General features: G+C 24.7%; 15 protein-coding genes and 1 non-coding gene across 16 annotated transcripts; 9 read left to right on the forward strand and 7 right to left on the reverse strand.

Annotated features, from left to right (window-relative positions):
* Positions 1 to 12,288: 12,288 nt before the first annotated feature.
* LOC128953458 (protein tumorous imaginal discs, mitochondrial-like) lies at positions 12,289 to 13,424 on the forward strand (the record flags this gene model as incomplete). The annotated part of the gene is made up of 3 exons (XM_054298940.1): positions 12,289 to 12,419; positions 12,490 to 13,191; positions 13,361 to 13,424. Coding segments are annotated over 3 exons (897 nt in total), but the record flags the coding sequence as incomplete, so codon positions are not given.
* Positions 13,425 to 14,284: 860 nt separating this feature from the next.
* On the reverse strand, positions 14,285 to 15,431 carry LOC128953459 (TLC domain-containing protein 2-like). Its single transcript, XM_054298941.1, has 3 exons — positions 15,390 to 15,431; positions 14,671 to 15,023; positions 14,285 to 14,556 (listed from the first exon to the last, which is right to left on the reverse strand). Exons 2-3 carry the CDS (start codon positions 14,990 to 14,992, stop codon positions 14,285 to 14,287), a joined length of 594 nt encoding a protein of 197 aa, XP_054154916.1. The 5' UTR covers positions 14,993 to 15,023; positions 15,390 to 15,431.
* Positions 15,432 to 18,226: 2,795 nt separating this feature from the next.
* On the forward strand, positions 18,227 to 21,959 carry LOC128953437 (protein HIRA-like). The gene is made up of 3 exons (XM_054298920.1): positions 18,227 to 18,516; positions 18,584 to 21,326; positions 21,421 to 21,959. Exons 1-3 carry the CDS (start codon positions 18,480 to 18,482, stop codon positions 21,797 to 21,799), a joined length of 3,159 nt encoding a protein of 1,052 aa, XP_054154895.1. The 5' UTR covers positions 18,227 to 18,479; the 3' UTR covers positions 21,800 to 21,959.
* A 367-nt stretch (positions 21,960 to 22,326) lies between these two features.
* Positions 22,327 to 25,171, reverse strand: LOC128953442 (phosphorylase b kinase gamma catalytic chain, skeletal muscle/heart isoform-like). The gene is made up of 10 exons (XM_054298924.1): positions 24,856 to 25,171; positions 24,143 to 24,315; positions 24,001 to 24,055; positions 23,836 to 23,901; positions 23,653 to 23,725; positions 23,472 to 23,562; positions 23,123 to 23,367; positions 22,940 to 23,020; positions 22,671 to 22,829; positions 22,327 to 22,561 (listed from the first exon to the last, which is right to left on the reverse strand). Exons 1-10 carry the CDS (start codon positions 24,984 to 24,986, stop codon positions 22,415 to 22,417), a joined length of 1,221 nt encoding a protein of 406 aa, XP_054154899.1. The 5' UTR covers positions 24,987 to 25,171; the 3' UTR covers positions 22,327 to 22,414.
* A 1,834-nt stretch (positions 25,172 to 27,005) lies between these two features.
* Positions 27,006 to 27,977, forward strand: LOC128953446 (signal peptidase complex subunit 3-like). Its single transcript, XM_054298929.1, has one exon. The coding sequence runs from the start codon at positions 27,189 to 27,191 to the stop codon at positions 27,732 to 27,734; it is 546 nt and encodes a 181-aa protein (XP_054154904.1). The 5' UTR covers positions 27,006 to 27,188; the 3' UTR covers positions 27,735 to 27,977.
* Positions 27,978 to 32,050: 4,073 nt separating this feature from the next.
* On the forward strand, positions 32,051 to 35,318 carry LOC128953438 (heat shock 70 kDa protein 4-like). The gene is made up of 2 exons (XM_054298921.1): positions 32,051 to 32,462; positions 32,590 to 35,318. The coding sequence occupies exon 2, from the start codon at positions 32,640 to 32,642 to the stop codon at positions 35,235 to 35,237; it is 2,598 nt and encodes an 865-aa protein (XP_054154896.1). The 5' UTR covers positions 32,051 to 32,462; positions 32,590 to 32,639; the 3' UTR covers positions 35,238 to 35,318.
* A 1,092-nt stretch (positions 35,319 to 36,410) lies between these two features.
* On the forward strand, positions 36,411 to 36,535 carry LOC128953587 (U5 spliceosomal RNA). The gene has a single exon (XR_008484470.1). It is a non-coding gene; the product is annotated as a U5 spliceosomal RNA (small nuclear RNA).
* On the reverse strand, positions 36,457 to 41,253 carry LOC128953460 (uncharacterized). Its single transcript, XM_054298942.1, has 2 exons — positions 38,937 to 41,253; positions 36,457 to 36,533 (listed from the first exon to the last, which is right to left on the reverse strand). The coding sequence occupies exons 1-2, from the start codon at positions 41,236 to 41,238 to the stop codon at positions 36,457 to 36,459; spliced, it is 2,379 nt and encodes a 792-aa protein (XP_054154917.1). The 5' UTR covers positions 41,239 to 41,253.
* Positions 41,254 to 45,342: 4,089 nt separating this feature from the next.
* On the forward strand, positions 45,343 to 45,741 carry LOC128953461 (uncharacterized). The gene has a single exon (XM_054298943.1). It carries the CDS (start codon positions 45,343 to 45,345, stop codon positions 45,739 to 45,741), a length of 399 nt encoding a protein of 132 aa, XP_054154918.1.
* A 6,319-nt stretch (positions 45,742 to 52,060) lies between these two features.
* LOC128953463 (uncharacterized) lies at positions 52,061 to 53,317 on the forward strand. The gene is made up of 2 exons (XM_054298944.1): positions 52,061 to 53,114; positions 53,229 to 53,317. Exons 1-2 carry the CDS (start codon positions 52,061 to 52,063, stop codon positions 53,315 to 53,317), a joined length of 1,143 nt encoding a protein of 380 aa, XP_054154919.1.
* A 13,158-nt stretch (positions 53,318 to 66,475) lies between these two features.
* On the reverse strand, positions 66,476 to 67,483 carry LOC128953464 (uncharacterized). The gene has a single exon (XM_054298945.1). It carries the CDS (start codon positions 67,481 to 67,483, stop codon positions 66,476 to 66,478), a length of 1,008 nt encoding a protein of 335 aa, XP_054154920.1.
* Positions 67,484 to 87,010: 19,527 nt separating this feature from the next.
* On the forward strand, positions 87,011 to 88,848 carry LOC128953439 (serine/threonine-protein kinase RIO2-like). The gene has a single exon (XM_054298922.1). The coding sequence runs from the start codon at positions 87,223 to 87,225 to the stop codon at positions 88,825 to 88,827; it is 1,605 nt and encodes a 534-aa protein (XP_054154897.1). The 5' UTR covers positions 87,011 to 87,222; the 3' UTR covers positions 88,828 to 88,848.
* Positions 88,849 to 95,036: 6,188 nt separating this feature from the next.
* On the forward strand, positions 95,037 to 96,627 carry LOC128953465 (steroid 17-alpha-hydroxylase/17,20 lyase-like). Its single transcript, XM_054298946.1, has 3 exons — positions 95,037 to 95,062; positions 95,567 to 96,141; positions 96,251 to 96,627. Exons 1-3 carry the CDS (start codon positions 95,037 to 95,039, stop codon positions 96,625 to 96,627), a joined length of 978 nt encoding a protein of 325 aa, XP_054154921.1.
* A 934-nt stretch (positions 96,628 to 97,561) lies between these two features.
* LOC128953466 (uncharacterized) lies at positions 97,562 to 100,759 on the reverse strand. Its single transcript, XM_054298948.1, has one exon. It carries the CDS (start codon positions 100,757 to 100,759, stop codon positions 97,562 to 97,564), a length of 3,198 nt encoding a protein of 1,065 aa, XP_054154923.1.
* A 1,992-nt stretch (positions 100,760 to 102,751) lies between these two features.
* Positions 102,752 to 108,024, reverse strand: LOC128953467 (cytochrome P450 2E1-like). Its single transcript, XM_054298949.1, has 7 exons — positions 107,919 to 108,024; positions 105,170 to 105,316; positions 104,921 to 105,091; positions 104,307 to 104,391; positions 104,015 to 104,179; positions 102,877 to 103,364; positions 102,752 to 102,798 (listed from the first exon to the last, which is right to left on the reverse strand). Exons 1-7 carry the CDS (start codon positions 108,022 to 108,024, stop codon positions 102,779 to 102,781), a joined length of 1,182 nt encoding a protein of 393 aa, XP_054154924.1. The 3' UTR covers positions 102,752 to 102,778.
* A 4,851-nt stretch (positions 108,025 to 112,875) lies between these two features.
* Positions 112,876 to 118,533, reverse strand: LOC128953468 (uncharacterized). The gene is made up of 2 exons (XM_054298950.1): positions 118,257 to 118,533; positions 112,876 to 114,809 (listed from the first exon to the last, which is right to left on the reverse strand). The coding sequence occupies exons 1-2, from the start codon at positions 118,531 to 118,533 to the stop codon at positions 112,876 to 112,878; spliced, it is 2,211 nt and encodes a 736-aa protein (XP_054154925.1).
* Positions 118,534 to 120,000: the final 1,467 nt, after the last annotated feature.

The following is a 120,000-nucleotide window of genomic DNA, read 5'->3' on the forward strand; positions in this document are numbered from 1 at the left end:
ATTATATATAAATTTCCTATAAATTATATATAAATTTCCTATAAATTCTATATAAATTTCCTATAAATTATATATAAATTTCCTATAAATTATATATAAATTTCCTATAAATTATATATAAATTTCCTATAAATTCTATATAAATTTCCTATAAATTATATATAAATTTCCTATAAATTATATATAAATTTCCTATAAATTATATATAAATTTCCTATAAATTCTATATAAATTTTCTATTATTATAATTTAAAATAAAACTATTACATTATTTTATTATTTTTATACACTTAAAAATTATGTATTATTTTATAATAATAAATATAATTGTATTCATATATAGGTATATATATATATATATATATATATAACTCTCTTGTTTGAATAACACTGCTGTATACTACATATAAAATTAAAATATCAAAAAATATATTTATTAACAAATTAATTATAGTTATCCATATGTTTTAATGTCTTAACTAATATTAAATTTCTATATAATTTTTTTAAAAAAAATTGTAAGCATTTAAAAAAAATTGTAAGCATTTTAAAAAAAATTGTAAACATTTTTTAATTATTTTGTTATCATTATGAAATTATTTTTGTATCCAATATGTTATTGATATATATATATATATATATATATATTATATATAATTTCAATTACTGAATATATATATATATATTGATACTTACAGTGTATATACACATAATATTTAATGTTTAATAATAATATAGATCTCATTTTGTATAGTTGTTTACTGTACTGTATATTATGTATTAATTACTAATGTATTAAATAATAGATATGTTAAGATCAGTGTTAAACACCAGTAATTATTGATTTTTAAGGGGTAGTGTATAACCCCTCCCCCTAACCCATTGCTTAACACTGGTTAAGATAATAAATATTATTTCTATATTTTTTCTAATCTAATTATAAATTTACGAAAAAAATAAGAAACAAATTAATTTCTTAAATTTTTTTTTGCTTAATTATATCAAAATGTATGAAAAATAAATAAAATAATTAGTTAATATGATTATATAGTTATTTATTTTGAATGAATTACAATCAATAGTTTAAAAGTATACTATATATACTGTATATATATATTATAATTTAAAAATTTATTCTAAAAAATTAAAAATATTTATTAATAAAAATTAGTAGTAGATAGATATAGATAGATAGATAGATAGATACCATTTAATACCATATATATTGTAAATAAATACTGTATATTACATATATCATTTATGCTATAGTTTTGTATACTAAAATCATAATGCGCGCCAAATAAAATAAAATATCTTAATAAATATCATTTATATGAGTATAAATAACGTTAAATTTATTAAATATCAATATTTTCATTTATAATAAATTCAGATTCTATTTTTACAACTTTTCTAATACAATTTTTCCAAAAATCTGAATTAATTAAATTAAACGAATTAATTAATAAATTTTTGAAATCTATTGATGTTTTGAGATTTAAATTATTAGTTGAAACAATTTTTTTCCATTGAGCCCAAATCAGTTCTATGGGATTTAACTATTAAAAAGTTAAGTTAGTGACAGACACCCGATCAACATAGATTAAATTAAAAAATAAAAAATTACCAATTTTTAAATTGAGTTTATATTTTGCCTTATTATTATTATTATTCAATTCCAATGGCATTATTATATGTGTAGTTAAAATATTTTGATGGATATACGTTTCATCTAAATAAATAATAGGATTTTTTTTCCAATTGATTTTTTCTTATTAAATATCTCCGTCTTTGTCTTGTAATTGCAGGACATTTAATCTTTTCATCTCTTATTATAACTCTTGTTTTCTTCTTTTTATATCCCGATTCTTTTAATAATCGATAATAAGTCCTTTTTGAAGCATTTTTGAATGACAATTTTTTAATGATTTAGTTTTATCGATTATTTGATTCAATGATGGAGATTTATTATTTTTGTGAAACTTTTTAATAGTTTTATCAATAATAGTAATGTCATCCATTATAATAGTGAATCTTTTGTTTTTAGGACCTCTCTTTTTTGGAGATCCTAAATATCCACTAAAAATAAAAAAATGCGTCAATATGGAAGTGCGGAGGTTTAAATTTATACATACCTTATAACCTTATAAATAGAAGCTCTTGACCTCTTAAATTGAACCATTAATTGTTGAACAATTTGTTCTGTTTTCATATTTGTTTGAGATTTAATATCAGTAAAATTTTGTGATATTAATTCTCTTATTTCTCTTGTCATTGCAGATGTTTTGCCTCTATTTGGGCTAATATTTTCCATAATTAATAGCTAATTAATAATTAATATAATATTATAACTAATTTATCACATTTAATATAATTTAATTGCACTAATATAATTGCACGTGTATTTGTTGACAATATTTGTGTCCCTTTTACAAATCACATGTTTACAAGCGTGCGTTGCTATAGTAACTGAAAACTACTAAACGGTTATTAGTATACAAAACTATGGCATAAATGATATATATATATATATAATATTGAAATATAAATATTTTTTTAATTTAAAGGGTGATTCTGGCGGACCATTGATACAGTTTGTCGGCAATCGGGTCGTACTTATCGGTATACAGAGCGGTATATCGGGTACAGTTGGTTGGTGTTTGAGCCGACAGTCTGGCTCTCATATGGCATATGCTGTCCAATGGATAGTCAATACAATTAATAGTATTCAATAAACAACAAAACTATTATTATTATTATTCAACTATTGATATTAACTTGTACTGAAATATATATACTGAATATATATATATACCGTATATATTATAAACGATATATATTTTTAATATTAAACTTATATATATATATATATATTCATTTATTTATAATTTATAATACATTTTGGATTTAATCAATAATACAGTTTATTATTAATTAATATATTATATAAATATAATTGATACTATTATTATAGTATTAATATTAATTTTATAATATTATTCAGCAAATAAAACTAATTTTTAATTAATTATTGTTAAATTAAAAGATTGCCAAATATTTAAATACAAACATTTAAATAAAGATTTAAATAAAATAATAATAATAATAAATCAATAAAAAATAAAAACTGTTTTAAATAAAAATCTGATAATAATTATTAATTACTATATATTTATTTAAACAGTACTTCTTTTTGATGGTTTTGTTTCACACCAATGAAGTCGTTGTTGTTGTCGATGTAAATGACTGTCTGTTTTGGATACCAATAGTCATCCAATGCCTTGAATTGCATCGACTGTTGTGTGACTACAACACTATCCATCAGTAGTAGTAGTAATACTGTTGTTGTCGTTGACATCGATTTCATCCATCATTTGGTTAGTATTTACCGGTATTTTGTTAAACCATTACTTATATATCTTAATAATAATTACACAAAACACTATCAATTGTTACCATAAGTGATGCGCTTATAAGCAATAAATTGCTTTCATTTGGATAATCAATTTGACCTTTAAATGTGTCATCTAATTATTTTTTTAGTTTATTATTGATAATAATAATAATAATAATAATAACGTTAATACTTATAAAAATAAATAATTATTAGTTTTTAACTTACTTAGCATTGAATTGTTATATACAGTTGTTGTCATTTTATGATTGAATTATTTTTTTTTTAGTTTTGCTAATTAAATATTTAGTATAAACTTAAAAAATAAACTTTTTATTTAATAATACTTTATTAGTAGCAAATAATACTAGTGTATAAAACATTAGTGTAAAACTAAATTTTTTTAATAATACAATTTTATTGATAAATATAAACATCCACATTTTTGTTGCATATTATTAATCAATGTTTATATCAATTTGTTATGATTTTTAAATAAAATAGAGTTAGTTTACAATAGAGAAAAAACAATATATTTATAAATATATAATAATATTGATTAGTATAAAATAATAATAAAATATTATATTATAAAATTAATTAAACTAAAAAAGCTTTTAAACTAAAAAATTAATAAACATTTTGATTAAAAATTATTTATTCAAAATAATAAACAATATAATATAAAGGTATTATAATATTTTTTTTAAAAAATCAAATTAAATTATTTTGTAAAAATTTTAAAGTATGATTAATAAAATAATTATTAATAATGTTTTTTTTTAAATTAAATAAATAACTGTTATATATTGTAGTTGTCATTTTGTGTTTTAAATTTTTAGTTTAAAAAAATTGATATTCAATACTAATTAATAATAATAGTAATACTAATAATAGACACTTTTTAAAAAAATTTAATAAAGTATGTTATAGTAATGTTAAACTAAAATTCAATACAATTTTATTGATAAATATAAACATCCTCATTTTTTATGAATTAATAATCAATGTTTATATATGTTATGATTTTAAATAGAGTTAGTTTACACTAAAAATAAAAACCAATATTTATATTATAATAATAAAAGACAATAATATTATTTAATAGGAGACATAATATTATACTATTATTTAAAATAATAATTAATTCGTAAAATTCTAGAATAAAAATACAAATTAATTAAAGCTTTTTAAAATCAAATTAATAAAAAAATTTATATAAACAGATATTTTAATGAAAAATTATAAATTAAAAAAAATATGATAAACAATTTAATATAAATCCAACGAAAAAAATATTAAATACTAGTAGGTATTAAAAAAATTATTTAAAAAAATAAAAATACATAAATTAAATATGTATATTTATTTATATAATTATTTTTAAAAAATTTAAAGCAAAAATTATCAAATTTCATATTTAAATATTATAATTATAATTATATTTGTAATATTATTATTAACCAAATTAGTATTAATATTATATTATTATTATTCCTATTATTATATAGTTTTACAGTAAATTAATTAATTTCTAATTTTCTACAATAAAATTATCAAATATCACACAAATAGCTATCAGATTTCTATTAAACTAAACAATTGTATCAAAATTAAAAAATATCAATGAATTTATTATTTTAATTAATAGTAGAATTTTAATAATTATAATTTGTTATTTATTATCTAATTATAATAACATTTTTGAAATGACAAAAAATGTATTTTATTCAACAATTGTTTAATTTATTAAGTATAAATTTTTTTTAATGATAAACAAATAAATAATAATTATTATTATTATTATAGCATTAAATTTATAATAACTATTAATTTATAAAAATCTAGTGTTAATAGTATTAGTGAATGGTTTGCACTCACGTATCAAACAATACCCGAACGTAACGCTCGACACGTGTGGTATCGGCAGACAGTCATCACTGTTGTTGTCGACGATTACTACTACTACTGGCCGACAATGTTTCAAATGGTCAACCAATGAGACTACAAGTAATGTCCAAAACGGACGGTTAGCCCTTCCGGGAGAGTTCCCATGGATTGTATTCATTAAAGGAATTGAATATTTTTGGGGATTTTTGCCAATTAAAAGGTATTTTAATTAAATTTTCAATATATATATATATATAACTTAAAATTTAAGTTTTAATTTTAATATTCAATTATTTGATTATATATATACAGTATATATCTATATAATCAAACATTACATATATTAAAATTAAAACTTAAATTTTAAGTTAACATATGTAAAAACTGTTAGTTGAGAGTTAAATTGAAATAATAATGATTATAAATAATTTTTTCATTATTATTAAATGACAAAATTAACAAATTATAATTTTTATTTTTATAGTTTCTTTATAAGTTTTATAATACTTAATGTTAAAATAAAATTTTAAAAAATTTATAGTAATTTTTGCACTGGAGTTATATTGAACACCAATTGGATTATAACAGCCGCTCACTGTTTAATGTAATTTAACTAAATTTTTTTTCATTATAAAATCTATTGAATATTGTAATACATTATATATATATAATTATAATAATATATTTTTTTTTAATATCCGTAAATACTCCTATATTTTACATAATAATAATAAATTAATTAAGTAATTTTATTTCATTGTTTTTTTTAAGATCCGAGAGAACATATACTGTACGTACAGTTCAGGATCTGACACTACATCCGGAGCATACATACGGTGTGGACAAGTGGTTCATTCATACCAATTGGACGAATGCTAACAAAGACAAAGAGGGATACGATATTGGATTAGTTAGACTGAAATCACAAATACCGATACCAACGACAATACCGACATCGGGTTCATGGGCTCGACCGCAGATAAACAGTATTTGTTTACCCGAACCTAATATAATGAATACTGTGGATGAGTTGGCATTGTTTGCCGGTTTCGGTATGATTGACGATGTGGTCAAAAATGCCGATCAACTTAGGATGGGTTGGCTGAAAATATTGGAGCCAACATATAGCCCGGAACAGTCCTATAATGATTTGATTCGTGTAAACCGATATCCCATTCAATTGGGAACCATTACCTGTTCGGTAAGTAAGTAATAATAATAATAATATTATTATTATTTATAATTTAATTAATTAAATAGAAACAAAAATTTGACTAAATTTAGTATAATATTATAAAATTTCTATATTATTTTGTAATTCAGTTTATTTTTAGAAAAATATAATTAATTATAATTTATATATATATAAAACATTTTATAAATAATATTTTATATATTTTACTTTTTCATTAGCATAGTAATTAGTAATTTATATTTATATAATTAAAATACTAATTATTATTATTATTTATAATTTAATTAATTCAATAGAAACGAAAATGAGTCTAAATTTAAGTATAATATTATAAAATTTCTATATTATTTTATAATTCAGTTTATTTTTAGAAAAATAAAATTAATTATAATTTATATATAAAACATTTTATATATTTTTTACTTTTTCATTAGCATAGATTAGTAAATTATATAATTAAAAAATACTAATTATTATTATTATTATTTATATATCGTATAAATTTCCTTATATATTATAATCTAGTATTTGGTTTCAATTAATTTGAAATCAACATAAAAAATAATTAAATCTATTAATAGTTTTCTATATAAAAAAATTATTATTATTATTATAATCTTATATATAATTATTATACAGTAATATCTATATGTATATTATATTGATATATAAATATGCTTTTGTTTTTTAGTTATATCATATTTTTTATACTTATAATTTATAAAATAATTATTTAAAAAAAACATTTTTTTTATAGTTAATTATTATAATATATCTATTATATACAACAACAAAAACAACAACAAACTAATTAAATTTATTAATAGTTTTCAAAATATCATATTATTAATTATTATACAGTAATATCTATATATACAGTATATATCATATTATAGGGTGATTCTGGCGGTCCATTGATACAGTTTGTCGGCAATCGGGCCGTACTTATCGGTACACTTAGAGGTGGTAACGTTCCCTGTAAGGGACCAGTATCTGATAAACTAATGTCATTCCTGCGCGTGTCACGTGTTGTCCAATGGATTAGCGATACGGTTAATAGTAATCAATAAAAAAGTTATTAAAATTATTATTATTATTACAAAACAAAATATTCTAAAAAAAAATTATTATATAATTATAATTTTTTTTTAAATATCTATAGATTTAGAAATTATTGTAAAACTTCTAAATAGAAATAAATATTTGTTTAAAAGTTTATATATATATACATACGGTATATAGTATTTAAATAAAAAATAATTAATAGTTAATAGTAATCGATAAAAAATGTTATTAATATTATTATTACAAAACAAAATATTAGATTTAAAAAAAATAATTATATAATTATATATATTTTTTTAAATATCTATAGATTTAGAAATTATTGTAAAACTTCTAAATAGAAATAAATATTTGTTTAAAAGTTTATATATATATACATACGGTATATAGTATTTAAATAAAAAATAATTAATAGTTAATAGTAATCGATAAAAAATGTTATTAATATTATTATTACAAAACAAAATATTAGATTTAAAAAAAATAATTATATAATTATATATATATTTTTAAATATCTATAGATTTAGAAATTATTGTAAATAAAAATAAATATTTGTTTGAAAGTTTATATATATAAATTCATTAACTATTATATGATATAATATTTATATTGTATTACTGTATTATATTACAAATATTATTTTTTAATACACAGTTATGCTAATTTAAAAAACTATTATATTAGTTTTAAAATAAAATTTACTTTATATATAAATATTATAAATTAAAAATCATTAATTTTTATATAGTTTTTATGTTAATTATGTATTTTAAAATAAAATATTGATGTATTTTATTCAACAAATAAATTATTTATTAAGTATTTAAATTTAAAATTATTATTATATTTATTATTAATGAAAATATCTATAAAAATCTAGTGTTAATAGTATTAGTGAATGGTTTGCACTCACGTATCAAACAATACCCGAACGTAACGCTCGACACGTGTGGTATCGGCAGACAGTCATCACTGTTGTTGTCGACGACGACTATTACTGGCCGACAATGTTTCAAATGGTTAACCAATGAGACTACAAGTAGTGTCCAAAACGGACGGTTAGCCCTTCCGGGAGAGTTCCCATGGATTGTATTTATTGAGGGATATAAATATTTTTGGGGATTTTGGAAAACCGATCGGTATTTATAATTAAATATATATATATATAAAATAGAAATAATTGAAAATATTTCTATTATTCACTAAACTATATTTAGTATATTATATATATATATAATTAAAACATTAATTAAATATTTGTATTTTTTAATTTTTATTATTCAATAGTAATACCTGTACTGGAGTTATATTGAACGCCAATTGGATTATAACAGCCGGACATTGTTTGTAGTAATTAATTTGAAAAAAATATTTTTTTTTATCTACTATTAAATATAATTTTAAATAATAAATACTAATTTCTAATAAATATATCGGTAAATACTCTATAGTCTAATAATAATAATAATAATAATAAAACTAGAAATTATATGATTTTTTGTTTGTTTGTTATAATGTTATCTATATATATATATATATTTAGTTTTTTTGAATTATATATATTGAATAATAATAATATTTTGACTTTTTTTTTGTTTGTTTGTTAATACATATGTTTTTTAAGCCCCGATAAAACATATACTGTACGTACAGTTCAGGATCTGAGACAACCCGCTGGCCATACATACGGTGTGGACAAGTGGTTAACTCATCCCAATTGGACGTATAGTAATAAATATAAAAAAGCATACGATATAGCATTAGTTAGACTGAAATCACAAATACCGATACCAACGACATGGACACCGACACCCGATTCATGGTTTCGGCAACAGATAATAAACAGTATTTGTTTACCCGAACCGGATATCATGAATACGGCCGATGAGTTGGCATTGTTTGCCGGTTTCGGTAAGTTAGATGTAGACGTGGAAAATACTGGTCAACTTAGGATGGGTTGGTTGAAACTATTGAAACCAACATACAGTAGTCCCAGACAGTCGTATATGATTCGTGTAATCAGATATCCATCTCAAGTGGGAACCGCTAGCTGTTCGGTAAGTAATAATAATAATAATAATAATAATAAAATACATAAAAAATAATATATAAATTTATATATATTTTAATTATTTTAATAATATTGATATTATTATTTTTTGTTGTATTTTACAATATATATGTATGTAATCAGGGTTAAGCAAGGTTTTGGATTTTAGGGGGGGGTAGACCGGGGTAAAATTTACAAAATTCTCAAAAAATCTTGGGGGGGGGGGGGGGGGGGGGTATTGGGTGGGGTAAGATTTTTATTGCATTTTTAAACGGCAATTTTTTCAAAAATCCAAAATCAAGGGGGGGGTCTAGAGAAAATTCCCTAAAAATTCCTTAAGTTCCCGAATATTCCCATGTAAATTCAATAAAATTCCCACAAGTTCCCGTATAAATTCCCGGGAAAATAGGTAAAATTTCCAAAAATATAAAAAAAAACTTAAAAAACTTAAAAATTAACAAAAATTTAAATTTTAACAAAAAATAAATATTTTTTAAAAAAATTTTTTAAAATTAATAAAAACTTAAATTTTAACAAAAAAAATAAAATAATGTATTTAAGATTTAAAAATAGTTGATAAAAGCATTAATGATACACTATGAGTTATTTTTAGTATTTTAATAATTTTTAACTTTTAACATAATTAATTTTTTAAACAATACTTAATGTTTATAGTTTGTTATATATTTTTATTTTTATACAAATACTGACTGAATACTACTTATTTAACTCAAATTTCGTTAAAGTTTAATTATATTAAGTACAAAATTGAAAATATTTTTAAATTTTTTATTTAAAATTTAAAAATTATTAATAAAAACATAAGTATTTATTGTTTTATTAACTTCTTAAACTTATATTTAAATTGTAATATGATTACTCTTTTCAACAAATAGGTAATTTTTAATTTTTTAGTTTATTTTAATTAAAATAATGTTATTTTTTGATGACTTTTAACGTTATTTTAACTATTTTTAATCAATAATTAGATTTTTATAAATATTAAAAACATAAAAACACTTACTAAAATAGTATCAACTAAAATTAAAATTTTTATAAATTTCAAAAAAATTTTCGGCGCCTTCGGCGCCGAAATTTTAGGGGGGGGTCATTTCTCCTCGTTTTTAAGCGACAATTTTTTCAATTTGGTCAAAAAGTCTGGGGGGGTAAAATCCCAATTTCTCGATCTTAGGGGGGGGTATTTTGGCCTTACCCCCCCCCCCCCCCCCCCCTTACTTAACCCTGGTATGTAATATATATATATATATTAAAAAATAATTTTGCTATAACCTATTATTGTCTAAACTTTATATATGATTGTGATTTTTGTTTATATCATATATATATATCATATATATATATATATACTGTATATACAGTATAAAGTATTTAAAATTATAATTATAATTTTAAAAAAAAACATTTTTTAGTTAATTATAATAATATATCTATTACTGTATATGTAACAAAACAGCAACAAAAATAATTAAATCTATTAATAGTTTTCCGAAAAAAATATTATCAATTATTATATTAATTATTATACAATAATATCTATATATCATATTATAGGGTGATTCTGGCGGACCATTGATACAGTTTGTCGGCAATCGGGCGGTACTTATCGGTATATTTAAAGGTGGGGACGTGTCGTGTACGGGTTCGGCAAAAAATGGTCAACTAATGGCATTTGTGCGCGTGTCACGTGTTGTCCAATGGATTGCCGATGCAATCATAAATAATCGATAAAATGTTTTTTTATTATTATTATTATTATTAATACAAAATAAAAAAAATATTAGATTATTAAAAAAATAATTATATTTTTAAAAAATATATATAGATTTAGATATTTTTATGTAAATTCTATATAGAAATAATTATTTGTTTAAAAGATTTAAAATATAAATATAAGATAACATTATTTCAAAATAGTATATTAAATAATTTGAATAAATAATATTTTTAAAAATAATTTTATTATATATTAAATAATATAATAATCAATAATTTTTTTTGATTAAAAGAATATTATAACTTGTATACTATTGTATTAAATAAAAATAAATTATATTTACTTTTAAAAATTTCTAAAAACTAATTTCTATTATTTTGTATTAAATTAATATTTAGTTTACTATTCTCTCAAGTATTTGAATTATAATAAAATTTCTAAAATATGATATAATATTGTATTACTGTATTATATTTCAAATATTATTTATTTTATTCGTATATCAATTTTTATTTAAAAAAAAACTATTAAAATATTATATTTTTTTAGAATTAAAATAAAATAACTAAAAATATATATTTAAATAAAAAAAAATTGTTAATTGCATTGAATAGAGAGGTCGCACACATGTGTCATATGTTTTTATTTTTATTATTTTTTAAATAACATAACAAAACAAATCTAAACATCAAAAAACATATGATATATAAAAATAATGTCTATTTATATATCAATCATATATAATGATAATATAATAATAATAATTTAAAAAATTAAATAATATAATTACAGTTATGATCGCATAGATAATCAATGGTCACTCTATTGGACGCACGTATAATACTAACAGTCAGTCACCTAATATTAGTGACCAAACAAATAGAGTGTCCAAACAATACTGCATTAGTTTTTATAACTAAAAAATAAATTAACAAAAAAAAAAGTTTTCAATGAATTTATTAATAATATTAGATAAAAGACAACTGTTTTCTTCGGCAAACAATTATCATCAACTGATCCGCAGAGGAGGAGGAGGAGGAGGATGTCTTCATCTTCAATGTCGCCAATTGTTTGCCACAAATCAATTGTAAGTAATAATCATTGAAAAAATCAAATCATGTCTTAAAAATCAAATCACATATCAATTGTATCTTCAGATTTGCCACAACTAATGATAATAATAATAATTATTACGAGTTATTAGGCGTCGACCGTAACAGCGACAAGAAGACCATACGTCGGGCTTATCTGTCATTATGTAGACGATATCATCCGGATCTGAATCGCGGCCAAATCGGCGGCAGCGATGTCGACGGTGGCGGCGACAACAACAGCGACGGTGAAGACAGACTCAAGAGTATCAACAATGCCTACCAATGTCTGAACAACGATCGGAAACGACGCGAATATGACGACTATCTCAGGACGAGTAGTAGAGTCGCCGCCGCCAGTGCTGCCGATGTCGGCACCGATGCTGCGGACAGATATTATAGACAACAACGATATCAACAACAACAACGACGGAGCGCACAATCTGGCCAACAATACGGCGGCGACTATACTAGCAGTGACGACTTTGATCGCTATTACGATGATCTACGTAGGCGACAGTTTGGCCACTATTATTACGGCCAGCGATACGGACAACAACAACAACAACCCAGATATGCCAACTACAGCCGAAACAGCCGATTACCGAATATCCATATTATTATGATATGTAATATCATTATCTTTTGCGGCTTTTTGTTGCATTTGATTCAGTATCAGCTATCGGTGACACACATTAAATCAATGGAAACCAAATGGCGAGACAATGGCCAACAGTATGTGACAATAAAGAAAGAGTCTAAACAAAAGTATGTGTTTTTAAAAAAAAAAAAATAGTTATTGTTGTTGTTGTAGTTGTGGATCAATTGATTTGATCCATTGACAAACAAATTACAATTATTGGTAACTGTTTTTTTAATTGAATTGATTTTTATCTAAAATTTTTTTTGTTTGTTTGATATCTTTTTTTTTAAAAAGTCAAGACAACAATCGTTTAAATGGTGAACCAACTGATATGTCCACTGATATGTCTACTGATTAATGATAATAATAATAATAATAATTTGTTATTTTTTAATTATATTATATAATTAATTATAATTATATAATATAATAAATTAATTAGTATTTTGTTATATATAAATATATTTATATAGTTTTATCAAAACTATTTATTACCTGTAGATTTGTTAATATTATTAAATACATTAGTTATTTTGTTAATTGAAATAAATTGTATATAACTTTATAAATTATTATTAATGTTATTATTAAATATACTATTATTATTATTAGTATTATTATTGAAAAAAAAACAATACAATTCAACTAATATATTATAAGCTACGGTAATAATATATTTTTTTCATCAAATTAGTAGATATCTTAATAATAATAATAATAATTAAAATAAATACAATAATAACAAATATATATGTAATATATATATACAGTGTTTTATAATACGGTAATTGTTTTCGACAATCAATTAAAAAAAAATCAATTCAATTTAATTTGATTGATTTTTATCACTCACACAATCACAAACATACAGTTTTAAGTACCGGGTAATTTAAAAAATAAATTATTTTTTAAAAAAAAATTTAAAAACAATTATCGAAAAACAATTTTTTTGTTGGAGAGAAAACACTGTATATTACATTTGAATTTATATATATATATATTTTGAACAAAAACATGACTATAATAATACAATATTTAAATGGCAATCAAAAAAAATATATAAATATTAAAATATTAATTAAAACACTAATCAATTAATTAATTGGTCATTAATACAATATATATATATATAGGGAATTATTTATATATTTATATTTAATTAATTAATTAATACAATAATAATATATTTATTTTTTTTTATATAATTATATAATACATTCATTTAAATAATTTTCCTAATTTTTCCGTATATTGATAGTGAACTTTGTTGACAACATTGGCTATCATTAGATTAATTGAAATTGTTTTCAATAGGCAGACATTGAAATCGGCAGCAATTACTCTATAAAATACGACAACAGTTACCAAATAGATGGTCAGCACAAATAGGACAGCCATTATCAGATAGGATATCTCGATTTGATGACATTCCCTGTATAGCTGATAGCTGATCCAGGTTAATGGCGTAAATCGGAATACTATTAGCGTGACTGACAATAACAACAAAATTAATTTATCGGGTAATTAATCAATTGTACGGTAATTTTTTTTTTGTTGAAAAAATAGTTATATCTATAATTTGATTTTTTTTTGATAATACTTACAAACAGTGATCAATGAGTTGGTCTTATAGACGATGGCGGTCTGATTATTGGTAACATTGGCTAACAATAGCATTTCACGTATGTGTATGAATACCGATGATATTTCCACAGTCATAGCTATCAACGAGTAGCTGATGAATCGTTTTTCTAGTAGACAAACATTAAGACACCATAGACTGATCAGATGATGGACAATGATTTCTATACGACCCGGATATTGTAGATTGGTTAACGATAGTAGCAGATCGTAGATGAAATAGCCGATTGATATGCATATCAATGGCATCGATACCGTTGTTGTCTCACTATTATTGTCCGACATTTGCCATATGATTGATTGGTCCAGTGATAGACTGATATAACATATATATATTGGGAATACAAAAAATAAATACAAAAAATAAATAAAAATAAAAGTTATTTAAAAATTATTAGGTATATTATTGTTAGGTTATTATATATATTATTATATATATCATATATAATTTATTATCAATATTTATCGATACTTTTATATTATAGTTTTATAAATTATAAAAAAAATAATAACATATACTGTAAAACTGTACAACATATCTACTGGTATTATGAAATTGTTTTTTTTAATAATTATATTATACCAGTAATTGAAAACATATATAATTAAATTTTCTAATTTAAATGTACTAATAATATAGATATAAATTATTATTATTATTATTATTTAACCAAAATCTTACATATAAAGCGATGAAAATCCGACAATTATTGAATGAATTAGTGAACTAAATATATTCCTATATTTCCAATTGTTATAACCATTTAATGGTAAACATTTTGGTTTTATAAAGTTGGCTACTAATTGATTAAATATCACAAACGCTATGACTGCCGATAATATTAGACAAATTAATTGTATCATTACTTTTTAGTTTTTTTTAGTTTAGTTATGTCATCAAACAAACAAACTTGAAAATTAAAAACTACAAAATTTGATTGACACTTTAGGTAATGATAAAACTAAAATTATTATTTTTATTTAAAAAAAAATAATTAATTTGATTTGTTTATAAATATAATCGAGGTTGTTTACAATAATAATAACATTTTGATAACATTTTCAATCAATTAATTTAGGCGACACATTTTTTTTAAAAAAAATTATTAAAAAATAATAATAACTATCATCTATTATCAAGTTATCAATTATATACTATATTGAAAAAATTATTTAATCAAACAAACAATTATAACCATTATTATTATTATTACACTATTATTATTATTATCACTACTTGAAAAAAAACTAATTCAACACAAAAATTATTAATAATAATTATTATCACAGAATTAGAGGAATAATAAGATAATACAATATAATAATATTATATATACTTTTATAATATATAAATTTATAATAATAATAATAATTTTTTGTAATAGTGATGATATACGGTATATACAGTATAAATATAGTGGTGTAATATTTATGTGTGTGGATATCAATCAATAAAATAAATTGTGACGGTTTTATTTTAGTTGTTTGTTTTTTATTTTGTTGAGACAATATAATTGCCAATATATATAAACAGTACAGTATATACACAGGTATTATATATATATATATATATATATACAGTGTATATTATACACATCAGTAGTATATAGAAAATATATTTGTAAAGTACACACACTCTCTCACACACTATGTATATAACGTATTGTACAGAATATATATATATATATAGATAGATAGATATTTTTACAGTATTACCAACGATATACTGTATTGAATGAATAAAATTCAATGAATGCTCAAAAATATTTATATATACAGTATATATAATATATATAGAAATATATATATTATGTGTTTATATAAATTATTTGATAAGTAAGTCTATGGTCACCCCCAACACACACACATAATGCCTACAATATATTATTAATATAGTACTCTATAATATATATATAGTTAATGATATTAACATTTATTATTAATTTATTATTTTTAAAACAAAAATAAAATCGATTTTTATTTTTCTACTATTAGACAGTATAGTACTGTATATAATACAAGAATCACTCAATAATGATAATAATAATACTGTAATAAATTTTGTGTTAATATTGACGTACACTAACTAACCATTATTATTATTATATATATATAATATTATATATATATATATAATTTAGAGCAAACATTATCATTAATTTTTAAAAAGAAATAAACTTAAAATAATGACTAAAATGTTAGCAAGTTAATTTTTTTTTGTAAAAATAATAATTTAATAGTACAGTATATACATGTACTATATATATAATTTAATTATATATATATATATATAATTAAATACCGGGTGATATACAAACTAACCATTAGTTTTTGATTAATTATTTAATCTAAATAAAAAACATTAGTATTAGTTTTTAATCTTTTATTTAAAAAAATAATATTTAATTTATCAAGTTAATTATTTTTTAATTTCAGGGAGCATTTTAGTTATATAATAACTATATATATATTTTTTTGCAAAACTTTAATTAAGTAAAACTTATTATACAAAAATAAAACAACTTTATATTATATTAATAGTGTAATAAATATTTATTTAAATAAATCAATAATAATAATAATAGTAATTAATAATGTAATATAATATATAGACAAATATTGTAATTATTAAATATTTATTATTATTATTATTATTAGTATTTTATTATACAATAATCATTAAATATTGTTAAAAAACAGTATAAATATATATAATTTTATTTTTATTAATTAACTTAAATTACTAATTAATTTATTTTCCTATTAAAAAAAATGTAAAAAAATATAATCTATAATAAGCTATACTAGTAGTTAGTTGACTATATATAATGTAAACCAGTACATTTTAAATTATATAAAAATCTATAAAAGTAATAAAATGTAAAAATAATTTACACAATTTCAAGTACCGGTAAATTAAAAACATTTTTTTTAAATACATAGCATTGAAATTGATAATAAATTTCAATTTTATAGATTATAAAACTACAAAATATATAATAGAACAAAAAAAATAATCTAGGAAATTTACTAAAAATTATAAAACAAAAATATTAAATTAAATATAAAATAAAAAAATTTACTTTACTAAACAATTTGATTTTAAAAAGTAAATTAAATTATATATATATAGAAAAACAAACAAACAAATTAATCATTAAAATTAATAATTTTAAACATTTTTAATTAATTAATTATTTAATTTAAAAAAAAAATGTATTTTATTGTAGTAGTAAAAATTACATTCATGAAAATAGTATATAATTAATTAATTAATTATATAATTACAGTACTATTTTCATCAATGTAATTTTTACTAAAAATTAATACAATAAAATACATTATTAAAAAAAAATGATTAGGGGCCATCTAGTGTATAATTATTGTAAGTTAAATGCACGATGATACAATAAATATATACAAACACACACACACAATGTACATATTAATATATAATATAAAAGAGTGTACCATGTTACATTATTATTTTTTTTTAAATTTTTAAATAACAATAACATTTATTAACACATTATATATGTTATGCTATGATATACTATGCTATGCTATACACTGTTGTTAGACATTGTTTTAATTGATTGATTGATTGATTAATTGATAGCCCGACTAAATGATAGCCGCGTCTAATACCCGCCGCCGCTATGATGATAATGTGCTGACCATTTGATTGATTGTCATTGTTATTGCCAAAGAGTTACCGAACGACGACGACTAGTGACCAGAGAGTGACCACCAGAACCGAACCGACCGCCCGATGAAACTATTGAAACCCAATTGGATTAATCACAACGGTTTGTGACCACCAAAAAAAAACAATTGTCCGCTAAATTTTTGGTAACAATTTTTTTGTTTTTAAAGGTCGACCGATATTCTCGCTGGACATACACCCGGATGGCAGCCGACTGGCTACGGGTGGACAAGGCGACGATTCGGGACGGGTGGTCATATGGAATATGTTGGCCATTGTGGACGAATCGGCCGAATCCAATGAAAATGTTTGCAAACAATTGTGTCAAATGGACAACCATTTGGCCTGTGTCAATTCGGTTCGCTGGTCGCAGAGTGGCCGCTTTCTGGCCACTGCCGGCGACGATAAAGTGATTATCATTTGGACAATCGGTGCCCGTTACGCACCGCAGACCAACGGTTTTGTCGGTAATGTTGAACAATATCGGGTAGTGTCGACACTCAGGCAACATTCGGGCGATATATTGGACTTGAGTTGGTCGCCGGCAGATAATTGGTTGGCCTCGTGTTCGGTGGATAATTCGGTTATCGTATGGAATGCTAATAAATGGAGTGAAGTAGCGGTCGTATTGCGTGGACATACGGGTCTGGTTAAGGGTATTACTTGGGATCCGATCGGCAAATACTTGGCCTCACAATCCGATGACAAAACACTGCGCATTTGGCGTATCAGCGACTGGACCGAAGAGGCGGTAATTGAGGAACCGTTTGAAGAGTGCGGCGGAACCACTCACGTATTGCGTCTGAATTGGTCACCTGATGGCCAGTTTCTGGTGTCGGCACACGCCATGAACAACTTGGGTTCGGTCGCCCAGATTATCGAACGCCAAAACTGGTCGGCCAGTCGCGACTTTGTCGGCCACCGTAAGGCCATAGCCTGTGTCCGATTCAATTCAAATATTATGTGTTTGCCGTATAAACACAACGCTAACCGATCGCATAAACTTTGTTGTATAGCAATCGGCAGTCGCGACCGATCGCTGTCCGTATGGATGACATCCCGTAAGCGGCCGATACTTGTTTTGCACGATTTGTTTGATAATTCTGTACTCGACTTATCGTGGTCACAGTCGGGCTTCCAGTTGATGGCCTGTTCGTGGGACGGAACGGTAGCCTACATGGAATTTACCGAACAGGAAATCGGTTGTCCGATGACCAGCGACGAAAAAGTATTGTACAAACAAAAACTATACGGCGTATCCAAGAGTTCATCCTCGCCTCAACACCAGCTGATCGAAGATCCAGATATTATGGTAATTCATGAACAGAAGAAAAAATTTAATCATCAAAACGGTGGCCAATCGTCGAACGAGTCGTCGAATAGGATGGCGACCAACAACAACACCGGCAATGAGCCGTCGCTAAGTAATTCGCAATCGTCTAAACTAAGCAAAGGACCGACCGATAAGCAAGTAGAGGTCCGATTGGCTGATGGCCGACGCCGTATAACCCCACTGTATATTCCGCCCATCGATGGTATGACATTTTGTGTACAGCCAACTACTTTTAGTTCATCCAGCGAACCGAAGACAAAGATTTATATTGAAAAACACGACGAATCCAATAGCCGATCGTCGATTGGTTCGTCACCTGTTAAACAACAACAACAGCCGTTGTCGTCGCAAAACGCGACCACAAACGGCACACCACTAACACCAACACAACAACAGACAACATCAACAAAATCTTTGCCGAATATGAATACCGAACCGATAAGAGTGGTCAACAACAATAATAATAATAATAAATCCGATACCAATGATACTAACGGTATTAGTAAAGTCAAGGACATTAAGACGACGATTATTGATGCCGACACTGGCGATCAACAACAGTCGTTGCCTACACCAAAGCGAAAGCATAGTGCGACCACCGATGTGTCCAACAATAGTAAGACTAAACGTGGCCGACCATCGATTCCCGGTAGCGGCGGCGGCGGCGGCGGCAGCGGCAGCAGCAGCAAAGATATTACCACAACAACAACCAGTCCGAAGAATGATTTGACGGCTAAAAACACTTACGAAGCCGAAAGGCAAACAATCAATAAGATAATCGATAAGCCAGCGATTCCCATACAAGTTAAAGACAAACATCCATCGATGGTAGCTAAACATCAGACAGCCGCCTCCAAGTTAGCCAAAGATGGTGGCGGCGTAGGCGGTAGTGGTGGTGGTTGGGCTCATTCATCGGCTGCAAGTGATCATCACTATCTGCCAGTACTTAAAATGGACAAAACAGCGACTGTCAAAGTGTTCAGTGCGTGCGATAAATATGATCGAAAAAATAATATATCCATTGATATCGAAAATTCGATTAGTTCGTCGAAAATATCGGCTCTACGGCTAAACTCGAACGGTGACCGCCAGTGGCAGATACTGGTATCGGCCAACATTATCGCCGTTACCGGTAGCGATCAACTGATTGCCTGCGCCTGCAATGATCGTACACTATCGGTGTTCAGTACGTCTACCGGGCGGCGACTACAGGCACCCATTATGCTGAGTTCACCCGTCGCGCGGCTAACCTGTCACAACAGCAAGATTATGGCCATTACCGTACAGGCCGTACTGTGGATGTGGGATTTTAGTCGCCACCGGGTCCTAATCAAAGGCGAATCGCTGGCACCGTTGCTCAACAATACCCACGATGTTTCCATATTAAGCACCGGTATTACCGATTGTGATTCACCATTGATTTGTTTATCTTCGGGCAAATCGTATGTCTTCGACGAACAGTTTGGCAGTTGGACACTGATTGCCAATAGTAACGATGTGCTCAACACTTGTACCGATCAGAAGCCGCATTCATTTGATCCCAGTTCACTGCCATTGTCTACCATACAGTCTCAAACAAGGTAAGTGTCCCGTTAATCACACCAATTGATCCAATGATTTATCCCCTTAAAAAAAATTGTGGTCACATTTTTTTTTGTCTCTTCCCGCACACAGAACCAACAAATCGATGCATACATTGTTTTTGAGTGACTCGACACTACAGCAGTCGGCCGTTTTGAGTTATATTGACCAACAATTGGCCGCATCGTTTGTAATCGGTTCGGCCAAAGAATATCGTTTCTGGATGTTGGCCTTAGCTCAGCATCTGTCCAAAGAAAATATGGAAAACAGGCTCCGGGAGCTGTGCCAGTATCTAATTGGACCCATATTCAAGTCCATCCGGAGTCAATGGGAACCGAAAATTGTTGGCAACGGTAAACACGATCTACTCAAAGAAGTTTTAGCCATATTGTCGACCAATTTGCGTCTGCAGAGACTGTATACAGAATTTAAGGAACAATTGGATCACCAGACTATGTCGGTTGCCTTATAGAAGAGCATAGATTTTTAATTGGTACTCAACAACATCAACAACAACAACAACAACATACAGTCAATACATCCAATTGATCCCATATATACATTTCAATTTCATCAATCAATCAATTTTGTTATACACAAACACATATGTATATCATCAATGTCATTTTATAAACCATATATATAAATACTGTATAATTGTAAAAAAAAATTTATAAATAATCAATTATATCGTAGACCTAATTATTATTATTATCAACATTTTATTTCTCTCTCTAATTTATTTATATAATTAAAAATTATATGACTATTGATTATATAATAATAATAATAATAATAAGTTATTTTATTTAGTTTATTTCATTAAACGTGTCAATATTTTTCTACATAGATATTGGACTTTTAAATGTTTTTATAATTTATATATTACGGTAATTATTTAGTTAAAATAACCTCTATTTTAACACAATTTTTTTTATACAGTAATTATTTACAAATGATTTACAAAAACAAACAAAAAAAAACAAAATTTTAAATAAAACCTAATAATGATTGTCGGTGTGTGTATGTATGTACTGTGTGTGTGTGTGTGTGTGTGTGTGTGTGTATGTGACTGATGATGACTACACTAAGTGGTGGTAATATTAACAATTGATTGTTGATATAAATATTTCACCTCAACTTTGGGTCGGTTCTCGAAAAGGGCGGCCCTATTCTGGACTTCGCCACGTTTGACCCAATGGTGATAAACCCGAAAAGCGCAACCGTCTATCGCCTGAAACAAATAAAACACAATTACCGATAATATAATACAATCAACAACAACAAAAAAACACTGATACCCCCACCCACCCACCACTCAGGGGGTGTTAAATTACAATTACCTTTCTTAAGGTTTTAATTCGGTACGGATTGGTTCGCAATATTTCGATACTCAACGGTTCCGGTGTTAACTTCAGTCTAGTAATTCGTATCATTGCCCGTACGGCCATTATTGCCAATTGAAACGTTTTGCGGGCATTGAATTCGCCGACACGGGCGCGCTATTATTTTTTTTGATTGGATAGGATTGAATTGAAACAAATTATCGATTAGTTATTACTCAGGGGGGGGGGGATAACCATCTATTTTTTACGGTTAGTTAAAAACATACCACTGTTTGAAAAAAATGATGCCTAAGCGCCTCACTGGCCGTAATGCGTTCGTTTGGATCAATTACTAATAGTTTGCGGATCTTTAATGGTTAAAAAAAATCAAAGATATTAGTTGTTTTAGCAACACATCTATCAATTAAAAAAAAAATCATTTTTCGTATAACATATTCTTCACTACTGACCAGATCTTTGGGCTGATCGGTAATGTCGTCCCATTCGGGACTACAGAATTCGTACTTTCCTTCCATAATATTCCGCAACATTATCATCTGTTTTCGGTGCCAAAACGGCGGAAAGCCGACCAATAGTGTATACATTATGACACCGCACGCCCAGAGATCAACCTCTTTTCCATAGCCATCAGAATTTTCATACATAGAAGCTCTGAGCAGTTCGGGTGCTAAATAACCGGGTGTTCCGCACAGGTCTAACACACCAAACATCGGGTTTAAAAACAAAAGATATTTAAACAAAAACTCAAAATACAAATTGATTTTATTATCAATCAATCAATCAATCAATAACTTATACCATAAAGTCTTTCTTTAGGCGATATATTCTTTGCGAAACCGAAATCAGATATTTTTATATTCAAATTGTTGTCCAATAATATGTTTTCCGGCTTTAATTTGTAAGTAAAATAAATTGTGGGATCAATTGTGATATGTGATAATCAATCCATAAATAATCTATAATAATAATGGTTACAAACTTTGAGATCCCGGTGCACAACATTATATGAATGAATATAATGAAGTCCTTCAAACAGTTGTTTCATTATAGCTCTGGAAGAAGTGGATTATCACCAAAAAAAACAAAACAAACAAATTGGTCACCAATTGGTCACAAACAAAAACATCGGTAATATATACTGTATATAAAAATACAAACAAACTTTGTTTTCTTCTCAGATAAGGCCACAACACTTGTCAGATAATCAAAGAGCTCTCCATTCTTGCATCTGATCCATAGATAGAAAAACAAATCCATTAAAGTAATTGATTTAATAATAAAATTGTTACCAATTTTTTTAACGGTAAACAACAGATATTGTCCTTACAATTCAAATACCAGAAACACATAAGTACTCGACTCGAACACGTCGTGCAATTCAACTGATCCATCGGTAATTGATCGGTAAAAACAAACAAACGATACATTAGCCGAAAAAAAACAAACAACAAAATTGATGGACAACTCACTGATATACGGATGGCCGGCAACCAAACGCAAGATATTGATCTCGCGAAGCGACGCCTCCCGAAGGGTTAGTCCCTGAGAGTCCTCGAGATCGGCGGATACGTCGATAATCTTTGCGGCAAACTCGCGACCCGTCTCCTTCTCGATACATCTGCGGACAGTACTGGACACACCTCTGAAATGGACAGGTATTAAGACATTGATGAATGGATGCTCTCTCTCTCTCTCTCTCTTAAGACATTGATATCAAAGACATCTCTCTCTCTCTCTCTCTCTCTTAAGACATTGATATCAAAGACATCTCTCTCTCTCTCTCTCTCTCTCTCTCTCTCTTAAGACATCTCTCTCTCTCTCTCTCTTAAGACATCTCTCTCTCTCTCTCTCTTAAGACATCTCTCTCTCTCTCTCTCTCTTAAGACATCTCTCTCTCTCTCTTAAGACATCTCTATCTCTCTCTCTCTCTTAAGACATCTCTCTCTCTCTCTCTCTCTCTCTCTCTCTCTCTCTTAAGACATCTCTCTCTCTCTCTCTCTCTCTCTTAAGACATCTCTCTCTCTCTCTCTCTCTTAAGACATCTCTCTCTCTCTCTCTCTCTCTCTCTCTCTCTCGTAAGACATCTCTCTCTCTCTCTCTCTCTCTCTCTTAAGACATTGATATCAAAGACATTGCTGATGGATGTCCTCTCTCTCTCTCTCTCTGTCTGTCTCTCTCTTACCTTCCGAGCACTTCCTTTGGCTCATACTTTGCATAGAAATCTTTGGCTACATCTTCATCGGGCAGATCGTCCATTTCGTCCCGTGAATCGCGGCTTCCTCTGTGGCCAACAATGCTGTTGGTGGCGACCATATCACACACACGAGATCAATAGGCAAGTATTACTTGTTATTATAAGAGAGCTGATCCACTGGTGATGATGCAAATACTGAAGTCAGAAGACGAGACAATAAAAACAATTAAAAAAACAAAAACTATTTTTATCGCAATTTTTATTTCTCTCTCTCTCTCTCTCTCTCTCTCTCTCTGTATATGTATTTAATTCACATTACATTTACTATTAATATAATACTAAATAGTATTAATAATATTAAAGTCATATGTTTTGGACATCAATAATGTCTAAATAAATTTCAAAACCCTTTTAGTTTTTAGTCTATAGTTTTAATTAATAGACTTTTAAGGGTTTGTATATTATGTAGACATTATTGACGACCAATTGATTTAATAATGAAAATAATTACTGTATTATTGTATTAAATAATAAATTTTTATGTTGTAATCACTTTTGCATTACATTTTTTGGAGGTCAACACTGAGAGAAAAAAAATAAAAACCACTGCATTATCGCACATATTATAACAGTCAGCTGTCATTCAATTGATTTTAATTTTTTTTTATATATAAAAAATAAATAAATAAAAAAATAAATAAAAACTACTGTAAAAAACTACTATTTAAAAAAAAAATATTATATCACTTTTTTTTAACAAAATTAATAATATCTTTAAAGGACATCAACTATACTGTAATTATTACATTAGATTACCTAAAAAAAAATGGTATGATTTTTTAGATTTTTTTTTAAAAAAATCTTGATTATATAATTATTATATGATATTTGATCAGGCAAACTTTTTTTTATTAATTAATTTTTGGCAACAATTTTTGTTGTTGTTGTCGGTTATTTAATTTGTATTTCATCATCAAACTTTTTTTAATTTTAATTTTTTTTTAGATATGATAAAAATTAAACTTATTTTATAATATATATGGAAATATAATATATGATATACTTTTTATAAAACTATTTAAAAAATTACTAAATAAATAAATAATAAACCAAAACTAAAATCAACTAGGTTGTATACTAATAAAATATTTTTAAAAAAAAATATTGCTGTAATTAAATTAATAATTTTTTTCAAATAAAAAGTTAATTATGTATTATTTAATTCAATCAATTATATTTAGACTAAACATTAATAATACTATATATAACTATTAATATTGATTTAATTTTCTATTAATTTTTTTAATTTATAAATAACCTATCAATTTAACAAACATATAAACTAACTTTTTATTTAAAAAAATAAATAAAAATAATAAATCAAATTTTATTTGATTGAAATATTATTAAAACTTAATTAAATAAAAATAAAATGTACAAGTTAAAAAAACATATATGATATATGAATGAATGATTTATTATTTTTTTAATTAATACTATGAAAACAATTTATAAAATCAATTATTAATTAATTTTTATTATTTAATTAGATGCACCAATCACAATTTTAGCAATAACAAAAAATTATTAAAAAAATGAGCATTGTCATTTTTAATAAATATTTTGTTTCATACATTAATTATTTTAGGCGTTATTTATGTTAACATTTGTAATATTAATATAAAAAAATCATTCAATTATATTCAAAACCAAAACAATAATGACAGCCTACTAATACTGTAGTTTATGTATATGCACGCAATATTAGTGTTTAATGTTAAGAGAGGGCCGAGTTTTTTTTACAAAGCATAGACTTTGTTGAAAAAAAAACTAAAAAATAATTATATTTAAAACTGTCATGTCTGCCTAATTGCTATAGCAACAATAAACAAGTACTTAAACAAGTAGTTTATAATAGGTGTATATAATACTTGTTTATTGTTGCTATAGCAATTAGGCAGACATGACAGTTAGTAAATATATTTATTACAGTTATTATATACACACTGTTTTATTTGTATGTATATATTAAGTGTAATCTATATGATAAATCTATCTGCCTGTAGTGGTGGTGGTGGTGCGTCAATAGTATTGTTTTGGTTTTGATTATATTCTAATAGTTTTTTTTATTATTAATATAATACATATTGAATATTGAAATCTATTGGAAAACACGTCAGTATTTTAATCATACAATACATTGTAGTATCGGTTTGTATACTAATAGTTAGTCAGTCAATCAATTGGTCAACCAATCAATTACAATACCCGACGGCAACGGCAGTGGACAGCTGACTAACCAACCAATCAAAACACAAACAATGAATACATTACTTTCGCGGACGAACGCCATCTTTGCCTTTACGTTGTCAGTATTGGCTTCGTTGACCATCATCTGTGCCCTATCGACAACATTCAAACACTACAACCAATTGGTCGACATCGACATCTCAACGGTCAAGAAATTGGTCAAAAATGTTGCCGACTATTCTGCCGGTCGCGAACGCAACGATCTCGGGTTTATATCGTTCAATTTGGACGCCGATTTCGGGCCGGCATTCGACTGGAATACCAAACAGTTGTTCCTGTATTTGACCGCACACTACAAGACGGGTAACAATGTCCTGAATCAGGTGGTACTATGGGATCATATCATTCAAAGAGGCGAACCAACCAAAGTACAGCTGAAGAATCAGCACACAAAGTACTACTTCTGGGACGATGGCAACGGTCTGAAAGGCAACAACAATGTAACCCTAACGCTGTCGATGAATGTCATACCAAATTCGGGTCTATTGCCGATATCGACCATTCCTTATAGTCATACGTTTTCATTTCCCAACGAATACATTACTAAAATGGCTTAAACACCGACCGATTGATTGACCAGACAGACAGTCGACAAACATTGTCTAATAAGTCAGTCATTTGTATTGTTGTTTATAAGTCAGAAGTGGTAATCGTTTTTCTGTTGTTGTTATCTCTTATATATCTCTCTTTCTTTCTCTTATACTTCGCATGTCTTTAGATAAGATATTATTATTAAAAAAAAAGTCTTCAGTTTTATATTTAACATAACATTTTTGATGCAATTTTTTTTTTGTTAACCAATTGGTTTGTATTTTACATTAGAGAAAAAAATTACATATAATTTATTTAATAAAATAAAAACTAAAAAAAAACAATAAACTATTTGTTTGATTGATTGATAACTACAACTATTTGACGGCAACCGTCGGGTAGTCTTATGCTGTCGATGAATGTGATACCCAATTCGGGTCTATTGCCGATATCGACCATTCCTTATAGTCATATGTTTTTATTTCACAAACAAATACATTACTAAAATGGCTTAAACACCGACCGATTGATTGGTTGACCAGACATTCAACAGACAAACATTGATTGTCTAATAAGTCAGTCATTTGTATTGTTGTTTAAGTCAGAAGTGGTAATCGTTTTTCTGTTATCTCTTATATCTGTCTCTCTTTCTCTTATACTTCGCGTGTCTTTAGATAAGATATTATTATTATTATTATAAAAAAAGTCTTCAATTTTTTATTTAAAATAACATTTTTGATGCATTTTTTTTGGTTTGTATTTTACATTAGAAAAAAATTACATATAATTTATTAATAAAAAAAACAATAAACTATTTGTTTGATTGATTGATAACTATAACCACAACTATTTGACGGCAACCGTCGGCTGGTCTTACGCTGTCGATGAATGTCATAACCAATTCGGGTCTATTGCCGATATCGACCATTCCTTATAGTCATATGTTTTTGTTTCCCAACCAATACATTACTAAAATGGCTTAAACACCGACCGATTGATTGACCAGACAGACAGTCGACAAACATTGTCTAATAAGTCAGTCATTTGTGTTGTTTAAGTCAGAAGTGGTAATCGTTTTTGTTATTTCTTATATCTCTCTCTTTCTTTCTCTTATACTTCGTGTGTCTTTAGATAAGATATTATTATTATTATTATAAAAAAAGTCTTCAATTTTTTTATTTAAAATAACATTTTTGATGCAATTTTTTTTGGTTTGTATTTTACATTAGAAAAAAATTACATATAATTTATTAATAAAAAAAACAATAAACTATTTGTTTGATTGATTGATAACTATAGCCACAACTATTTGACGGCAACCGTCGGCTGGTCTTACGCTGTCGATGAATGTCATAACCAATTCGGGTCTATTGCCGATATCGACCATTCCTTATAGTCATATGTTTTTGTTTCCCAACCAATACATTACTAAAATGGCTTAAACACCGACCGATTGATTGATCAGACAGACAGTCGACAAACATTGTCTAATAAGTTAGTCATTTGTGTTGTTTAAGTCAGAAGTGGTAATCGTTTTTGTTATTTCTTATATCTCTCTCTTTCTTTCTCTTATACTTCGTGTGTCTTTAGATAAGATATTATTATAAAAAAGTCTTCAATTTTTTATTTAAAATAACATTTTTGATGCAATTTTTTTGGTTTTTATTTTACATTAGAGAAAAAAATTACATATAATTTATTTAATAAAATAAAAACTAAAAAAAAAATAATAATAAACTATTTGTTTGATTAATTGATTGATAACTACAACTATTTGACGGCAACCGTCGGCTGGTCGCCGGTGTTGGCCTCGACCACCAATCTATCCGATTCGTACAATCTATTGATAATTGATTGACGTCTGATAACGGCTAGCTGTTTGTCGGCATCGGTTAATAGCTGGTCAACAGTTTGTTGGTCATCGATGTTGCGATTCTGGCGAAACGCGTGCCGGACGCGCCTCAAACAATACGTACGATAGTTGTACGATACGAATTGGCCCGACTGGCGTAACATTTGTCGGTAAATGGATAGCACACGTTGCCGACTATTATTGGCGGCGGCGGCTGCGGCACTCATGATGGGGTGTCCGGTAATATACGGGTAACGGGTTTTTTATATTATACGGTATATTATCGAAGCGATAGTAAAAATGATTGAATTTTATGCTAACTTTAAAATTTAAAAAAAACTTTAATTTTTTTATAATACAATCACTTAATACATATATCATTGAATCCATACACATGTCTGGCCATCAATAATGTCATAAATAATGTCATATTTTTTCAAACAAAAAATAAATTTTATGTTAAAATAATTTAATTTTTAATTATTTTTTTTTTGTTGAATAAAATATGTGTATAAAGTTTCCAGTAAGTTTATTTTTCCATCAATAATATTTGATTTGATATTAATTGGTTTTGTTTAAAAAAAAATATAATATTTTAATCCTATAAATACAATATACTGTACAATTTCTATGTCATCATTAATATTTTAAAAAATATATTATTTAAAAAATAAAAATAAATTGTTTTATTAAATATTATAATATATTATATTTCAATATATATATATATATAAAATTTCATATTAAAATAAATAATTATTGCTACATTTAATATATATTTATAAAAATAATAAATTAAAAATAATCATTGATACACTTTATTAAAAAATATTTATTAATATATATTTGTACAATGACATTGCAAATAAATATTACATTATATTATATTGTTTATCAATTAATAATAAATAGTATCTATATATATAAATTTTTTTTTTAGTAATACATTAGACTTAACATTAACCTAAATAAATGTGTAGATAAAAAATTATTTTAATTATTATTATTATTACCCCCCATAGGAATAACCATATAATTATTATTATGATACTTGCAGTATGTACAGGTATGTATGTGTATATGTATGTATGTATGTATATATGTATGTATATATATGTGTATGTATGTATGTATGTATGTATGTATGTATGTGTGTATGTATGTATGTGTGTGTGTGTGTGTGTGTGTGTGTGTGTGTGTGTGTGTGTGTGTGTGTGTGTGTGTGTGTGTGTGTGTGTGTGTGTGTGTGTGTGTGTGTGTGTGTGTGTGTGTATCTAAATTTATGGTAATGTATTAAATTAATCAATTATATTTTTAAAATTTTAATAGAAAAAAAAATATTTAAAAAAAACAATAAAAACTTAATAATTATGCCAACAACAAAAAACATGCATAGTACAAAAAACACCCACCCTCACATACATACATCACACCCACCCCATACGATATTAGCCCCCACACACACACATATTAATACACATTGGCCTAGTATTGCATCACATGATACGATGATTGTACATTGTTAAAACTGATTTTTTTTTAAAAACATCAATTACGTTGCTTTAGAAAAATTTTATTAATAAAAAAAACTCATAGCATTACACACACACACACACACATATTAAGGGGAAACTCAATTTTTAAACACACACCCACTATTGTTATGGACGTTATTGATGTACAGATAGATCGGCTCAATATTGTACTACTGTTTTTATAATACAATCATTGCGTGTGTTATTCATCTAATATACTGTACTGTATTACTGTATCAATATTTTTTCCAATATGATGACCAACTTTCACATTTATATGCACTATATATATATATATATAGTTATTTACTGTATGTAAAAAAAATAATTATATCTCTACCTAAAATCAAATAAAAAATAGATTTAATTTATAATAAACAATTAAACTATTAGTTAAAATAATAATATATATAGATGCTAGTTTTTAAAATTTTTATTTCTAAATAGAAGATTTTAAAAAAACAATTTTTTACATGGTACACAAAAATGAAAATTATTTATAATAAACAATTAAACTATTAGTTAAAAAAATAATATATATATAGATGCTAGTTTAAAAAAAAAATTTATTTCCAAATAACATAACATTTAAAAAAAAACATTTTAAACATATTGAGTTATTTGATAAAATTTTTATTTATAACTATTGTATAAATATATTTAATTATTATATAGATATAAAAACAGAACAATTAGTGAACTTTTATGATTACAACATTTGCAATTTAATGCTAAATTATAGATTTATTATTATTATTATTAAAAATTTAAAATTAAAAAAAAACAATTAATTATTTTTTTAAAAATATCAACACAAATATATTTTCCGGGATATGTTTGGACTTCTGGCAACCATAGAATGTACTGTAGATGTAGTGTACATTTGTGTACAGCAGTGAAGTACTACTACTACTACTACTACTACTGCTTGTAATGAATTGACGGCAATATTCGAGAAATTTCTCAACAATTCTTGTATTCAATTGAAAGCATTGAATGAATTGTATGAACGCATTGACTGATAGACTCTCACAAACAGACAGACATAGAGAGAGAGAGAGAGAGAGAGATATATACCGACAGAAACTTAATGACTATTTCTGTCTAAAAAGTCTTTGACTAATAGCTGATCCCATGTTTTATTGTTTGGACAACAATATTGTTATCAACAAAAACAAGTAGTAGTGATATATATCTTCAATTTGTGTGGTTATAACAACCCGACGGTTAACAAACTTCTTCCACCATTCGCCGCATTCGCCGATCGGTTAATTGGTTTCTTTCGAGAGTCAATCCATTTGAAAGAAGTCAAACATCATCGACAACACCGACACCAACAACAACATCACCGAAAAACTCATCGAAAGGTTTTTTTAAAAAAAATAAAATAAAAATATCACTTGAATTGGTTCACTCATATCATATCGTTTTGTTGTTAATCTATAAATCGCGGATCCGATTGACGACTGATATCTTCTGACCACTTGTGTCCAGAACAAGACCTATTCGGCACCGACTTCTCACTAATCAAACAACTATCCGGAATGGTATCCACTGGTCCACCAACGGCGGCCATATCGGCCATTTGCGGCATTGATGTCGGTTCGGAAAACTGTTTCATTGCCGTTGCCCGGGCCGGCGGTATCGAAATATTACTGAACGAATACAGCCAGCGGACAACACCCGCTTATGTGGGTTTTGGCCAAAATCAACGCGAATTGGGCGTATCGGCTAAACTGAAACATCTGATGAACTTAAGTAATACATGTTATTCGCCGAATCGGTTGATTGGTAAACAACTGAAAGAAGTTGCCGACGAATTTCCCTATCAATTGGAACAGACCGGCAACGATGGCCAACTGAGTGTCCATATCTGGCATAATGGCGAAGAACATACATTTTCATCCGTACAGGTTCTGGCCATGTTGTTGACCAAATTGAAACAAGTATCGGGCAATGCAGTCGATTGTGTACTGAATTGTCCCAATTATTTTACCGATGCTCAGCGCCGATCGCTGATGGACGCTGCCCTTATTGCCGGCTTAAATCCCATACGTATTATACCCGATACTACGGCCATTGCTCTGTACTATGGTTTCTATCGGACAGCGCCCACTGCTCAGGATTCGACAATTGCTGCGTTTGTCGACTGTGGCCACTCCTCAACCCAGTGCTCGATTGTCATGTACTGTCACAAAGAAAATCAGATGAAAGTATTGGCCGTCGAATACGAGATCAATTGCGGTGGCAAACATTTCGACGAAATTCTGGCCAATCATTTCATAGCCGAACAGAAGCTGAAACTAAACAAAAGAGGCCGATTTCGGTTGATTGCCGAATGCGAAAAATTAAAGAAACAAATGAGCGCCAACTCCAACGATCTACCGATTAATGTCGAATGTTTGTACGAAGAAACCGATTTTTCGGGACGTATGGATCGGACACTGTTTGAACAGATGTCTCAGCATTTGTTTCAAAAGATTAACGACCTGTTTGTTCGGGCATTGAATTCCGCAAACGATAAGTTCAATACGGATACCGGCGGCAAACTGGGCGACTTTCATGTAGATGTTTGCGAAATTGTTGGCGGTACCAGCCGTATACCGGCCATCAAGCGAATGGCCAAAACAATTTTCGGCGTCGAAGTGACTACAACGTTGAACGCTGACGAAGCCGTGGCCCGCGGCTGTGCCCTACAGTGCGCCATACTTAGCCCGACGTTCAAAGTGGCCCGTCAGTTGCAGATCATTGATTTTGCTCCATTCCAAATTGATATCCGCTACTGGCATCAGTCGGACGCTGGCCACGAACCCGAATGCAAAGTTGTTCGATCGTTGTTTCCGCGCGGACATCCCATTCCGTTTACGAAACAAGTTTCCATCAATTGCCACTCGTTGCCGATGATCGTAGCGTTTGACTATGTAAACGAATCTGGCCAATCGGTACCCGTCGGCGAATTTAAACTATACACTACGCAAACGATTCAGCTAAACAAAAGCCAACTAAAACTGCGTATACGTCTCGATCCCAATGGTTTAGTTGTCGTACATTCGGTTTCGGTTGTTGTCGACGGACAGCAAACTGCTGGCGACAAAAAAAATGGTAACGAAATCGAAGACATGGAAACCAATGATGACAACAACAAACAGCAACAAAATGCTTCCTCACAACAGGCGATGGACACCGAAGATAATAATACCGCCGCCGGCGTCGATACTAAAGAGAATAACAACAAGGATAGCGGCGACCAGAAAGAAGTCGATCAGAAAAAGAATAAAAAACCAAAATCAATGGCCATTGAACTGCAAGTGGAACCCCTATGGATCAGAGGAAAGTTAAACGACAACGACGTCCAACTGTTCAAAGAGATTGAATCGAATTTGATTTTGGCCGACAAGAACTGGAAGGAGAAGACTGACGCCAAAAACGAATTGGAAGAATATATCTACGAATGGAGAGATAAGATGGAAACCGGAGGTTACGATCCGTTTATCGAAGACAGCGACAAACAAGTGTTTACCAGTGATCTGCAAGCGGCCGAACAATGGCTATACGAACAGGAGGACAAAGACGAAGTTCACAGCAAGAGTGTCTACGAAGAACGGATCAACAAAATGAAAGATGCGTTTACTACGGGAATATTGAATCGAAAACGTGAGTTCGAAACCCGGCCGTCGCTGATGGAACAGTTGGGCCGACATTTGCAACAGTCGCGCAAACTGATTGAAACATCCGATGACGACGAAAAAGAAACGATTGCTCGGCTATCAGCAGAAATTGATGCAAAAAACAAATGGTTTGAAGAATCGTACGCTGCATTCAATGCAATGAAGACGACAGCGAATCCGACCATCACTTGCGATACGATTCAACAGCAAATCAATTCGATTGACGCAACAGTTAGACAGTTGCTGAACGAGAGGACCAGAAAACACGAAGAAAAGAAACGACAAGCAGAGGCTGCGGCCGCCAAACAGACACCACCGCCGCCGGCCGCGGCGTCTAAGCCGACGGAACAGACGGCTTCTCCTTCTCCTCCTCAACAGTCGTCGGCGACACCACAACAACAACAGCCGAACAGTAGTACTGATTCACCGCAGATGGAGGTCGACAGCAACGACGAGATTCATCCAACCATTTAATTTCAATAGAGAAGAGAGAGAGTTGACAGAAATCCTAACTTATTTTTTAAACTAATTGTTTAATTGATTATTATTATTATAATTATATATATAAAAAAAAAGTTTTTCTAATAATAATTAATTAATTAATTATTATTATTAAAAATTTAATTAATTTTAATGTTTTAGTTAACAAATTTTTTATTAAAAAACAAACCCCCAGTTGTTTGTGTGTAGTGTTGACACACTTATCGATTGGATTTAATAATTAATTTAGTAATTAGTAGTAATATTAATAATAATATTTAGTAACCAATTGATTGTTATTTTCTAAGTTTATAATAATATATTTTTTTGTGTGTGTTTTAAAAATTTTTTTTTTATATAAACTAAATTATAATAATAATTTAATTTAATAACATTAATTAACAATTTATTATTATTATTATTGTTTTGTATTTTATCATTTAAACCACAAAAAACACACATTATTATTAATTTCTAGATTTTTTAATTATATTTTTAAAAAAAATTATTATTAATTATGACATTACGAAAGTTTAGTTAGTTTACCGGTAAAAAAATACATGAATTTTTTGTTTGTTTGTTTAATAAGCATCGGTAGGTCAACACACACACACACACACCAAACAACTTATATTTATATAAATTTATATATATATATATATATAACTATAAATAAAATTTAAAAAACAAAAATGTATTTCTGTATATTTTGCGCACTTAACTATTAATTTGATAATTAATTAATTAATTAATAAAATGAAACATTTTAAAAATAATTTAATTAATAATTAAAATATAGATATAATTGTTAAAATAGTTAAAACATATTAAAACAAATTACTAATATATTATTAAAAGCGCTGCCATCTAATGTTATTTTTAAAGTAATAGCAACAAGCACAAATAGTAGTAGTAGTATATACTAGTATATAGTAATAATATATAACTAAATTAAATTTTAAATACTAAATTACCATGATAATTTATTAGAAAATTATATACAAATCTAATTAATAAATATTCATTACTAACAATTAGTTGTTGAATTGATTTCAATTAATCGGGTATAACATGTAGTTAGTGTAGTAAATAGTTGATTGACGACTGTAATCAGTGAAACATTGAAACGGGTGGGTATATGGTATGGGTAAGCACTGGTAGTTTTCATAGCTCAGGTCTCCTCACATTACACGTAATAATCTTTCGCCTTTTACTAAAGATTACCGTGCGAGGGGACAATACAATGAGCCTTTAACGGCAATTTTTGTTGGCCTATACCCCCGGTATAGGCTTATAATTTAATTCAAAAAATAGATGCACTGTTAATTAAACACTACATACATATAAACATGCATTTACATACACACACACACACACACACACAGCTATATACACAAACATATACATATACATACACATACACACATATATACTTACGTACACATATACACACACATGTATTCATACACAGTGTGTATTACACACACATACATACATACATATACAGTGTGTATTACACACACACATACATACATATACAGTGTGTATTAACCACACATACATTCACACACATATATACATATACATACACACACATATACAATAGTGTAATTACAAATACAACACATACACATACACATACACATACACATACACATACACATACACATACACATACACATACACATACACATACACATACACATACACATACACATACACATACACATACACATACACATACACATACACATACACATACACATACACATACACATACACATACACATACACATACACATACACACACCCACATAAAAAAATTATAATCTAAATAACTATATACTTTATATTTATCAAGTTATTTAGATTATTATTATTTTATGATTATTACCTTGATAACTTGTAAACATCATACAAAATACTCACGTGTTAATAATTTGTATCAAGGTTATCGGTGTCTAATTATTTGCCTATTTATTATTATTATTAGTAATTATTTATCATTTAAGGGGTATATAATTAGTTTGTTATTATTATTATTAGTTGAAAAATTTTTAATTTAATAATAATTACTCCCAATAATTATATTAAAACAAAATCAATACTATTACTATATATGGTGTTTCAAAAATTTAATAAGCAATTTATTTTATAATTTAATAATTATTTATTTTTTTAATTGTATGAATAATAATATCATATAAAACAAACAAACATAATAATTGAATGCAAAAAATTTTTTTAGTCAAATTATAAGTTATTTTGTTTTCAAAAAAATATATATATATTTATATTAATTAATTAGTTAGAAAAAACACACATTTTTTGGCACATTTCATGCAATTTTTTGTTTTGTTTATCAAAATACAGCAGTAATTTGTGTTTTGTTTTTTTTATATATAAATATTTATATATATATATATAATATAATTGCCATTAAAAATCAATTTGATAACATGCTATTATTTAAATTTTTAAAAAAAAATATTTTTTGAAAATATATATCAATATAAATTTTTTTAGTTATAATAATTAATTTGTTTTGTTTGTTTGTTTAGTATCATATGAGTCAACATTTTATAATATATATATATTTTATATATATATAACAGCAAAGGGGGTATAGATTTTTGTTTTGTTGTTTTTTTTGCACACATTTATAATAATAATATTACACAATAATTATATTAAATTATTAAACTATAGGAACACCCGATATGAGGACAATATGCATAACACATGAATCGATAATATTATTAATAATAATAACAAAATTAATTATTATTAGATAAAAAAAATAACAATTTTTTTGTTATATATATATGTATGTATGTGTGTATAATATATTATATATATATATATGTAAAAAACATAAATTATATAATAATAATAAAATAATTAATTAATAAATTATGACAGCTTTATACCCCTTTATACCATTTTTTTTGTTGCAATAAAAAAATAATTAATTATTTTTTTTTGTATGTTTGTATAAATAGATTTTAGGAATTTTTTTTAAAAATAAAAAAAAAGGTATCAGTATTACAATTTGTCCATGGGCATATTTTAACAAAAATTTATATTAAACAAAAATTATATAATTATAATAATAATAATCAATATTATTGCGAAATATTTTATATAATAATAATAATAATATTGAATTAAGTTGTCAAAAAAAAAATTAATATTCAAATAAAGTAACTTTTTTTTATAAAAAAAATATATTCAATGATAATATTATATTAAATAATAATAATAATTAAAAACACAATTAAAATAATAACACAAAAATTTTTTTTTCATTATATAAAACCGATAAAATTAGGATTAAAAAAATACTTAATCAATCATAAAAATTATTAAAAAATAAATTCATTGAAAATAAAAAGTTAAAATATTTTTTTCTTCATATATATATATATATATAAATATTATATAACAATATAAAAGTAGATTTCTGTTTCATTTTGATAGGCGTTTACTTAAAATTTAAAAAAAAAGTTTAATTTTTTTATAATAATAATAATAATAATTACTATTTTCAATATTTTGATTTTGAATTCAATCGCCTCTTAATTGTGGCCACCTTTGGCTGTGAGGCGTCTAATAATAAACCGTTTATCGGTGGCGGTGGTGGCGGCGGAGGTCCACCACCACCACCGTTGTGGTGGTGATGATGATGATGACCGCCACCGCCGCCGCCGTTCATCATTGCCTGGCCGTTGTTCATATTCAATGCAGTCAACCGATCTGATAGTTCCCGTTCGGTTAGATGAATGGCCGAACCGCCGTTTATTTGTTGAGCTGATAGGCTGCTGCCGTTGTCTAAGCCATTGTGATGATGATGATTGTGGTGGCCATTCATCATCACCGACGACAACACCGAAGACTCGTCTGGCTGTGCGTTGTTGGTGTCAAAGTGCAGATTAGTCAGACTGTTAGACCGGGATCGGTGTTCCTGTCGTATGGAATAGGAAAAGGCCCGTTCGTTTAGGTGGCCCTTCTTCTTGTAGATACCGGTATTGAACGGCGACGACGACGACTCCATTTCCGAAGAACCGGAACCTCCCTTATTGTTTTTATCCTTCTTTTTCGATGATGATGATGGCCTACTGCTGCTGTCCATCATATCTTGTTGTTGACTACTGTTGATGTCCCTGTATTTTGACGACCGCTGAACTGTTCCGTAGTGCTGCTCGGATGGCGGCGGCGGCAACGGATAGGGATGGCCATTGTGTATGATGTATGTCGGCTGCTGCTGGTCGAGGTGATGCTGCTGCTGATGATGGTGGTGTTGGACAGCAGCATAGTTGGCGGCAGTCATCGGTGTTATCGGACGCATTGTCGACGACTGTATATAAATAGGTTCGTCAGGATGTTGTCCGCCGCCGGTCAACAGTATCGGATGCTGTTGGTAGCCGTCGTGAATAAAACCGGTCATATGATGGTGCGGCGGTGGCGGCGGCAACGGTGGTCCACCCATTGGCGGAGGCGGTCCCCTTCGGGCAGTCGCGTAGCGTCGGCCATCCGAGTAGAGTGTTGACGACGCGGCAGCGTATATGGCATGAGGTGACGATTGGGACAGCATATGATGGGGTGGCGGCGGACCCATCACTGTATGGTAGCCGTTGGCGGCTATCATATGATGTGGCACTGGTATGTGCTGGGACTGTGGTCCCATAAATCCCTTGTATTTGTGTTTCTTTTTCAAAGTACTTTCTTTTGCCTGTTGTTTCTTCGACGACTTCTTTGTGCCCTTCATTAAGGTAGTCATCGGCAGAGGCGGTGGCGGCGGCAGTGACGATGGCAGTGGTGGCGGCGGACCATTGGATGGCATTGCAATTTGTCTGGGTTTGGGCGGTTTCGGCACCGCCATCGGCATCATTGTATTGCTATTGGATCGCATGCTTCTCAGTGTGGCGTTGCCGTCATGATAGACGACTTCCCTTTCCAGATGAGCCGATCCGTTCCAGACCTTATAGTTGGACTCTTCTTCGTGCGGCGGCGAGTGACTAATGATGGATGTGGCCGACGGTGTCCGCGGACGCGATCCGTGACCGTTGGTTGTGGTCAGCGTATGTCCATTCATGTGATGGTGGTGTAGACCGTTAGTGGTAGAAGAGGACGAATGCACTATAAGATCACCGGCACCGATATCGTCGTGTGTTGTCGACGAACTGGTCGATCGGTTACGCCATTCCTCGACTTTCTCGACGGTATCCAATGCCGATATTGAACGGGATCGGCGCCGATCGAGCTGTTCGTACGGCGATTCGGTATCGATTTGTTTGGCGTGAATAGTATCGGCGTAGGCGTGAAAACAACATCTGACCAGTGCATTGGCCGCCGGCTCCTTCTTGCAGATAAAGGCGTGACATTCGAGTACTTTGATTCCGGTTGTACGGCGAAGAATGCAAGCAAACAGCGGCGGATGACTGGTATTGGCATACCTTGAAAAGGGACTGTCGAGAGGTAAAAATTTGGCCACTTTGTCACCACCGCCGCCACCGCTAGCACCGATACCGCCGCCGCCGTTGATGATTGTCGACGACAGTGTAGACGATGCCGAGTTGCCATTTATGGCAGCAAACGTGTTGTTGGTGTTAGTATTGATAGTGCCGTTGTTGCCGTTGGCTATATGATTGGTATGTTGGCCGCCCCGGGGCACTGATACGTAGCGTACGGCAGCGCAATAGTGTAGCGACTCGATCGGATGAAATCGTTTCATTTCGTTACCTTGGTCATCCACGTTTTCCACTAGTATACCATTACTCCAGACACTTAGCCACGAATCGATACCGCCGGCTACCGGACCTCCTCCTCCAGCCTGACCAAGCAAGCCGTGCTCGGGGTAGAGGTCACGCAGGGGCTCCTGTATGCCCTGTAGGCCATCTTTGGTGATATGCGGTACTGCCGAACCCAAATACATGACCCGACACCGACATATTGGCGTTGTTGCCGCTGACGAGTCATCACTGGTTTTGCCCATCACTTACAACAACAACAACAAGAGTACAACTTTTTTATCCTTATATTTATAATACTGTATATATATATATATCCAACAAAATAATAAGTTTTTTAATGGTGTTTCTTGGGGTTAATCCACACTTGTTATCACATTATAGATGTATATATATATATTATCACCGAAAAAAACTAAATTAGTGGACACAAACACACATATATACACAGATTTATATATATATAATTCAATGGTAACTACAAGTATGTATATAAAAGTGATGCCACAAAATAATATCATTAAGTGTTGAGTTGGCTCACAATTGCGTTGAGTTAGTCGCGGCTCTTAATAACTATGAGAGAGAGAGAGAGAGAGAGAGATAGAGTGAGAAAGAGAGAGAGGGAGGGAAAGATAGAGAGAGAGAGAGAGAGAGAGAGAGAGAGAGAGCAAGAGAGAGAGAGAGAGACAGGAGATACAGCCCTAATAGAAGAGAGAGATCAGAGAACAGCCATCAAGAGTTAGTATACCATTAGTTGTATGTATATGTAATGTGTAAAGGACTGGCAAAAACATTAGGGTAGTATAGGTAGGTATAGCCGTATAGTCCGTATAGGTATACACACACTCTGTATGTGTGTGTGTGTGTATGTGTTTAAAGAAGTGAAAACTGGTTTTTAGTTGCGCTTATACTGTATAGTTGTTGTATAGTATAGGTAGGTATAGGTAGTTGTCTTGTGAACCAAAATACACGACTGGTTTTTAAGGGGATGTTAACGACCGGATTGTGGCTAATAATCGGCATTCCATTAGTTGCCCCCATTGACAGAGAGAGAGAGAGAGAGAGAGAGAGAGAGAGAAAGAGAGAGAGAGAGAGAGAGATAGAGAGAGAGAGAGAGAGAGAGCACTTGCATATACAAATACATTGCCAATTGGCCCTCAAATATTAAAATAAAAAACTATACATACTATACATACCACTCCATATCAATTCATTTATATATATATATATATATAGATTTTTATACCTTTATATATAACTTATATATATGTATACATCACTCCCAGGGCTATGCCTAAGACAAGACAACCAACTCATACCTAGTTGTTGTTGTTGTTGTTGTTTATTAAACTTTTACACTGTATATAACATTTTTACAACAACTACAGTATGTATGTATGTATATACTGTATATAACATGTATAAGTTATACATGTTATATATCATATCATATATTATATATATATATATTATGCACTACATTGCTATTATTATTATGATTACTTGATGTTATTGCTTCGTTAGCTATTCATTTCCTATACACATAAGTTATATAACATAATACAGCAGAGAGTATAGTAGTGACACACACTTGGCTACCCCTGAGCTGTGTGTGTGTGAGAGAGAGAGAGAGAGAGAGAGAGAGAGATTATGTCTCACTAATAAATTTTTATTATATAACCAATATATATACTGTATATATAACTTATCTATTTATTAATTAAATAAATATTACATATATATTAGTTTAACCCAGGGCACCTTATTTATTATTTTTATTATTATTATTTATTTTTTAATTGTCGCCAACAAGCCGTTCACTTGAGACTTGTGTGTGAATATATCAATATATATATATATATATATATATAAATATACTATATATATATATATACTGTAGAAATAAATTTATTATTATTTAACAACTAATTTATTTATTATATATATATATATGATATAATTTTTTTAAAAACCAATTTTTTGTTGTAGTTTTTTTTACCCATTTATTATCTAATAATAATAAATATATTACTGTAAATTTATTATACAATATATATACAGTATATTAGTTATGCCGTTAGTACTTATTATTAGTATTATTATTATTTTTTTTAGCTATTTGTATGTTTATCTATGTGTGTGTGTTGTTTGTGTCATCAATATTTATATATTTATAAATAAATTATTTATTATTTTTTTTTGACTAATTGTTATTATTATTATTATCATTATTATTAGTATAATGGTATTTATTAGCAGAGTGTCTATAAATATATATATATATATAATACAGTAGTTTATTAGAAAAAAAATAATATTCTAATAATAAATATATAAAAAACAAAACATTTATTTTTAACTATTTTTTTTGATAATAAATATTAACAATAATAAGACAATAGGTTTTTAAAATATATTTCTATTCAAATTCATTAATAATAATAAAAAACATTCATTCATTCATTCATTTAAATTCATAAATGAGATAAAAATAAATTTAAATATATTTATAAATTTGAAAAAATATTGTCTATTAATAAATATCGGATTATATATATATATATATTATACAAATGTGTTGTTTATATATACTGTATATAATATTTATGAATAAAATATATATTGTATTTTAAATGCATTTACAACAAGATTTATTTATTAAAAAAAAAATATTATTATCAGACACTACACCAGTATTTCATTCATATTTATTATTATTATTATCATATATTCATTAAAATTATTATTATTTATACGCTATTATACAGTAACTTACAGTACATATATCATACAGTTTAAAATATTTTAACATAAAATATTGGCATAATATACTGTATATATAATATATATATATACCGTATATACTATATATATATATATACTCATTACATACTGTATATAATATTTATATATGAATATTGAATTAATCGGTGAATACAAGTTAAGGTCAGTTAGACTTAACTCTTCCGGGATTTATGTCTCTCTCTCTCTCTCTCTCTCTCAGCTCAGCTCAGATGAGAGGTACTACTAGTATATTATTATTACTATGTGTCGCAAAATGCCTCACTATTATGCCAATCGCTTATGTATTCAATTATAATAAAAATATATACTGTATATACAATATATACATAATATAAAACAACTACTACTACAGTATTACTACTACTACTACTACTACTATCTGTCTCTAACTGTCTAACCCTATGATTGACTCTTTATTTTATTATTTTTTTTGGTAATTGTTTTTCATCATCAACTTGAAGTACCTGTGCTTACTATATATAGATAGTATATACACAGTAATAGTCAACTTTAGGAAAAAAAAGGTTAAGACAACTATTTAATAATAATAATATGTTGTATACTTTTACAAGCTCTACGAAAATAGACATTTATGTCTACTTAGCTCTACGAAAAAATTAAACAATTGAATGGTATAAGCTCTACGAAAAATTTATACAATTATTATATTAATAATAATTACATTACATTGCATTAAACACTATACTATATTATAATAATGTATAACAGTAAAAGTTGTTAGCCTTCAAACAATGCTTATGTATACAATACAATGTAATACAATGTATAACAATGTATAAAAATACAAAACATTCAAAATTTTTAGTCAAAAAATGTAATTAAAAATAATTTAACACATGATATTTATAAAAATGTTCTGTTAAATGAAAAATATTATAATACATCTATGACAACAATTCAATCAAAACAACATATGCTTAAAACATTATCTATTAATAAGTTTGTGTTTCATCCTATGGACGATAAGAACTATATATTATCAGATGGAGTTTCATGTCTTCCATTTGGACATAATTCATTAAAACATTAATATTTTTTTAGTTACAGACAATATGAATAATGTATATAAGGAATTAATCATTAACGGAGACAAAATTAATCCACTTGTATCAATAACACCACTAAATTTTCATGCAGTGAAACCAATGACTAAAGTTGTTTTATATGTAAATAACTTAAACGAAATACCAGCTAATTATATGGGAACATTTATTAAAAATGAAGATTTAGATGTTAAAGATATTGTCTGCAAGTTGTTTTATGTTGAAAACAAAAATTCAGACATTATGCAAATTGTTTTGTGGAATATATCTAAAACTAACACATTGTACATTAAACCAAACGAGTCTCTTGGAAAATGTTATATTGATTGTCTTAATTATTTGGATGAACGTCGTATCACAGATTATAAACTTAATTTAAGTTATGATATTATTTCAAAAGGTATGTTTAACTAATACTAAATATGTAATAATCTAATTATAAGATTAATTATTTTTTTAGATGAACAATTAAAAATAAATATGGATTTTGGATCGTGTCTTCCTACCAGAGGTACATCAAAAAGCGCTGGATTAGATTTATACTCAAATGAGGATAAAATGATATTGCCATCTCAACGCAAACTTGTTTCAACTGGATTAAGCATTTACATGCCAAATAATTCATTTGGCTTTATTGCTCCAAGAAGTTCATTAGCAGTTAAAGGGATAGATATTGGAGCCGGAATTGTAGATTTTGATTATACTGGAATTGTAAAAGTGTTGGTTATTAACAACAGTAAATTGGCTTTCAACATTGCACCTGGAGATCGTATTGCCCAACTCATAGTGTTACCATACAAAAAGGTTACTCCATATATTGGTTATATTCCACAGACTGAACGAGGAAATGGTGGATTTGGCTCAACTAATGCTATATAATTTCTATTATTATATACTTATTTGGTGGAGGGTTTAATTTTATAATTATTTTTATATATAATTTAATAATTTACACAAATTATTTGTTTTAATAATTTTATTTTAAAATAAAAATTTTTAAATTTTAAATGTATTTAATATTTAATTATAAGAAATAATATATTTATTTTCTAGATGAACCATTTTTGTAAGAATTTCAGCATCTGTAAATAAATTGTATTATTATATATTGTAAGTTTTTAAAATAATACAATTTACTTACCATATAGTTGTTTTTGCAGTATTTATTTGATTATCATTATTTATTTTAATAAATTGTGGGTTAAAATATTTATTATGAGTATTTTTACAAAAATTATACATAAACTCAGCTTTTTCTTTTGCACACAAAGGTTTTAAAGTAACTTTTAGTTTTTCGTGCAAATAACATGGATTAGAATTAGTATCTTTTGTAATTTCGGTCATTATATCATTATCTGTTGGAATCATTGTGGATGAAAATATATTTAAGTTCTCTATATTTATGATATATTGTCCAAATCCAGCTTTATATAATAGACTTTTAATTCCATCATCGTTTTTACAAACTGCTATATATTTTGCATGTGTATTGGTATTTAAGTGATATAAAGTTTTGATTACAGGTACAATTTCGCTTGGTGATAATCCAAATTCAAATTTTTTATCAAATTTAATCCCATGAATATTATCTTCCATATAATCTATGACAAATTGATTAGTTACATCGATTTTAGATTTATTAATTCTATAGTTGAATGGTATTGATGATGATAAATTATTATAACAAAATCCAAGTTCTCGCAAATAAAAGCCACCATCGATTTTATAACCATTAGTGCACATAATTATTTTAATATTTTCAAAATCTGGGTTTATGAAAGCCATGTTTTATTAACTGTCTAAATTTCAAAATAATTTTTGATTTTATAATATAATTTCAAGGTTATATTTCAAATAAAAACTATAAAAGTATATATAAATGTAAATAACCAATCATATTATTTATAATACTTTTATATTAACAGTAACCATGAATAATTATGATTTAACCTTGACACACCCTTCACGTATTTTAGTATGTGGACCATCAAGTAGTGGTAAAACAACTTTCGTATCAAATTTAATTGAAAACATGTATGAGTTATTTGGATTATATTTTGACAAAATAATATATTGTTCATCTCAAGGATTCTCAGATTATAATTCAATACATGGAATTCATATAAATAAAATAAATACTTTTAATAATGATGTAATAAATGACCTTGATTCAAGCCATAATAATTTAATTGTTTTAGATGACTGTATGCATACAGTTTCTAATGACTTACTTGTTAGTGATTTATTTACAAAATTAAGTCATCATAAAAATATTACCGTAATTTTATTGTTACAAAATTTGTTTCCAAAAAGTAAATATATGAGAGATATTTCAACTAATAGTACATATATTGTGCTTATGAGTAATCCACGTGAAACATTACAAATTAAAATTCTTAGCTCGCAAATAGATGCAAATAATTCTAAATTTATATATGATAGCTATATAGATGCTACTAAAAACAAACCGTACAGTTATTTATTTTTAGATTTTAATCAACACACATCAAATGATGTAAGAGTACGTACAAACATTTTTCCAAATGAAACACCAAAATACATTTATATTAAATCAAAATAAATTAAAAAATATTAAAAATTGTGAAAACTCTCTGAAACAAATCGTTAATACTAAATCTACAAAACAAAGACAAAAGTTAATAAAATTAGCTAAAATCTGTGTCATAAATTCAATATCTGAAATAGCTAAAAACTGTCTGCATGGTAACTTACCAATAAAAAATTGTGATTTTAAAAAATTAAATAATAATAAAAAATTATTAAGAAAACTTGCAACAAAGACTTCAGTTATAAAACGTAAAAAATATCTTAAACAACAAGGAGGAAATATTTTGCTGAATATATTGATTGCTTCTGCTTTAAAGTTACTTTACAAATCTATATATAATGAGTTTCAAAAAAATGCAAATTGTTCAAAATGAGAATAAACATCAAAATGATATAAGTAACTTAGTTAAATATCAAACACCAAAAAATTTTTTAGTAATGAATGACTTGGATAAAGAAATAGAATCTATATTATCTAGCAATATTGATGAAAGAATTAAAGCTAAGTTATATGCAGAAGCTCTAAGAAAATTTTTGATATTTAAAAATAATATCGATCAAACAGAGGAAAAAGCATGCCTTGATATAACAAGTGCTGTAATAGCTTCCAAATCAGATGATGATGATAAACAAAAAGAAATTATAAACGTAAAAACTCCAAAAATTAAAACTCCAAAATTTAAAGAGATTGAAGCAGATTGTGACATAACCCCAGATATAAATAAAAATAAAAGAAAATATACTTACAATTTTAAAGCACCTAGTAAAAAATTAAAAGAACGGGAAGAATATTTAAACATAACACCTAAAGGATTATTTAAAAGAAATTATAAGACAAATGATAAAAGTTTAAAAAAAATTTTAAAAGTAAAATCATTTATAAAAGATCTACGATCCCAACGAGTCGATATATCTCCAAAAAATACAAATTTAGTTAAAAAAGATAAATATAAAGAACATATGAAAACACCAGCAAGTTTTCGTTCTAAAGTTATACGTGCTAGGTACCCTAAAAATGTTAGACAAGCCATTAACTGGGAAAAATATTAATCATATACTCAAAAAATATTATTATAATACAAAATATTATTCTAGTTTTAGTACGCCTCTTAAACTTTATAAATATGTTAAAAACATTTATTCTAATATAACATTAAATCAAGTTAAACAATGGCTTTTAAATCAATCGACTCATACAGTTCATCGATATCCAAAATTTAATTTTAAACGTAATCCAATAGTGTCTAAACATATTGATGAGAATTGGCAGGCAGATTTAATTGAAATAACAAAACCAAAATCGAATAATAATTTTCGTTATATATTAATGATTATTGATAACTTATCAAAATATGGATGGGCTATACCATTGAAATATAAAAATGCTGATGTGGTTAAAAAAGCAATAATTTACATAATGCAGTCATCTAAACGTAAACCAATAATATTGTCTACTGATGCAGGAAGAGAATTTACAAATAAAAAATTAAAAAAATATTTGCGATGGAGAAAAATTAAACATTTAATATTACGTGACACATCTAAAGCTAGAACAGTTGAACGTTGGAATAGAACAATAAAAGAAAAAATTCAAAAATATTTGTTTTATAATAAAACTGATAATTTTATTGATGTTTTGAATAATATTATTTTAACATATAATAATACAGTACATAGTCGTACAAAATACAAACCAGTTGATGTCACTAAAGAGAATGAAATATATGTTTATAATAATCTATATCATACAACTATTGTTAGAGAAAAGCAAGTATATAAACTAGGAGATAAAGTTAAAATTAAGTTACTAAGAAATATTTTTGATAAAGGATATCTAGAAAATTATAGTACAGAAATATTCACTATAGCTAAAATTTTATATACTTCTCCATATTATAAATACAAAGTGCGTGACAAATCTGGTTCAATTATACGAGGATCATATTATGCTAAAGAATTAATAAAAATTAATTAAAAATGGATTATTTCAGAGAAAACGAAAATCAAATTTTTCATTTAACAAATGATAGTGATAAATGTGAGCTTAATGTAAATTTTAATGAAACAATAAAATACAATGTGCCGATGGAATGTGCATTGGCAGAATTGATAATTCCTAAAAAACTTGATCAAAAGGATTTATTAAGTGATTTGGAAATAACTTTTAATTTAAAATGGATAATGGATTTATCAGAAGATGAAATTGATGTAGTAAATTCAGTAATAGATTTACTTGAAACAACAGATAAAACAGTAAATTCAATTAATGTACTAGAAAATGAAAATTATAAATATGGTAACCATTACATTGAAAAGATAAACTTAAATCATTCAACAACTAAACATTGGCGTGAAAATTTGAAACAGCTGATTAGTGATTTAAACGTAAAAAGCTAATAACTTAATAAACGAAAAATATAAAGAAATATTATATATGAAAGACTGCGAACCTAGTGATTTAAATAAAAAATGGATTATAAATCCATTTGAATTTTCGTTTGAGAAGCATATATATAAATTAAAAAATGGAAATTTTGCTATTGATTTAAAAGATCCATTTATACCCAAAACCAGTGAAATAATTGCACCAACCGACAATTATAAAACCTATAAATATTATAGTTTAAGAGGTTTATTTTATTTAGAATTTAATGATAAATTAAAAAAATTGCTAGGATTTAATAAATACAATATTGCAAATATAAAAACTAGTTTAAATATATTGAAAAAGCCAATTCCTACATCAGAATCTGAATCAGAATTGAATATATTACGTAATAACATTGATGACATTAAACATTTTGTAACTGACGTGCAGCCAATTAAAGTCTATTAATTATTTTCACATATATTGTGATATAATAGAAGAATCTTATTATAATAATAGTAAATTAAATTTATTACGTGTCATACCCACAGCAATTAGCGAAAAAGATGACTTTATGAAATTTGATTTTGATATTAAACATTTTGTACCATTAAAATTTAATGAATTTAATTCAATAAAGCTTTATATAAAAGACGATAGTAACAATGATTTACTACTTAGATATGGTAAAATGATAGCTATATTAATAATAAGACCACAAAAATTGTTTTAAAAATGTTATCATCGTATAATAATAAATTTTATTTATATTTAACAAATAAAAATAATAACTGTGAAATAAATTATAATTTTAATCCACCAATAAAATTTGAAAATAATATGGAATGTGCACTAGAAGAACTAATAATTCCTAAAAAGTTAAGTGAAAAGCAAATTGTTGATAATTTAAATATCCGATTTCATATGAAATGGGTTATGGATCAAGATATAAGACATATTGGTGATCATTCAGAGATAAATTTTATGTACATACCAACAAACACAAATTATACTAAAGGTGATCATATAACAATTGATTATAATTTAGATAAAATTAATTGGGTAGATAGTTTTAAAAAAACAGTAACAGAAATTAATGAAAAAATCGAAGATTTAATACTTGAACGTTTTCCACAAGTTTATTTTTTACCTAATTACCATCCTACATATTTATCTAAAAAATTAGATAATTTAGGAAAACGTGCAAATCAATGGATAATAAACAAATTATCATTTAATTTTAATGAATCTAATAATCAATTTTCATTGACAAATGGTAATTTTGCTATTTATTGTAAAAATATAAAAGGTAATGATTATGATCACAACTTAAAAATTCAATTACCTGATCCAAATATCACCCCAACTGAATTTATCGCTTTTTATAAATTACGTGGTATTGTTTATTTAGAATTAAACGATACATTACAAAAATTATTAGGAATGAAAGATTACAATACACTTAATCTACCACAAACAATTAGATTAGGGGGTGGGTATTACGAAGGAAACCCATCATATATTAGTGAAGAAATATTTAGAAAAAATATGGAGATTGTGCAGCCAATTATATCCAATACTAAACCAGTAGATATTAACAATACAATTCATTATTTACAAATATATTGCGATATTGTTAAACAATCCTTTTTTAATAATAAAAAAGTTAGTTTATTAAGAGTTATACCCACTTACATAAATGAAAATGATAATTTTATGAAATTTAGTTTTAAACAAAAAAGTTTTCTACCAATAAAATATAATGAAATTCATTCTATACAATTAAAAATAACTGATGATAATGATAATAATTTGTTAATAAATGAAGGAAACATATTAGTATTACTTATATTTAGACCTAAACGACTATATAGTTAGTTAATATTTTGTCTTTGACATGTTCACATTAAATAAAAATGCATGATTACACAAAATATTATTGTAATCAAGCAAAGCAAACTAATCAAACTGGTGCTGGACAGCCTATACAAGGCATAAATCAATTAGAACCTAATAATTTTGATTTTTTACCATTTAAAACAAAACCAATTTCTACTAATAAAATTGCAAATAAACAATCTGGTTTAAAGCGTAAACCTAGAAATAAACCACCACGTCGTCGTTCTAGGAAAAATATTACTAAAAAAATAATTAAACGCAAGTCTAAAAAATCTTGTCGTCGTAAAATCAAATCAAAAAAATTGGATATATTTATGTAAAATGAATGAAATATTAAAAAACGAACTTGATTTATTTCAACGTATGCCATATCAAGGTGCCATTGAAGGTTCTCAAATAATACAATATCGTCCAAAAGCGCCTATTGCTGATACAAATACTATAGAGTTTGAAATCCAGGCATCTACAGATGAATACATTTATATGCCTGATATTTTTTTATGGTTAAAATACAAAGTAATAAATCAAAATGGCAATGATTTTGCAGATACTTTAGGAACTGAAGATAATTATAGTCCTGTGAATTATGTACTTAACACTGCATTCGATCAATTAGCAATATATTTAGGAAATACTTTAGTGTCTCAAGCATCTAAAAATTACAATTACCTATCATTTATTGAAGCTGTAACTAATATTACTAATATATCAAATCAATCAATTAGTCCAAGTGGATTTGTTACATCATATTGGAATAGTGATTATGAGTATGACAAACCTGACCCTATTTTGTTAAAAATGGTACGTAAAAGTACACCAGTGTCTTTGTATGGTAAATTACATGGTCCTATTTTTACAACTAATCGTTTGTTAATTAGTGGTGTACCAATAAAATTGATTTTTACAAAAGCACCGCCTTGTTGGCCTGTTATTGGAAAAGATGGATGGTGGACAAATGATACATTTCCTCATTTAAAAATAATGGACATGAGTTTGTTTGTAAGAAAAGTAAAAATTGCACCAAACATTTTAAATGCTCACGCGCAAGCATTGCGTTTATCACGAGCAATTTATCCTATTAAAAGACCATTTACTAAAGTTGTAAATTTAAGCGCTGGACAATCATCATTTAATATTGATAACGTAATAATTGGACAACTGCCACATAAATTAATTTTAGGATTAGTTACAGAAATTGCATATAATGGCAACAATCGTTATGACCCTCTAAAGTTTTCACATAATAATCTTACTTATTTAGCATTAAATGTTAACGGAGAAATGCTACCTAAGCTACCTTTTCAACCAAATTATGATATACACTATTATACTCGAGAGTATCACGATTTTCTATTAAATATTGGTGCAAATGCAGTAAATTTTCCTCCACCTATTGATTATACAAATTATAAAACTGGTCGGTGTTTATATGCATTTAATTTAAATAGTGATTATAGTTTTCCAGAAAATTACATAAATGTACCAAAAAGTGGTTATATTAATATCGATATTAAATTTAATGAAAATTTAGCAAACGCATTAAAACTTATAGTTTATGCTGTTTTCGATAACACAATTGAAATTGATGAAAATAGAAACGTTACTGTAGATTACTCATAATCATGTATACAAATGAAATAATGAGTTATATTAAAAAAGATAAATATGTTTCAAAAGAATTTTGCGGTGTTAAATCATTAGACATGCTACCAAAATATAAAATTAAAAAGCCTTGTGGATTTATTGTTAATACGCAAAAATCAACGTTTCCAGGAGAACATTGGGTTGCAATATATTTACCTAAGACGGGACCAATAGAATACTTTGATTCATTTGGATTTCCTCCAAGACATAAAGAAATAATTAATTTTATTAAAAATAATGGAGACAATTATATATATAATAAATTTCATATACAAAATATAAATAGTTTAACTTGTGGAAAATATTGTTTATTTTATATAATCTTACGTTCAAAAAAAGTTAAATTAAAAAATATTATAAATTTTTTCTTTAAAAATACTAAATATAACGAATTTATTATTTTCTATATTTTTAAAAATAAATAAATATTTTAAAAATAAAATCATGAAAACTGTTAAATTTAATGATAATATTCAAGTAAAAATTATGTATGTTTGACCATATGCCTCTAAACAAGCTAGAATATCTAACTGGCATTGGATTGTATGGGACAGACGTCTTCATGAATTTAAATGCAAACTTATCGGAGAAAATATATCGTACGTTTTGGAAAAAGAGTTTAGAGATAAAATATTTAATGAACGTTTTAATAAAATAACTTAAATATAAAAATAAAAATCAAATTTTAACAAATATAAACTTTTTGTTTTATTTCTATTAAACAATTACAAATAGGACAATTTGATATTTTTAAATTACAGTCTGTACAAGTTAATTGATGACAACATGGCAACAATACACTATTTATTTCATTTACGTAACATATTTTACATAGTAATTGGTCATTTATACATTTATTATTTGTTTCACATATTATTTGATGATTTATATTTTCATTAGTTATTTTTAAATTATTAATTTTTGAAATCAATTCTTCGAACTTGGGTAAAAGTACTTTGTTTCGCTTTTCACTTTCATGTATTTCAACACATGTTTTGATAAATGTTTGACTTTTCTTTTCGTTGAGATACTTGCATGTCGGGTAATATTTTGCATGTTCTATCCATGGATCATCACCTGGTTCCCAACAATAAAGTCCACCATTACATTCAAAGCATTTCATAATATCTTCATGGCCAACATAATATAAACCAGCATCTGCAAACCGATTGAAGTTGTTTGATATTAATTCATCTAAAACACAATTTTCAAATGAAGAAAGTCTATTTTCAAATAAATTATAATTAATATCTAGTGAATTCATTTTTAACTGTTAGAATAATGCAATTTCGCCTTCTTAAATACTATTTAATAATCTAAAAAATAAAATTATTTAATTGATTTTTATTGGTTGTTTATTTAAGGTAAACATGTTTATAATAAAGTGAAGGCTAACAACTTTTACTGTTATACATTATTATAATATAGTATAGTGTTTAATGCAATGTAATGTAATTATTATTAATATAATAATTGTATAAATTTTTCGTAGAGCTTATACCATTCAATTGTTTAATTTTTTCGTAGAGCTAAGTAGACATAAATGTCTATTTTCGTAGAGCTTGTAAAAGTATACAACAATAATATTATTATTAAGAGGAAAAAAGGTAGTAATCGACACATACACACACACACACACAGGTAGTAAAAAAAATCTACCTGTTTTTTGCGCCCCCCCCCCCCGTATACTAACTTGCTATTGATTTTATACAATCGTCACATTTATTTTATTTATTAAGTACATTAAAATAAAAAATATACCGGTATTTAAAAAATAAAAATCAATATACAGTTTAAATTATATGATGATCGCACCGGTCTTATGATGTATTTTTTATGACTGTTTTTTTGTAGTTAGTTGTGTTGTTTGATGTACTGTAAGACCAGTCTCTGTGTAGGATCACTGGCTAAGAGAGAGAGAGAGAGAGAGAGAGAGAGAGAGAGAGAGAGAGAGAGAGAGAGAGAGAAAGAGAGGTTAGAAAATAAATGCAATTTCATTCACAAATTGTATCGCAAAATATATATATATATATATATCTTATATTATTAGTAAAGTATTACTAATAATAATAATAATAATATTATAAAATTTATATTTATTGTTATTACAGTACTATTACTAAAGTATTATTATTATTATTATTACTACTACTACTACTACTACTACAATGTAGTTTAATACCAATCAGATTACCAAAAATAAATAAATAATATCTTATTTTAAGTAAACAATTATTATTATGTAATTTTTTTTGACTGTACATAAGTTTTTAATATTTTTTATTATTTATATACATATTATATATATAATATTGTATATTAAACTAATCCTTTTTAAAGTAATATTTTCTTTTAAATAAAATGTTAAACATTTTTAAAAACAATTTATTTATTAGTTTTTATTTTCATACGTTTAGCATCACTAATGTATTAAATAAATATATATGTATTTATACTAAATACCAAACAAATAGTTTATACATTATTTTATTTTTTTGTTAACTAAACACACGCTAATCTTATTTAGTGCATATAATTTATATGTTTTTTTTTGAAAAAAAAACAAAAAAAAACTAAAAACAAAAAACAATAATGAATTAATTTATTAAGAAAACACTTTTTTAAAATAAATATTGTATAATGTATAACATTTTTTTTCAAACAAAAAAATATTATAATTTATTAAATACAGTATATAATGTTAAAATACAGTAAATTAACAAACACATACACACACATACATATATATACATACATACACACACATACACACACACACACACACACATACACACACATACATATATATACATACATACACATACATACACACACATACACACACATACACACACATACACACACACACACACACACACACTGTCAATGCTATTTGATAAATATCTGAATTATATATTTTATATATTAATATATATTAAGTTATTTGTATCATACATACCAATCAACCAACACATATCATATATTTATATAATATATTCATACAGTATATACAGTATTCATATCCATAATAAATTTGGTATGCAATTATAACAAACAAAATTGTTGCATATATTATAATCACATACACTAATTGAAATCAATGTTTGATTTGTGTGGTATTTATTTATCCCAATTTAGTGGGAAAAAATAAATTTAAAAAACAAAACAAAAAAACAATTGAAAAATAATTGTATGTGTAATTGTAAAAAAATTAATTAAATTAAAATAAATTGTAAATATTATAATATTTTTTGTTTGTTTGAATTTTTTTTAAACCTTACCAAAAAAATCCACACATATTTTATACATAAGTTATATACAAATTAAGCATTTATTTATTATCATAGTTTGTTAAATACATTTTATAATTATACTGTATATAATAATAACTATAGTATTATACTAAATGTTTTTTTTTGTTGAAAAAAATATATAATAGTTTTTATTCGTGTTTAGCCATTTGTTTGGCAAAAAAAAATAAATAAAATAATATATAATAATATCACAAATAAAATATTTAATACCACTTATCTTATTCAATAATCTTTTCAATTCAACAAATAATAATAATAATAATAACATATTTATATAGAGTATTATTATTAGTAGTAGTAGTAATAGTAATTATATATATATAATATAAAACAGTTTTATATTGTGTAGGTTTCTAAATATTATCAATGTTATTATTATTATTATTATTATTATTATTATTATTTTATTGGTAACAATTCAACAATGCTAAAAAACTAGAAACCCCCCCCCCATAACCCCCCTCAATTAACCCGGGTCGGATATATAGAAAAAAAATCTATTAAAAAATTATTATTATTATTATTAAAATCTTATCTATTTAATATATATAATTGATAGAAATCATGATATTGTATGTTAATAGGTCTATAATAGACTAATATGTTTTGCAATTTATAAGTGTTATTATTTTTTTGCTTTTAAATAAAAAATATTAATTTAATTTATAATAAAAATTATAAAATTTGTATGTGTGTGTGTGTGCATATTTTCAAATATTAAACAAAAAATAAATAAAATATCATTTAAAATAAAAATTGTTAAAACTTTATATATATATTGGTATTTTTTATAGTCAACTTTTACTTAAAAAATTTACACCCTATGTTGTCAAAAAAAAAAATATATATATATCATTTCAAATATCAAATGTGATATATAATTAATTGGGTAAATCAAATAAATCGTTTAAATTATTTTTTTAATAAATAAATATTTTTTTTGTATTTAAAAACTTTTACATAATTTTTTTTAATTCAAAAAACCGTTAATCAATAAATTAATGGTTTTCTAGTTTTTAGAAACTTATCATCAACAAATAATAACAATAAGCAAAAAAATAAATAAATATTTTATTAATAATGTTAGGATAGTTAGTTAGTTAAGCTTTTATTTTAATCAATTCATAATATATATATATATATATATATATATATCTTTATATTGGATAACTTTATCATATAGTTTTATCATATAGTTTTCATAGATAATCATTTTATAGTTACATTATATATATATATATATATAGATTTAAACAGAGATTATGTTTTTTGTTTTGTTATATATATACATATATATGATATATATAAATAAATGATTTGTTTATTAAAAAATATATATTTAAAAAAAGTGGACACGCCTTTTTTATAACAATACAAATAAATATAACATGTATTAATATATATATATATATATATATTATATTTTATAATTGGTATAATAATTATATTTACTATAAATCAATGCTCGCACACACACACACACACACATAAAAATTTAAAAAAAATAATAATAATATTACTCCACATATTATACTGTAATAACAAATATATTTATTCAAAAAAAAAATAAAAAATAAAATAAATAAATCATAAATAAATATATTTGGCAGTTACTCTGGATTATTATTATTATTATTATGATTATTATATTAATCTTGATATAGATCAAGGCTAACTACAAGCTAACTTAATTTTATTAATATTATTATTATTATTTAAAATCCCATATTATTATTATTTATACACATATTTAGATCATGTTATTGCAAACTAGTATTATTATTATTATTATTAATATATATTATAATTTTTTGTTTAATCCCAAAAAAATAAATATATGATAAGCCTTAAAGGTTGAAAAATTATATCAACAATTTTTTTTTATAATAATAAAACAAATTTATATTATATACAGTATACAGTATTATCCAAATAACATAACATAACACATACTGTACATGAAATATATTGTTTTTTTTAGTTTTTAATTATTGTAATATATTTATTATGTATTCAACAACAAAAAAATTGTTGTTGTTGTTGTCACTAACATAATTTAATATATATATATATAGATAAATGCTTGTTTAGCTAAATATAAATATATATATACATTATTTAAATAAATTAACTAATAAAAAATTATTAAATATAGAAAAAAATTAACATATATTCTAATTTAAGATACATAAATTTTTTTAATTTTTTTTAAAAACTTAAGTTACAGTATAATAATCATCATAATAATAATAAAACTAAATATATAAAAACATTTTATTATGTTATAAATAAATTGATTCAACAAAAAAAACCATACATTTAAATAATATACACTAAAAAATAAGTACAGTTTAGTTAGTAAATTATAATATTTTTAAAAAATTCACTATTTTTTTAGGAAATAATTTTATAGAGAATAAAAAAATGATTTAATGGTAAAACTTGTTTAACTATATATAAGATTATATATAATATATTGAATATATTTGAAAATGAGTTCAAATAAATTGTATTAACATTTTATATATATATATATATAATAAGTATGTATTTATGTCTGTCTTCTTATAATAATATAATTATAATATTTAATAAAATATTGATTTATCACAAAAAATAAGATATTTTAGATAAAAATGATAATATTTAGGGGAAAAAATTAATTTAATTATTATTATCATTATAAAAGTTATATAACAATTACAGTTAACAGTTACAAAAGCAAAATAACCTTGCAGAAAAATTGTATTTATTTTATTTATATTTCCCATGTAATATAATTAGCCTAATTTACATTACAATTTATTTAGTTTTTAAAATTTATATAAAAGCAAAATAATAGTAATAATAATAATAATGAAAACGATATAATCATTTCATTTACTAAATAAAAAAATAAATTAAATAAATTGCTTTTTAAGAACATTTTTAATTTTCAATTTCATTAAATTTTTTTCACATACATATAAAGTAAAGTATTTATTATTAAAAAACATTTTCCTTGTATAGTATAAATATAATGGGAAATAATTTAATAAATTTAATCAATAGTCTAATTATTTTAATTTCAATTTACAATTTATATAATTTCATTTTAGTTATATATTTTTTGTTGTTGATAATTTTATTATAATAATAATATTTACTATAATTATAATACATTAAGTAATTTTGTAAAATCAATTATTATTAATATATATATATATGAAAAAAATTTATTTTATCATCACTAATAATAATAATATCAATTATTTTATTTTTGTTATTAAGTATGTTATGCTAGGTTAATTCACACACACACACACACATAAATATATATAATTATTTATATTAACTATAAAAATGTTGTAAATTACCAGTTTTATTAAATGAGTTGAAATATATTATATATATATATAAATTGTGTCTAAAAAATTGAAAACTTTAAAACTTTAAAATCAAATCAACAACAACAAAAAAATTATGTGAAAACTGGAAATATGTTTCAATTAAATCAATTAAATGTGATGGATATCATATATATTTGAAAAATCAAGTTTTTAATTTAAAAAAAAAATTATTTAAAAATTTTTATTATAACAAGTATTTATTTTATTTAATTTTTTTTTCAAATATAAATCTCAATTACATTGCATTACAATTGCCATCTATAGTCATACATTGATAACATTACACAACAATTTTTATGATTTAATTTTTTGATTATATTATAATTAAATAAAATATAACTTGATTTTAACATTAAATAATTTTATTAAAAAAACAACAACCAAAAATATGTTAATTATTAAAAAATTTCTAAATAATTTAGTAGTATATTAATTTTTTGAAATAAAAAAATCTATTTAACCTAGCTAAAAAAAACTTTGATTACCTAATAAAAATATTGATATTATAATTATACTGTATATACTAATATATAAATATAAATTAGTTTAGTAATATTAAATTACATTTACATGTAATTAATTTTTAAAAAATCTATTTAACCTAGCTAACTTTGATTGCCTATAATTACAGTGTATATACAACAACAACAACAACAACAAAAATAGTATTATCAAATTACATTTACAGGTAATAAATTTTTTATTTAAAAAAAAAATTGAAACCTGTTAACTACCTAAATGTGATATTTATTTATACATATATATATAACTTTATATAAATTATTGAAATATTAGTAAAATTATTATTTATTTATTTTTTTGTTATATTCTCCTCCAAAAAAAAATAAAATAAAATAACACATCAAATAAGTTATAATGCACTTTAAATGGGACAGCAATGCATTTTTTTTATTTATTTAGTTTTGTGTGTGTGTGTAGAAAAATAACTTATATATATATATACAGTATATATATATATATATTATATATAATTTATATATATATATATATTAAGTGCTTTTAGTTCATCATATAGTTACTAATTTTGAAAATCACTTACTAATGTTATCGAACTTATAAAAAAATATATATATAAATATAAAAACTTATTTATGAGGAGAAAAAAATAATAAATTATTTTTTATTTTTTTACAAAATTATTTATTTCTCATTTTTTTCTCTACATTTTTTTTTAAAAACAAAATAAATACTTTATCATTATTATCGTCATTATTATTATTAGTAATAGTAGTAGTATTAGTAGTAATAATATTGTTTTATACTATTTTTCTATTAACAAGGTTTAGATATTTTAGATTTTATTTATTTTATATATTTTTTTGAAACCCCTATTAAATCAATTATAGCATATATTTTTGTTGTTTGTTTGTTAACAATATAATACATTTTATTGATAAAAATTCAATTTTTCGAAACATTTTTCTGGTAGTGGAAAATGGGAAATACAATTACAATAATAATAATAATAACAATAACATTAATATAGTGAACATATTGTATGTTAAAGTTTTTTTTTTACTTAATTTATTTGACATATATATATACACAGTATATATATAATATATATATATATACACACAGTATATATATAATATATATATATAGTATATAGTTTATATAATAATAATTTAGTTGTTAATATATAGTACTTTAGTGGATGATAGCTATTAATTATTAAAGGCTACTGTGTATATAACATAGTATATAATATAAATTTTATATATAGTATCTAATGTTTAAAAAATAAATTAAATCAAATAAAAATAAATTTTTAATCTTGATAATAAACTAAATGCTACTACTATTGCTACCATTACTACTACCACTACTACTACTACTACTATTAACACAATAATCATAGACACACATCACAAAATTATAGACTTTTTATTAAATATAAAATAATAATAATAATAATAATAATAATTGACTTAATGGTGTTGTTGGTCCTAATCTGTCAAATCAGTAATGCACTAAAGTTTTTATGATAAAAACATTAGAGGATTATATATATATATATATATATATATATACTGTATATATTAATAATTTTTTTTATATTAATATATTAAATTAATAAAGATTATGTTTAGCTTGATTATCATCTCATTTGTGATGTTTAAATCTAACACACATACATACACATACATACACACACATACATACACACATATACATACACACACACATACACACACATAAATACATACACACACATACACACACACACCTACATACACACACATCAACATACATACACACACACACACACACACACACACACACACACACACACACACACACACACACACACACACACACACACACACACACATGTATTTAGCAGTTATGGGAAACTTGCGGTTCCTTATTGAGGATGAGTAGTACTTTTAAACAAAAAAAAATAACATAAATCGTGACTTATTTTCATTTTTTCTAATTTATCATTAAATATATTTTATATATAAATAAGTTATATTATAATTTATCGCATATTATATAGTTTTGTATATTATTATTAGATAGTAGAGAAAAAAAAGATTCATTTATTTCATTATAACATACATTACATAGTATTTTAGTATTACATGTAATGTTTATAATCCAAAAAAAAGATTTCTATTGTATTTTTTAAAAATAAAAATTTATTATTTATTAATATATTTAATTTGGCGATGCAAATGCTAGCTAATTAATGATGATTTTAAAAACAACATTATAAATTATTATAATAATAACTATTACAATAAACTTGGCAATTGTTATTAAAAATTAATAATAATAATAATAATAAAATTTTGAAAAATTAAATTATAGATTTTAATATATAAATATATAATTTTTAAGTAAAATATAAAGTACATACATGTACATATATATATATATATATATATATATATATATATATATATATATATATATATATATATATATATATATATATATATACTAACTTACAATTATAAAAAATCACAAAAATTAACGTTAAAATTTTCTTTTTTATATTAACCTTATTTAATATTTACTAATTAAAAATATCTTCAATTTATAATTATAAAAATTATTATTATTATTAAAAAAAATTGTTCATTAACTTGAATTTTTTGTTTGTTTGTTAATATTATAATTAATGTGATTTAATTTTTTTTATAAACTAATAATAATAATAAACTTAAATTTTATATTACATATACTAAATACATATAAATAGTGTATAAATATTACTATTAAAAAACATATGTTTCTAAAATAAATCCTTGTTTTGTCGCAATTTAAAAAAAAATAATTTATTTAATTAGATTTAAATGGGATTTAAAATATTGAATTTTAGGTCTTATATTATATATATAGTATAGAAAAAAAACTATTTGATTAGATTTAAGATAAAAACAACATTTAAATATATATATATAAAAAAGTAAATTATTTACTTGTATTTGTGTACTTAATATTTAAGGTTTTTTTTTATATTTTATTAGTTCACATATAAATCACACATATATTACTGTATAATATATACTGTATATATATATATATATATATATAAAAGTGACTTTACTTTCAATTTGTAGGGCAAACCAAACAACTGAGACATACATACATACATAAAAAAAATAAACAACAGGTGCTCATCACTATTTAGTAGTGTAAATGCTATTATATTTAATTCAAATTTTTTTTTTTATTTTTTAATTAACCTAACAATTAATTATAATATTATTACTATTACTATCGATAATTTCAATGGATTAGCTTTTATATATATACAGTATTGTATTATATAATTATATACAGTATATATATATATACTAATAATGAATACAAATTAGAAAACTTATTTCAAAAGCAATTTATTTAATACAGTATTTTCACTGTATTTTAAAAAAATAATTATAATTTTTATTTTTTTTTTAATTTATGTGTTTCATAAAGCACTGATTGTAATGTAGTTTATAATCAATTATTGTTTATATAAAAAAAATTATATATTACTAGTATATAATATATCAATGGTTTTTTTGTGTTCAATATATTAGCATAATATTAAAGTATTAGATAATTTAAAAAAAAATATTTTATTAAACATATATTAAAGTTTGGTATAATTTATATTTTCATATATATTATATATATATATATTACAAATAATATATCACTTAAATCATATTTTTTCCCCCAAACAACAAAAAACTAATTAAAAAAATATTGTACATTAATTTTTTAATAAGTAATCCAATAGTTTAGAAAATTTTGTTTTAATTTTTTCAATTAATGGCATCAAAAAAAAATTATTATTAATAATTAAACTAATAATACTTATAATATTAATCCAAAAAAAAAAAATCCGGTAGCATTTATTTTTGTGGCAATAATAATAAATAAAAACAAAAAATAAGTAATAATAATAATAATAATAAATAATAGTCAGTAAATTATAAATTTTATTTTATATACTGTATATGAAAAATATTGCTTATTATTATTAGTATCAGTAAAAAAAAATGTGTGTTTTTTTGTCAACATTTTTATATAAACAATATTTATTTTTATTTTTTTTGCTGAGAAATAATATTATATATGAAAATAAAATACATTTTTCTTCCCAAAAAAAATAATATAAGAAAACATAATATCTCTCTCTCTCTCTCTCTCTCTCTCAAGAAAAATCGTAACAATAATATTACTACTAATAATAATATGATAATAATAATAATACAATTGATATGAATTTTTAAGGTTATGAAAATTGTTGGGTCACTCAATATATGGGGGGAATATTGAGGTTGAGATAGCCGTTAAACATCATTATATATTATTTTTTATATATTGTATACAATATATAAACATAATATATATATATATATATATGATATTTATATATACACTTTAAGAGATACCTACATATAATATATTTGTATTTAGGGATTATATAGTTTTGTTTCTTATTATTATTATTATTATAAATAACTAGTTATACCTTATATATATATATATAATAATTATTATCAAAAAAAAATATTTATGATAAAATTATTATTATATAATACTATAAATATGTTAACTAAAATCAAACAACAACAACAACACTGAGAATATATTACAATATAAAGTAATAATAATAATAATAAAATTTTTAAAAAAAATAAAACAAAAATATATTTATTAATGTTATTGAAGATATACTTTTTTTAATATAATATTAATACTTACCTGTCTATACACTGTAACTTATATATATTGATATTAGTATTACTATTGATTATAAATTATGCATTTATTTATTTATTTATTTTTGTTTAAATAAAAGGCAAATACAAACCAATTGCTATATTGATTACATTAAATAAAAAAATAAATATATTTTTAAATTGCTCTCAAATAACGGGTATTTTCTGTTTGTTTGAAGTGTATTATATATTTAATATACTGTTTGTATAGTATATACAATATATTTTCAATATATACAGTATATTAATATATATATATGTTGTTATATAAAATGCAGGAAATTTAGGTAAACAACAAAAAATATGTTTTTATTTTATGAATTTCATTAATAACCCAATTCTTGTAATAATAATAATAATATTAATAATAATAATAAATCGCTGGAAGTGTAGAAAACTTCATTTTATGTTAATTTATTTAAAAATTTTTTATTATTTATTTATTATTTTATTTATTTATTAATTCTACAGCATTTACAACGTCTTTATATAAAATTATATAATATTATATAATATATAAATATATTTATATTACTATAGTGTCTGTCTTATTGAGAAATTTTTTATAATCTTTTTATTTATTAATTTACATAATAATAATATTTATAAGTAATTTATTTAAATTTTAAATCTTTATATATATATATATATATATATATATATCATATTTATATTTATTTCAACAAAAAAATATATCTTATCATTTATATATCATATATATATGTTAAATATATATTAATAAATGGTAAGTATGTTTTTTTAAACAAATAAATTTGACAATAATTTGCATTTATTTTTTTATTGCACTGATAATAATTGACACAAATTATTATCAGTAAATTGTAGTACTAGTAGTAATAATAATTAATTAATTAATTAGTTAGTTAGAAATATATTATAATTAGTTATAATTAAAAATAAAACAACAACAAAAAATAGAGAGAGAGAGAGGAGGAGTATTTTAATTACTAATAATTTTAAAAAAATAACACTATTTTTCTATATATGTGTTAGTATTTAGTATTTAATTTTTAAAAAAAAATTAAATTTAATTATCATATTATATATAAACAGTATAATATATATATATCGTATTATATATATATATGCTGTATATATCATAAAAGCTTATCATAATAAGCACATTATTATTATTATTATTATTATATAATATGATGATTATTATCGGTCCATAAGCTGAATGGTGGCGAAGGCACTGAATGTAACATTTTTTTTGCCAGTAGTGCCCATATGATGGTGCATACCATTCATGGCATTGGCAGCAGCACTGGTATGTTGTTTGGCCGCTACGGCTGCTGCAGCAGCAGCGGCGGCAGCGGCAGTAGCGGCGGCGGCGACAGTGGCCTCGGAAATAGCTGCCGTCTGGTTCTTCTTGAGGACAGACTTTGCCGGATGATGTTGTTGTTGGTGATGATGATGACTAAGATGACTACTGGAACCGCTGTGATGGTCACAGCAGACACTTTCACCCGATAAGGATGAACCCTCAGAGTTTAGTGACTCGGATCGGGTAACCAAAACGTTTCGCATAATAGACATTGACTGCTGCTGACCATTATTTTTACCTCCGCCGCCGCCGCCGACAATGGATTTTGTTTGGCGACTACGATAATAATGATTATTATTATTATTATTGGACGGAAATGTGATGGCATTCAACAGCGACGACATCGGCCTATGTATGGATGTCTTAAGTCGGGTCAGTGTAGTGTCCACTGATCGCGATCGCCAATGTTTACCGCCAGCCGTAGTAGTCGTCGTCGTCGATGATGGCCTTACCGATGATCGGACAGTACGGGCAGCAGCCGTGTGGTTGTGTTGTTGTTGTTGTTGTCGTCGGCTTAGATTCAGGGCATTCAGATAGTTGTCTATACGTGTTGTGTCAAACTCGGATTCACTGGGATATTGTGGTGTCCAATATCGGTCGGCTGCCGTAGTCCTCATCATTACCATCGATGATGATGTAGTGATCACCGCTTTGTCGTTGTTGTTGTTGTTGGTCGGCATTGTCAGTGTGGCTGTTGTTGTCGATTGTGGTCTTGTCTGCGATAGTTTGGTCGCTGTTGTTGTCGGTATTGTTGTCGGTGTTGTCGTTGACTGATCACTGCTGGTCTTTGTCGGCGATAACAGTAGTGCCGGATGTCTTTGCCTGGACTGCGATGATCTCATTGTATTGTTAATGTTATTACTAATATTATGAATATTGTTTAGTATATTAGTATTAATTAGATTATTATTATTATTATTATTATTATTTAATAGATTATTATTATTATTATTATTATTAAATCCTTTTTGTTGGCAATTACTCGAAGCGACCAATATTTCCCGATTCGGGTTCGGTTTAGTCGACCGATAGACTAAATCGTCGATAATATCGCTAAAATTAATGGCCGATGATTGTTGTCTAACTATTGACTGATCACTTGTTGTGATTAATTGATCCATAATTTTTTTTGTGGTTATTATTATTATTATTAACAAAAAAATCTATTAATTTTAATATATGTGTGTAATTTAATTATTTAAATTATTTTAACTTAATAATAATATCCATATGTAATAATATATATATATATATATTGATATATTAGTTATTTTAGTTAATTCACAACACGTTTTGTCTAAAAAATTTACATAATTTTTATTACACTAATAATATAATAGTTATAATAGACATAAATTATATTTATTTTTTTTAATTCAAGCGTTCAAACTTTTGTTGCACACAATATAATCACACAAACAATTGTTTAATAATTTTTAAATATTTACTGTCAACATATATATATATATATTTTTACAAATAAAAAAACTTTTTTTATGTACCGTTAGGTTTTTTTTGCCAACAAAATAAAAACTTTTTTTGTTGATAATTATCACCAAAATAATAATTAAAAATAATTAGTCAATAAATATAATATATATCTGTATTATATATTGACTGACAAACAAGTATATGACAAAAAATAATAAATAGTTTTAAACAATTGGTTGTACACTAATAATAATAATATTAAAATAATTAATAATTACAACAATTATAATGAGATGTTAATTATATTATTATTATAACACAACACATATTTAAAGATAGAGAGATCTCATATGGCTATCGATGTGTGTCTGCATCACACAAATGGTTAGACTAATTGATGGAAAAGGATTTCCAGCTCTAGTATGTTATAGTAGTAGTAGTAGTTGTTTGTTGTTAGTGTCGATACCTTATTGAGGCTAAGCCAGTGCTACGCATGACTATCTCCACCGACCGGCAAACTTGTCTGTAAATATATATATATATATACAGTATATTATATATATAATACCTATATATATACAGTATATTAATGCCGATTGAAAATCTGATTTTTTTAAAAAAATATATTTTTCTCAATCGGATGATATAAGCAACTAAATGCAAACACACACACACACACACACACACACACACACACACACACACACACACACACACACACACACACACACATACACACACACATACATACAAACATACATACATACACACACATACATACATACATACACACACATACACACACATACACACACATACACACACATACACACACATACACACACATACACACACACATACACACACATACACACACACATACATACACACATACATACACATACACACACACATACCTGTGCTCCGTGTATATTATTACAGTATTATTATTATTATTATCTAACTGTATATATACCTGTATATATACCTGTATATATACAGGTTGTACTTAGACATGAGCGCTGCACTTACACATACTGGTGACCTAATAGTGCTGACCTAAAGACTGTGTGTCTGATGTGCTGATGATGACTGACAAGTGTTTCATACAAGGCTTATATACTTATATATATAAATACTGTATATATATATTTGGCCGCAATTTTTGAGGGCTCATCCCTCTCATCCCTAATTTTTTTTTTTTTTTTGAATCACTTTATAGTTTACCCTCTCATTCATAGATTCATTATTTTATATGATGTGATGGCTATATATGATTATAGCCTATTATTTAAGGGCATATTTAGCACCTGTATTACAATAGGAAGTCATACAGACACACACACACACACTGATAGGCAATTATTCAGCGCACACTAAATTAATTTGTTTTTTCAAAAAATATTTATTTACTAATTAATTAAATTGTGTTATTTTAGTAATTATTTTTAAAATTTAATATTTTTTTATTATTAATACAATCGTTTTTTTAAGTCTCTTATTTATTGATAATTTTTTGTTTTGAAATTTAATTAATATAATACACAAGTTTAATATATATATAAAATATAATTATAATTAATAAATATTAGGAAAATAATAATATAAATCTTTTTTTTAAAAAAAATATTGAATATTAAAAATATTAGCCTTAATAATAATTTTTTTTTTGAGGATAAATAATGCTATTATTATTATTATTATTATTATTATTATTATTACAAATAATAATATTTGTCTAACCGACTAATGGCATAATAGGCACATAAACTTTTTAAGTAATATTTTTATTATTATTATTTTCAATAATTTTGTTCATTGTTTGAACATTGGATCAAAAATTATTTTATTTTTTAAAAACTTATTTATTTTAGTAAATATTCAATTATTTATATTATTATTATTATTATATTAAATAAAATTACACCTAAATATTAATACTATTGCAAATATGCAATTTATATATATAATGTAAAGTCAAGTGTTATTTATATTGACCAAAAAAAATTGTTAAAAATAATATTATTTAGTTATATATATTTAAAAAAATTGTTAAATAATAGCAAATATCTACAAATTCAATAGTTCAATAGTTAATAATGTTTTTTAAAACAAAATAAATAAATAAATAGTAAATTTTAAGATAATATTGTTAACACCTTTTAAAAATAAATTTAAATATGTTATATATATATACTAACAAACTTATAAAAAAAATATATATATATACAGTATAAAACATATAAAAAAAATTGATAATATAAAAAACATAACTCAATAAAAAAAATGTAAATTACTATTTGATATTATATAATACAATGTTTAGTAAACTAATATCAATAAAACAAAATAAACTATATTACATGTACAGTATATTATATATTATGTATTTATACTGTATGTATGTATATATATACATAATATATATATATATTATATGCATTAATGGTTACGAAATTATTATCATTACTACTACTACTACAACCCGATAATGTTAAACACTAATTACACCAATTAGGACATCAGAAAAAAAATAAATATAAAATTAAAAAAAAAATAAAAATAAATAACCAAAAAAAAATTACAACAAAAACACATTGTTGTCGATAATTTATTTACTTTATATATTATATCAGGGTTAAGTAAGGGGGGTAGGGGGGGTAAGGCCAAAATACCCCCCCCCTAAGATCGAGAATTTGGGATTTTACCCCCCCAGACTTTTTGACCAAATTGAAAAAATTGTCGCTTAAAAACGAGGAGAAATGACCCCCCCCTAAAATTTCGGCGCCGSAGGCGCCGAAATTTTTTTTAAGTTTTTAAAAATTTTAATTAAAACTATTTTAGTATGTGTTTTTGTTTTTAAAATTTATATAAATCTAATTATTGATTATAAATAAGTAAAAAAGTTAAAATAACGTTAAAACTCATCAAAAAACATAATTTTAATTAAAATATTAAACTAAAAAATTAAAAATTACATATTTGTTGAAAAGAATAATCATATTACATTATAAATAGAAGTTTGAGATAGTTTAAGAAGTTAATAAAACAATAAATACATATATTATAAAGTTTTTATTGATAATTTTTAAAATTTTATATAAGAATTTTGAAAATATTTTCAATTTTATAATTAATATAGATAAAACTTTAACGAAAATTGAGTTAAGTAATTAGTATTCAGTCAGTATTTGTATAAAAATAACATATACCTATAACTATAAACATTAAATATTATTTAAAAAATTAATTATTTTAAAATTTAAAAATTACTAAAATACTAAAAAAACTCATTAATACTTTTATCAACTATTTTAATCTAAAATACACAGTTATTTTATTATTCGTTAAAATTTAAGTTTTTATTAATTTTTAAAATTTTTTTAAAAAATTATTTATTTTTTGTTAAAATTTAAGTTTTTATTAAGTTTTTTATTAATTTTTAATTTTTTTAATATTTTTGGAAATTTTACCTATTTTCCTGGGAATTTATACGGGAACTTATGGGAATTTTCCTTAATTTACATGGGAATATTCGGGAATTTAAGGGAATATTAGGGAATTTTCTCTGGACCCCCCCCTTGATTTTGGATTTTTGAAAAAATTGCATTTTAAAAATGCAATAAAAATCTTACCCCACCCAATACCCCCCCCCCCCCCCCCAAGATTTTTCGAGAATTTTGCAAATTTTACCCCGGTCTACCCCCCCCCCCTAAAATCCAAAACCTTGCTTAACCCTGATTATATATATATATATATACTATTATTATTTTTTTTTCTCACATATATATATAATATATAGACAGTTATTAGACAGACAGACACACATAACACAGATATTTATTTAAACAGATAATCATTTTGTCTACTAATATATACAGTACAGTTTATATATTATATAACTATGATATATATATATATATTAAAAAATGTATATAATTTTAAAAGTCCGTGTGTTTACACAGTAGTTTACACACACACACACACACACACACACACACACTACACATATTAACAGGTATTTATAATGTTATAAATTTATTTATAAATGACAGGTCAGTGATCCCAATAAAACAAAATAAATAAATATATTATTTATTTTTTTATTATTTGTGAAAAACTATACGAGAGTTTTTTGATATTTTAAAAAAAAATATATACATTATATACTGTATATACAGTATATATTTAATATATACAGTAAATATATATTGTGTATTTATATGTTATTTAATATATTTGATTTATTTATTATGTTATTTTTTTGGAAATTTTTTTTTTTGGATAATTTATTATGAAAAATATTCTGTCTTTTAAATTTGAAAAAACAGGAAAAGCAAACAAAAGTGTTTATCATTTGAAATATTTTTATATTTAGTTTTTTTTGGGGAAAAAAATTAAATATTAAATCATAGATGCGATCAAATTATGAGAGTCACATGTGGGCCAACACACACACACACACACACATACATACATACATACATACATACATACATACATACATACATACATACATACATACATACATACATACATACATACATACATACATACATACATACATACATACATACATACATACATACATACATACATACATACATACATACATACATACATACATACATACATACATACATACATACATACATACATACATACATACATACATACATACATACATACATACATACATACATACATACATACATACATACATACATACATACATACATACATACATACATACATACATACATACATACATACATACATACATACATACATACATACATACATACATACATACATACATACATACATACATACATACATACATACATACATACATACATACATACATACATACATACATACATACATACATACATACATACATACATACATACATACATACACACACACACATACACACATACATACATACATACATACATACAGTACATACACACGACCACTACTGGCGATAGATATGTGAATAACATATTAATTCATATTTTTTTAAAAATTTTTATTAATATTATTTAATCTTAATATTTATTTATTTCAACAAAAAAAACTAATAATAATAATTGTAAAACACTTTATTATTTATTTACTTTATAATAAAACAAACATTTTATTTTATGATGTAAATATTACAATATTAATTAGCTAATGTTTTTTAATAATAATAATAATAATAATATTTTAATTATATATATTTACAATATATATATATATATTAATATAATTTATATACTTAATCTAAATAACCAGAAAATTTTATAGGTGACATACTATCTAAAAAAAAATAAATAAATAAACATATATTTACATTGTAAATTTAAATATATTATTTATTTTTATTTATTTATTTTTAAAAAAAATAAATATATTTTTTAATTTTTAATATTTAACATTAGTGTATATAAATATATTTTTGTTTTTCTATGATTTAACCTGTAATTGTTATTTATTTATTTATTTTTTTGAATTAAATAAAAACATATATTTTATACATTACAGTATATTATTGTATTTATTTTTTTTTCAAATAAAAAAACCAATTTTATTAAACAATTAATTATTAGATACTTAGAAAAATTTGATATTTATTATAATTTGTTGCCCAACACCAATACATATACACATATACAGTATAAACTGTATATACAAAACACATCATTGATTTAAAATTAATTTTATTTAATAGTAATTAAATATATCGTGATTGTGCTACAAATTTTTATTTATTTTTTTTGGCTAATAGTTAATACATTTTATTTAAATGTGATTTGAAAATAATTAATATTTTTTATTTATTATTATTATTATTTTTTAGGAAAACTTTTTTTCATACACTAGAAATTTTGTTATTTATTATTATTTAAAATTATATATCATATAAAATATATTATAAATTTCAATAATATTTAATGTATATACAAAATGATTGCTCTCAGCTTAGCTAATGATACAATAAATTGTTTTATTTTTCTATCAATTTTTTATTATTATTATTATTATTAAATATATGTATAAAACTTAATTTTTTTTCATCCATATATTATATCTGTATATATACTGTATGTTATTATTATAATAAACAAACGAAAACAACAACTAATATATGTTTCATTTAAAACAAGTTTCAATAATAATAATAATAATAATAATAACACAATAATACTAATATATAAATAATATAATCAAAATTTTATTCAATTCTCAATTTATATATATATATATATTATATTCATTATATAATAACTTTCGATAAATTTTTAATTTAACAGTTCATTAATAATAATAATAATAAAAAAAATAATAATACAATAAAATCTTGATATACATGTTTGTATAAGTTAAAGGAAGTAATTATATATATATATATATACAGTATATTATATATTCAATATTATATATCAGTTATTAGTTTTTATATTCACATCATATTATTTATTAGTATTATTATTATTGTATATTAAAATTATTAATACAACAAATATATGTGATATTCAATACAAATAGTTAAATAGTTAAATGTATTGATTTTGATTTGATTTGATTTCTCTATAGATAATATATTTTTTGGTGAAATTATTTTTACTTTTTTTTGTTGTTGATATCATATATATATATATTATATTAAATACTTTAATATAAATTATATTTGTAATGATACTGTCTTTTATCTCTCAATAAAAAACTAATAATATTAATATTGATTATTATTATTACTACTAAAATATTAATAATTTTTTTTATATACTGTATATATTCATCTTTGATATTATTTAATATTAATATTTGTTTTATTGTTTTTTTTTAAATATTTATTTATCTTTATATAATTAATAGAAATAATTAACAGATAATTTCAGTTCACATAACATTATAATTAAAATTATTATTATTATTAATATAATTAGTTATTTAGTTATTTATTGTTGTTGTTGTTGAGCTTATTAAATGACCAGAAATAAATTAAAATGTTTTTTTTATTACATACTTTAGTTTATATATATATATATATACTTAATATGAAAACACAAATATTTTTTATTTCAACTAATAATCAAGTTATTATTATTATTATTAAGATATTTAATATCATTAATTTTTTTAATATATAAAAAATAAATAAATAAATAAAATTTTTTGAAAAAATTTAATCTGTATTTGTTTGCATTGATAAACTAGTAATTTAATTTATTTTTTGATTGTTATTTTAAATACAAATTAATATCAAATATCAAATATATATATAATTTTGTATTTGCATAACTATTGTTTAAAATTACTAAAACATGAATAACAAATTGATAGGAGAGAAAATAAAACCATTTATAAAATATTATACATTCATATTAAATGACAAATTGTTTAAAAAAAAAAAATAAAATAAAATCAAAAATTTATTTTTTTTAAAAATAATCAATTATATACAGTCTCATTTTTTTAAAACAACATACAATATTATGTATACAGTAACGTATATATTTATATAATACAAAAAAAACATTATGTATAATTATAATAAATGGTTTATTTTATATACATATTTTTTTATAAATATAATATATATAAATATGATATATATATATAAAATTATACTTACAATAGATATCTGACAATATAACTAAAAAAGGGGTGTATAATATATGGAGTAAAATGAGTGAGTGAGTAAAGAGAGAGAGAGAGAGAGAGAGAGAGAGAGAGAGAGAGAAAGAGAGAGAGAGAGAGAGAGAGAGAGAGAGAGAGAGAGAGAGAGAGAGAGAGAGAGAGAGAGAGAGAGAGAGAGAGAGAGAGCAATATTAAGGTGTATTAAATCGATTAATTTAATGGGCAAAACATATTATTAGTATTATTATTATTATTGCTAAAAYATATATATATATATATATATATATATATATATATATATATATAACAAGTAATAAATTGTACATAAATTTTAAATGTTTTGATATAATCTTTGAAATTTATTTATTTTTTTTCATAGAAAGAGATTAACTCTTCTATGAGATATCAAAATATAATATCAAATATTATTATTATTATTATATTAAAAGAGTGTAAGCCTTTAAGCAAATCTAAACTTTATTTTAAATTATATTAAAAAAAAAATCTAATAATAATAATAATAATTTTTAATACATACATTTAATACATACCTGTTTACTTACACGGTTGATTAAAATGTTTTTATAAAAAAAAACATATAACAATTATTATTATTATTATTATTATTATTAATAGTTAATGTTGAATATATTTAAATTTATGGCAATTACAATAAAATTAAATAATATGTGTCTATGTATGTGTGTGTCTGAATGTATTAGTGTTAAACAAAAATTAAAGATAACTTATATATATATTTAATATATAAATTGTTAGTCTATTAGATAATAAATGTATTTTATGTTAAAATGCGCGCATCACTTATGTATGTATGTATGTATAAAATGTAATGTAATATTAATGTATATAAATATGTTATCTAATATATATATATACACTGAGATAGATATAACTTATATATATATATACTGTATATGAGGTTAAACATTAAATTAAAACAAGTTTTTTAAATCAAAATAAATAAAAAACTACAACAAAAATTATACATAGAGTTCATACATAGGCTTTAGGCACTACTTATTTATATCGTATATATATATAGTATATATAATACATATATAAGTTTTATATATAATATATATATATAAATATATCTATCTATAGATTATTTGTCAAGAATTACTAGTAATTTTTTTGTGTTAATTTTATTATTATTATTATTGCAATTATTTATCATCAGTTTAACTCAATATTTTTAATTATTCAAAAAATAACTTTTTTTTGGGTTTGTTTGTCAATATATTCAATATATATATATATATATATATAGTGTAAATAGTTTAGTATTTTAGTATTTACCTTATATGGCAACTATATATATATATATATTGAAAAAAAATAAATTATATACAGTATATATATTTAATTCAAATTAATTAACTTTGGTTTTAATAAATAATAATAATAATAAAACAATTGATTAGTAATCGGTTGTATATATTGTATACAACAAAATACCTTAATTATAATATTAGTAATAATAATAATAATAATTGTAATTATAATAATTTATAAAATATCCACACAATAAAAATACAGTGAATAATCAATTAAAATATTTAGTAATTTATTTAATCAACCAAATAAATTACGGTAATAGTTTTTTCAAGCAAACTATATTTTTTTATTATTGTTTTAACTTTTTTTTAAAACAAAAAACTAAAAATAATAATAAAATTAAAAAACCAAATCGTGATGTAAAGTGTCATTGATTTCAATGCATATATTCATAGTATATATAATAATATATAATATACTGTAATATCACATAAAATATTTCAACAAAAAAAATAAAATAATATTCATTGCATTTTCAGAGCCAATAATTTTTACAAAAAAAAAATAACACAAAAAACATTATTATTATTATTTTGCTTTTGTTTTGTGTTCACAATTGTCTTCACTAATGAATTTAAATGTTTTACAAAAAAATAATAAATAAATAATAAGTTATTTTTGTGAAAAAAATAAAACTAAAATTATAAGAGACCTTCACATTTGTATTCATTAGTTAATATATGATATATATACATGTATATATATATACAGTATATAATAGTATGAAAAATATATTTATTATTATCATATTATTATTATTATTATTACAATATTTTTTATTATTATACTGTATTGTGGTTTTGTTTAGTATTGCAATATTGCTCTGAATAATAATAATAATAATAATAATAATAATAATAATAATAATAGTAATAATAAAACTATTTACCATTAATTTAATTATTTTATTTTTATTTATATATGTATAGAGAAAATAGTTTTTTTTCTAATTCAATAAATAATGCAATTTAATTATTTTCAATAATTATAATAATAATAATAATTTATGAAATAAAAATTAGTAATACAGTATAGTTTATTATTATTTACCTGTAATTTATAATATCATTTATAATCTAAAAAAATAAAAAATGTTTAACATTTGCCAAAAAATTACTTGGATTTTATATACTGTATATATATATATATATATAATTTACTGGTATTTATGCAATCTTTTGTAATTATAATTAACTAAATTGATGGTTAATAATCAAAACAATTACTTAGAGAGAGAGAGAGAGAGAGAGAGAGAGAGAGAGAGAGAGAGAGAGAGAGAGAGAGAGAGAGAGAGAGAGAGAGAGAGAGAGAGGAAAAACTAAATAAATAAAATAAAAACCAATCAATATTATGAAAAATAATTTATATGCTATATATATAATATACTATTTTTTTATATACAATATACTATATAAAGAAATTTAATATATAATTAATGATTATCATATTTTTTACTGTATGATTAATACTTAGTATGATTCAAAATTGTTAACCATTTTTTTTAATATTTATTTATTTATTTTTTATATCTCATATTATCTCATATTTTTAATTATATGATTTATTAACTAATGTTATTTTTTTGTTGTTGACTGGTATATGATATTTACATTATATTAAATATATATATAGTTTTTTTTTATCAACCGATTACTAAAAACAATTTTAATACATGTATGATAAGTATATATAAAATAAATATTATTATTTTTTTAATAAATATGTTTGTGTCAGGTAGTAAACTATTAAAAAAACAAAAAAAAATGCAAATTACCCAGCAAATATAATATTTAAGCAAAAAAAATTTAATATCAATATAAATACATGTTTGTATAAATAAAAATAAGCATAAAATTATAAACTATTTATATAGATATATATACAGATATTTAAACTTTGATAACTATTAACATTATTTTTATTAATCATTAATAATATTATTTTTTTTTGTTGATAAATATTAACTTATTTTTCTAAAATATAAAATTTTAAACATATATTTCACAACAATAATACTCTATATATTATACAGTTTATATATTTTTTTATATATATACGGTATACAAACATATGTAATATATAAAAAACACATTATTATTATTTTAAAATATTATAATATATTGTATTTTATAATAATAAAAAAATTAATATAGCATTTACTGTATGGGGGTAATTGTTATTGAATATTATTAGCATATAAACCATTCAAACAAACAAACAATAAATAAATAAATGATTTAAATGAATGAATACATAATTTTATACAATTTTTTTAAAAAAAATAACATAATATATTTAAAATCATAATAAATGATTTTATATTAAAAAATAAATTGTGGTCATTAAGGGGGAAAATATTGTATAAATAATACAAAAAATAATGTATAAATTTATTTTATTTTAAAAAAAATTAATACAATATGTGAGGCCAATGATAATGAACTACATTTCGGTCAAACAAAGCAAATGAGAGTTTAGATTATTATTTTATTTTGTATATTAATAAATAAATATTATTATTATTTTATAATATAAACAAAAAATATTAATCTTTTACACTAACATTAATGCAATTATATATAATATTTTATTGTATAATATATAATATTGTTTAGTAATGCACCACACGATTGCACATTAAATATATATATATATTTATATAATATTGTATAAATGTTTTTAATTTAGTAAATATATCAAAAATAAATATTTTTTTTTATTTGACACAATGTTTTACAAACACACTGTACATATATATAAAAGAAAAAAAATCTTTTATTTGATTATAATTTATTTTATTTAATTTTTTTTGTTGGTATTGTATTGTATTATATTTTTAAAAAAAATGACTTAACATTTATGTAGTTATTGTTTAATTAATTTTAAAAACTAATATTAAATAATATTTTTTTACTGTACATCAACCTGTAGTTTCTCTGTGTTAAACAATAAATTAATTAATTAAAAACTAACTTAAAAATTATAAGTATAGTACTGTACTATATTTAAAATTAGCTTTTTATTTGATATTTAAATTTTTTGAATTTGAATAAATATAATTAAAATTGCCCATTAAAATCATATTTTATTATTATATTGTATATAATATTGTATATATAAAGTATAGTTACTGAGGAATATAATATACAATCAAAAAAAAAATTTTTATTATACATTTCTATTATATTTAGCAATTTATTATAATATACATTATATACTGTATATATATACGACAATTGGCATAAACCAAATATGTTAATAGACTATATAAATATTATTATTACTATTTTTTATTTTATTATTTTAAAAAATACATAATGATAAAAAAATAGCCATAAATTAGTTTTATGAAAATAAATTCATAATAAAAATAGGATAGTTTTTTTTAATATATGCATTATATAATAGGGTTGTGCGAAAAAAAACTACAGTTATTTATAGTTATAATGTCTATAATGTATTTACGGTACAGTTTTACTAGTAGTAGTTTATGTGCATCTTATTTAATAAAAACAAAACAAAAAATATTTTATTATTAAATATATGATATTTATTATTATTATTATAATAAACAATAACCGGTATATTACATATTAAATAATAAAAAAATTATATATATATAGTTTTTATGAACATTACTACTACTACTACTACTAATTATATACAAATTGAAATTTTATTTTATTTGTTTATTTGTTTTTATTTTGTCAAAACAAAAATTATAAAAGTAAACAACTAGCAATAACAATTTTTATTTTATATATATATATATATATTTAGTACTGTACTATAATATATATTTTTTACTCATATAAAACATAATTTTTTCAAAAAATATTATTTTTTTCAAACAACCTTATTAATAAAATATTAACTTTAAATGATTTTTGTTTGTTTTATTTTATTTTATTTTATAGCATACAATATATATTTATAACTGTTATACTATACATAGTATTATAAATTATCTTTTTTTTTAAAAAAATATTTCTATATATGTTAATCATTATAAAAATTATATTTTATTTTACTACAACTATATATATATACAAAAAAATTTTATTATACAGTAAATACCAACAACAAAAAAACAATAAAATAAAAAAATAAATTTTTTTAAGAATGAAATTTCAATATTTAAATATACAGTTTATTTATAATTTAGTCGTTTTTTCATTTAATTGCAAATAAACTTACAATTGTTTTAACTTTTAACAAATAAAACAAAACTATCAAAAAAAAAATTATTTATAAATAGATATTTATAATAATAATAATATTTTAATATATAATCAAAACATTTTTTAAAAACAAGTTTAAAAATCTGTGATTTCAATTGTAAATTAAAGGAGCGCTTTATATACAGTATATATATATATATATTATATATATATTTATTTTTAATGTTATTTTATATTATTTTGCTGATGACTAACAACAACATTGTAGATAATATGTAATTTTTTTAATTATAAAAAAACAAAAAACAAAATTTAGTGAATATTTTTTTCTACAATATGTTTCTAAAAACCCGAATAACTCTTATCTTTTGTAAAATAGTTTTTATTATTGTTTAATAATAATAATAATAATAATAATAATTTTTCTCTTAATTTTATTTTTCTTGTTTTCCCAAAAAAAATTATTTTATATATATATATATTTAATTTTGAAGTTTGCATATAAATTATATATATATATATAAATTTATTTAATATATTCCACTCGTTTTTTAAAAGTGATTGGTTATGTATGTATAGAAATCTATGTAATTTTATACTTTACGAAGAATATTTCTGGTAATTTTCTTTTAAAAAAAAATTATTATTAAATTTTATCTAACATTAGCAATTTATATTGTCTAGAAAATAGTAAAATTCATAAAAAAATTTAAAATAAAATTAGCAACAAATTAATTATATATATATATAATTCTACAAAAAACAATAATTATAATATAAATTATAGTTGTATTATATAATAGTATAATAATGTATAAGATATTTTATAATTTAATATTTATATTATTTAAATCATATAGATAAAAAAATTAAATAATAATAATAATTATTATATAGAGAGAGATAGTAAAAATACCATTTAGTTAAACTAAAACAACAATTGAATTTAAAATTAATAATTGATTTTTACAAAATTAATAATCAAACAATTACTTTATTTACAATATATATATATATATATGTAATTTTTCAATAACAAAATTACTTGAAAACATTTTTTTTTAATGAAAACATTTAAATCAAAATTTTCCGGTAAGTTTCTACTAAAACTACTACTATATACAGTACACACCATTTAAGTTGAATCCCTAAAAAACCGTTTAAGTGTTTAACTGTATAAATTGAGGTCACCTTAATATACATTATTATAAATGCATTAAACTCACTCAATCTTTAGATACTATTTTATTATTATTATTATTATTAATCTGTAAATTTATATATATATGCTGTATATTTTAAATATCTTTTTATACGATAATTTTTTATGTGTGTGTGTGTAAAATAAAATTATTAAATAATAATAATAATAATAATAATAAAATTATAATTTGATATTTTAAATTCAGTAGAGTTAAAATTTTTCAATAAAGTAATTAACTAACAAATCATATATATATATATATATATATATCTTTATAGACTGGTATATGATATTATAAAAAAAATATATTTAATAATATAATTTTATAAATAGACAATTTTTAAGATTTAATTTAATTTTTTTTGGTGTTTAGTGTGTTTATTACTTATTATTTAATATCATATATTTTAAATAATAATAATAATAATAATAAATTATTTTAGTAACTTAAACGTATTATATTAATAATAATACTAAAAAAAATTTCATTGTAAACAATATTATTATTATTTTTTGTGAATTTAAATCATAAATACAATAAATACTTTATATATATATCGATGAATATATAGAATAATAATAATAATAATGTTTATTATCTAGTATTTTATCATAAAATTTATTTGTAATTTTTAAAAAATTTATTTATAAATATCAACAATTTATACTAAATAAAACTATGTATTGATAAATATTTCAAATTATTTAATCAATAAAATTTTTTATAATTTTTATTTTTTTTTAAATATAATTTTTACACTATAATAGGTTTAAATATTTTATTATTATTATTATTATAACGCATTATAATAATAAATAAAAATAATAATAATACTACCGGTATGAATTTTATAATTCAATTTATTATTATATTAATAATATATAAGTTTATAAATAAAGTTTTTTTTTATATATAATATTATAAATAATTTTATTTTAGAAATATCAGTGAATAACTTATAATAACTTTTTATATATTATATATGATACTAAAAAAAAGTAAATAACTAAAATGTTTTTGTTGTTGTTATTGTGGAAATTGATATCAATATATAGATAGATAGATATTTATCACAAATGATAAAAATAAATTTTGTTCAATAAAATCAAATAAATAAATAAATAAATAAAATAAATAAATGAAATACTAGTGAAATGAACTTTTTTTTAAATAATAATAATAATTATTATTATTATTAAAATGGGTCTTTAAAAATAAAATATATGATAAATAAAAATTTGTTTTAAGTGTTTATTTGAGAGCATACACACACTTAAGTGTGTGTGTAACTAATGTTATTAAACTTTTATATTTATATATCTATAGTATATCTATATATATATATAAGATTATATAATTTAAAAAACAGTATTAATTATATATATATATATACTGTATATAAATAAATTGGTCGCTCTGTATTAATTTAGATTTTTTTTATATATATAAATATATAATCATTTATAAAAAAATACTATCAGTGGACACAATCTCTATGTTAAAAATAATAATAATAATAATATAAAAGATCAGGTTATGTGTGTGTATGTGTATGTATGTGTATGTATGTGTGTATGTATTATGTGTGTATGTATTATGTGTATAGATGTATATATCTATATATCTATCTATTTATATGTAGGTATTTATTAAACAAAAAAAATCTGGTTTATCGTTAAATATATATATATATACAGTATATACCTATCCATCTATACAATCAATGCCCGGGTAGTCAGTCAGTCAGTCAGTCAGTTAGTTAGTTAGTTAGTTAGTCAATCCCTGATCCAAATTTCAAGTTAATTAACATTTTTTATTATTTAAATTTATTTTATTGTTTTTATATTTATATATTTTTTGTTGAACATCACATACTTTTTTAACTTTTATCTATTCAGCAAAAAAATAGTTTATCTATTTTTAATAATAATAATTTATTTTTAAAAAATAAAAATAATAATATATTATATAACTTGGTTGCTATCGTAAAACTGCATTTTTTATTAACTAGATAATTTTTAATTTTTTCCCAAAAAAAATAATACTAAATGCATATATTTTTTATGTGTGAAAAGCTAGTGATTATTGTATAGTAATTATCATATTTTTTTGAATTTTTTTTATTAATGAATTATCTTTATTATTATTATTTTTTTCGGTTATGATAATAATAATAATAATAAAAACATTAGGATATCATTTAAATAAAATTATTTTTTTTGAGATAATTATTTTAATGATTTTTATGTATTTTTTTTGAGCATAAAATTACACACAAAAAAAAATTAGATGATCTCAATTTTACAAAAAAACTTTAATAAGTTTAATTGATTTATAGTGATTTGCAATTTATATATACTTGCAATCTATATATATATATATATATATATATATATATATATATAGTGAGAAAAATAATATAATTAACGTATATGTATATATACTGAATATTATATAATTATATATAATATATTAATATATGTATATTAAGACAAAATGAGTATTTTAATGAGTTTAACACATGACAGTTAAATGCTATAATATTTTATTTTTAATTTTTTTGAAATTATTTAAATAATGATTTTTGAATAAAACATTATTTTTAGTTTTGTCTGCATGTGTATGTATGTATGTATGTATGTATGTATGTATGTATGTATGTATGTATGTATGTATGCATGTATGTATGTATGTATGTATGTATGTATGTATGTATGTATGTATGTATGTATGTATGTATGCATGTATGTATGTATGTATGTATGTATGTATGTATGTATGTGTGTGTGTGTGTGTGTGTGTGTGTGTGTGTGTGTGTGTGTTAAAAATGTCACATCAATTTAAATTAACTGTTTGCATGTTTTATAAAAATTATACTATTATTTTGTTTTGCTTAACTACTAACAAAAAAAAATCAATTTGTATTGAAAAATAAAATTTAAAAAATAAAGATATACTGTGTATAATAATATATAGTATATGATTATATCATAGTACATATATATATACTGTATATATACATATATATATATATATATATGTTTAGTTGCAATTAACTTTTAAAAAACGGATTTAAATTAATTTTTTTGCTCTCTCTCTCTCTCTCTCTCTCTCTCTCTCTCTTTCCTTACTCACTCAATAGTAACATTAAATCAATCATTATATTTGAAAGAGAGAGAGAGAGAGAAAAAAAACTAATTTAAATTACATATAAGTTATATACAGTATATATATATTATAATTACCAATCAATTGACTGGAGAAAACAAAAATAGTTAGTAGACTAAAAAAATAACTTTTTTTTCGTATTATTATTATTATTATTATTCATAAACTTATTTTGGTTTCAACGATAATAAATATCAATTTGTCTCTCAATAATAGACAAATAAGTCTAACAAAAAAACAAAAAAAAAAATGTTTGAATAAATTGAATATTTTTTTGTGGGGTATTTTTAAAAAAAAAAAAAGTTGTTTAAAATTTTAGCAATTTATTTGCTACTAATTAAAATAAAAAAAAACACATTTTTTCTGGACTACTAAAATAAAAATCACTTTTTTTAAAAAAAAAATTTATATTAACTTTTTGAATTGAAATAATAAATATAAAATATATAAATATAACACTTAATAATAATAGTATTTGATAGTTAGGACACTAGTTATTTAAATTAAAAAAAAAATGTTAAATAAAAAATTAATGTATAATTAAAAAAAAATTTTTTTTTTTAATACAGTAATACACTGTACAGGTATTAAATTATAAATACCTGTATTGAAAAAAAACATTTCAATTCAAGTGTTACGCTAACTAAAGCCTGGAAATGTATTGCAGGCAAAACAAACACATAGCACACACACACACACACACACAGTAGACTATATTAATAAATATTTTTTGTTTGTTTTAGTATCTATAAGTTGAGAGCCTATGGAGTGAATGTCTGAACATTTAACAAAAAATATTGTGTACATATTTGGCCTTTTATCTTGTTATAATGATATAAAATATAAATATAAAGCGCATGTGTAATTAAATACAAATATAAATTGTCACAAAAGTTACGTAGAACTATAAAATTGTTTGACATGTTGTTATTTCTGAACATTTTATTAGTTTGACAATCATTAACGCATTATAGGTGTCTACGGACAATCATATAACTCATTATAGCTCTTTACGGACTATCATTAATAGTTAGTGATGGAACTGCTTTAACACTACTCATTGTGTTATGCATCGTAATATTTCGTTACTCCGTAAAGAGCTATAATGAGTTATATGATTGTCCGTAGACACCTATAATGCGTTAATGATTGTCAAACTAATAAAATGTTCAGAAATAACAACATATCAAACAATTTTATAGTTCTACGTAACTTTTGTGACAATTTATATTTGTATTTAATTACACATGCGCTTTATATTTATATTTTATATTCTTATAACACTTTAGCTGATCAATACTGTACAGTAATAATAATAACAACAACAATATATATAAAATAGTACCAAAACATTGTTATAACAAAGCATAGGAATTATGCCTTTTTTTTTGTCTGTGTGTTGATTGATGTTTATACACACCATTGCTATTGACATTACAAACACTATGTATTGAAACACGTGTTGAGAGAGAGAGAGAGAGAGAGTCGGGAAACCAATTATCGCAGTCATCTGTGGTCTACTAACTGTCCAAACAGTGGAAGTGATATAATCGCCGACAACAACAACAAGAACTAGAAGTAGAAGAAGACAACAACAACGAAAAAATGGTTAAACTCGATGTATCGTTGATACGCTATATGACCGCCGATGAAGTACGGCTATTGACCGCCGTCGAGATGGGTATGAAAAATCACGAACTGGTACCGAAGTCGCTGGTAGTGGCCATTGCCCGACTCAGGGGCGGATCAATTGGCAAAGTACTGTTGAAGTTAACCCAATCGCAGCTGTTGTCCTACGAACGGGGCAAACGTTACGACGGCTATCGACTCACTTATCGCGGATACGATTTGCTAGCATTGAACGCATTGGCCAACCGGCAAGTGATTGCCAGCGTCGGCAATCAGATTGGTGTCGGCAAAGAAAGCGATGTCTATATGGCTGCCGATGATTCCGGCCGTACGTATGCCGTAAAAATGCATCGGTTGGGTCGCACGTGTTTTCGTACCGTTTCGACTAAACGTGACTATCAGCGATCGGGTGGACACAAAACTAATTGGCTATATTTATCGCGGTTGGCGGCCAAACGTGAGTTGGCATTCATGCGACTATTGTACGACAAAGGCGTACCGATACCCGAACCGTTTGACTGTAACCGACACTGTCTGGTAATGGAACTAATCGACGGCATACTAATGAATCATTTGACCAGAGATTGTTTCGGCGGCGGCGATAACACCCCCGCCGATGCTGACACTGACGACGCCTCCCCGGCAGCCGATGGACACAACAACAACAACGTTGAAGCAGTCAAGTCGTTGTACGACCAATTGATGTCATTGATTGTCCGATTGGCCAACGAGTTTGGCGTAGTTCACGGCGATTTCAATGAGTTCAATATTATCGTAAAATTGGACACCGCCGAATCGGTTGGCGGTGGCGGTTGTGTTGAACCAGTTTTGATTGATTTTCCGCAAATGATTTCCGTTGAACACGAATCGGCTGAGACCTACTTCCAGAGGGATGTCAACTGTATTGTCGAGTTTTTTGCCAAACGATTTGCTTATGAATCAGATTTTGTTCCCACTTTTGATGATATCGATAGAGATATCAATAGTAGTAATAAACATACAATTGATGTCCAAATAGATGATGATATCAACAGTGATGACGATGAAAGTGAAGATATTATTGATGAAAATGAAGATATTATTGACGATAATGTTGTCGATAGTAGAAGAACGAGAAGAAGAAGAGAAGACAAACAGATTATATCAACAGATTTAGAAACAAAAGACACATTAAATGTCACTAAAGTGGTGGCAACAGATGTAACGACAACTGATGACAGCAACAGTTCCGCTGCTGTTGTTGTGAATCAATTGACACAAGATTTAAAACAATGTCTTCAATTAACTGAAGAGACAAAAGAGACGATATTAAGTACCGGTAATAATGATGACGACGAAGAAGAAAAAAGTGACTATAGTTTTGGTGGCAATACATCGGTTGCCACGACTTTTACACCGCAAGAGATCAAAGGAAAACTACAGAAAGAGAAGAAACTGAAAGATTCGAGAGTGAAGACCAAGAAAGCCAAACGAGATATCAAAGGAGATAACTGTGCTCTGAATAGACGTAAAAAAGATGATTTGCTAACAGTTAGGGACGACATCAAGACATACCATTCACAGAGAGATCTATTTAATTGATTTTTTTTATAATTATTTTGTTATTTAAATAAAATTATTGTATTATAGTATATAAAAAATATATATATAACTTATAATAAAAATCTTAATTATAGTTTATTTTTGTTGTTTTAATTGTTGTTATAAATTGATTACAACTCAGAAACTGATGTTCAATTCACAAACAGAGAGAGAGAGAGAGAGATAGTGAGAGAGAGAGAGAGAGAGATAGTGAGAGAGAGAGAGAGATAGTGAGAGAGAGAGAGAGAGAGATAGTGAGAGAGAGAGAGAGAGAGATAGTGAGAGAGAGAGAGAGAGAGATAGTGAGAGAGAGAGAGAGAGAGATAGTGAGAGAGAGAGAGAGAGAGAGATAGTGAGAGAGAGAGAGAGAGATAGTGAGAGAGAGAGAGAGAGAGAGAGAGATAGTGAGAGAGAGAGAGAGATAGTGAGAGAGAGAAAGAGAGAGATAGTGAGAGAGAGAAAGAGAGAGATAGTGAGAGAGAGAGAGAGATAGTGAGAGAGAGAGAGAGAGATAGTGAGAGAGAGAAAGAGAGAGATAGTGAGAGAGAGAGAGAGAGAGAGAKAGTGAGAGAGAGAGAGAGAGAGAGAGAGATAGTGAGAGAGAGAGAGAGAGAGATAGTGAGAGAGAGAGAGAGAGAGATAGTGAGAAAGAGAGAGATAGTGAGAGAGAGAGAGAGAGATAGTGAGAGAGAGAGAGATAGTGAGAGAGAGAGAGAGAGAGAGATAGTGAGAGAGAGAAAGAGATAGTGAGAGAGAGAGAGAGATAGTGAGAGAGAGAGAGAGATAGTGAGAGAGAGAAAGAGAGAGATAGTGAGAGAGAGAAAGAGAGAGATAGTGAGAGAGAGAGAGAGAGAGATAGTGAGAGAGAGAGAGAGAGAGATAGTGAGAGAGAGAAAGAGAGAGATAGTGAGAGAGAGAGAGAGAGAGAGATAGTGAGAGAGAGAGAGAGAGAGATAGTGAGAGAGAGAGAGAGAGAGATAGTGAGAGAGAGAAAGAGAGAGATAGTGAGAGAGAGAGAGAGAGAGAGATAGTGAGAGAGAGAGAGATAGTGAGAGAGAGAGAGAGATAGTGAGAGAGAGAGAGAGAGAGAGAGATAGTGAGAGAGAGAAAGAGAGATTAATACAATGTAATACTATATATTAGCAAATAATATCAAAAATTAATTTTTTTTTGCATAAAATTTTATTGAAAATACTTTAAAAAAATAAATAAATTTGAATTCAAATGTATTTAGTTAAATTACTATTTAACAAATTACATTTAAAATACAGTTCAATGCTATTATTCAAATCCTATAACATAACTCTATGGTTCAAATAGGTGATAGTATAAGGAAATAGATTAATATGGGAATTCCCTGAGGGAGCTGAAATATATATAATATATATATAGGAAACTTTACTGGGAATATGTTGGAAAATAATAGGAAAATTGTTTGGTTAAAAGTTATTTATTATTTTTTTATAGACTAATTTGAAAAACTTAATAATACATTACTTTAAAAAGTATTAAATAAGTAATTTTATATTTATTTATTTTTTTTTGATAAAATATTTTATTTTGTCGACCAGATGTCGACAGTAATTTACAATCGTACAGACAGACACACCGCACATATTGACATCACATCCCTTTCCTCCCTTTAGTAACGTTTTGTCCCTCAACCCAATCACTATTATGTAATCGTTATAATTATCTTTTAATAAAACCATTTTTTCATCTAATTGTCGGCCTCTTGGCCGACAATTTATTAGTTAAAAATTAATTTTGTAATTTATATATATATATAACAACTGTATAATTATTAAATATAAAAAAATCATTTACAATTCAATTAATAAATGATAGCATACATATTTTTTTTTATAAAATTTAATTAATAATTTTAATAAATATTATATTTAATAAAAATATTTTTATCAATTAATAAATAGTGTGAAATTATGGTAAAATGATATTTATTATAAAAAAAACTTCAATAAAAGTTGATTAAAATTAATTTAAAAAAAACATTAAAAGTTATGTAATAGGTAAAATATTTTTGTATAATTTTGTATAAATGCTTAATTTATTTTAATTTAAATTAAATACTTATCATATTTATATATTTTTTAATAAGTCATTATAAATAATTGTTGTTTTAATTAATTAAATAATAAAAAAAAAATTATTTAACTTAAATTGCAAGTTGTGTTTTTTTTAGTGTACATTAACACATAATAAATAATAATTTCTATTATAAATATTTAAAAAAAAAAAAATGTTGCAAAATTAACTTTAACATAAATAACTAATTATTTATTATATAAATAAATAAATTTATCATTAATAATATATATATATATATATATATATATATATACATAAAGTTTATTCATCTTAAAGTAAATAACTTAAGCTAAGGTTGCCAGATTACTGCTAAAATTAATAAAATAATTACTATATATAAATATAAATAATGTATATAAAATGTATTTGTTATTTTTTTGTTGGTGTGATTACAATGAGTTCTCAACTGGGTTTTATTAATTAAATATTTTAAATTTATTAAATAATAAATAATTATTTTTTTTAATTTTTACTAATAATTATAAATATTTGTTGTTTTAATTTATTAAATAATAAAAAAATTTGAAAGAGAGATAGTATGTGTGAGAGAGAAAGAGAGAGAGAGAGAGAGAGAGAGAGATATTGAGAGAGTGAGAGAGTGAGAGAGTGAGAGAGTGAGAGAGTGAGAGAGTGAGAGAGTGAGAGAGTGAGAGAGTGAGAGAGTGAGAGAGTGAGAGAGTGAGAGAGTGAGAGAGTGAGAGAGTGAGAGAGTGAGAGAGTGAGAGAGTGAGAGAGTGAGAGAGTGAGAGAGTGAGAGAGTGAGAGAGTGAGAGAGTGAGAGAGTGAGAGAGTGAGAGAGTGAGAGAGTGAGAGAGTGAGAGAGTGAGAGAGTGAGAGAGTGAGAGAGTGAGAGAGTGAGAGAGTGAGAGAGTGAGAGAGTGAGAGAGTGAGAGAGTGAGAGAGTGAGAGAGTGAGAGAGTGAGAGAGTGAGAGAGTGAGAGAGTGAGAGAGTGAGAGAGTGAGAGAGTGAGAGATATTAATAATACCATATACTGTATTAGCAAATAATATAAAAAATTAATTTTTTTTGCATAAATTTTTTTAGTGTACATTTACACATAATAAATAATAATTTCTATTATAAATATTTAAAAAAAAAAATGTTGCTTAACTAACTATAACATAATATTTTTTTATTAAGTTATGTTAAATAATAATATATATATAAAACGTTTATTCATCTTAAAGTAAATAACTTAAGCTAAGGTTGCCAGATTACTGTCAAAGGTTATAGAAATTAATTAAATAATTACTGTATATATATAAATAATGTATATAAAATTTGTTTTATTTATTAAATATTAAATTATTAAATAATAAATAATTGTTTTTTTTAATTTTTGCTAATTTTTATTTAATTAGAAGCTTTTATTAAATTAAAAAAATTTTAAAATATTTAACCGAAATGTTATAAACATAATATATTATCAAAATTTTTTTTTAAATATTTGACTTTTAAGCAATAGTGTAGAATTATAAGTTATAATATTTAACAGAAAAACTTATTTATTTTATAGAATATTTAATTAATAAATTGTTTCTACATTTAACTAATAAATTTCAAGTTGTATAGTATTTAATATAATTAATCAAATTTTACGACATATTAGTATATATTCAATATTTGTGTATTTTAATATTTTTTTTAGCAAAAATTAATTTTAAGATAGTTTAGAAAATAAATTAAATTTATTAAAATAACGTTTACTCATGCTATGACTTTCAAATAAACTCTTAATATATAACTAGAGAGAGAGAGAGATACATATATTATATGTAATTTTTTTAGTTTTATTATAAGTTATATCAGAAAATCTTATTATTTTATAGAATTGTTTATACATTTAAACAATAAATACATTATGTTTTTGTTTAAACAATTATATTCATTTATATTTCTAATAGATTTATGGCAAACAATATTATGTTTATTATTAGGTTTTCTAGTCTATAAATTGGCTAAATTTTATTACCAATATTATAGTCTACCTCCCGGTCCATTTCCATTACCTATAATAGGCAATATGTTAAGTAAGTTATTAAAAAAAATAACAATTTAAATTAATATGTTAATTAAATGTTCACTATATTAGTAAAAAATAAATTATCTAAATAATATATAAAATTAATTAATTAATTAATTTTTTTGTTTACCATTTTCTTTTTTTTTTCTTTTTTAGATATTTTGACAAAATTTTGGGACGACTCGTTTAGGGAAATGGCTAAAAAATATGGACCAATATTTACCTTCTATTTTGGTAATATTCCTCATATGATTATAACTGATGCCGATATAGCCCGACAACTGTTTAGTAAACCTGATTTTTCGGGACGACCTAACAATTATCTCAGTAATTATTAAAACTAAATTATTATTATAATGTGAGAGAGAAAGAGAGAGAGTTAGTGAGTGAGTGAGTGAGTGAGTGAGTGAGTGAGTGAGTGAGTGAGATAGTGATAGAGATGGGCAAATAGAAAGTTTCTAATAAATTTTTACCTGAGAAAGTTTCTAGAAAGTTTCTCAGTAAGAAAATTTCTATAGAAATTTAACTTTTTTTTATTATACTATGGGATCCCCATATCTATAGATATTGTAAAAGTATTAATATATTAATGAGACATTAATTCTATACATATAATATTATACTATATAATGTAGATTACTGTATAATACTATTATACAAATGGGATACCTATATAAATAATTATAATTATTTAATAATAATCAGTTTTGTAAAATTTTATTCACCATTTTATTATACCATAGTTTAATATAATAAAATAAATTAATTTTTTACTTTAATTAATAATTAAAATACTAATAATAATATTTAAATATTACTTATAAAAACAATGTTAACTATAACAAATATCGAGAAAACAAAATTAACCATGGGTATCCCATAAATAGAAATTTCTTTTAGAAACTTTCTAGAAATTTCTCTATTATTTTTATAAATTTTTCTTTTTTGCCAACACTAAATAGTGAAAGAAAATAGAGAGAGAGAGAGAGAGAGAGAGAGAGAGAGAGAGAGAGAGAGAGAGAGAGAGAGAGAGAGAGATTAATAATACCATAAATTACCAAATAATATCAAAAATAATTTTTTGCATAAAATTTTATTGAAACATTTAAAAAAAAAGTTGAATTCAAATGAATTTAGTTTAGTTTGTTGTGTATATAATGTGTAATTATAAAAATTAATATAAATATATATATATAGAAAGTATTTAAAAAAAAATTATATATTAATAATTATTATTACTTTTATTTACTTTTATAGCAGCACTAATGCCAAATAGTGTATCAATGAGTGATTACGGGCGCAGTTGGAAAATAATTAGACGTATTGGACACTCAGCAGTTATGTAATGTACCATGGACATTTTTATATATTGAAATAATAATTAGTAATAATAACACATACACATACACATACACATACACATACACATACACATACACATACACATACACATACACATACACATACACATACACATACACATACACATACACATACACATACACATACACATACACATACACATACACATACACATACACATACACATACACATACACATACACATACACATACACATACACATACACATACACATACACATACACATACACATACACATACACATACACATACACATACACATACACATACACATACACATACACATACACATACACATACACATACACATACACATACACAAATAGCTAATAAAATAATAATAATACTAATCATAGTAAGTACTAATAGCATAACTAATAAACTGTATATATTGTATAATAAATTTACAGTATTATAATTATTATTATTATTAGATAATAAACGGACAAAACTAAAACAATAAATTAAATAATTATTTTTTTTAATATACTAAAACAAAAATAAAATAAAAAATAATAATAATTAATTAATTTATTTGATAATATATTTATTAGAAAATATTCAACAAATGAACAGTTAGTTAACGTAGTGGTCGACTGTGTGGACAAAACAGTTGAATCAATGTTGGAAAGGGAGGGTCCGGACAAACCTATTAAACCCGAGGATTATATATATCTAATGTTTCTCAACATTATGACCAACAGTTCGTTCAATGAAAAGTATTTAAACAATTTATTTTTTATTTATATTTAAGTATTTTAATTAACTGAAAATTATATGTTTATTGAATTTTTTAAGCGTATTTTTATTTATAGTTTTAAAAAAATTGTCTAGGTAAATTCACATATATCTTAATAATCTCACATTTGCTCTAGCTATATATATATTTATATATATATATATATAATATTTATCAGTTTTTTAAGCGTATTTTTTATTTATAGTTTTAAAAAAAATTGTTTAGAAAAATTAGCATATATCTTAATTTATTTATAATTAAAAAAATAATCTAGGTAAATTGGCATATATCTTAATCCTAATAAAGATTATTAATAATGTAATTTTTTTTTTAAATCAAATAATTACATTCAAATAAGTTATTAAAACACTTATTAAAAATACTATATCATTTAAAATTATATACAGTATGTATATAAATATAATTATATAAAATCAAATATTGTTTAAATTATAATTTTAAATTATTTATTTTATTTTTTTAGTTACAATACTAATGATAAAGAGTTCGTTAAATTTAAATATGTATTGAAAAATATTAATAATGAAATTTCTGTTAAATCGCTTTTAATTGAATATTTAAATCCATTGAAATGGTTTGGCAGTAAAGTCAACGATAAAAAGTCAAAAGCTTTCAGTGAAATGCGTGAATTGATTTTGAAAAAATTCAAATCACATTATATTGATTATAATCCTAATTTTCAACGAGATTTTTGCGATACACTTATTGAAGCTAAAAATTTTGCCCTAAAGGATGGCCACCAATCGGCTGACTATCTAACCGATGAACGGCTATCGATGTGTGTGTTTGAAATGATTTTTGCCGGAATCGATACATCGGAACAAACATTTCAATGGCTGTTACTATTGATGGCCTATTATCCAGAAATGCAGTACCGATTGAAACTGGAAATTGAATCGAAAATCGGTAACCGATTGCCCGTACATCAGGACAGACAACACTGTCCATATGTGATGGCATTTCTGGCCGAAACGTTAAGATTTAGAAATGTATCGCCATTTGGTGGCGGACACAAATCAATGGTCGACAGCAAAATAGGTAATAATAATAATAATAATATATTTACTGTATATAATATCTACAAATAATAATTTTAATTTAATTTTTGTTGTTGTTGTAAATATATAAAACAAAAAATTTTTTTTAGGTACCTATAAAATAACTAAAGGTACGATTTTGTATGCGTATCAGGGATTTATATTGAGAAACAATTTGGACACAAAATATTGGACGATCGCTAATGTCGATGACTTTATACCCGACCGTTTCATCGACACTACTGACGGTACTTATAGGACAACCAGTTTTTCTCAGGCATTCATACCGTTCGGTGTCGGACGTCGTCAATGTTTGGGCGAAAGTTTAGCAATTGTTGAACTGTTTCTAGTTTTGGTCCGTTTTCTACAATCGACCCGAAACTATGATATAGTTTTGGACAGTCATCAGGGTTTGAATCCAAATCCAGACAAATCCTTTGTAATTAGTCCTAAAAATTATACGATTGTATTAATGAGTAAAACTTAAAATGAATAAAAATATAAAACTATTTTTAAATAATTTTATTAATATTTGAAATTAAGTAAAATTAATAAATTATATTTATTATAATATTAAAATATATTATTAAAAAATTAATATATATTAATATTAATTGATTATTGTATTATACAATCTTAAATATAGTTTATTTTTGTTGTTTTTATTGTTGTTATAAATTGATTACAACTCAAAACTGATGCTCACTTCACAAACAGAGAGAGAGAGAGAGAGAGAGAGAGAGAGAGAGAGAGAGAGAGAGAGAGAGAGAGAGAGAGAGTTGTATAGATAATGATAGAGATCTATGTAAATGATTATTGTTTTGTTGTTTAAATAAAATTATTGTATTATACAAAAAAATATATATATATAATATATAACTTATAATTAAAAAAAAAATCTTATTAATTACTAATTATTCAGTTTAGTTTTGTTTAAGCTTACAATTTTGGTGTATAAATTAATTACAATTGATGTTCAAAATATTATATATAGATTGACAACAATTTTTTTGTAACTACCGATTGTTATCATCAGTTTGTCGGACGAGTTGTTATTATTAACACATATTTTTTTTTGTTGATAAAACATAAAAAAAAAGTTTAATAAATTTATTTAAATAGATTTTAATTATAATTAATTATTACAAAAACATAGCTATAAAACAAAAAAAACAGTATTATAATTAAATACTATATTTAAATGAAATTTACTAAAAATAAAATTAAGATAAAAAAAATTAAGCATAAAATTAAGTATAAAATTATTATTTTAATTTTTTTTTAAATATATTATATAAATACTTTAGATTAATTAATTAAAATTTAAAAAAATACTTAACTATTGAATAGTTTAAATTTAACAACAAAAAAAAGTTTAGTAGAAAAAAATCAATTGTATTGACAAAAAAAAATAAATTTTTTTAGACATCAAAATTGTTATCCTCGAAGTCATCTGTTTCGCCATCCGAGTCATCATCCGATGAACTGCTGTCTTCTGGTTGTTTGCGTCCAGAAATTTTTCGTTTTAATGCATCAAAGATATCATTACTACTACTGCTAATCGGTTCCGATTTGTTGTCCACAAGACTACTGTCCGATTCGCCAGTCAGTTGTTGACGTGGTTTCAGATTTTTCATAGCCTCTGCCAATACAGTTGTATTAATGGATGGCTGGCATGACGACAGTGATAGCGGCGGCGATGTCTTTGATGAGCCATTAAGTGTGTTGGCTCTGATAGCTTCTGGATTTATTGCTATAGCTGTCATTGGCGGCGGCGGTGGTGGTGGCGGTACCGATGATTGCAGTGCCTGAGACTGCGATTGCGACGCCAGTGGCGACTGCGGTACCGATGACTGCAGTGCCTGAGACTGCAATTGCGACTCCGGTGGTGGTGGCGGTACCGATGATTGCAGTGCCGGACACTGTGATGGTAACGCCGGCGGTGGTAATGGTGGCCATACCGATGATTGCAATGCCGGAGACTGCGATGGCGACGCCAGAGCTGATGGTGGCGGTGGTGGCCATTGCGATGATTGCAGTGTCGGAGACTCCGATTGCGACACCGGTGGTGGTGGTGGTGGTGGTGGCGGCCATTCCGATGATTCAAGTGTCGGAGACTCCAATTGCGACTCCGGTGGTGGTGGCGGCCATACCGATGATTGCAGTGCCAGTGACTGCGGCCGGGCTATAGATAATTGAGGTTCCGAAGACTTAGGCGTCGGCGGACTGGATGACTGTAGTACTGGTGATCGCGGAGGTTTGGGCAATGTTTGCGGCGGCGGCGGCGGCGTCGACGTCGGTAAATGCTGTCCAGTTGATTGCGACGGCTGTCTCGATAGCTGCAGTGCCGGTGACCGCATGGGCTTCGGGAATGTCTGCGGCGGTTCAGTGGGTAATTGATTTGCCGATGACTGCGGTCGCGGTGGTGGTGATAGTGCAGACTTTTTGAGATTTTTCAAAGCATTTTGTATGATATCTAATGACTGCGACTGCGATCCCGAAGATTGTGCCAATGATTCCGATAACTGCTTTACCGGTAAGGACTCGGGCGTCGATGGAGATGATGACAGGCATGACTGTTGTTTGTCGTTAGACTTCAATGACTTTAATTGCTTGACCGGTGACGACTGAGCCGGTGATGATGATGATGATGACGGTGGCACCGGTTCAGATGTCTTCGGTGGCGCTGACTTAAGACTTTTTAGGGCATTTTGTAAAATATCCAATATCCAATATTTTATAGTCGGTTGCAATGATGGCGTCGTCGGTGATTGCGGTTCCAATGACTCCATCGGTGGTAACTCCGGTGCCGGTACCGGCAATGGCCCTAATTCGGGTGTCATTGCTTCCATTGGCAATAATTCCGGTGCCGGTAACTGCGGTTGCGGTAATTCAGGTGCCGGTGACTGTAATGGTGGTAAATCGGGTGCCGGCGTCGGCATTGGCGGTAATTGAGGTATCGGTGACTGCGGATTTGGTTCCAATGATTGCGATGACGTTGAATGTGGGGCTACCGCTGACTGCATCTGCTGTACCGATGATTGGCTTATCGGTGACTGCGGCGACGGTGCAGTTGATGACTTCGGTGTCAGTCGCGGTGACTTTAGGTTTTTTAAGGCACTTTGTAAAACATCGAGTTTAATAGATGGTTGTAATGATGGCGGCGCCGGTGATTGCGGTTCCAATGACTCCAACGGTGATAACTCCGGTGCTGGTGACGGCAATGTCGGTAACTCCTGTACCGGTGTCTGCGGCAGCGGTAACTCCTGTACCGGTGTCAGCGGTAACTCCTGTACCGGTGTCTGCGGTAGCTCCTGTACCGGTGTCAGCGGTAACTCCTGTACCGGTGTCTGCGGTAACTCCTGTAAGGGTATTTGCGGAAGCGGTAACTCCTGTACCGGTGTCTGCGGTAACTCCTGTACCGGTGTTTGCGGCAGCGGTAACTTCTGTACCGGTGTTTGCGGTAGCGGTAACTCCTGTACCGGTGTCAGCGGTAACTCCTGTACCGGTGTCTGCGGCAGCGGTAACTCCTGTACCGTTGTCTGCGGTAACTCCTGTACCGGTGTCTGCGGTAACTCCTGTACCGGTGTTTGCGGTAACTCCTGTACCGGTGTCTGCGGTAACTCCTGTACCGGTGTCTGCGATAACTCCTGTACCGGTGTCTGCGGCAGCGGTAACTCTTCTACCGGTATCTGCGGTAACTCCTGTACCGGTGTCTGCGGTAACTCCTGTACCGGTGTCTGCGATAACTCCTGTACCGGTGTCTGCGGCAGCGGTAACTCTTCTACCGGTATCTGCGGTAACTCCTGTACCGGTGTCTGCGGCAGCGGTAACTTCTGTACCGGTGTTTGCGGTAGCGGTAACTCCTGTACCTGAGTCTGCGGCAGCGGTAACTCCTGGACGGGTGAATCCAATTGTAATAACTCTGGTTTTTGTGACTGCGATGGCGGTGTCTGCGATGTCTCCCGTGTCTGCTGTAACTGAGGTACCGGTGACTGCGGTTCGGGTGATTGCTGTGGCGCTGCTGATGGGCTCAAAGTTATTGATTTGTTAATCAATTGATTGTCCAATAAATCGATTGACAATTGTTTTTGTCTTAATTTATCCAATTTGTTATTCAAATAAATTATTTGTATGAATAAATTATTCAACAAATCAATATTAGTAAAGTTATTGTCAATTGTTTTCATCAGTGATTGTTGTTTTTCATCATCGTTTTGATTATCAATATTACTACTATTGATTTTATTATTAGTTTTCTTAATTATATCACATTTGATGGCCACTACCCGATTAGCCGACATTTTCAGATAGTTATCGTTAAATTCAATTTTCAATTGCATTATCAGCTTTTGAATATCAATCAATTGTTTCGGCAATTGACTATAGATTTGTCTCAATTGTCTTAAACTTTCTAAACTAGTTTTATATTGTTTTTTATTAGTTTGTTTCCAATCATCTGATGATAATAATAGCATTGATTTGTCAACAAAATCATCGATTTTAACCATAGATTTTAAACAATCAATTAGTTTAGCCGAACATTTGGCCGAAAATTCATTGTCTTTTACCGATACTATGCCATCGATTATTTGATTTAAATCTACATTTTCGGACATGTCTTGTATTTTTTAAAAAAAATAAATAAATATTATTTTAATTGATTGTATTTTTAAATAAATAAAAGTTTTCCTAATTATAATTGAATTTAACTTATATAATATAAATAATTTTTAATAAAAAAAATCAATTAATTTTCTTTGAAATTTTAACATTATTTAGAGATTTATTATATTAAATATAATAATATATATATATATTGATATATAAAATCAATTAATATTTACCTTTGATTTTTTTGGTGATAACTTTTAATGGTTAGTAATGTTATACAAATATACAGTATATTATTATATATATTGATATATATATATTAATTTTATATCACAATTATTTTAATACTTGACACCAAGGTTAATTAACAATAATAATTAACATATAATAATCAAATTATTTTAAATTAATATAATTATAAAAATCAACTAAAAATCAACTAAAAACTAAAACTTAAAAAACTAAATGTGTTTTTTTTGTTAGGTGTGTTTGTTTGTGTAAGTATATGTAACTTATTGTTTGATATCTTATCTATTAATACAACAATATTTTTTTTAATGTTATTTTCATTGATGTAATTTTTATTTAGTTTAATTTATTATATATTTATAACATTTGATTAAAATTTATAGCAGTATTTATTACATTAGATTTATTACATTAGAAAATAATTATATTGATTTTTTTTAAAAAAAAACTACAAAATAAATAACGGCTTATGAAAATATTTATTTATTTTTTTTTATTTAAGTTAATATATAATAATGTACAATTAATTAATAATATAAACTTATTATTTTTTAATTATAATTTGAAATAAATTTTAATTATTAATATTATAAAATTTTATTAATAATTTATGAATAATTGAAAACTATTAAATTAGTTTATTTGACATCAAGACATACCATTACTAAAATATATATCTATTAAATTGTTTAAAAAAAAATATTTATATAAAAAATTTTTTAATTGTATTATAATATACTCAGGGTTAAGTAAATGGGTTATAATTTTTTTGAAGTTTATAAAAATTTAAGATTTTAATTGATATTGATATTGTTTTAGTAAATGTTATTATGTTTTTAAAATTTATATAAATCTAATTATTAATTAAAAATAAGTAAAATATTTAAAATCACGTTAAAACTCATTTAAAAAATAACATATTAATTGAAATATTTAACTAAAAAATTATATTAAGTACAGTAATCATATTACAATTTTTATTTAGTTTTATTACAATTTAGTTTTATTAATAACTATAATAATAACATTAAAAAAATAAAATTGTGTACCTATAAACTATAAACATTAATTATCATTTAATTATTATTTATATAATTAATTATATTAAAAGTTATAAATTATTAAAATATTTAAAGTTATAAACTATTAAAATATTAAAAAATAACACATTCATTTTCATTAATGTTCTTATCAACTATTTTTAAATTTTAAATACATAATTTAATTTTTTAGTTTTAATTAATTTTTTTATACTTTTTATATTATGGGAAAATTTACGTATTTGTCTGGGAATTTATACAGGAATTTACATGGAAATATTCAAGAATTTAATTATTAAATTGAATAACAGTAATAAAATTTTCATTTGAAATATGATAATAAGTATTAAAAAAAATATTACATAAAATCTTTATTATAATTTAATTTTTACTTTTCAATACAATCGTATAATTTCTAGGACTAAGTTCTATTGAAACGTTTGGGTCGGCATCCAAACCCTGATGACTGTCCAAAACTATATCATACTGTTGTGTCGATTGTATAAATCGGACCAAAACAAAAAACAGGTCAGCAATGGCTAAACTTTCGCCCAAACATTGACGACGTCCGACACTGAAGGGTATGAATGCAGGAAAACAGGTCGTCCTAAAAGTACCGTCAATAGTGTCGATGAAACGGTCGGGTATAAAGTCATCGACATTAGTAGTCGTCCAATATTTTGTGTCCAAATTGTTTCTCAATATAATTCCCTGATATACATACAAAATCATACCTTAAGGTATCGTATAGTTTCCTAAAAATAATTTTGTTTTATTCAATTAATATAAAAAAACAAAATTAAATTATTATTATTATATAAATATATTGTTACCTATTTTGCTGTCGACCATAGACTTGTGAGGCAAACCAAGTGGTAAAACATTTCTGAATCTTAATGTTTCGGCAATAAATGCCATCACATATGGACACTGTTGTCTGTCCTGATGTCGGGGCAATCGGTTACCAATTTTTGTTTCAATTTCCTGTTTCAATCGATTCTGCATTTCTGGATAATAGGTCATCAATAGGAGCAACCATTGAAATGTTATCTCCGATGTCTCTATTCCGGCAAAAAACATATCAAACACACACATCGACAGTCGATCATCGGTTAGATAGTCAGCCGATTTGCGGCCCTCATTGATGGCAACATTTTTAGCTTCAATAAGTGTATCGCAAAAATCTCGTTGAAAATTAGGATTATAATCAATGTAATGTAATTTGAATTTTTTCAAAATCAATTCACGCATTTCACTGAAAACTTTTGACTTTTTTTCATAGACTTTACGATCAAACCATTTCAATGATTTTAAATATTCTCTGAATTTTGATTTGATTTTAAATTCATGATTAATGTCTTTCAAAGCATATTTATATTTTTTAAACTCATCGTCACTGATAAAATCTCCCCGACTAATAATAATTAAATAATAATAATTAAATAATAATAATTAAATAATAATAATTAAATAATAATAATTAAATAATAATAATTAAATAATAATAATTAAATAATAATAATTAAATAATAATAATTAAATAATAATAATTAAATAATAATAATTAAATAATAATAATTAAATAATAATAATTAAATAATAATAATTAAATAATAATAATTAAATAATATTAATTAAATAATAATAATTAAATAATAATAATTAAATAATAATAATTAAATAATATTAATTAAATAATAATAATTAAATAATAATAATTAAATAATAATAATTAAATAATAATAATAATATATATAAATTAAATAATAATATATTAATTAAATAATAATATATTAATTAAATAATAATATATTAGTTAAATAATAATATATTAATTAAATAATAATATATTAGTTAAATAATAATACATTAATTAAATAATAAAATATTAATTAAATAATATTAACATTATTTATATATACAGTATATATAAAGTATATAAAATTTTATTGTTTTTTTTTTAATTTTTACTTTTCATTGAACGCACTGTTGGCCAAAATGTTAAGAAATATCATATATATATAATCGTTAGGTTTAATAGGTTTGTCCGGACCCTCCCTTTCCAACATCAACTCAACTGTTTTGTCCACACAATCGACGACTATGTTCTCTAACTTTTCATTCATTGAATAATTCCTAAATAATTATTAAATAAAAATTTTAAAAATATTTTAATATTTATATTTTAAAGCTATTTAATAATAATAATAAAATCTAGTATTATTTTATTTTATTTTTTTTTTTGATAAAATGACCAATGTACATTGCTGCCATGTGCGCTACACGTCTAAGTGCTTTCCAACTGTGCCCAAAATCAGCCATAGCTACACCATTGGCCAACAATGATGCTTAAAATAATAATAATAAAAATTTTAAAAATCAATTATTAATAATATCATATATAATTACTGTACTATAGATTTATATTATAGTAATAATTATAATTTATTTTTACAGTTTTGTTTTATAAGTTATATTATACAGTATGTAATATTATAATTATATAATAATATAATGGGAATATAATGAGAATATATTGGGAATATATTGAGAATTTAGTGGGAATTTAGTGGGAATTTATTGGGAATGTATTGGGAATTTATTGGGAATTTATTGGGAATTTATTGGGAATTTATTGGGAATTTATTGGGAATTTATTAGGAATTTACTCAAATTTGGCAAAAATTGACATTTAAAAATGCAATAAAAAATCACCCCCCCTATACTCCCAAGCATTTTTGCCATTTTACACCCCTATAACCCCACCTAAAATCGAAAACTTTTGATAACTTTGAATAATATATAAAATATTTTTTTATATATTATTTACAGGATTTATATATATAGTAATAGTTTTATTAAATTTATTTTTATTACCGAAATAATTGTGAAAACGACCAGAAAATTCATTTTTACTAAACACTTGTCTAGCGATGTCGGCATCGGTTATAATTATTTGAGGATTATTACCAAAATAGACGGTAAATATTGGTCCATATTTTTTAGCCATTTCCCTAATCGAGTCGTCCCAAAATTTTGGTAAAATAGCTAATTAATAAATATTAATTTAAGATAAACTATATATATATATACTGTACAAATATTTTATTTTAATTTTTATGATTTTTATTTTATTTAATAACTTACATAACATATTGCCTATTATTGGCAATGGAAATGGACCGGGAGGTAGACTATAATATTGGTAATAAAATTTTGACAATTTATAGACTAGAAAACCTAATAATAAACATAATATTGTTGTCCATAAATCTATTAGAAATATTAATGAATATAATTGTTTAAACAAAAACATAATGTATTTATTGTTTTAAATGTCGAAAAAACAATTTATTAATTAAATATTCTATAAAAATAATAAGATTTTCTGTTAACTGTAACTTATAATAAAATTAAAATCAATTTAAAAAAAACTCAGTGTTTATCTAACTAACACATTAGTACTATAGTTATTAACTAAAAATATATATACAGTATATATAATATATACAAATATATATACATATAAAAATATATATTATATATAATATACAGTTATATATTAATAGTTTATTTGAATGTCATAGCATGAGTAAACGTTATTTTAATAAATTTATTTTATTTTCTAAACTATCTTAAAATTCATATATTTGCTAATAAATATTAACCAGTTGAATTAACCTTAACATAAAAAAGAAAAAATCAACAACAAAAAATCAAAAAAAATTTTGTAGCAGAGCCTGGATTCGAACCTATGTCCTCGTGGGACAGACAGACCGACAGACAGACAGACAGACTTTTAGAATGCATATACGTATTCCTTTCAGGAATTCGTGAAAATACAAAAATATTATTTGTAATATAAATTTATTTATTTTAACAATTTATTAATTAAATATTCTATAAAATAAATAAGTTTTTCTGTTAAATATTATAACTTACTGTATAATTAAAATTAAAAACTATATATATAAAAATCAATTTTTTTATCAAATAAACATGTACAATAATTGTAGGTATAACTAAATTAACTAGAAAATTTATAACAGTATTTATTTAATAAAATTTGATTTGATTTGGTATAATATTAATATAAAATGAGTAAAAATTTTATTTTATTTGCGAAACTATCTTATAATTAATATTTAATAAACAATAAATTTTATTTTGCTAATTAAATATTAAACTATAAAAATATTATTTGTAATATATATTTAATTATAATAAATTATAATTCAATAATTTCTAAACTTTTAATGTATTTTTTTATATTGAAAAAAAATATTTATTTAATCAACTAACATAACTTTACATTATACTTTATTTATTTTGTAAATAAATTACTTTTTTTAATTGTGATTGTAAATTTATTTCTAAACTATAAATGTATTTTTTTATAAAAAAAATATTATTTTGCATTTTAAAAAAAATTTATAAGCAAATTGATTTTTTTTATTAAAATAGTTTTCATATGTGTGTGTGTGTGTGTATGTAAGTTTATGTGTTTTAATATATATATACATTATAAAATATATACTAATATATATATATATATATATATATATATTGAATATATACTAATATGCCGTATAATTTGATTAATTATATTAAATACTTGAAATTGTTTTTTTTTCTGTAATTTACAAACAAATCATTACAAGCAACAAAATTTATTTGTTTCCTTGAATAGTTAATTTTTTTTTAAATATAATTTATTTTAATATAATCAAATTTTACGACATTTTAGTAAATATTCAATATATATATATATATATTAGTGGGAAAATCTTAATTAACGGCACCGACAGCGGCGATAATGAAAAAAAATATTTATTATAAAATCAGAGACAAAATAGGCGGAACCAATATTTTTCTTATATCTCAATAACAAAAAGACCTAAGACCTTGATATTCAATATGATACTATGGTTTATTGAAACGTACAAAATAGTATGACCAATTTTTTTTATAAAATTTTTAAGATAGAAATGATCAAAATAATATCATATCACGAAATCTATAATAGATAATGATAAACATATAATGTATAAATGTATATAAACTAGATAAAAAATAACTTGACACGTGCTTGACAGTTTTTATTTATTTTAGAAAAAAATAAACTACTCTAATTAAATATAAAAAATATAATATAAAATTTTATAAATAATATATTACTTTTCCGTTTCAAAAATTATTTTTTTTTGAAAACTGCTGAAACACATGTCATATTATTTTTTCTTTAGTTTATTATAAATTTTATAGATTTTGTGATAAATATTTTTATCATTTCTATTTTTAAGAAATTTTATAAAAAATTTGATCACATTATTTTGTACACTCTAAGAAACCATATTATTATATACATGTCCTAGGTCTTTTTGTTTTTTAGATATAAGAAAAATATTAGTTCCGTCTATTTTGTGGCTGATTTTATATATATAATATATATATATATTTAAAACACACTCGAAATAATTTATAATGATAAAATTTTATTTAAAAACTGTTACCATCATTTTATAAACTATAGTTTTTATATTATTAATAAAAATTCATTAAATTAAATCATATTTTTAAATAAAAATATAGATAAAAAATGACGGTAGCAATTTTTAGATAAAATTTTATCATTATAAATTATTTCGAGTGAGTATTAAATATATTTATATTATTTATTTATATAAAATATTTTTTCATTATCGCCGCTTATATATATTATTTTGTAAAAAAATGTATCGCCGCTGTAGGCGTCGGCGCCGCTAATTAAGATTTCCCCTATATAAGTATATATATATATATATATACTGTATATAAATAAACACATACACACAAACATATAAACACATACATACGCTTAGACATGCATACATACACCTAGTGATGTACCGATTGCAAAATGCGCAATTGCATTGGTCGGAAATTGCGTGAAATTGCCGCAATTGCATAAGACTCGATTGCGAAAATCGCAATTGTAACATAGAACAATTTATAATTTTTTAAAAATTAACAAAATTTAAATGGTAAAGCAATGTGAATAAAAACATAAATTAATTATATTAATTTTAATTATTTAATCATAAAATATTGCCATCTAAAAACCATGTAGAAATAATAATAAATTAGTAAATTATCTTAATCTATAGTAAACTAAATTTTTAACATTGTCAAAGTTAATTTTTATACATTCCCTCATGCGCGCAATTTCAAGCAATTTCACGCAATTTTCCGCAATTGCGGCAATCGAAAATTGAATTGCGAAAAATTACCAACACTACATACACCCAATCCCCAACTCCTTTAGAATATCTTCAAATTTAATGATTATATTATACAGTATTTATTTAATGATTATAGTTTCAAAAAAAAATGACTATTCATTGAAAACATTAACACACATATATATATGTAAATTTCAAGCAAGTCATAAAAAAACAAACAATTTAAATGTTAATACTAGTACTGTATACAGGAATATATATATATATCTAATATTTTTTTTAAATTTTATTAATTATATAAATTGTTACTAAAAAAATAGTTATTATAAGTATAAAATATCTATAAAATGAACATGTAAGATTATGGAAAATATTTTTTTAAAAATATATATATATATATTTAATAATAATATTTAATTAATTAATTTTTTCCAAATTTATTATTTTTTTTTAAAAAAAAGGTCTGAATTTGATCGACCACTACATGTGTCCAGAATTGCCGATGAATTGCCTGAATATCGCAAATATTTTCTGTCGATTATCAGTCAAATACTTGATTCAATGGTTGGCAACGGCAATGATATTACGGAATTGAGGCCACGATTGGATCAATTGTTTGATTATTTCTATGTTCAACACCCGAGACTCAAATACGGTCAACGATTTATACTAAGCTATCGTATACTAACCGGTGAACAACAACATAGCGGTCAACAACAACTAGAGTCCGGTGCCGTCAATGATGGTAATACTCAACAGTCAATAGTAGTCGACAATGAATCGGTATATGCATTGGCAGTGGCCGTTGAATTAATAACAATGAGTTTGTTTTTATTGGATGATATTATGGATAAATCACCAAGCAGATATGGTGTACCCAGTTGGTATACATTGGTATAGTTGAATTATAATTTAATTAATTAGTTTTATTTAGTTTTATTTAGTTTTTTATTTAGTTTTTTATTTAGTTTTTTATTAAGTTTTTTATTAAGTTTTTTATTAAGTTTTTTTATTTAGTTTTTTATTTAGTTTTATTTAGTTTTTTATTTAGTTTTATTTAGTTTTGGTTTTTCAATAAATTCAACAACAACAAAAAATATTATCTAGCAAATATTTTTAAAATATATTGTTTTGTTGTTGTTGTATGTTTAAGCAACAACAACAACAACAACAAATATTTTCAATGTTATATTATTATTATTATTATTGAATTTTTTTATTTTAATATTTTAATTAGCCATCAGTAGGAGTGTCGGCACTTAACGATAGCACAGTTATGTTGTCAGTGTCCAACAAAATTGTTTACCAATATTACCATGGTCATCCTAATTATATTCAAATTGTTCAATGCATTCAAGAGGTTAGTACAGTAGTAGTAGTAGTAGTTTTAAGCGACAAATTTTCCTAAATTTGAGTAAATTCCCAATAAATTCCCACTAAATTCCCTATAAATTCCCTATAAATTCTCATTAAATTCCTAATAAATTATCATTAAATTCCCAGTAAAATCCCAGTTAATTCCCAGTAAATTCCCAGTAAATTTACAATAAATTATCATTATTTTAGTTAAATTTATTTATTTATTTATATTTTTAAAGTAAATCTGAAACATTAAAACACGCTATAAATAAATTTAATTATATTTTAATTATAAATTTATAATTAAAACAAAAACTATAGAATACATATAGTATTTATAAATTATTATATTATACTGTACTATATATATATATTTATATATAACTTATTTTTAATTATAATTAAAAATAACATAAATAAATTAAATCTTTTATATAAATATATAGTTTATTGAAAAAATATCAATGGGTCAGTCATTGGATATGATGTACAGTATATCAACACAAAATAAAAATCTAAAATTAACTGATTTCAACATGGCTATATTTGAAAAACTAAACAAGTACAAAAATGCATTTTCAGCCTATGTCTATCAATTTAAACTAGGTAATAAATGTTTTTGTTTATTTTTAACCAGTAGCAATATATACAGTATATATATATAAAAATTATTAATAATTAATTTTTGTTTACAATAAAAAAAATTACTAACAAAAAAAATAAAGCAATTATTTACAAACAACAATACGACAATACATTTGTTGAAACTATTGAAAACTATTTGATAGGTATGGGTATATTGGCCGGTGCTCTGAACGACTATCAAGATTACTATGAACATGGCACAGATATCCAAGAGGGTAAATGTACCTGGCCGATTTGTCGGGCAATGCAATTGGCCGACGATAGACAACTGGCCCAACTGGTGGACAACTATGGACATGAAAATGCCGATCGGGTTCAACAAATTCGTCGGGTATTCGATGAGTTGGATATGAAATCGGAAATTAAAAAATTTGCGGACAATATGTTCAATAAGTATCAACAGTTGGCGGCCAATGATTACGGCAATGATTTACTGGTCAAACAAATTGTCGACAATTTTTCATACGAAGTCAGAAATTATGCTAAATTGTGTCACATTTATAAATAGATTTTAATAATTAAATGTACATTGGTTAATTAATTAATTAATTAACTTATTAACTAAGTAACTAATTGTTAAAAAAAAGTTAGATTATTACATGATTTATTTAATCGGATTTTAGTTTAGTTTTAGTTATATTATTATTATTAATAATAAAGTTAATTTTAAATGAACAAAATAAGTTTTTTTTTCTTAAATATAAAAATAATTTAATATTAAAGCGATTTTTATTATTTGAAATGATTTTTGTTTTATTTTTTGTTGTTAAAAATTTCTATTTACTAATTATTTGATTTTACAATAATTAACTTTAACTATATTTATATGATATATAATAATAATAATAATAATAATAATAATATATTTACTGTATATAATAATTACAAATAATAATTTTAATTTAATTTACTTTTTGTTGTTGTAAATATATAAAACAAAAAAATTTTAGCAACCTATACAATACCTAAAGGTATGATTTTGAATACATATCAGGGATTTATAAGAGAAACAATTTGGACACAAAATATTGGACGACCGCTAATGCCGACGACTTTATACCCGACCGTTTCATCGACACTACTGACGGTACTTATAGGACAACCAGTTTTTCTCAGGCATTCATACCGTTCGGTGTCCGTTTTCTACAATCGACCCGAAACTATGATATAGTTTTGGACAGTCATCAGGGTTTGGATCCAAATCCAGACAAATCCTTTGTAATTAGTCCTAAAAATTATACGATTGTATTGATGAGTAAAACTTAAAATGAATAAAAATATAAAAATAATTTTTTAATAATTTTATTAATATTTGAAATTAAGTAAAATTAGTTAATTAAATTTATTATAATTTTATAATATATTATATATAAAATAATCTAAATTAATATTATAATAAATTAATTTTTTTAAGAAAATAAAGTAAATAACTGATAAAAATAAGTTTTTTTTGTTGATAATATAGTTTTTAATTTAAAAAAAATTATTTATCTTAGATAATAATAATAATATTTAATTAATTAATTAATTAATTGTTTGTTTGATTGATTGGTTGATTTAATATTTTATAATTTAAAAAAAAAAAATGATACAAAAATTTCATTAACTATAGTTAAACGTCTCATTTAATTGCTGATGAAGTGCCAGAATATATATAATATATATATATAGAAAACATAAAATTAATTCAAAATCAATTGTACGGCAAATACTTGATTCAAATGGTTAGACAATTAGACACAATATTAGATAAACCAATTAATGCCTACAATTGGATCAATTGTTTGATTATTATTATTATTATTTTAAGGGTTCAATAACCCCAAGACTTCTCATATATAAAAGGGTTATTCATTAATCTCGCGCATGGGGTTTTTGCTATAAATCTTAAACGGAAGACGAAAGAGAGAGAGAGAGAGAGAGAGAAAGAAAGAGAGAGAGAGAGAGATAGTGATAGAGAGAGAGAGAGAGAGAGAGAGAGAGAGAGAGAGAGATAGTGATAGAGAGAGAGAGAGAGAGATCTATTTAATTGATTATAGTTTTGTTGTTTAAATAAAATTATTGTATTATAAAAATATATAAAATATTATAATTAAAAAGTTTTAAATATAGTTTATTTTTGTTTATTTGTTTGTTTTTTTTTGGTGTATAAATTGATTACAATTGATGTTCAAAATACATAGATTGACAACAATTGCCAACAATTTTTGTTTTTTGTAACTACCGATTGTTATCATCAGTTTGTCGGACGAGTTGTTATTATTAACACATATTTTTTGATAAAACAAAAAAAATAAATTGAAATAAATGTTTAATAAATAATTATTAATTATTAGTAAAAAACAAACATATATATAAAACAAAACAATTTATAATTAAATGCTATATTTAAATGAAATTTTCTAAAAAAATAGTTGTTAAAAAATTATTACTTAAATTAAACTTTAAATACTTTAGATTAATTAATTTATATATATTTAAAAAAAAAATTTAATACTATACTATTGAATAGTTTAAATTTTAACAAAAAAATTAGTAGAAAAAAACAAATTGTATTACAAAAAAAAATCAATTGTATTGACAAAAAAAATATTTATATTTTTTTTCTTAGACATCAAAGTTATTATCCTCGAAGTCATCCTCGAAGTCATCATCAGATGAACTGTCTTCTGGTTGTTTACGTCCAGAAATTTGTCGTTTTAATGCATTATAGATATCATTACTACTACTACTACCGCCAATCGGTTCCGATTTGTTGTCCACAAGACTACTGGATTCGCCAGTCAGTTGTTGGCGTGATTTCAGATTTTTCATAGCCTTTTCAAATACAGTTGTATTAATGGACGGCAGGCCTGACAGCGACGGCGGTGGCGGCGATGTCTTAGTTGAACCGTTAAGTGTGTCGGCTCTGATAGCTTCTGGATTTATTGCTATAGCTGTCATTGGCGGCGGTGGCGGCGGTGGCGGTGGTGGTGGTGGTGGCGGCGTTTCCGATGATTGCAGTGCCGGATACTGTGCTGGCAACGCCAGTGGTGGTGGTAGTGGCGGCCATACCGATGATTGCAGTGCCGGAGACTGCGATGGTGACGCCGGCGGTGGTGGTGGTGGCCATACAGATGAGTGCACTTCCGGAAACTCCGATAGAGGCGCCGGTGGTGATGGCCATTCCGATGATTGCAGTGTCGGTGACTCGAATTGCGAGGTCAGTGGTGGTGGTGGTGGCGGCGGCGGCCATGCCGATGATTGCAGTGTCGGAGACTGCAATGGCGACGCTAGTGGTGGTGGTGATGGTGGCGGCGGCCATACCGATGACTGTGGCGGCGCTGCCGATAACTGAGTTCCCAAAGACTTAGGCGGCAGACTGGATGACTGCAATACTATTGATCGCTGAGGTTTGGGCAATGTTTGCGGCGGCGACGGCGGCGACGGTCCAGTTGATTGTGGCTGTTGTGTCGACAACTGTAGTCCCGGTGACCGCGGCGGCTTAGATGATGTCTGCGGCAGCGGCGTCGGCGGCCCAGTAGGTAACTTGTGTGTCGGTGGCTGAACTAACTGATGATTTCCCGATGGCTGCGGTCCTCGCGGTAGTGTCGTTGACTTTTTCAGATTTTTCAATGCATTTTGCAAGATATCTAGTTTGATAGATGAGTCCGTGATTGACTGCGACTGCGATTTCGACGGTGCCAATGAATGCTTGGACTGTAGAGCCGGTAATTGGGACAATGGTTCGGACGATAATTGCGGCGCCGGTGCAGATGTCTTCGGTGGCGCTGACCTAAGATTTTTTAGGGCATTTTGTAAAATATCCAGTTTAATAGTCGGCTGCAATGATGGCGGCGACGGTGATTGCGGTTCCAATGACTCCAACGGTTGTAACTCAGGTGCCGGTGGCGGCAATGATGGTAACTCCGGAGCCGGTGACTGCAATGGCAATAATTCAGGTGCCGGTAATTCTGGTGTCGGTAATTCTGGTGTCGGTAATTCTGGTGCCGGTAATTCTGGTGTCGGTAATTTTGGTGTCGGTAATTCTGGTGCCGGTAATTCTGGTGTCGGTAATTCTGGTGCCGGTGACTGCATTGGCGTTAATTGCGGTACCGGTGACTGAGGCGACGGTACAGGCGATGACTTTGGTGTCAGTGGCGGTGACTTAAGATTTTTTAAGGCATTTTGTAAAATATCCAGTTTAATAGACGGCTGCAATGATGGCGACAACGATGACTGCGGTTCCAATAACTGCTGCAGCGATTCCGTTGACTCCAATGTCGGTAATTCCGCTGCCGGTGACTGTAATGGTGGTAACTCGGGTGCCGGTGATTGCAATGGCGGTAACTCGACTGCCGGTGACTGTAATGGTGGTAACTCGGGTGCCGGTGATTGCAATGGCGGTAACTCGACTGCCGGTGACTGTAATGGTGGTAATTCGGGTGCCGGTGATTGCAATGGCGGTAACTCGACTGCCGGTGACTGTAATGGTGGTAATTCGGGTGCCGGTGACTGTAACTGAGGTACCGGTGACTGCGCTTCCGATGACCGCTGTGGCTCTGTTGATGGGCTCAAAGATATTGATTTATTAATCAATTGATTGCCAACTAAATCAATTGACAATTGTTTTTGTCTTAATTTATCCAATTTGTTATTCAAATAAATTATTTGTATGAATAAATTATTGAACAAATCATTATTATTTAAGTTATTGTCAATTGTTTTCATCAGTGTTTGTTGTTTTTCATCATCGATTTGATTATCAGTATTGCTATTGATTTTATTTAATTTTTTAATTATCTCACATTTGATGGCCACTACCCTATTAGCCGACATTTTCAGATAATTATCGTTAAAATCAATTTTCAATTGTATTATTTGTTTTTGAATATCAATCAATTTTTCCGGCGATTGACTATAGATTTGTCTCAATTGTCTTAAACTTTCTAAACTAGTTTTATATTGTTTTTTATTAGTTTGTTTCCAATCATCTGATAATAATAATAGCATTGATTTGTCAACAAAATCATCGATTTTGACCATAGATTGCAAACAATTCATTAGTTTAGCCGAACATTTGGCCGAAAATTCCGTGTCTTTTACCGATACTATGCCATCGATTATTTGATTTAAATCTACATTTTCGGACATGTCTTGTATTTTTTAAAAAAAATAAATAAATATTATTTTAATTGATTGTATTTTTAAATAAATCAAAGTTTTCCTAATTATAATTGACTTCATCTTATATAATATAAATAATTTTTTTAAATTACTTAATTTAAAAAAAAAATTTAACATTATATTAAATCTAATAAATAAATATATATATATATATATATATATATATATATAAAGAGGCGGTCAATTGATCTTGAGCCGCGTATTTTTTGAATAACTTTTAAACAATTAGAGATAATTTAATTCTGTAAAATACATTTAAGAATATCATATCGACCACACTTAATATACACACAATCACAAAACTAGGATGACCAGATATACAAAATATCGGGACCAATGAAAGACACTATGCTACAGGTCAAACTACAACTGACAAATTTTTTATGACAATGTAAATTTGTAGTCAAGAAATAATAGTTTAATATAAAAAAAGAATCATCAAAATCGAATTGGTAGTTTTGTTTATATGGCTCCTCAAGTTTGTCATAAATCATATTATATAAAATAGTCTAAAATAAAAATGACGTAATTTATGACTATTATATATTTATAAGATTAAATTTTCAATTATATTATTATTTCTAAAAACAAAATTTTAATATGTCGACTAGTTTTCGAAATAATCGACTTTCAATATAAATCACACTATTGTAATTTGATATTACAATTTATATTGAAAGTCGATTATTTTGAAAACTAGTCGACATATTAAAATTTTGTTTTTAGATTTAGTAATAATATGAAAATCTTCATTTAATAAGTATATAATATTTATAAATAACGTCAATTTTATTTTAGACAATTTTATACAATGTGATTTATGACAAACATAACAAGGTATAAAAATAAAACTACAAATCTGATTTTGATTATTCTTTTTTTATATTAAACTATTATTTCTTGACTACAAATTTACATTGTCATAAAAAATTTGTCAGTTGTAGTTTGATATTGATATATAAATTCAATTAATATTTACCTTTTTATTGGTGATTCAACTTTTTGGTGATTAGAAATGTTATAAATATACAGTATGTTATATATATATATATATATATATATATATATATATATATATATATATATATTTATTAGTTTAAATCACTATTATTTAATACTAGAAAAAAAAGGGTTAATTAACAATTATAATTAACATATATAATAATCAAATTATTTTCAATTAATATAATTATAAAAATCAACTAAAATCAACTAAAAAAATTAAATGTGTTTTTTGTTAGGTGTGTTTGTTTGTTTGTAAGTATTTTTCTACCTTATTGTTTGATATCTTATCTAATTAGTAGTATTAATACAACTTTTTTTCATTGATGCAATTTTTTTAGTTTAATTTATTATATATTTTACTACATTCATAGCATTATTTATTACATATAAAAAAAAATTCAATATAATTTTTTTTAAGATATACAAAATAAATAAAGGCTTATGAAAACAATTGTTTTTATTTAGTATATATAAATATACTATATATTATATATATATATATATATATATATAATATACTTAATATATATATATATATTAATAAATTTTTATATAATATACTATTAATTATTCACATAAACTTATTATTTATAGTATATTTATATTCAATTAAAAGCTATAATTGATATTATAAGTAGTTTTAAAATAATTATATATATATATATATAAATTTAAAAATTATATTCATTTCAATTAACGTCATTGAAATTGTCGGTCAAATATTAGTTTACACTAATTTTTTTTATAATTACGTTAATATAAATAATTAATTATATAATTATTATGTTATTAATTTATATATATTATAATATATATATATATATATGAAAAATCTACTATATTATTAGATATTAAAAGTAAAAAAAAATATATTGCTAATTTTAGTTATAGTCTCAAAAAAATATAAAAATTAATAATAAAAATTAATAATAAAATTAATAATAAAATTAATTAATGTCTGATAAAAATTTTAATTACAATTATCTGGTCAACAATAAATTTGATTGAAAAAAAAGTGACCAATGATGGCCAATGATGTAGATAATTTTGAACTTTGATAAAATTGTATGTTGGTCATTTTAATTTATTTTAAGTTATTTTATTAATTAGTTAATACAGGCGACAGGAAATGGACTAACCTGTATACTGTAATAACTAATTGTTTCCCTAATTTTAAAACTGTACATTATTACATTATACAGTTTAGCCCCTTTTCCTGTCACCTGTATATCAGACTCTACACTACTGTATAATACAGACGGCACCTGTATGGGTGGTCAGTCTATTATAAACCATTATAATATATATTAGAAAAAAATATTTTTAATTTATATAATACTATAAAATTTTAATACAATAAATATAAAATATTAATTTTATTTTTATTATATTCAGTATTTACTATCATAATATTAATAATAAATAATAAGATTTTATTTTATTAAATAAATACATTAAAAATATTTTTTTATATGTTTAATAGTTTTTAGATGAAATTTTACTCTATATAAAATATATATAAAATAAATATATAAAATATTTAAATTATATATAAATAAAAAAAACATTTTAGTTATACAAAACACAAAAAAAAATATATTTATTAAAAGTAAAATACAAAACATAGTTAATTATTTAAGCGACTTAAATAAACTACCAAGTTAATTTTAATAACATCATAACAAGTAATAATCAATAAAACAAAATAATAGCATTACTAATAAAAACATTTATAATATTTTAAATTTTACTTTTCAATACAATCGTATAATTTTTAGGACTAATTACTATTGATTTGTTTGGGTCGGCATCCAAACCCTGATGACTGTCCAAAACTATATCATAGTTTTGTGTCGATTGTATAAATCGGACCAAAACTAGAAACAGCTGAGCGATGGCTAAACTCTCGCCTAAACATTTACGACGTCCGACACCGAAAGGTATGAATGCCTGCAAACAACTGGTTGTCCTATAAGTACCGTCAGTATTGTCGATGAAACGGTCGGGTATAAAGTCATCGACATTAGTAGTCGTCCAATATTTTGTGTCCAAATTGTTTCTCAATATAATTCCGTGATATGTATACAAAATCATACCTTTAGGTATCGTATAGTTACCTAAAATTTTTGTTTTGTTTTCAGTAAATTCAAAATTCAAAAAATTTCACTATTCATGTTTGGCAAAAATAGTTTTATAATTATTATAAATATATTTCATAAAAAAAATAAATAATTAAATTATTATTATTTCAATTAACGTCATTAAAATTGTCGGTTTAACTATCAGTTTACACTTATTTTTTTTAATTTTATTTTAATTACGTTAACATAAATAATTAATTATATAATTACTATGTTATTAATTTATATATATATGTAAAAACTACTATATTATTAAATATTAAAAGTAAAAAAATAAATATATTTTAGTTATAGTATATAAAAAATAAATAAATAAAAATTAATTTAAAAATAATAATAATAAAAATTATTTAATGTCTGATAAAAATTTCCTAAAACAATGTCTGGACGTTGAAATTGATCAGCAATTTATGGGCGAAAACGTGTATTACTTGAAGCCAAACAAACTGTTAGATGAAGTCCGTAATGAAATTGCTGGCAGAGTACGGGACTTGTTTGGCGCGGATTTAATTGACGGCTATCTAAGCGATCGTCGAACCGATGCCCGGAGTTTGGCTGCAGTTTACTGGCCTATTGTTGAACATAGAGATCAGTTTGTGTTGGCATCGATTTTTGCTGTTTACGGCCTATGTTTTGACGACCAGTTTGAGGAACGACCCGATCTTTTAAGACAACAATATCTACCGATTCTGACATCCAGTGGTCAACAAAACTACATCAAGTTTGATGACAATATGCCTAATGGTTTGATTAAAGCATATAATTATATTATGACCGGTTAGTTATATATTATTATTATTATTTATTTTTTTGACAATTAATTTTAATCAACAAATACTTATAAAAAAATTAAATATATATATACAGTATATAAATTTATATATATATACCAGGGTGGTAGGAGGGGGGCTAAAATATATATCATTTATTGAGCCTACAATTTAATGTCCCAATAAATAATGATTAAAAAAAATTTCAGGTTTCAGTTTTAATTCAATAAACGATCGCTGATTTTGTTAATTACTATTATTAATACTATTATATTTAATAAATAATAATAATATTATTATTTTTATTAATTATTATTATTATTTTTAATTATTATTATTAATTATTATTATTATTTTTAATCATTATTTTTAATTATTATTTTTAATCATTATTTTTAATTATTATTTTTAATCATTATTTTTAATTATTATTTTTAATCATTATTTTTAATTATTATTTTTAATCATTATTTTTAATTATTATTTTTAATCATTATTTTTAATTATTATTTTTAATCATTATTTTTAATTATTATTTTTAATCATTATTTTTAATTATTATTTTTAATCATTATTTTTAATTATTATTTTTAATCATTATTTTTAATTATTATTTTTAATCATTATTTTTAATTATTATTAAAGAATAT

Source organism: Oppia nitens, unplaced genomic scaffold (assembly GCF_028296485.1).
Source record: "Oppia nitens isolate AA-2021 unplaced genomic scaffold, nextdenovo-longstitch-racon4-pilon3 scaffold22_pilon_pilon_pilon, whole genome shotgun sequence".
Lineage (NCBI taxonomy): Eukaryota > Metazoa > Arthropoda > Arachnida > Sarcoptiformes > Oppiidae > Oppia > Oppia nitens.

Excerpts from the sequence above, each read along its gene's own strand:
- LOC128953459 (XM_054298941.1), bottom strand. The coding sequence starts at position 14,992 with ATGTCGGACAATAATAGTGAGACAACAACGGTATCGATGCCATTGATA. Across the intron at positions 14,557-14,670 it reads CAACTCATTGATCACTGTTT|TCACGCTAATAGTATTCCGA; the intron begins GTAAGTATTATC and ends TGTTATTGTCAG.
- LOC128953437 (XM_054298920.1), top strand. The coding sequence starts at position 18,480 with ATGAAACTATTGAAACCCAATTGGATTAATCACAACG. Across the intron at positions 18,517-18,583 it reads CAATTGGATTAATCACAACG|GTCGACCGATATTCTCGCTG; the intron begins GTTTGTGACCAC and ends TTGTTTTTAAAG. Across the intron at positions 21,327-21,420 it reads ACCATACAGTCTCAAACAAG|AACCAACAAATCGATGCATA; the intron begins GTAAGTGTCCCG and ends TCCCGCACACAG.
- LOC128953442 (XM_054298924.1), bottom strand. The coding sequence starts at position 24,986 with ATGGTCGCCACCAACAGCATTGTTGGCCACAGAGGAAGCCGCGATTCA. Across the intron at positions 23,368-23,471 it reads GCCTAAAGAAAGACTTTATG|ACCTGTGCGGAACACCCGGT; the intron begins GTATAAGTTATT and ends TTGGTGTGTTAG. Across the intron at positions 22,830-22,939 it reads ATCATTTTTTTCAAACAGTG|CGCGCCCGTGTCGGCGAATT; the intron begins GTATGTTTTTAA and ends AAAAAATAATAG.
- LOC128953446 (XM_054298929.1), top strand. The coding sequence starts at position 27,189 with ATGAATACATTACTTTCGCGGACGAACGCCATCTTTGCCTTTACGTTG.
- LOC128953438 (XM_054298921.1), top strand. The coding sequence starts at position 32,640 with ATGGTATCCACTGGTCCACCAACGGCGGCCATATCGGCCATTTGCGGC.
- LOC128953460 (XM_054298942.1), bottom strand. The coding sequence starts at position 41,238 with ATGGGCAAAACCAGTGATGACTCGTCAGCGGCAACAACGCCAATATGT. Across the intron at positions 36,534-38,936 it reads GAACGGCGGCGGCGGTGGCG|CCTATACCGGGGGTATAGGC; the intron begins GTCATCATCATC and ends TTAAATTATAAG.
- LOC128953461 (XM_054298943.1), top strand. The coding sequence starts at position 45,343 with ATGGATTTTGGATCGTGTCTTCCTACCAGAGGTACATCAAAAAGCGCT.
- LOC128953463 (XM_054298944.1), top strand. The coding sequence starts at position 52,061 with ATGCCATATCAAGGTGCCATTGAAGGTTCTCAAATAATACAATATCGT. Across the intron at positions 53,115-53,228 it reads TTATACAAATTATAAAACTG|CAAACGCATTAAAACTTATA; the intron begins GTCGGTGTTTAT and ends ATGAAAATTTAG.
- LOC128953464 (XM_054298945.1), bottom strand. The coding sequence starts at position 67,483 with ATGAGATCATCGCAGTCCAGGCAAAGACATCCGGCACTACTGTTATCG.
- LOC128953439 (XM_054298922.1), top strand. The coding sequence starts at position 87,223 with ATGGTTAAACTCGATGTATCGTTGATACGCTATATGACCGCCGATGAA.
- LOC128953465 (XM_054298946.1), top strand. The coding sequence starts at position 95,037 with ATGACCAACAGTTCGTTCAATGAAAA. Across the intron at positions 95,063-95,566 it reads AACAGTTCGTTCAATGAAAA|TTACAATACTAATGATAAAG; the intron begins GTATTTAAACAA and ends TTATTTTTTTAG. Across the intron at positions 96,142-96,250 it reads AATGGTCGACAGCAAAATAG|GTACCTATAAAATAACTAAA; the intron begins GTAATAATAATA and ends AATTTTTTTTAG.
- LOC128953466 (XM_054298948.1), bottom strand. The coding sequence starts at position 100,759 with ATGTCCGAAAATGTAGATTTAAATCAAATAATCGATGGCATAGTATCG.
- LOC128953467 (XM_054298949.1), bottom strand. The coding sequence starts at position 108,024 with ATGTTACAATTGCGATTTTCGCAATCGAGTCTTATGCAATTGCGGCAA. Across the intron at positions 104,180-104,306 it reads GTAGCGCACATGGCAGCAAT|GAATTATTCAATGAATGAAA; the intron begins GTACATTGGTCA and ends ATAATTATTTAG. Across the intron at positions 102,799-102,876 it reads TATGGTCGACAGCAAAATAG|GAAACTATACGATACCTTAA; the intron begins GTAACAATATAT and ends AATTATTTTTAG.
- LOC128953468 (XM_054298950.1), bottom strand. The coding sequence starts at position 118,533 with ATGATTTTGTATACATATCACGGAATTATATTGAGAAACAATTTGGAC. Across the intron at positions 114,810-118,256 it reads AGTTTTGGACAGTCATCAGG|AGCCACAGCGGTCATCGGAA; the intron begins GTTTGGATGCCG and ends GCCCATCAACAG.